This window comes from Phalacrocorax aristotelis, chromosome 13 (assembly GCF_949628215.1).
Source record: "Phalacrocorax aristotelis chromosome 13, bGulAri2.1, whole genome shotgun sequence".
Classification (NCBI taxonomy): Eukaryota; Metazoa; Chordata; class Aves; order Suliformes; family Phalacrocoracidae; genus Phalacrocorax; species Phalacrocorax aristotelis.
The window spans coordinates 9,163,281-9,275,035 of record NC_134288.1 but is presented as its reverse complement, the minus strand read 5'-3'; the positions used below and the strand labels follow the sequence as shown (position 1 = coordinate 9,275,035).

The 111,755-nt window shown below is 51.4% G+C and overlaps 4 protein-coding genes across 4 annotated transcripts in view; 1 reads left to right on the top strand and 3 right to left on the bottom strand.

Annotated features, from left to right (window-relative positions):
- Positions 1–3,773: 3,773 nt before the first annotated feature.
- On the bottom strand, positions 3,774–20,767 carry VSTM2L (V-set and transmembrane domain containing 2 like). Its single transcript, XM_075108555.1, has 4 exons — positions 20,559–20,767; positions 9,724–9,893; positions 8,378–8,428; positions 3,774–5,201 (listed from the first exon to the last, which is right to left on the bottom strand). Exons 1-4 carry the CDS (start codon positions 20,665–20,667, stop codon positions 4,890–4,892), a joined length of 642 nt encoding a protein of 213 aa, XP_074964656.1. The 5' UTR covers positions 20,668–20,767; the 3' UTR covers positions 3,774–4,889.
- A 10,582-nt stretch (positions 20,768–31,349) lies between these two features.
- On the bottom strand, positions 31,350–87,231 carry CTNNBL1 (catenin beta like 1). Its single transcript, XM_075108394.1, has 16 exons — positions 87,124–87,231; positions 78,095–78,283; positions 75,591–75,697; positions 74,089–74,228; positions 69,912–70,009; positions 67,476–67,569; positions 66,492–66,583; positions 63,128–63,200; positions 62,790–62,848; positions 61,926–62,074; positions 55,592–55,773; positions 45,471–45,568; positions 44,287–44,367; positions 37,777–37,914; positions 37,105–37,177; positions 31,350–31,602 (listed from the first exon to the last, which is right to left on the bottom strand). The coding sequence occupies exons 1-16, from the start codon at positions 87,151–87,153 to the stop codon at positions 31,514–31,516; spliced, it is 1,692 nt and encodes a 563-aa protein (XP_074964495.1). The 5' UTR covers positions 87,154–87,231; the 3' UTR covers positions 31,350–31,513.
- A 14,212-nt stretch (positions 87,232–101,443) lies between these two features.
- LOC142064179 (uncharacterized) lies at positions 101,444–104,236 on the bottom strand. Its single transcript, XM_075108809.1, has 5 exons — positions 104,060–104,236; positions 103,483–103,623; positions 102,969–103,109; positions 102,489–102,881; positions 101,444–101,593 (listed from the first exon to the last, which is right to left on the bottom strand). Exons 1-5 carry the CDS (start codon positions 104,151–104,153, stop codon positions 101,577–101,579), a joined length of 786 nt encoding a protein of 261 aa, XP_074964910.1. The 5' UTR covers positions 104,154–104,236; the 3' UTR covers positions 101,444–101,576.
- A 3,997-nt stretch (positions 104,237–108,233) lies between these two features.
- Positions 108,234–111,755, top strand: part of LOC142064177 (WAP four-disulfide core domain protein 2-like) — a 3,961-nt gene continuing 439 nt past the window's right edge. Inside the window, exons 1-3 of the mRNA XM_075108806.1 lie at positions 108,234–110,208; positions 110,467–110,601; positions 111,723–111,755. The exon at positions 111,723–111,755 is cut by the window's right edge and continues 120 nt beyond it. Of these exons, the coding sequence (XP_074964907.1) occupies positions 110,121–110,208; positions 110,467–110,601; positions 111,723–111,755 (256 nt within the window). The 5' untranslated portion in view covers positions 108,234–110,120. The remainder of the gene's footprint in view (positions 110,209–110,466; positions 110,602–111,722) is intronic.

Here is a 111,755-nt window from a genome sequence, read left to right as displayed (position 1 = left end):
CGGGGAAGACAGGAGAGGCAGAAAGTTGAAATATTACCTTTGGTCTCCAAAGCACCCTTGGGGTTGGTGCAGAATTTTCTGGATTGTTACAGCGCTTGATAAAACTCATCCATCAGGTGCACATGCTGCATCCAACCTGTCTCTGCCTTACCTTCAGCACTGGCTGAAGCTTGCACGTGACAAATCAGCAGCACCGTGATGGTGTTTGGTGCTCCTGCCCAAACCACCTGTTGAAGGCTCTCCACACACTGCCTCTCCGTGCCCTCTCCACAGCCAGCAGCACAGGGCTGTCACAGGCTCCTCATGGGCTGTGCCTCTTGCCGGGGAGGAACCAGCAAAACATTGCCATGGGAAACCTGCGCCATCTTCCTGCAGCTCGGAACTGGGCCCCAGACCAACCTGGCGAGAAGCACCCCTCCTGTTACCAGATGTCACTGGCTGGTCATGGGCTGCAGACAGACAAGTGATTTATCTGCATGTGCCTGCTCCATTTGAATTGGTCATCTCTGGGAAGCAGAAGTAGCCCAGCCTTGCTGGATTCACCTCTGCCGAGACAAGGCAAGCTTAAAAGAAAAAACAACCTTTATTCTAGCTTTTTTCAGAATAAAGGTATACACGTTTCTGAAAGGAAAAGTATAAAACCACACGGCATCTGCAGTATCCACCGCAGCAAAACACCTCCCAGCTGCCTTCCTGGCGCCAGCCCTGTAAACCCACCTGGGTTTCAGCAGCCAGCCCATCCTGCCCAGCCACAGTGACCCTGTGGACTGCAGCAGTGGTGTTTTTGAGGACACCAGCCTGCCTGTGCCCACATCGAGGCACACCACCCCACAGGAGGACAGGCATGAGGGTCAAGGGCAGCACTGTTGCATCAGAGTCCTTACTCCAACCCCTGCTGACCCATACACATCCCCCTCTGATCATGTCCACACTAGCTCCCATTCCCAGGATCCTGGTGGGGACTACACAGCCACGGCTCCTGCAGACAGGGCTGGAAGGCACAAGGGAGGTGGCTTCTGTTTCTGGGCAGGACAGTACAGACAGCAGGAGGGCTGTGACAACAGGAGAGGAGTTAGAAAAGTTCTATTACATAGGGAAGATGGTAATTAAGAGAGCTGAAGGGAGGGTAGGGAGAGAACTGGAACCAGCTGCATCCATCAGGAAGGGGGTCTTGGGCTGCCACTCTAGCACGGGCTTCCTGTTGACCCTATAGTCTGGCTTTGGGTCTGATGGAGCCCTCACCGCTGAGCCAGGCAGCAGCACCAGCTGTGCTAAGCCAGGCTCCCAGAGAGATGCTGATGGGGTGCAGGGGCTGCTGCTGCACTTCACCCTGCGGCTGACAGGAGATGTCACACAGAGACAGCGGGTCACTGCCCTGGCACAGCAGGGACCAGGGTTCTCCAGTCCTTACGACAGTGAGGGCACACTCCTGCCATGCCCCTCAGGGACAGGGCAGGACCCACCAATCTGTCCCCCCGTGACACCCCTTCCCAGGACAGAGTTGCAGTGTCCATGGAGGCAAATGCACCTTCCCATGCAGCCCCTTCTCTTGCTGGGTGTTATTTACCAGGCAGGGCAGAGCGCTGCAGGCAGGGAGGGCTGATGCCTGCGCCCCCAGGCCACCCTCCTGCCTTGCCTGGTGAGCAGGTCATTGTGTTGGTCACTGCACCAGTGCATGCCCCGGTGCCCAGGAACCAGCCACATCCCTCCAGCTGGGCCTCTGGCACAACTGAGTGCACAGAGAGACCTGCCGAGTCCCAGCACTGGTCTCTCCCAGTGCTCTTCAGGCTTCTCAGCTCTCCCAGAGATTTTTCCCTGCAGCTGCCATCCCCAGCCAGCAGTTCGGTGCAGGCAGTGGAGAGAGGCTGGGCTGTCTCAGTCACACGGCCGCCTGTCACGGCTCTTCTCAGCTTCGTTATCACCCCTGCTTTATTACAGGCAGAGTAAATTGCTTTTGTCTGAAGCAGGATAATGGCCAGAAGAGTGACTGCGTGGAAATGGCATTTTCATGAGACTGGTTCCTCCCCAGCAGTGACTTGCATATTAAGCTCAGCCCGTTTGCAAGCGAGCCCAGGGGCTTCTCTACTGCCTCCTCCCCAGGCAGGCACCTGAACAGTCCCCAAACCCACCAGGGTCTAGGACTGATCCAGGGGCAGCACCCCAGCACGCAGGTAGGGTGCCCAGCTCCAGCGTGTCAAGCACCCTCACCATCCCAGAGGAGACCTGACGGCAGCAGGCAGCTGCCCCCTGCTCCGCAAAGCCAGAGGGGCTGCATAGGGGGCACAGCAAGCAGGGCTGCCAGTCGGCTCACCCTGTTCCAACCACCCTCCCCAGGGACAGGGAGCAAGAAACCCATTTCCAGCCACCTCCTCCATGCACAAACCCAGACAGGAGCATGGGGAGACCCCCACACTCAGCGTCAGGGACACAGCCCCACATGCAGCCCCCAGGGTTGGGTGCTGCCACACAGCTGCTGGGTCCTGCACACAGATCCAGTGGGGTTGTCTCCAACCCCCATTCCCAAGATTTCATATAAACTCAGCAAAATTAATGTCTTCTAATAAAACCTGTTATTTTTAAAACTCGCCTCTAGGTCTTGCAAACTACTATACCACATAGCAATTTGTTTACTCTCCATTTGAGGTGATTTGCAGCCTTTTACCCTCTCCAGAACAGCTCCGGCTCTTCATTTTCCTCCTTTGTAGACTGTTTTTTACCATGCTGGTGGCCGATGCCTTCTGCTCCCTCTCCTCCCCCCCATGATACAGTTCCCTGACAAGGAGCATCTGAGTGCAGCACAAGCTCCCACAGCTCCACCAGGGAGAGCCACGGTGCAGTAGCTATTATTGCTTGTGCCAAAGCAGAATTTCCAAAAACAGCCCCCTTTCCCTGAATCTGCCTAATATTTTCCTCCTGACAAAGCACCCTGTGTGTTTACAGGATCCTGTGCCATTTGCTTCCCTGAGACCATGGCTCTGCAGGTGAGACCCATAGCAGGTGGCAAAGAGAAGCACAGCTCTTACCACATCCCACACTGCAGAAGGACACCAGCCACACTGTGCCCTTCCTCTGCAACCCACACTGGCTGACACCAGGCCAACAGCTTTTGCTTTTGTTACTCTAACACATGACAAATTGTTTCATATCAGCAAGGTGAGAGGTGAGTGCTATGGAGCTCCAGGGATTAATAAGCTGCAAAGCAGCCTGGGGACTCCTAGCAGCTAGGGCCAAGCCAGGTTCTGCTAATGCTGGGAGCTCCTCTCCTACATGTTGGGCGGAGCCTTGTCCAGGGGACAGCCAGCACCCCTGCTTTGGGGACCCAAACCTCCCACCTGGCCAGAGGCAAGGCCTGTGATCCAGGAGCCCTGGCAGTGATCAGAGCTGATACCCAGCAGCACAGAGAGAGGCCAGAGCCCCAGCAGCCCACCCAGCCTCCCTGCAGCCCCCAGCAACCTGTAGCCAAAGTGTAGAGCAGCCCCTGCTCACCTGGGACTCAGCCATACCCTGCACCCCCAGGGCAACATCACCCAGCTCACAAGCAGACCCAGCTCCCCCCACTCAGGTCCCCAGCTGCAGCTTTTAAAGAGTCTGAGCCTTCAGCTGTTGGTGACGATGCCCATCCCCATCCCAACCCTCCTGACCCAGCCCCAGCCCAGCACCAAGCAGCCTCCAGGGGCAACTCCAGCTGTGCCCCTTTTTAGCCAAGACAGTGCCAAAACTACATCCCCTCATGTGCCAGGGACAAAGACCACATGCTCGCAGAGGCTTCATTTAAAGAGCTTTATTAGCTGCAGCAGGTCTGGTGGCGGCAGGCTTGGCGGCGTGGGTGAGCGGCGACAGGGGAGCAGCGCCTGGCACCCGGATGAGGAGGCCTGGGACCCCCCTCTCCCTCCCTGTGGCCCTGTCCCCAGCAGAGGTGTTTACCCCTGGGGGCATTGGGGATGGGCTCTGCCATTTGCACTGCGATGCAGGAGCCCATGAGCCGGACCCTGTCCAGGGCAGCGCGGTGCCGTGGAGGAAGGGGAGCTTGGCCACGAGTGGGGGCCGAGAGCTGCGCTGGCACGGGCAGCCGGGGCGGAGAGAGGGCAGCTGGGGCTGACAGCCGAGCCCTCTGTCCTCCATGAAATGCAAAGGGCCAGGAGGACCAATGGGTGAAAGCAAGCCAGGCCCAACAGCACAGCTCCCCGGGCACACATGGGCCACAGGCAGCTGCCTGGCTGGGTGAAGCCGCAGCACAGCGCACAGCACCACAGCTGTGCTGGGGAGTGTGCCGGAGTGTGCCGGGAGCATGCCATGCCGTGCCGTTCTTCCACCACTGAGCTCAGGCCTTGACATGCTGGGGCGGCTTTGGGGAAGGCAGGGGCAGGGAGAGGCAATATACACGGTCTGTAAGATGGATGCTAGAACTTATATACGCACTGCGGGGCTGGAACAGAGCAACTAAACTGGGCCTCCTACGGGAACGGACTGTTGGTTCTGCAAAGCACTAGGGAAGGCAGGGAGGGTCCTGCGGGCAGGGGGTGCCTCCGCCGGGCACATAAAGCTGGGGCACAACGCGGCCCATGGCACCGTGGGTGGCAGCAAGCAGTGGGGTACCTGCCCACACAGGGCCAGTGGGGATGGGGACCACCATGTGTGGGTGTATGGCCCAGGCATGGTCCCAGCGATGTGACCCCTGGCACGGACTCGGTCCTGCTCCCACACCGAGCCCTGGCACCCCTGCACCACAGGGCTGGGGAAGAAACTGAGCCAGCAGTGGCCAGTGGGAGGAGGGAGCAGTGGGTGAGAAAGGGTGGTGGGACCAGTCTCTGGCAGGGGGCGTGGACCCTCGCCAGCTCCACTGAGTCCAGGGTGGTGGGGGGCTCCGGCGTCCCCCCGGCACTGCCTGCCTACAGCACACAGGAGGCGTCCACCGAGCGCTTCTTCAGCTCCTTCCCGGCTTTGTGGTGATGGTGATGGTGGTGCGCATGGGCTGAGCCCGGCGCGGCGGGGTCCAGCAGTGGGGCGCCCCGCAGCTGGGTGTCCTGGGGGTGCCCCACGCCCCCCGCCGCCTCTACCCGCAGGTACGCCTTCACCTTGTGGTGCCGCGCCTTGCCATCGCTGGAGTCGATCACCCGGCACTCATATGTCCCCTCGTCCGCCGGCTTCACCCGTGACAGCCGCAGCTTGTGGGAGATGTTGCTGCCGACCACCTTCACCACCTGCGGTGGAGCAGACAGGGATTCAGGCAGCCCCTGGGACCCCCATGGCCCCAGACACTCAGGTCAGTGCCACCCCTGCCCACGTGCCGCCATGCTGCACCCCAGCCACGTGCTGGGGAGGATGTGGCAGAGGAGGGCGGAGCCAGGCAGTAGGTGCAGGGGGACCCCGGCCCCAGCCCAGGACCACGGTATGATGGACTCCCTGGCCGCATGGGGCTCAGAGATCGATGCAGAACCACGCTGGCTAATTAGCTTTTCTACTAAATTGATTCGCTCTCAGTATTTATCACCCAATGAAATTTAAGACTTACTCACTAGCCAGAGCGGCGGCTGCTGTTGGGCTGGGTCAATAAATCAGATTTATAACCCGCCCCGAGGCCCCTGGCTCTGTTCCCTATAATCACACTGGATGGCAAAGGCCATTTTTCTACTTGCTGCTGCATTTGTTAGTTGAAGATTTTATGGTGTTTAGAAATGGGGCTGGGAGCTGCAACCAAAAAGCTGCAAACTGCTGGCCCAAAAGGCAAAGGAGACAGCACCGAAATGCGGGCGGCAGTGCAGGGATGGGGGCCCCACCACCAGCCCCACCAACAGGCTGAGCCGTCGCAGCTGCCAGGGTAGCCAGTGCCTGCACCTGTAAGCAATGTGAGCACACATGAGCACACGCGAGCAGCTGCCTCCGGCCGCCCCACACGCTGTGGGCTGCTGAGAGGCAGCCAGTGCCGCACACCGTGGCCGGGGCCGCCCCAAGGGGCAGCTCTGGGGCTGCTCAGAGCCTATAGACAGCTGTGAGCACTGATCCTGCAGCACCAGGGATGGGGTCCCAGGGCGCCTGGTCCCATGGCAGGACTGTTTGTCCAAGGATGGGTCAAGGCAGGCTCCAAGATGTGGCCAAGACAGGGCAGGGCGCAGGCAGGTGCGGTGGGGGCTGTGCACTGGGGGAGGTGAGCTGCTGGGCTCCGGTGCGTGTGTGCCAGGGTGCCGAAGCCGTTATGGGAAAGGAGCTTAAAAAAAAAAACCCTGGTGTCTGAAGTGATGGCCTGCACTGCCCTGCAGGAACAGGGGGAGAGATGCCTGCACAGGCTGGGACAGACAGACAGCTACAGCCGTGCCCAGCCCCAGCTCAGTACTGCAAAGTGCTGCTGCTTGGTGGCAAAAGAGCAGGTTTAAAGAATTCAAGAGGGGGAAAATAAATGCAGATCCATCATATTTGCTATCACACAGCAAAGGGTGGCAGCGTCTTCCCTCTCCACATCTCCGCAAAGTACAGCGGCTCCGAGCAGAGCCAGTACTGGTGCCTCCAGCACCAAGCGTGTTTTGGTGGATAAAAAATAGCCAAGGGGGTGCTTGATGCGGTGGTTTCTATGTATGATTTACATCACCTCACATTGTTTGACGCTGCCGTTTGTTCTCAGTCAATTGCTGCCGTGGTTGTAACACAAATTTTATCAGAACCACTCATGGTGGTGTCTTACCCATGTTCATTTATCTCCTCCATTCTGTAAACACTTAATAATCAAGGACATTTAAAATAACAAAAAAAAAAGGTTTAAAACCCAAGCCTCTCCCTGCTGGCTTGATCTGGAGGAGATGGCAGAAGCGTCACACCCCAAGTGTTTCAAAATAAATCCTGGTTACATATGCACACGCATTGATTACATTCCGGTGTGCAAATTAACCGCCTAATTATGCTGAAAAATGCAATGGCCAGCCTGAGCAGGAGCGCTGGCCCTGGGACGGCTCCGCAGCCCTGGCACCTGCTTCGGCCCCTCCTGCCGCCCCAGCTGGGCTCCGTGCAGCTGCACTGGCCACACCATGGGACCTGCCTTCCCTTGGTTCTAACATGGCACCAGCTCCTGGCCACCTGTCCCTGCCCAGCACAGGATTCGACCCCCAGCTGCAAAGTGCCCATGGCCCCTGATCTGCATCGGGCACTGGGACCCCAACATCCTCACCAGGGAGAGCAAAGCACTGTGCCCTGCGAGCAGGGCTGGGGAGATATGGGGAGTCCCAAGCTGTCCAAGCAGTGTTTTGCAAAGTATCGTGCCAGCTCCTGCTGCCCACGGTGGGCAGGATCATCCCCAAGGGCTGGCAGCACCCTGGGCTCTGGCCGCTCCTGCAGCAGTCCCAGCGCTTTGCTGCTTGCAGGGCAGTGAGCCGTGGCACCCCGGAGAGGGACAGATCCTGAACGCACCTGCTGGGATTTGGACGTGGATTGTGGGCATATCACAGTGCCCATCGCAGGAATGGTGACAAACAGGGCTGAAACCTTGGGGACCCATGATGCAACCAGATCAAAGGGATACGGTCCCCATGGGGGATTCATTACCAGCAAGAGAATTTACATGCGCTGATCCCAACAGATGGGAGATGAGATGCAATGCCCTCCATTAGGAAGCTTTTTGGCATTTCACCTGCTGCATGACTGATTTCCTAGGGACGAGAGCTGGGCAGAGGGACTGATCCTGGGCATGGGGGACCCCTGGCCCCGAGGAGCCATGGGTGCATGGCAAGCCCTGTCCCACTTCACTCACTCAGCGAGGGAAAAGCAGAAGAGCCAGAAGAGGCTGCCAAGGCAGGGGTGATGGTGGGAAGTGCTTTCCAATATCGCGCCATTTCTGTGGTACCCCCAAAGGCGGAGCCCCCCAAGGTGGGGAGGGCCAGCAGGCAGAAAAGGGTGGGGGGCATGTATCTGACAGCAGGAGGCCAAGAGCATTTATTTTATTTAACTGATTAGTGTCTCCTCATTCTGTTCACATGAGCCTAAATGGCTTTGGGATGCTAATCATGTGAGTAAATTAGATTATTTTCTCTTCAGTGTAAATGTGTCCCTCAGATGCCAACAGGAGCCAGATGGGTCTCACAGTCCAGGAGCTCAAACCCTCACTGCTGGACTGGAGAGGAATGGGGGAGCCACCCCTCACCCTGGCTGCTCCCAGCACCAAGGCTGGGCCAGATCCAGCCCACCCACCACAGCATCGCCAGCCCACAGCACCGGCGGGACCAGCACACCCCCCTACCTTCTGGGACACCTTGTCTGGAGCACCCAGCCTTGCACAGAGCCACAAACCCCAGGACACCCTCCCACCCCCCTAGCTCTGTGCACCGGCATCACAGGGTTTGTTCCAGCCAAGCCTTTGACCAGAGCGCCTGCAAAAACCATTAGCCAAACTCACGCTTATTTTTGTTGCATCCTTCGCAGGCTCCTCCTGTGGCAATGCTTTAAGCTGTTGGGAAGAGCGGGATGGGGAGAGAGACCAGAGAGGGAAGAGGAACCGTTAGCTCAGCTGGGAGGAAGCAGGAGCCCACCGGACCCCTGCCCTCCCCCAGGATGGCTGCCCCAAGCAGGATGGCTGCCTAAAGTGAGGAGGAGGAGGGAGGAAGGGGCTGCTCAGCCCCAGTAAACCCAGGCATCTAGGGCAGATGGGAGCCATGTGGCGCAGCTGGGAAGGGGAGGGAAGGGCAGCACCAGAGCACCAGGGAGGATGGGATGCTCGCCTGTGTGTCCCAGCTGCAGCTCGGGTCCGTCAGTGGGTACTCCCCATGACCCAGAGCTGGGGATGGAGACCTGCTCACGGTAGCATTGCCACTGCGGCAGTGATCCCTGTCCCCAGCAACCTCAGCCCATTCACAGCCAGTGCCTGCCCCAATTACCATAAAAATTCCCGAACTGGCCAGAGAGCCAGGCAGCACCCTGGGTCCCCTTTGGCAGCCACCAGCAGCACCACAGCCCAGGTGGCCGGGGTCTTCTCTGCACCATGCAGCCTGCTCCCATGCCTGCTCCCCACACCGGGCATCCCCACCACCCCTTGCCCTGCCACCCCTCACCACACAACCCCTTTCTCTCCCCAGCAGTGCTCCCCGAGTGGCAGCACTTCCCCAAGGCTTCTCTCAATTTATGGTAATACCAGTAGCAGCTCTGCCAAAGGCACAATAATAAAGGCTCATTAAAATACCTAAAGCTGCCTTCCCATTATTTGGCCCTTATCTCTGTATGAACAGAAAGAGAAATAAAGAGACAGCTGTTTGCCAAGACCGATACACACGGAAATGGGGAAAACAAGGGAGGGCCGGGGGGGATGGAGGGGACTGATGCAAGGGGATGAGTTCATGGTGAGATGGAAGAAGGCACAAGCACAAAGACAAAGCATCTGCCTGGGGTCAGTCTCAGGGGATGGGCCACGTGGCCCCTCAGCTAATTGGGAAGGGCAGCTAAGACAGCCCAGCCTCTCTGGCCCCACACCCCGGAACATCCTCGCCGTGCACCCCATACGTGGTCAAGCGCTGTGGGACCCCAGACGCCCCTCTGCCCATGAGCAAGAAGCAGAGTGAGGTGAGACCCTGCTGTTTGCAGGTTGGGTCAGTGCTGGGGACATTGCTGCAGGACAGTGTCCCCTCTGAGCCCCAACAGCGATTGCAAGTGAAACCCCCAGGGCAAGTGCAGGGAAAGGCCCCAGGGAAAGTGCAGGGACAGCACTGTGCCCGGCACCACGCTGCAGCAGGGGATGACAAGGGGCTTTACCTGGTTGGAAGCCCACGTCTGTTTGTCCGTCCAGTCCTTGTGGTTGCGGACGTACCACCACTGTATCTCAAGGGAGTAGGAGGGGGAGCCGCTGCCTCGAAAGGAGCACGCCATCTCCACGTCCTCACCCGCCTGGGCCGTCATGTCATGGGGGGTCTCAGTGAAGAGGGCTGCAGGAGACAGGGCGAGGGCTGCGGGCGCCTGCAGGGATGTGCCACCACCCCGGCCGAGGCCACTGGCCACGTGAGCAGGGTCACCAGGAGCGCCTGGCCCCTTCCCTGGCCAAATAGACCTGGCACCCTTGGCAGAGGGCACAGGTCCCTGCGGCACAGGTGTACACCTCCCATCCCCACCTGCCCGCCCACCCACCCAACCCAGTGCCCCCTCCCCAGCCCAGCAGAGCCACCTCACCCTCCTGGCCCTTTGCAAAGAGCAGCAGGAGGAAAGGCAGGCAACAGGAGTCTTTGATCCCCTGCTCCCATGCTTCTCCCTGGGACCCCCTGCCCCAGAGTGGGCATGGGACCCCCACATGCCTCCAAAATATAATAAATACATAAAGCATGATCGCACCTCCATTTAGATCAGAGCATAAATGAAAAACAAATCCTTGTTTAATGCAGCCCCCAAACAGTCTCCCACATGCCATATGGTTTGCTTTCCTCGCTCAAAACAAATATTGTTCAGAGATGTAATTAGAATTCTTTTCATCTCCTCTGGAGAGATTATTGTTCCTCTGTAAAGACAGCCCCGGCGTGCAGGTCACTAGCAAATGTTATTGTCACACTCTGCGCTGGCTTCTCCCTAGCACAGCACGGGGATGGGGGGCTGAGTCCCCTCCATGCCAGCACGGCTGGGCCAGGGGCTGCCAGCCCCCCCACACTCCCCTGTCACTGTGGTGGGCATGGGCTGCAGGCACAGGCAGGGGCTGTGGGGTGTGTGGGCCGCCTGCCCTGTTCCCACTGCCCGAGGATCATCGCTTTGGGGCTGGCCACAGCACTGGGATGAACCCAGTCCCTCTGGAGTCTGCTCCAGCGTGGGGCTGGCCAGCCCTGCCTGTCCCTGCCCGTCCCACCCCTGCCATGAGCCACGGCACCTGGTGCCCAGCCCGGGCGGGTCACAGAGGCTGGATCAGGGTCTGCACCAGGTGCCCTGTGCCCTCCTGTCTTTGCTGGTCACCTCATGCTGCTGGCACTGCCCGCCCAAAGCCACCATGTGGGTCCCTCCGGTGCCACTGGAGTCCCCTGGGACACGCGTCCCATTGGGAACAGCGTGCAGCTCCCTGGGGCTTGTCACCGAGCCCTGATCCCCTCTGAAAATGAACAATTACCAGCCCAGATGGAAAAGTTAATACCTTTAATATCTTCCTGTCCCTCCGGATGCACAGAAATCCCATATACTTATCACTTCCCTTTAATCCATTTTAGCAGGGGAACTGAGGGAAATGCCCAGCACAAGGAGTTGAACAAGCCCTGCTCTGCTGGTGGGGTTCCCAGCATGGCTCCTGCACCCCCATTCACCTGGAACCCCGGCACTGGCAGCGTGTGGGCTCCACGCTGGAAAGCAGAGGGAATTCCAGGCCAGGGAACAGTTCCAGTGGTTGAAGGTTGGGGGAAGAGCAGGAGTGTCCGATGCTGCCCAGTGCCGGCTGCCCCTCACACATGGCAAAGGGCTCATCTGTGCTCCTGCTGTAGCAGTGCCAGGGCCATTAAGTCCAGCCATTAACCAACACTCACCCACCCATTCTCTGACCGTGGCCCAGGATCAGGCTGTTGCTCTGCAGGATTCCCAACGGCAGGAGTGATGGCTGAAGCCAGAAGGTCCCGGCAGACCCCACACCAGCCCCCCAGAACCATGCAGTCCTGGCTGGGGTGCGGAGCAGAGGCAGGGGGGACAGCCTGAGGGCTCCAGCCATGTCCAAATTACTCCCAACACAATTAAAATCTGCTCCCACAGAAGGGAATTTGGCAGATGAGTGGAGAAAAGGCTTGATTGAGTCAAGCGCCTTCTTTCTTTCAGATTTTAATTGGGAAGCGTGTGTATTCATTAACCCCAGGGCTCAACCACCTCAAAGTGCATCCAAAGGAGGGCAGATCCAGCCCCACAGTGTCTGGCTCCCGCACGAGGCAGCCCCTGCCCTGGGACCTCCCTCCCATGGCCTCTGTGGGGACCACAGACCACAATGGATCCCCCCACATCCCACCACACACATCCCAGCCCTTCATCCCCTCCTCTGCCTCACTGCCCTCCCCTCCATCCCAGCTTCCCACCCCTGGTCCCTGTGTGGGGAGTGGGCTCCAGGACCCCAGTGCCAGGGGATGCCCATGCAGCTTGTGCCTGCAGAGTGCTGGGCTGTGGTGGGCCCCCCCTGGCCCCAGCAGTCACCCCAGGACACCCCAGCCAAGGAGCAGCCACTGCCAGTGCAGTCCCCAGCCCCAGAATCACAACAGGACAGTCCCACATGGCACCACGAGAGTGGGATGCTGTGGATGGCCAAGGAGAGGTGCCAGGAGAGCAGGCTCAGGTAAGGACAGCTCGTCCCCCAGCTCCTGGGGGATTTCGGCTTCCTGAGTACAGATGAGGTTTGGGTGACCAAGACTGAGCAAACAGGGCAGCCAGGGGCTAGAAACACACAGGTCACCTCCTTCCTGATTTTCAGCTGGGAAAGGTGATTTGGTATGTTACAGAGAAAAGCAACAAAAGCTCATAATAACTGCATGGCACCATGTCCTGGACAGAGCACCTGGAGCTTGGGAAGAAAGCAGCGAGGTAGGGGCGAATGCATCTGTGCAGGAGAAAGCAGCACAGCAGAGCTGGTGTGAGATGAGAGTCGGACAGATGGAGAAACTCTGGGTAATGGGTCAGTGACAGAAAGATACCTGGGGGACAGGCCATCTCTCCCACCCCCACCAAAAAATGGGCAGGGTGTGACGGAGGGGGTCGGCAGCCCCTGGGGGCAGTGAAGTCCTCCCACCGGCAGTGCTACCTGGAAGAGCCAGGGCTGAGCCATCGGGAAAGGAGCGCATTGGTGAGGTGAGGAGGAGGCAGAGGCATCTCAGGGCTTGGTGTTTGCAGGAACAAGTGACCACTGCCACCGAGTCACTCCTTTGCTGGGAGCAGACCTTTCTTGGTGTTTCTGGCCCGCGCTCACCTCACAGCCTTTGCACAGGACTGTACATGGTCAGTATTGGGTGGGCTGTGGAGCCAGTCCCCACCTGGGAACCTGAGACCTCAGATGTTTGCAGAGCTGCTGAACCCCAGCAGGAGGATTTAACTGTGCTTTTGCAGGGTGTGCTAAAAATCACCCTTGCGCTGAGCGGACACGCAGCTCTGTGGCCGGCTCAGCCCCGTGCAGGCTGTAGCTGGAGCCCCGGCACAGCCACATCTGCTGGGCACCCTGCCTCCCGTGCACTGGTCCATGATCGAGTGGCAGCTGGCCTGACCCCCCCTCCTCGAGTGGTGGCAGATGCCAAAGCAAAGGCCAGGAGCATCAGACCTGCAGCTGCTGGCAAAGGTGAAGTAAAGAATTGCTTTAATGAGGACTGTTATGGCCCTGCCTCTGCTTGGGCCTCTGGAAGTGATGGGCAATTTAGGGACCCTCTGGAGGCCAGGTGGAAGGGGGCCATGGTGGTAGGACTGAATGGCAGTGTGTGTCCACAGACGCCCCCCAGCCCACTGCCACCATGGGGCTGCCGGGAGGGGACACCTTTGGGGAGGGACAGAGGGGCCAGTCCCCATCCCTGCAGCAGCACCACACACCCTCCCCAGTGGATGCGTAGACCCTGGCCACCCAGGCAGCGGCGATGTGGCAGGGATGGGCCTTGCTGCACCCCCAGCCCCAGCCCCAGCCCTGTCCTTCCTCAGGGACCCAGGCAGAGGAGATCCGAGCCCCCTCAGGCAACCCCCAGCCACAAGCAGTCCCATGGCCAGGCATGGCCCCTGCACCAAGGACCCCACCAAAGGCAGCTGAGCTGCCCAGACACTGTTCCCACCGGCACCGCTGGCAGGGACAAGGGACAGCCGAGCTGCCAGAGCCACCAGAGCCCTGGTCCCCTGCCCACCCCTGCCCCCCCATCACCCAGCACCATCCCTCTCCTGGCCACTGACATTGGTGCCGCGTCCTCCCAGCAGAAGGGAGGGGGCCGGTGACAGGCTGGCGGCTCCACATGCTTTATGGCCTGCTACCTGTCATAAACTGAGAAAATCAGGATCAATAAATCTTCCAGGAAACAAAAATCAGGGGAAATAAAATGAACTCAATGGGGAAACACAGATAAACGGAATTGAAAACGCCTGCTGGGACAGCTTGGTGCTCTCATAAACCGGAGATATACAGGCTGCTGCGCTCCCTCCCCACGGCGGGCAGGATTCATTACCACAGCCCCCGCTCGGCACGGGCAGGAGGGCTGCTGGCAGCCAGCGGGCAGGAGGGAAGGGGGGTGCCCCCCACCCCATGACAGGAAAGGCCAGGTCGTACATTGCCTGGAGCACCTGGAAATGACCCACCGGACCCCTGCCCTGTCCCCTAGCACCCCCACCCTGTCCCTGTCCTGTGGAGCATACAAGGCCACGCAGCTCCCAGGATCCTGGCCAGGACCCTGCCTGCTGCCCACAGTTTTGGTGGAGCCCTGCAAGGAGCCGTGTCGGCTTTCCAGGGCCCCCACTGCCACAGCCCACACAAGGCACCAACCACCAGTTGCTGGGGTGGCCACAGCTTAAACGGTGATGTGGGCACGCAGACAGGTTAGTATTTGTGTAAACATGGATTGGAGGGTGATTAAATATGTATTGGACATTTGCAAATGCATGTTAATCACCTAGTTAGTGCTTGCACTTGCTCTGTGAGTTATTTATCCCACTGAACCATTACAGCACTGGTCAACCAGACACTCCTTTCTCTGCCTAACCGAGTAGGAGCCCCTCGCCAGAGCCACAGTCAGGCTGGAGTGGCTGGGTGGTCACATGCTGGGTGGCCAGCAGTGACAGGGGCTGGCTCCATCCTGCACTGGGGAGGGACAGGGGCTGGGGGCTTTCCAGCTTCCCCCCAGGGGAGCAGGAGGCCGTGGGGCAGGTGGGTGCAGGACCGTGCTGCTGGAGCAGCCTCTGTTGCCCTTGTCCCTCCCTCCAGCTGCCACTGTTATGCCTTGGGCTGCGATCAAGTGTGGCTTATTCTTCCCTCCACAAAGCTCCCAGTCATAATTCATGATTTATTATGGTTCGATGAGTCAAGACACTCTGAGGACTAATTGCTGGCTCAGCCTCGCACTCCTGTCATCCACTCGCTTAGTGGCCCCCTCCCCGCACCCCAGCAGCAGGAGTGCGCCGTTAGACATGGTAGGAAGGGAAACGGCTCTGGACAGGGCAACTGCAGCCCTGGGTCCGTGCTGGAGCAAAGGGTACCCCAACCCCGGCCAAAGGCATGTCCCCGGCATCTACAATGGAGCCTGGCCCCAAGCAGCATCAGCAGCTGCATCCTGCCAACCCCTCAATCCCCCAAGCTGCATCCAGCTGTTCTAGTCCCCACCAGCACCCAGACCTGCCAAGGGTACTGGCAGGTGGGTGCTGCTATCACCACCCTCCTGCCCTGAGGAGTACACTGCTCTCACACCGGCTCCCCTCCACCAGCAGTTCCCAGTGCAGACGCTGCCAGGGCCCCACCACCACCATGGGGCAAAATGAGAGGCAGGAGAAGGCAGCTGGTGCTCCCAGGAGAGCCAAACCACTCTCTCTCTGCCGGCTGTGGCGCATGTGTGTGGAGATGCCACTGAGGAGTCCCTGTAGAGCTGCCGAGATAGCCGTCCAACACCATCTCCCCCGTCCCCACACTCTCCAGCTCAGTGCCAGGGCTGTTGACAGTGCTCAGCCCTTCCTGGGGATGGATGTCAAGGGCCTGTTCCTGCTCCTGCCCACTGGTGAGTGCGCGCAAACCCTGCCCTGCATCCCCGGCATGGGGCTGTCTGCCCAACCCATTGGGTTTGCGCCGCCCCACGTGCCTGCACCATTGCAGGAAAAGCAAACATGTCTGACAGCAACCACAGCCAACGACACCTTCCCCTCCTGAGGTACCCACGTCCACCTTCAGCTGATGGAGAGGGACAGTCTCAGCTGCAGAGGCACTGATGTCCAGCCAGCAGCAACAGCACCTACGGCACATGCCGGCACATGCACCAGGCAGTAACCCGGGGAGGGATGGACCCGCCTTGGTGCCACAGGGCCCCTACGCCCCTCAGTGTGGGCTGCCCATGCAGGAGTCACCCCAGGAGATCAGAAGGCACAGGGGGCGTCCCCCTGGATGGGCCTGGGAGGAGAAGCCCAGGCACTGCTCCAGCGCACTGGCTGTGCTGGGCCCACTCTGTCCCTGCAGCAGGGACATCAGGGTTGCTGGCATCTGCTATGCAGGTTGGGCTAAAACCTCCCTCCTCTTCCCATCTGCCCATTAACATCTGCGAATGAATCTCCTCCTGTGAGCAGGGATGCTGACCCTGGGTCACCAAAAACACATCACGGCCACAAACCAATGCATAAACACAGCGGTGTAACGGCCGGTGCCACCAGCGTGGGCAGGGCAGGCAGCTCCGACTCCAGCAGCTGTGCCGTGGCAAAGGGCTTCGGCAGCAAGCGGCCAGCAGGGACGAGACGAGGGCCAGGACTGGAGCCCAGGACAGATCAAGCCACAGACCCACTCAGGCAGCTCCCAGGTCTGCTGGTGGGTGCCATCCCGGTGAGCACTCGGCCAGTGCCAAGGCACTCGCAGCCTGGCCCTGGTGCTGTGGGAGCTCTGCTCTCCACCAGCAATCCTGCAATTGCCCTTTCCAAGGGAAGCTCCACACTGGAATGCCACAAATGCCAGCCAGGATGGAAGGTCTCCTACTGGCACACTGGGGATGGGAGCACTATTTCTCTGCCCCTATTTACTGTCATATTAGCAGCAGAATTAGCTCAAATTTGCAGCATAAATTAAAAACAACAAAAAAAATCCAGCTAATTTGGTGATTGTGATCAGGCCAGAGCTCACCCTGCCAGGGAGCTGGAATTAACCTTGAAACCTGTGAGTATTTCTAACAGTGAACCATTATGGCTGGGCTGCCCCCCCAGCACCTGCCCTCCCAGCAGCCTCCCCGCTGCCCAGGTTTTACTACCACAGCAGAAGAGACGCCAGCGGTGAGTATCCTCCCCCAGCCCAGCCCCAGCTTTGAGGAGCTTTCTGCAGGCAAGTGGACGCGCTGCTCCCAGCCGGCTCCCAGGGAGTGGTGGTTCTCAGACAATTCCCTCCCAGGGGGAATGAGGAAGAGCAGTTACCTGATAGTGAAAGTAGTGAAAACCTAAAATGGCCTATTACGACGTCTCCCAACAGGACCCTTAGCAGTGCTGTGCACCGTCATTCAGCCACCACACACTTTGGTGCTGATGTCTGCCAGGGGATGATTCCCAGCAGGCAGGGCACTGGCAGCAGGCAGGAACCAGGGTGAGGCAGACAGGAACTCCGCTCACTGGAGATCAGCCCCCCAGTCTCATACCTAGCACCCAAAATGAGCAATTGGCACCAGCAGCTGCTGCCAGTACCTGTCCCGCAGAGCCGTCAGCACCCAGTGCTCACGAGCACAGTGCCCTCCTGCTTAGCTCTGCCTGCCCCGCAGCCGGTGGGCTTGTCCCGGAGCAGCTCTGTGTGGAGCACGTGGTGCAAGGCACCAACACATCCGGCACAGCCAAGCCCCAGATGGCCCCAGTGCCCGGCGATGCGCTGAGGGGGCAGCCAAGCAGGAGGTAAACCCGCAGCCAGGGGAAACAGCTACGGAGAAGAGGAGCCCAGACACAGGCAGTCGTCAGTGGATGGGGCTGGGAAGCGCTGTCCATCCTGAGGCGCACGAGTCCTCACACTGGGAGCCAAAATCCCAGAGCACCCACGATGGGGAGAGCACCCAACCAGGTCCCTGCATGGACATCCTCCTGGCCCCAGCCCTGGCACCTCCCGAAGTAGAGAGTGAAGCGGAGCCGCCAGCTCCCTGGCCTTCTCTGGGTGCCCGTTCCCCGCCCCGGCACCGCCGCGCTGCCCATGGCTCCCAGACCCTGCGCAGCCGCACCGACTGTTCGTTTGATTTTCTGCCTCGCTCAAAGGGAACGTTATGATTAAAATTAGCTGTCACTGTCCTAACGTAATAATTCCCAGTGTCTGGCCCATCGTCTGTCAGCTTCTTCAAGGGAAAAGAAAGCACAGACATTTGATGAGGAGAGGTGTCAGAAGTAATTGCGTTGAATGACTGCACGAACACCAGCAGGAAAAACACATCGGGTGGAGAATTCCCATCAGGAAGCATGAAAAAATCAGGCAGAATGCAAAGTGTTTATGAAAGTAATTGATAGAATAATCATCAGGGTGTGTGAGAAAGGAGAAGGGCAGCACCCCAGGGAGCCAGGGCACCGCTCCTTCCAGCCTTCAGCCCTTCAACAGCAGCTTTATTGATGGTGAAACACTAACGCTTGCAAACGATGCAAGGAAGGAGCCAGGCTTCTCCTCCTTGGGAATGCAAGCTGCTCACCGAACAGCTCTCCCTGCTCTGCTCCAGGAGCCGGCAGGCTGGGAAGGTGGCTGGAGCTTCCCAGCTAGCACTGGTTTGAAAGCCCATGGCACCAGCCCAGCATGCACAGGCTGTCTGCAACGGGGGGGCATGAATAATTGAAGGCGCCAGCCTGAGGAGAGGAGAAGAGAGGAGGGGAGAGGCGAGAGGCAGCACTGTGGGTAGGGGAGGGATGGTGAGGAGGGATCCTGTGGCTCGGGCACTCTCCTGGGGGCAGTGGGGCAGACGGAGGTGATCTTCGCTCCATCCTTGCTGGAGACAGAGCCTTTGCTGTAGGGGCAGGGAAAGGACTTTCTTTGACTGAGACTTTTCCTCTCCCCAGCAGCCCTGGCTGCCATGTGAGTGAAGGCACATTGCTCACGCCTGCAGGGAGGCAGGGTGGGGGAGCCATCCTCACCCCGAGAGGCGTTCGCAGCCGCCTGCCGACGCCTGTGGAGCACACCCTGCTCCCATTCAACTCCCTCACTGCATCCACCGCAGACAAGTTAAAGACAACAGCAAACACACTCCCGAGCTGTGCCAGACCCTCACAGCGCAGCAAAGGCTCCTCCAGGCCGCCTGCACTGGGCAGAGATGGCGGCGAGCTCCGGACGCTGCCTGCTGTGGCCAGAGCCTGGCAGGACCTGCCCACCCCGCTGGCCACGGCCAAATCCATCCCATCGGCTCTGGCCCCTCTCCTGCTCCACACGCCCAACCCGCCAGGCTTTCACAGTGCAGAGGGAAAGCTGTACCAGCGAGTAATGAAATGATCAATCTCCGATCTGCTAAACAGCAATTTATACAGGTTTTCAGCACACACAGCTTTTATCAAATTGGTATTCACCTACTGAACACAAATGGCTTATTATACATGACCCACTTATTCACTGCTTTTCAGTATCGTTAATAAAGGTTTCTGTTGTGATTAAGTGAGTTGCTGCAGAACTGCTCGTAGTAGCAAGCTGTAATGTGGCTCCAAAGTGCACTCGCCCTCCCAAAATATTTCTTCTCCTTGGCTCCCTGCTCCTTCGCAGCGACCATTTCACTATTTATTTGCCTATTGCTGAATTTCTGAGGGGAGCAGCAGCGGCTAATGGAGGCTTTTCGCCCACATCTCCTTCCGGCACACCAGGCTGGCAGGTCCAGAAACCCTCCTGCCTGTATGCCCCCAGCGCAAAGGTAGACCATCCCTTCCCCGCGCAGGTAGGTGCCCACCGGCCCATGCACCGCGTCGCTGCAGGATGCTGCCCGCCTCCCCAGCACGGCCCCGGCCCCGAGGCTCCCCGTGCCTGGAGGCTCCTCGGGGCAGAGAGCAGCTCCCCTCCGCGCGCCCGGAGCTCCGTCGCCATGTGAGGGGGATGGTTGCGTTCCAGGTACCCAGCACGCACCCTGCGGTCACTCCTTGGGCTCAGATTCAGACCCGCCCATGTCACCCCGCAGAGACAAGGAGGGTTTCGGTGCCCTCCTCTGAGGGGACTCCGTCTCCCGTCACCTGCTCGGCACCCCACGGGCGGGAACTGCCCCCCACGTCTGGACAGACTTTTTCGCAGGGGTTTGCAGAAAGAGGTTCCCCTCTCGCAGCCCCCGGCAGGACCCCCCGGCCGGACCCACGGCGGGCTTGGCGGCACCGCCGACTCGCCGCGCACCGGAGCAGCCGCGGCAGGCGGGGAGCAGGAGCCGGGAGCGGAGCCTTGCTGCACCCGCTGGGAGCGTCGCTCCCGCTGCCAGTGGTGTGTGGCAGCGCGCAGCGATCGCGGCGCCGTGCACGGGGGTGTGCGTTTGCACGGGGGTGCACGCTTGCTTGCACGGGGGTGCAGACGGGGACGCACCGTGCAAAGTCCCCCCCACCGCCCCCCCGCTCGGGCTCGGCAGCCCAGCGGCGGAGCCAGAGGCCGCCCCCCGGGCCCCAGGACGGGAGCGGCGGAGCCCAGCCCCGGTTCGGCCGAGCCGCCCCTTCTCCCGGAGCCGCCGGCGCGACGGACCGCGACGCGGTGCTGCCCGCGGCGGAGGAGCCCAGCGCCGCGGCGGACACCGGGCACCCGCCCCCAGCCACCCGTCCCGCTGCCCGGGCAGGGACCGCCCCGACCCGCCGCCAGCCCCGCGCGGCCGAGACGGACGCGGACCGGCAGCGTCGTAGACCGGCACCGCGGGGGCCCGATCCTCGGGAGCGGTCCGAGCGCAGCCGCCCCCCGCCCCGCTCCCCGCCGGGGCCGCAGCCGCCGCCGGAGCCCCGGATCCCGCACCGCCGCTCCGGCCGCCGCCCGCTCCGCTGCCCGCGCTCACCGCTGCCCGCCGCCGGGGCGTCCCACTGGGGGTGCCGGGAGGCGGCGCCGAGCTGCAGGTAGAGCCCCAGGTAGTGGAAAATCCCCAGGGCCAGGGCCAGGGCGCCCATCTTGCCGCGGGCGCGTCTGTCCCGGGGGCGGCGGCGCCGCCGGGCCGAGCCCTGTCCCCGGGGCTGCGCCGCGGTCCCGGCGCCGCCGCGCTGCGGAGCTCTTCCCTCGCGCGGAGGGCGCCGCGCGCCGAGGCGGTGCCACGGCTCGCCCGGAGCCTCCCCCGCCCGGCGGAGGGATCCCGGCCCCGCGCGCACACCCCCCAAAGTTTTTTCCCACGGTTCATTCTTAAACTGCGCGGGGCGGGGCCGGGCCCGCCGCGCCCGCGCGAGACCCCACGCACCGCCCCGCCGGGACCCCCGCGCCCACGCAGGGTCCCACGCACCGACCTGCCCGGCTCCGCAGGGCGCACGCGAGGGAAGGTATCTCCGCCGGGGACCCGGCCCGCCCCGGCCCGCGGGAGCCGCCGGTCCCGGCGGGGGCGGCTTCAGCACCCGGGACAGCGCCCGCCGCCGCGCGCGGCTCCGCCCGGATGGGCCCGGTACAGCCCAGCCTGGTACAGCCCAGTGTGGCTCGGTACAGCCCCGTACAGCCCGGACCAGTACAGCTCAGTATGGTTTGGTACGGCCCGGAACAGCCCAGCCCAGTACAGCTCGGTACGGTTCGGTACTGCCTGACCCAGCTCATTATGGCTCAGTACAGCTCAGTACAGCCCAGCCCAGCCCAGCTCAGTATGGCGGGGCCCAGTACAGCTCGGTACAGCCTGGTCTGGTACAGCCCAGCCTGAGCACTGGCAGGGAGCGATACCAGGGGCGCCATGCCCACCCCTCCCCATTAAAAACTGCACGGGAAGCGAGGCCGACGGATGCACCTCACCCCTTCTGCCAGGGAAAATAAATGATTCATAGGGAAAGATGATGATGGGGTAATTAGGGAGCGGCACTCGGGCTCCTGCAGCTTTGGCCTGCTCCCTGCTGCAGCCCCAGGAGCAGGAACAGTTGCTGGTGTTCACCCACCTCCCCCAGATGAGTAAAATGGCATATCCAGGGGTGGTTTGCTCCTTTTGTTTTTGTTTTTGTTTTAAACATTAAGGGAAGAGCAAAGGCACAATACCCTGTGTGTGTCAGGGATCACCACTCCAGACCACACAACATTCCTCTCAAAATTAAAAACACAGAGCGTGGGTAGGTGTGGGCGCAAAGCTGCCCTCCTGGCCCGGCCAGGGTGTTGCTGGTCACAGCAGGAGAAAGGCTGTTCCATACAACCACCCTGCCAGGCTGGGAACGGCAAACCTGCTCCTGCTACAAAAAGCATTTTATATAAGGGTCAAGATCCTGATCTTCCTGTAGCTGTACAAATCTAGAAAGCAAATCCAGTGACATCACCAGTGTTTCCCCAAATCTGTGCCTTGCAGCAGATCAGAACCATGACACCATGACCTATACAATTTATACACCTATTTTGAAAATTTGAAAAATGTAAAAAGGAGCCCGAAGGCAGTATATCTCCACCCTGAACACGAAGCTTCATTGCTGAAGGGAAGGCACAGATGCAGACTTCACTCACATGATATTATCTGTGTGCTACATAGCAATCTGAAGGATATTTGCTCTCTAGATAGACAGTAAAAATCAGATTATTTCAGGTGTTTTCTGCTATGAGATGACAGATGCTTGCTACAAATAGATTATTTAACTGGGACTTGAAAATGCAAACTGCGTTTCTTCACCCTTTCCTCAGCAGGGTTCTTCCAGCAGAAAGAGCAGGAGTATTTTTCACATTACCACCCTGCGAGGCAGGGGCCCCCAGCCCGGCTGGGAAGAGCCCAGCACACAACTGCGGGAGCTGCACTGTCTCATACCTGCGTTACAAATCAATAGTTTTAAAAAAGTTCTACCTGCTGCAGTGTTTTCTGCATGTCAGAATAAAGCCCAGAGCAGAGCAGAGCAGAGCATTGATCTCTGCCCACGTTCATTACTCCCTCTAGAGTTAAAAGCTGGGGGAAGGAGGGAGCAGCAGTACTGGATGAGCCAGGCGCCTGGCAGCTGTGGCTGGTTGGCTTCAGAGGGTCCTGCTTTGGGACATCGAGAGAGAAGCAGCAGCAGCGAAGGGCTCCAGCTTCCCGAAGGAAAGCTCCTGGGAGCCGGCGGCAACCACGCAGCACTGGGAAGGAGCAGGGGGAGGATGCTGGAGGAGCTCGGGAGTCACCAGCTGCTGCGCCCAGGGGAAACAGCCCCCGTGCCCAGACATCACAGTGAGGACCCAGGGACGGACTCTGCTCAGAGCAGAGAGACCTTTACCATGGACCACAGCAGGCTCCAGCCACTCCCCCCCCGCCCCGCCTCCCAGAATGGTGGAGCACGGCCCCCCTCGGCCAGGAGCTAGCAAGCAACTACGGCTGCCTCTGGAGAGGGGCTCTAGGCTGGATCCTGAGCAAAGCAAAAGCATCAGATCGCCCAGAGTCACGTGTGGAGGCAAAACACCCACCCACCAAAGTATGGGGTTCATGTACCGGGTGAAGTGCAGCAGGAAAAAGCACCAAAGGCCAAGCGCAAGCAAGCCCCGCGGTTCAGGCAGTCCAGTCTTGCGGCTGCTGTGTGGCCAGGGGACCCTTCTCTGCCACCAGCCAGCAAGGGGACCTGAATGAACCCACGCTGAACAGGGCCTACAAACAGTGCCCTCTCAGACCTGACATCCCTTCTTTGCAAAGCACCCACCCACAGGTGCAGCCAGAGCAGGAGCTGGAGACATGACCCAGCAGGGACCATCTGTCCTGGGCACAGGTCCCCATCCCAGGCTCAGCTCCCACGGCCCTGGTACAAGGGGTGGCACGGCCCCCACCAGCCAGCCAGGATGGCGGGTGCTCAGCCTGTGTGACTGCACCTCATGGGCTGAAACCTGCCAGGATCTTCCAGTGTATCATCAAAGATGTTTTAATCATGCTGCGAGGAAGCAAAAAGAGCATAAATTCCTCTCAGGGATGGGAACACCTCCAGATGTAGAGCCTGAATTAAGACCCATTTCCAGCTGATTTTCTGCCACCACAGCAGGACAACAAATGGACACACCAGGACAGGGAAGGGGAAGAGCCAAGCATCTGCACGTCTTGGGTACACTGGCATGGTTTAATTTTCCTTCTCAGTTTTAATTCACCAGTGAGAAGGCCCAGAGCAGATGCTGTCTGCTGTTGCAGCCACACAGCCCTGATGAACCCCTGTGTGTCTGACAGGGATAGGAGAAAAGGTTGCTCACACAGAGAAGTGAGAGCAGAGCCGGCAGCTCCCAGACCAGACAGATGTTGGCACTCGCTGCCTAACAAGGTCCCTAATCTGCACACTCGCTATTGCTCTGAAATAGCTGGTGCCTCCCTTGCAGGGCTCCTGTTCCAGCCAAATGTGCCCAGGGACTCGCTCTGAAGGATGAAATGTTCCTTATCTCCATTAACGCCAGGTTTTCTGCCTACTGCTTAATTTTGCATGTGCCATTGGTTCTGCTCAGGGTGGGCATCTGCAAGGTGGGGGAATGCAGTGGCTGTTCCCACGTGGTGACACCACAAAGACCCCGGGGGCACTGTGTGCACTGCGTTCACAGCTCACGCGCCCGTGAGGTTCGCATGCATGTTTTCCCTGGGATGCCCATCTGGAAGGTGGCAAAGGTGAGCCTGCAGAGCTGGAGGTTGCAGCGAAGCTCTGAATAGCTGGATAAGAGGTTGGGAGGGGTTGGGGGTCCCAACCACATCAGCAGCACCTCCTAGGGGATTGCCCTGACCGGGGCCCTGGGAGGATCACCCTGGGAGGACCCACTTGCCCGGGCACAGGGATGGCCCCTGGTGACACAGCCCCAGCCTAGCACTCCCCAAGGATGCCCAGAACCACACCGAGACGGGGTCAGTCCTTCCTGCTGGCAACCAAGTGCTGCTCGTGTTTGTTTTGACGCAGTCCAAACCCTGTGGTTTTTTTCAATAGCAGAGCTACCCAGCAACTGCATCTTCAGCTTAAGGCATCCAGGGAAGAAATTAAAAAAAAAAACAGAAAACCCAACCAAACAAACAAAAAAACCCCACAGCTACTGAAGTGCGGGGGGTTGCCTCATGCATCATTTTGAAATTTGCCTTTTTAAGGGTTCGTGTGGGGGCAACCCTGAGGCTCACCATCCCCCGCTCTGGGGCGCTGTGGGATGGTTGCTCTCTGGTCCCCACTGCCTGCCTGCCGTGCCTGCAGCTGCTCTCACCCCCGATGGCCCCCCAAGGGCGGTCAGTCCTGCAAACCCACAGCCCCACAAGCTGCAGGGCCGGGCACGGAGCTCTCCTGAGGTCCACGAGCCGACACTTGAATCCACAGCTGCCTGGGAGAGTGGATTGGGTTGTTCATCTCTCTGACGGAGAGAATAAACACGCTCCACATTGATACGAGCTCATTTCTGATACTTGTTTAGAGACTTGACAATCCCTGTATAAAAGGATTTCCTTCCACAGCTGAAGTTTGACATTCCTGCATTATTAGATTATTTGCAAAGGTCTGCGTGCGCTGCAGGAAAACAACACTACCGACATCGAACGCTACAACCTTCTCCTCCACAAATCATCCCAGGCACAACAAGCCATGGAGACAGCACCCATTTGAAAACCCCTGATGTAGAGGAACAGCCAGGGGAGGAGGTAGGCTGGGAGCTCAGGTGAGTGAACACAACCAAACCACACCATAACAACAAAAGAATAACTTAAAAAATTAAACCAAGCAGGGAGGCGGGCCTGGGAGAGGGTTTTGGTTATGGGGGGAACACTGGCCCAGGCACACCAGCCGCTGGGTTCAGACTCTAGTGCTGATGTGGGCTCCTCGTGCTGACACCAGCACAGCCCTTCCCCGTGGCACGACCCAGCTGGGAGAGCACCAGGGCCCCATGGGCAGGGAGAGCATCCCTGGAGCATGGAAACAGAGTGGCCCTGTCCCCCTGCCTGGCTCGGGGATGGCCACAGCCCCATGCCCCCAGCCTCCTGCTCTGGGGAAGCTCCAGGGGTACCAGCACAGAATGGGGTAGGTGGTGGGAACCTCCACCCACCACAAAAGGGCTTTGGGAATCACAGGTCTCTGCCCAGAGCAGCCCCTGTGCAGGGCAAGGTAATTCAAAGCATAACATTCAGAAGAAAATTACTTGAAATGAATTATTTCTTCAAAGAACAATTCATGCCCATTTCCAGTCCATTAACTCCTCCTTCCTCTGCAGAACCCACCACCTAGTTCCTGATAGAGAGAAGCAGTCACAGGTGTCAGTCATTTCAGCAACAATTCCTTCTTTCCAAACCATTGTTTTAAGGACCAAAAAAATCAAATGTAAAAAAAAAAACCCCAAACACAAAAACCCAAACAGACCACTCCTTCCTCCTCCAGAGTATTTATTGCCACATGAGAAAAGCCTTCCCTGAAACCCAGGTCTTAAAAGAAAAAAATATATTTTAAAAAAATCAATAGGTTAAGTAACTTATTTGTGCTGCTGAAGGTTTATTTCCCAATTTTGACAGCGTCTCTTTGTATTTAGTGCAGCCTGGGTCTCTCTACTGGGATGCCAAGAGATATTCCTCAGTCATGATTTGCACTCATTTCTCCCCATTTAGAGATGCTCAGCTGGGAGCGGAGGTGACGATGGATTCAGACACTCAGTGAGGACGATGCTGGTCTCCTGCGGCCACGGGGAAGTGCTGCCAGCTCCTGCCGCTCCTGGTGGGAGGAAACCAGCACTGCTGCGGCTGGGATCTGATGCCTTCCCTGGTGCCATCAGCCACCTGCACCAGGGCTCACACCCCATTACCCACCACAGGGCTGGTGTAACCGTCTGTCTGCCTCCTTCTTCCTGCACTGGCTTCCCCAGGACTCACCCCAGCCCTGGCAGAGCCCAGACTGTTCTGGAAAAGACCAGAAAAACCCTGCTGGGGTGAGAGCCTGCTCAGAGCACTGGGGGAGCCAATGGCCTGCAAACTGAGGACAGCATCTTCCCCACCCCTTGCTCCTCTCCTGCTTTCCAAATCCTCTGCTAGCTCTCAGCAGCCTCATGCACCTGGTATCCAACACGATCGGTGCCCCCACAGAGCCCAGGTGCCCAGGTGATGGGCTCACATCCCCTTCTGCAGCAGCTGCTGCCCACAGTCAGCCTCGGCCTGGGGCAGCCTTGGGCTTCCCTGGGGAAAACAGAACCCCCAGTACTGCATCCCAGGGCCCTGCTGCAGAGGGAAGAGGGAGTGTGGGGGAGCATGGGGGTGAAGGGCGGCACTCCTGCTGCAGAACACCCTCCCCTCTCCTTTCTTTCAGAGTGCAAGTTTCCTACCTCCCCATCAGCAGAGTGCCTCATCAATCATGTTCCCTCTAATTAACTTCTAATTTACCTCTTTAGTCAAATGTGTTTACAATCAGAGACAAGAAAACATGACCCAACGAGAGGTGCAATGAGGACTGGTCTCTCTCCCTGCATGCTCCACTGCCTCCATGCCGCAGCCAGCCCGGCGCCCAGAGCCCAGGCAGCCCTGCCTGTCCCCGCTGAGTGGGCAGAGCAGCAGTGGGTGCATGAGCCCCGTGTCCTGCCCAAAACCCACATCGGGGCTTTTCCCAGCTGCACTCCAGCCTGTGCTCCTGCTCCCCATCACAGCGCTGCTCTGGCCATCCCTGCCTTGGGAAGGTTTTAGCATCTCCCCATACACGAGATGTCCCACCACCCCTAAGCCCTCAGGGATGCTGCATGTCCCATGCGGCTCGGGGCGGGCAAGGGAATGAGCACGTGCCTTGATGTGCCGAGGGCTCACAGATGAACCAGACAAAGCCACCTGGCTCCTGTCACCTCGTGAGATGCGCTCACCGCTGCCTCCAGAAGCTTGAAGCCCAATGGGTGCTGCCTGGGGTCTGCACCGCTCCCTCGCCCCACTCCGCCCAATAGCAAACAGTGATGCTGCAGCCCCTGAACTTTAACCCAGGACCAAAAAAAATCAGAAGGGGTTAAACCAGGGAACAAACCCCACTGTCTACAACCTACAAATGCTTCATTAAGAAAATACATTGTTATTAGCTCAACCCTTTAATCCTCCCCCAATTACAATAACGACATTCTCCACAGCTGCTAAGACTCATGGCGCCCATCCTCATACCTCCAAGGCTTTTCTGTACTGCTCAGCATTACAGCAAAAATGAGCTGGCCTGCAGCAGCACATTAAGCTGAATAATTACATTAATTAATAACAGCAGGCCCAGGTGGGCATCCAGCCCATCCCAAGGACCAAGGCAGAGGATCCCGTGTCCCCCACCCCATTTCAGTGATTCTCCCTCTCCTCACCAAATTTCATTACTTATCTGCTGAAAAGTATTTATGGAGCAGGGGTTTTTGCAGGCACAAGCATTAGGAGCAGCAATGCAAGCCCAGAGTCTGAGCCATGGATAGGGATGGCCCCAGGAGCAGGGGGAGTGCAGGCAGGAGCGGGGGGCTCTGCTCTCCTGTCCGTACCAGGGCAGTACTGAGATGCTGGAGAGCCAGACCTTAATGCAGCACCCTAGCTCACCAACACCCATCAGGCCTTGGAGACACTAAAGGGTTTTTTTGTGCTTTACCAGGGTTTTGTACGAGGTAACGGGTTTCATACATCCCAGACAGGGCAGGGCGCTGCTTTCAGTCCCTCTGGTACACTGGGACTGCCAGGCAGAGGATCCTGACTTTTGTGCAGTGGGGTTCCTCCCTCTGCATGAGTTCGGAAATTAGGAGGAGAGAATAATTAATCATCCATCTTGTAAAAGCCTGACTTGCAATAACAAGCTCTGTGCTAATTCCTCAGCAACATCTGGAGCATCCTTATCTATCACAGAGAGACGCAACGGTTGGGTTGTGCTCAGGTAGGCGCAGGCATTTTGGCTTTTTTTTAATCCCCACAAATATCTCCTTCAGCTTAGGAAGAAAAAAGTGAAAACACTTCTCCAAGGTGTTCCTTCTCCTGAAGCCGGCTCGTCCCAGCGGCACAGGAGCTGCCGCTGCCGTTAGGCCGCGCAGTGGTGGGTCCCTGTGCCGGCTGTGGCCATGGCACAGCGCAGTGCAGCATCGCGGCAGGGCCTGCCAGCCACTGGAACTGGGAGGGGCAGGGCAGAGGGTGGCTGTGCTCTCCCAGTGCTGCCTCTGACTCACGCCACGGTGTGGGCACCGGGTCCTCCCAGGGCTGCCCAGACTAGGGAGCAGGCAGCAGCTCTGGTAGCAGCTGTCCTGTGCCCCAGCTGCCCCTTTGCAGCCCGTACTGCCAGGCACAGAGAACACCAGCTCGCAGGACGATGCTGAGCCCCAGTCCCCCTCACCATTTGTCCCCATTCCAGGTGGGGAAGTCATGACCCTTCTCCCAAGCTGGGCCAGCACTGACCACCGGCCCCTGGAGCAACACTGGGGGCCTTTCCCTGCTGCTGCCCTGGGAGTCCAGCCAACCCGCATGCCGTGGCACGAAGCCTCTGGTTCCTTCACCCACTGTGCCTTGACATGAACACTCACAGCAAGCGTTCACTGGCACAACTGCTTTGGCAGCCACTGACATTGAGCAAATAAAAAAAAAAAACCAGAAGTAAACTACCCCGAAACAACCCAGTGAGAGTCATTAAAGCTCGGGCTCGTTTCTAGAACAAGTAACTGCTCTAAGAGCAACTCTCATCCTAGCAGAAGCAGCAGTACCCCACGTAATCGCAGGGTACACACCATGTTAAATCACCACTGCTTCAATACCAATTCTTTCACAGTGAACTATCCAGAGACTTAGAGGATTTGGTGAAGCGCTTTGAAGAGCTAACAAATTACAAAAGGCAAAAAAAAAAAAACAATCAAAGACAAGCTGTCTTATACAAGAGGAACATTCATTACGAGCAGCCTGAGCTCCCTCCAGCAGCACCGCTCCCGGAAAGCGAGCCGGTCAGCCATTAGAGCAGGGAATGATTTTCAGCCCAGAGTCTCCATATTTAGTAACCCAGCTAACGCATCCAGAATGGAAATGGTAAAGGAGGAGAAATTTACTTTCTGAAAGCGCAAGTCCAGCCAAAGCAGCAACACGGGAGAAGGGTTTTCACTCCCACCAGACGCCACTGGAGGTTTTCCCCATGAGGAGCCTGAGCCAGCTCCTTGTGCAGCGACTGGGCACCGCACACCTGCACTAGCTCACTAACCGTGCACTGAAATGATCACACGTATGTGCACATGTGCAGCAAATCAAGTAAAATCAGATTAAGGATGGTACATTTAGATTTTTAAAAAGAACAATTTACCTCATACTCGAGCAGTTTATAGCACTATTTCAAGATCATCCCTGCCCTTTTTCCCCCCGATTCTTGGCCCCTACTTTTCACTTAAAGCTGTTTCACATTAAGTTCCCCTTCTGTTCTGCCTCAAACGTTCCTCACACCCCCTCCCTTTCTCCTTAGCTTTTCAAACAGGGAACAACAGATCATCTTCCAGGAGGAAAACCAGAGACCAGCTTTGACCACAAATCCCCTGTGGCGTGGAAAGGGAACAATTCCCAGACTCAACAAAGTAGAAAACTAAACACATCTGAAAGAATAAGGAAAAAACACCTTTGAGGAAGTGGGTTGAAAATAGAAGAAAGAAATGAGGGGTTCAAACAAGTTCTGCACCAAAAATGTATTTTTTGCAGCTTTTTGTGGCAGCTGAAACCATGACTTCCATGTTGATCCCCTGAATAACAGTGTTTGATAGCACCCAGACCAGCAGTGCCTACGCAGTCATGATTGAAGGAAGCCTTTAAGCTTCCCTGACAATGCATTTTTCTTGGAGATAAAAAATGAATGCTGCCAGCATGCAAATCTCTCTAAATTAGGCAAGGCCCAGCTTGCTGGAGCTGCGATGTTTTGTGATGACAGTCATTAACTTTAGGAGAAGAAAACAGGATGCGGAAAAATATTCTCAGCTACTTCTTGTCCCAGTTGGGAGTCACTGCTCGGGGAAGCGGCAGGGTTTGGCACGCTGACATCTGAAATTACACTGCAAGTCCAGAAGGGTAACAGAAAAATGAGCTGCGGTCTGTTCCACTGCAATCAGTAAGTCGGTCAGAGGCAAATCACTTGGTCTTTCTGCAGCTCCCAGAGCGCACCTGCAAAAGGCTGGTGGAGTGGGGTTTTTCTTCTTCTATTGGTGAACTTATTGCTGCTATAAAAAGCCAGACTCCCAGTTCAAGAATCAGAATACTGATTTTCTACAGAACAAGCACAGCCAAGACCTAAAGCCGACTGTGAAAGGAAGTCAATGGAATTTGGGCATTTTATTGGGTATTTACCTTCCCTCCTAGTTTTGAGTATAAACTGGGCAGGCTCACTTCAACATCCCCCCCAGGAGGGGTGACAGCCAACTGGCCCGTGCCAAAACTTGCCTTTGGGAAGATTTAGCAGGAATGGCTAATGTGGCCGATTCCTGGTTTCCCTCTGCCACCGAAGAACAGTCGAACTGGACACATACCAACACCTCAGCCTCCCCAGTTTAGGTCAGTACAGTGGGTTGTACATTTTCATTAATGTATCAGGCTGGAGTAACTTGCTAACAATCTCCTGAGCTGTCTGGGCTTCCTCTTTACCCTCCCTTTAACGCCTATACTGGTGTATTGTTTCACACTGATCACTGCAGTTTGACTTGGGGGGAGGGCGGAAAAAGGAAAAATCTTGAGCTGCCCTACTGCAAGGTATGCGGCTACAATCCCACTCACAGCAGGCTACTTAAATAACAAACACAGAATTAAAAAAAAAAAAAGCAAACTATCTTTAATATCTCCAAAATCCCACTTAGAAGCAGTTTCATAGAAACATCACTTTTATCGTGCAATCAAGGCTGGAGGTGGGCAGCAGAAGGAGGAAGAAACAGATGCCGTGTCCTGTGGGCAGACATGGAATTCGGCCCAAGTCCTCAGAAATTCTCCAGCAGATCCAGGATCCGCTTCTGCTCACTCTCCCGAAACTCCTGGTTCTTCCCATCCCCGATGTTCTCCGCATACTCTGTGGGGGAGAAAGCAGACAGATGAGCTTTGAGTGAGATACTAATGAACAACGCACAACTTCTCTTGCATATACCATAGCAGAATCTAAATTTGCCTCCACTGCAAACAAGTGAATGGGAATTTATGCAAGGAGCATTGATGGTTTTTCTCCCCATCCCCAGGGTTAAAGCTTTGCATAAAACATCTACTGACCCCTCATTAAAAACTGTGTAGCAAACAGAGACCATAGCAGGAACATCCTGCTCTCAGCACTAAGCAGCACAAGCCCAAGCAGACACTAGGACCCAGAGGCAGTACCCATTCCCTGGCATCTAACCATCTAGAAAGCTGACAGTCCAGGTGTTCCTCCCAACTCCTCTGTTATCCCAACGGAGCAGCCCACTGGCAGCTGTTTGAACTGGACAGTCGTACCACTGGCCTCTCTCAGCCCAAGAAATTCAAAACAGTCCTGGACAACACTGGCTTTCCAGGTCCCTTTGAACACTGAGTATCACCAGGGAAGGTCAGGCAAGGGCTTTTACACAATTGTTAAACATTCCTAACCCTGGATTTAACCTGTCGTCCAAGCATCCTAAATGAGGATTTTTGTCAAGGGGAGACCAATTCCCCAATCTACAAGTGCTTTTAACCCATACAGAAGAGAACACGCTACTTCAGATTCAGCTACAAAGAAACTCTTCATCTTCAGGCAGAGGATACCAGACCCTGATCAAGGTCTTGCCCAGCCACGCACACAGCCAAACACCACGCAACCAAAAACTTCCTCTGCAGCTCTCATCCCTGTACCAGCTCCCTCCTCCCTCCTACGAGAACCTGCATATTCAAACATGGTTTAAAAATAAAAAATGAAAAGCAGGTTTTGAGCTGAGAAAGCAAGGAGCTGAACAAATCTTAGTAAATCAGGAGCAGACTGCCTGGTTAGACAGTGTTTTCCAGCCTCTACCTTCTTGCATTCTTTCCCTTCTTCCTAAACAAACAGAACAGCTTGTATTCAGCATCTGAATGGTAAGTTGCTGTAGAAAGTTTCCTTTAATATTTATACGTTCAGCACTCCTACATGCTTCTGAGCTCCATCAAAGCCTTTATTATAAGAGCACTGAAAAGAGCGAGGACAGGGAGAAGTTAGCTGATGTGGAAGTCTTCCCTCCTGTGTGCGTGCTCTCTCTCCATGTACAAGAAGCAGAGTTCTTTGCCAGGGCCTCTGGGAGAAATCCTTTTAATATTTATAAACTACTACAGTACCTGTGACAAGAGCAGGCGGGTAACACTGAGGTTTGCTGCAAGTGAACCTGACCTCCTTGCTGTCCCGGAGAAAGGGGACCAGCACAGGGAACTCTTCCCTCAGATGGAGAAGAAACTCTCCACCGCACTTAATGAAGACAGCAGCAAGCTAATAGATTTGCTGTAGCTCTCTATGTATTGGCTAATCGCATAAGTGCAAGGCCCCAGCAGCCTGGCGTCAGCTCTGCTGCGGTTTGCACGCTTTAGCAAAGGGCTGCACCCACAGAGTCTGGGGATCAAAACCTGCCACCCGCTTCTGGCAGGGGATAAATCCCACTGCAGCAGAGACGGAGTTAGCTTCCCAGGAGAAAGCGCCAGCTGAGGCCAGCGTTTAGCATAGGTTTTCCTGTCCTCTTCAGGCAGTACCAGAGCTTTCTGTCAACAGCTGTGCCCCCGCGGGGAGCTCGTGGAGGAGCAGGCTCTCTCCCCAGTGAGCCCTTTCCGTGCTCTGTCAGAGTAAGCGCCTCCGAAACAGATGCGGCAACTGCAATTGCCTGTGTTTATTGCAGCCCAAGGGCAACGCTTCCTTGCCTGCTGCTACCTCTCCACAGCTCAGGACACCCACGTGAGGGTCAGACACGGTCTCTGAGCCTGGCACAGCGCTGGGGCAGCCCGGGTCGGCCCCGGCTGCAGGCAGAGCTCTGCGCTCAAAGCATCTGCACCGCAGGCAGCGGGCTCATGGCCCAGCTCTGGGTTTAGCTTTAAGGACTGCCAGAATACTTGAACATACAACTCAAGCAGGGAAACTACCGAGTGCCACTAATGACACTGCCCTTCTATTGTCCCAGTGAGGTCACTCAGATAAAAGCAAGCCACAAATTCCTCTAATCTTGTCCAAAAGCTCAGCATTTTTCCTTCTAAATATTTAGGCTTCGTAAGACTAAAATCCCAGGGACTCTGAAGGCAGACTGTTTACTGGGTTACCAAGAGTTGCTAATGCTAAGTTGAAGAGACCAGATAAAAACCCCAGAACCAGGCTTAATAAAAAAAAAGACAACAAAAAAAATCTCCCACTGAGGTTTTATGTATTTACTTTCTTATTTAAAATCCCACCACTTCAGTGAGACAGAAAAAAAATTTCAAATGTAAGCTCCCCCTGCCAACAGTTAAACAGAGTTTACACATCGCTGTAGCTACACAAAGGGAAAGAACCTAAGATTGGTTTCTGCTTCATTAGACAAAATACAATGGTTACAGAACAGTAAAAATCAATAGGGAAATATTGAAGCTTGTAATGGATATTGGAAGCTATAAACCCTGCACATACTGAGGGACCACAGGCCAAATTTAGCACAGTCCTCATAACATACCTACATTTTCTTTTTGATTACCCATGCTAACAGGTTTGGTTTGTAACATTCAATAGGCATTCCACCTTCATGGCTCCCTGATGTGCCCATTACCTTCACTGAAACCAGATGTCTAACCAGGCGTCACCTGTTAGTGTGATCACTTACAGGTAGATCTGAACTAGTGTGGATCACCAGCTCTCTGGGGAGGGACCTCTGCACCTCAGTTCCTGCAGGGCTCCTCTGACAGCAGCTCCCCAGCAAAGGGAGCAGGTACCAAAGGCTGGTCTCCCTGGATCGGTAAGGAACAGCATGCCTTCCAGGGCTGAGTATCGCTATTTAGAGAGGTCTGTGCCTCACTCTATTGCTGATGAAAGAGATGGAGACCAAGAATTGCCCAAGATACAGACACCACTTGCTATCATTAAGATCAGTCTCCATCCCAAAACATCCTCCCAGCCAAGGCACACACCATTCAGTTGTTCTCTTCCAAAGGATAAACTACTGCAAGTAATGCTTGATCTTCAAGAAAAACGAAGGAACTGTGGGAGGACTGGTCAGCCTGCAGAAATGCATTTAATGAGCCTTCAGTTATCCCCTGCCCACTCCTCCCCCTTGAAGGCCCTACCATAAGAAAACGGTCTTGCTTCCTCGCTTGCATCATAAGTAACTCTGAGCAACCCCAAGGGATCCATCAGCTGTCAGGTTGCCAGAGAAACATGGAGAATATGTAGGCCATAAAAATCAAACTAAAAACCAAGCACCTAATTAGTATGCAAAAATAGAAAATAAAAACTGAACAAGAGCAAAACACTGAACGAAAAGTAAAAATAAACCAGCCCTCATCTGTCCTGAGAGCAAGTTGGAAAGTGGCCTGGAAACGTTTCAGACAAGGCTCAAGGCTACCAACCTCTCAGTCATTTGGGATTAGAGGGTCCTACAGTTCAGACAACAATTAAATTTCGGAAATCCCCCACTGGTCCCCCCACCCCTAGAAATGCTTCCAGGGTCTACAACCAAACCCACTACTCCAACGGGCAAGCTGTGTTCTACAAGCCAGCTCCTGTGGAGAGGCAGGTACCTGTCCGTGGTGTCACTTCTGTTAAAAGACAGTGAACCTGCACTGACCACATATTTGGATATCAGTGTGTAACCACTGAAAAACTTAAATTTCATCAGCACAGACTGCAGATAAGCGCAGTGCTGCTCCTTTCTGGCAGGAAACTTCTGGGCCCCACTGCAGTATTTCACAAGGGCCTACAAACAAATTTATTTCTAAGGTCATTGACAACTGTGATGGCAAAAGTCTCTAAAACTGGCCAGCATATGAGTTGGGGAGAGCAGAATACAGAGCCCAAAATACTGTATCCATCATCTGTATTATTAACATGCCATGTGTGGCCTCTTCAGGCAGAGAACACGCCGAGTACTGAACCTGCTGTACAATCCGCAGCTTGCAAGACATGACAAAAACCACTGAAAAAGTTTACAATGCAGGTCCCTGCTTGTGGAAGACAAAAATAAATGAAATTTTAATGCAGCTTCCCTCCAGTTCAGCTTCGTAAGTAAATCAACAAACCAAAGACATGAACGTGAGGTGTGTAAATACAGTGAGATGTGCAGACAAATCTCTCGGGCACCTGTGGCCCAGGTCAAGTGTCAGAATCTGAAAGCAGAAGTGAGCCATGCCCTAAGTTGGAAATGGACAGTCTGGAGGCAGGAATTGTCAAGTATCACAATTAAAAGCAGAAAAGACATTCTATCCAGTCCCCCGTGTTCATCAGCAGGCATTAATTTGCACTTGCTGGCAAACGACAAAGGCCAAAGAGATTGCCTATAGCTGCAGGTAATCTCACACTGTCAGAAAATCACTCCTAATTTCGTACACCAGCCATCCTTCTGATCCTCTACTTTCCTGCATATGGGAAAGGAGAAAAACAACAGGATCTACAAAAAAAAGCTGCATGCACTGGCCAGTGTTGACAGGGGCAGGCAGAAAAGGCCAGGAGAACGTCACTGTTATTCCCAAAGAAAGCTGAGACATCAAAACAACACAATGCACAGCCCAGTACCCCTGGAGATGCTGCCAACCTTCCTTTCTCTCCAGAAGAGAAAGAGAGAGACTTCTCACCCCTCACTGAAAACAACACAGCCCCTCTGGAGCAGACACGTCCCGCACAACCTTCTGCTAAATAAGGAGGCACCTCCTGCCGGCAGCAGATTACCAGCTGCTCTAGCTAAGCCTCGCAGCTTGGACTGGGCTGTGGGGAGAGTCTCAGTCCTGTCCTCTTCTCCCCCAGTTCAGCTGGCTGCTTCTGCTGAAGGACAGCAGGCTACACATGAGAGTGACAGCTCAAATAAGCATTGCTCTAATTCAACATAAGCATTAAAAATAACAAGCAGTACTTTAAAACTGGGATTGCAAATCACAACAGCTACATTTTAAAGCTACAGAGGATACTTTAATGCTATAATCCATATTAATCTGACACTAAGAACAAGACAAATACACCATGGATACTAATATGGTGCAGATGGTAAAGTGCAGGGCCATGTTAATGAAGGATGAGACTCCACTATTCTTCCCTCTAGCATGCATATACACTTCCCTTAAATATTTACTCTAGTGTTAATGTCAGCAGCGAGTTCCAGCCAGTCTGTAGCTGATGGCAGCATGAAGTGGTGTGCTGTTCCATGACAGCAGATGACAGCAAGTGTCCTAAGTCCAAGGTAAAGCATGCCTCTTATCAGGGTGATTCCAGCCCTGCCCAGATCTCAGAACACTACTCAGCTGTTGCCTGAAGATGCTCATGAAGTCAAGGAGAATTACATGTGTAGGCTCATCATTACATGTAGGCTCATCCTACAAAGTCATGACCAAGCCATCCCTGGTAGAGATAAGACACATGCATAGGGATATCTCAACTCACCCTTTAGGATGTGTCGAACAATTTTAATGGAGCTGCCTCTCATGTTCAGAATCTGATGGACTCTCTGACGAATCTGATGGGGGATAGGAAAGAAAAGAAAGTAACCTGCAACACAACACAAACCCATGCACAACCCCACTTTTAGGGAAGAGCCCCACAAAACCCAACCCAGCCTTACTAGCTAGTGCACAGTCCCAGAGCACCTACTCAGAAATATTCAGGAAGGCATGTGGCACAGGTACAAGTAGCCACATAGCATATTCACAAACCCCAACATATTCACACCAACAGAGAGGCAGTATTTTGCACAGATCAAGAAAAGTCACCTGCTGTAGTCTGTGCCTTCGTGAGATCTTCTGAGAGAATGTCCCCTTCCACTACCCTCTCAGCAGTGGTATAAATAGGGCCTTTCCATTTCAAACTGTGACCTCGCTCATGGCAGACCATATGAATTCACTGACAATGATCAGCTTCTGTACCCACTAATGCCCTCCTAACTGCTATAACCCAATGAAGCTGTATGGACACAAGTGCAATAAGCAGGAGGTTTCCTCCCAAAAAACATCTTAAAGAGAAGATTATTCAATGAGGCAGTATTTGCAAGGATTTAGAGTCTTGTTTGTATCACGGATGGAAACACAGATGATCTGCCAACCTTGTATATTGCTTTACCTGGGGAACATTGGCATTACAGATCTCTGCCATGATGTAACAAATGAGCTGTAGAACAAAGAGACCGGCATCCAGGCGACGGAGATAGAATTCATCTTCCATGTCATCGTCTATTATCTCTCCCCGACGCACCATGTCCTGTAAAGCAACACAAAGAAAAGGCATGATCACCATCTCTCAAAGTACTTCCCATTAGCACTGGCAAAATGTTGGTGATATTTGCAGTTTCTTAAGACGCTTTGTTGCCCAAAGCATTAACATCCATATATTTCTCACCAAAGTAGTACTTTTAATAATTCATTTAAATTCACAAAATGTCATTCAGTTTTGAACAAGGTTTTGCCTTTGTTGGTTGTGAAGTGTGTCCATCTGCAAATTAAATTTTAATTTAAACATACAAATTACGTTTCTAAATTGAGTGATTAGAGGTTGTGAATATGGAACAAACCAGCGTATCTATTATTTATAAGTTCTCTGTCAAAATGGAACAAAAAACCTGCTCTTTTACTGGCCATTTGAGGGTGCTGTTAAGCAGTGCAGAACATGACTCCAGCAGACTCAAAGACCTATCAGGTTTCCAACTTCATTATCGACTGATGAATGAGAAAACAGGTCCAAAAATTCTGCACAAGTACAGCTTTACCATGCCCAGCCTTGCTATTCCAGCTTCATTTGTTAGCAATACTGACAGGACCAAACCCCAGCCAGGGTCTGTTAGCAGAAGACCACTGGCTTCCACGGGAATGCCAACAGTTTGTTCTTCCTTTGCACATCAGCGTTTCACTAGCGAGACCTGCCCAAACGGAGGCCAAAGGCAGGAGGCAAGAGGCCATTCCATTCGTCTTGTTCAGGCAGAACATCTTCAAAACACTGGCAAAAGCAGCCTGGTGATAAGCTCAGAGCAACTTCCCCCCCCCCCCGCCCCGAGAAAGGCCAGCCACATCCACCAGCTGAACCTGACATCCATTTTCATGGAGACTGACAGGCCAAAATAACTGATGTCATGTATGACCTTTTGCATTTTGGGGTTTGTTTTTTGGTTTTGTTCTTAAATAAAGGAAGCAGCTTGTCAGACCCTGCTAGCTCGCTGCAGCTTGTGTGATTTATTATGCAGCTGGCTGGCAGGTGGGCACACACCAGCGGAGCAATATTTTCTCATTAGAGCCATCACCAGCAAGAGCACTGTACCTGTAATGCTCAACAAGAAGTGTTTCCTCGGGGTGCACACGCTCCAGGTAAACACACACAAGGTCACCAGCACCAAAGCTGATTTAAGCTACCAAATTTTCCTGTTTTGTTAAGCCAACTCCTTGCATCTCATTGTAGGAAGTGTCTTTTAGCACAAGAAGGAAAATTAACCCTGTGCTCTTCTCACTGGAGAGAGTGCAATGGATGCTCACCATACAGAAATCTGATTGACTTCAAAGCACAGCTGTTTACCACTGCCTCCCAAAAGTGAGGGTGGAAAACACAGGTAACAAAACACTTTTCCTCTCCTCCTGGAAACCTAGCTTGCCAGTGAAAGAACAAGCTAAGTTTAAAAAACAATGCCTAGTTACCAATGCCATAAAGTCAACTGCTTTGGCTACGCTACAGGATGCTTTAGCATTAGATTGGTAGGCTTTAGGATTTGTACAACTGTAAATTACTCCAGGTTCTCAAAATCATAGGCACAGGCATGGCTGGGCAAGACTTGCATGCAAGCTCTTGCCAATATCCAATTTTGTGCAAGGAGTAACTTTCCTGACCCTACATCCATGCCAAATTGCCTGAATCTGATCAAATCTGGTCTCTAAAGCTAAACAATGTTGAGTCTGGCTAGCAAGAGATCGGAAGCCACCGACTGAAATATCAAAAAACACCATTCCGGAAAGATGACAATTCCTGAACTACTGCTTACCCTCCTCCTCACTGCACACAGGCTTATTGGCTACTCTTCTCAACAGTGCTAAATTCTTGAACAGCAAAACATCAACAGGCCAGGATTTTGAATCTCCAGAGCAGGAAACAAAGACCGTGTCTGTTCTGTATTCTGATCCAAGCACAGCGATCACAGGAGCCGAATCCAGGCAACTGCTGTCTTGATTACAGAGAGAAGGCAGCAGTTATAACAGCCCTTCTCGACAGAGAAGCAAGATTATCTTGTGCCAGTAAATTAAGCAGATATGAATTAGAAGACAAGTACATTTTTAAGGTGCCTTTTCACAGTCTTTTTTTTTTTTAAAAAAACCACAACCACCCCTTAAATGCTAATCTGCCTCCCAGTACAGTACCAAGTAGCCATCTTTCCACTTTATCTCTCTTTCAAAGCTGTCAAGTCACTAACCTCCAAATGAGCACTCAGATGCCATTTCTAATCTGCCAACAATATGTACTGAGGTGCCCCTTGCTGATGGGAGAAGACAGCAATAAGATGGGCTTCTGTGAAGCTAAAATGAGCTTCTCTCACACTAATGAGGCAGGACTGACAGGCCTCGAGGTGTCAACTAGAGACTCAAAACCTAAAGATACAGTGAATCTGCCAATGCTATACAAAAGATCACATCTGCTCCACACGGTCACTGGAGCAGGGCCCAAAAGATTCTGCACATCTTCCTCCTTCCTTACCTACCATTCACCTTCCCCGGCACACACAGCAAGGCTGGGCAGAGCAGAAGGGATGGGCACTGATCGAGAACAAAGACGACCTCCAGGATCCTGGTTTTACTTGCTCACAGGGTGGGACAGCAAGGCCGCTCCACTTCTTGTGTGGGACACAAGAAGGCTCCAAAGGGCTGTGCATGAAAACAACTATCATTGCTTGTCTCCTACACCAAGTACAGATTCTCTCGCTCTTTTACTGCTTTCTGTCTGTATTACCTACAGGGGCAAGTGATGCGAGCCATTCACAGGAGGTGCTTTCAGACCACAGGCTAATAGCTAAACTCAAGGTCATCGCTAAGCTCTTGGTCAAAAAGGACACGCAGGAGACAAGGACCAACACTTGCAACAAGGGAGGAGCAAGCAGAAGCCTCAGGTGAAATTAGACCATCATAACAAGGACTGCCCAGGATGATCTGCTTTCAACTCACAGCTGTGACAATTATTTCCCCAGGAGCCACTTTCACATGTAGAGGCTGCAGACCACAGGGTCTCCTCAGCACACCATTTTCCTTGAAATACAGAATGGTTAGGACTGAGCCCTAGTCAGGTCATGGACTCTACTGCAGGCACCCAGGTCACACCAAGGCAACCAAGAAGCTCTCAGAACCACACAAGAAACCATCAGAGCCCCCTGCTGTGGGAAGGGCTTTCTTCATTTCTGCCTTACAAGCAGAAACACGCTTGAATTTCTGTAAATGGCACCACCAATCTGCATGCGCTGAAAAGCTCTTTGTGATTGCTACAAAGCATACCATCACTTCCGAGTCGAGAGAAACAGAGCAGCAGCTCCTGCAAAAGCGTGAGCTCAACTTCAGCAGCAAGAAATACGAACCATGTTAGGGCAGTCGTGACATCTAAAGACCCACCAGTCTCAGCAAGAAAGTTCAAAGCTGACCTCAGCTTGCTGGCCATTTGCTGGAAAAGCTCACAGTACAGACAGTGCAAATTCAGCCACACTCCGTAACACGCACGTCATCCTGTGCTCTCTTCACTTGCAGCAGCACAGCCCCTGCCAGGACGCTATGTCCTGCCCTCCATACAACTCCAGGCAATTCAGGCTTCCTAAACGAAACTGAAATGATGGGCTAATACAAAGTCCTACTTCAGTTATCCCAAACAGTGGACATTGCTCTCATGCTAGGCCTTCCACCTCGCCCTTTCAAGGATGGAATGACTTAACTGTAACACAATTAGCATGTAATTTGTAAGTCATTATAGCACAAAGTGTCTGGTGAGAATATTTTATCAAATAAACCTGCTGAGCATAATTTTCTGTGGAACTATAAAAATATTAAACCATCTCCTGTCTTTTCCTACCATTCTGAGAGACCACTAAGGCTATTGCTGCCACTTGTAATTATGCCTCATTTTAGAGGCAGTTAAAAGCCATAGGATTTTGCACCATTTCCTACAGAAAGAATTAAAGAATTTGAAAGGGGAAAAAGGTATTTTCTAGGCTTCGTTAACTAAAAACTCTGAGAAAAGTGCTAAGACAGGGTAATCACTAAGTTATCATCTCTGATCACTTCTAAATAGATTCCACAGAAGCAAACAAGTGGGTAACACTGAGAAGGGAAGCTCTCGCTCTGGACCTCATCCTATTTCATTGTCCAGATTAAGGGTGCAGTTTCATTACAACTGTTCTTTCTCAGAAATGACTGGCTTCAGAAATTCCTCCGCTCCCTTCTACCCTCAACTACCCCACATCTTCACCACCACAGGGTGAAGAGCTGGGCTATAAACCAGATCACTAAAATAAGCCAAGTTAAAAAAAGAAAAAGGAAGAGAACTGCAAGAGCAGGAGCTTCTTATGCCAGCTGTAGTACTAAAGATAAAACGTCAGGCACAATACCTTCAGTCATTCCTTGTATAATCAGGTTTTAACTTCTTGTAATGCAAGAGTTACACCAGGATACTCTGTCTATCAGACTTGGATTTTGCTCTCATCAGTATAGGCTGAACCTGTAAAATCTCATCAGGTATCATTTTTCTTTGGGGCAGGGAGAGAGGTGATGATCTATATTCTGGATTTTTGGGGTACTATGTCCTCTACTGCACGAGGAAGGTCAAAAGCTCCCAAGTAACATAGCAAAGTTTCTAAAGGACCAATTGTTCATACCCTCCACCTCAATGATTCATGTGCCACAACAAGAAACATCAAAGTGCTCCATAAATCCTGTCACAGCCAGGCAATGCTGTGATTTGACAGACAGAATGATGGCTTTTGCCTACTTCTCTGTGGGGAAACTGCTTGAGCCACTTCCAATCTCAGCAGACCGTTTCCCAATGGCCATTTGAGGATGCTACAAAACAAAGCAAATGGTAATTCCGAGAGTGTTCCGAGCTAGGAATGAACCTCAACATCGCATTTCATACACATTGTGCCCAATATATTGCACATATGAGATGTTTCCGCCAAATCCTATTTTTAGCTCTAACAGGAGTGAAGAATTGAGATCCATTTATTCTAGCCATTCCAGCCTACAGAGCCCTACAGTGGGGCAAAAGCACAGTGGCCTTCTGGATACAGGAGGAAAACCTGAGTTTCTTTGGTTTCCCTTCTCTTGTATATCGGTAAACATGAATGGGTTAATATTAATTAAAGAGCTTCTACAGAAGCTTCTATTCCCACTCAAATTCCCTTCACTCCTGCTTTATGCTGGCTGCTTGCTACAGGTGTTAACATTTGCAGACTGCTTCAGGATCTTTTTGGATAAAGGGCACATGCAGTAGCTCTGCATGTTGCGTTTATGGGCTCTGTATAGCAGCTGCCCATACACCACAAGACTCCAGCCAGAAAAATCCATTCTGTTTTTTGAGTTCTAAAACCCACACACCAACACTGAAATGTAAAGAATAAATAATTTCTTGCTCTGTTCTGAGGAGGATGAATGGAGTGCAGAGGGACAGCACGAAAGGGTAAAGGCTGTTTTTCTTCAGGCCACCGTTCATTTGTGAAGCTGCAGCTGTCCATATGGAGCCTGAATGCTGGCAGCAAAAGCAACTCCATTCACCACTCACCCCCATGCCTTTTTGAGCAGCAGAAGCACTGCTGAGCACCAATGCCCTCGAAATGTTTGCCAGTGCCCAGAGAAGTGGCCTTGGCTGTGGGCAGACAGCTGTTTGTTGGAGCCTGGTGGGGGGCTGCAGCCATGGCACGTTGCGCTCGCCTGCGTGCAGGGATGGCGGCTGCAGTGATTACTCTCCGTCAGTGCTAATCAATCTCACACCCTCTTCAGTGCTGATACAGATAATCTTGTGGGAAGCCGGCCAAGCTTGCTAACAGCTCTGCAAGCTGCTTCCTGACTCCAACAGCTCATTCTCTTTCAAAAAGTCTGTTCTAGCTTCAGTTCCAAGAAAGTACTGCGTGGTACCAAGGCTCATGTCATTCAAAACGATTCACTGCTGGTGTGCAGAGAGCACACCAGCTTTTGGCTGCAGCCTCACCTAACTAATCAAAATAGACACTTTCTTGCAGCTGATCAGAACCCTAAAGACCAGGGTAGGAGGCCTTGCACATTATCATGTAATTGCCTCTCTGCATTTCAGTTACTCTCCACCCGCCAAACTAAGCAAAATTTCAACCAAGTAAAAGCAAAGGCAAACTGAAAAACAGACTTAGGCCCTTCTACTAAAATTCACACTAAGAAAAGGCCAGAAGCACTTGCTGTAGAGAAGTCCTCAGCTCATTTTATCTGAGGTTAATGGGAAACTGGAGAGCAGGACAACAGGAATTAAGAAGTAAGAGCACAGGCGTGAGGGCATGGCTCAGAAGAGTGACCCCGCTGATCCAGAAGTTCTGTGCAGACAACATGCCTGTGCAAAGGAATCGTAGACATGAGCTGGCAAAACTTAAACAATACATACATGTTTCTCTCCATCGATCTTCTTATCAGCTGCCTGCATTGCATCCAGGTACTTAAAATACAGTTCCATCAGCCTATCAACCTGCAAGGACAGAAGAGAGACACCTAAGCAACAAAAAAGAACAATGCAATAATCTATAATCCTTCATGCTATGCTGTTTTCCTCCCAGCTGCAGTCTTCACGAAGTAACAGGCAATTCTGTCACTCACAGGAAGAAACACACTACAGAAGGGTGGTACAAGTGTCGGTCAGATGAGCACACTGAGTCTGCAGGCATCTGAATGTAATCCTGTATCACAATATCGTCTTGTCAGCTCCAGCTAAAAGTCAGCAAACAGACACATGTCCCTGGCTCACTTGCTCTCTTGTGCTGTGGTTCTCCACTTCTCCTGGTTTCTTCAATGGACCTTTCTGTCTACACTGTATGCAGCCAAGCTTATGTTAAATGTATCAGACATGTTACGGCTCTCCTGCTCTCCTCTGAACTGTATTAGGCAACTGAAAGCCTATCTAGTAATGGGAAATTTTCTGCAATTGGAAGAACAGGTTATGAAAAACACCTTTAAAACACACTAATGAGGAATACTAAGGAACGAGTATTTCCCCAGTGGTGAAATTTACAAATCCCTTGGGAATTACTGGTTTGCAAAACCTGCTGTTTCTATTTCACAGCCGTTTGATCTATCCACTACCATGTAAATATTTTGGAAAGAATTTCCCAGAGTAAACACCACTAAAGTGACACATTCTAGGAGAGGAATGAGGAATGTTAAATGTGTACTATAGCAATTCCCAAACTCTCTGCAGAAGAGCTTCGCTAGAGAAGACTGGCACTTTTCCACACTGCCTGGGTCTTACAGAGCCAGCACAATGCAATACCACACCACACTTGTTATATGATCAGGCTTCAGCAGAGACACAACTGAGGACTGAGAATTGCTACTACCATGTGCAAGAGCGCCAGAAAACAAGAGCACATGTGATGTGGGAGGCCGAGCACTAAAGGTATTTCCAGTTCTCCAGTTTGTAGATAACAACCTGAATGAGAGAACGATGGCCCGTGACAGCACAAGTCCAGTAATGACTATTCAGTAACTTAGCAAGGGTACACAGGCACCCTGCCATTATCAAGTATCCTCCCAGCCTGGTAACCCAGGGACTGCAGACACATATTCAGCACTCACCTTCTCACTGTCATTCTCTGTGAATTTATTCAGTAACCGTGTCCTCTGCTGCCCTCTCAGGTTTCGCAGAAGGGAAGCCAGGATGGAACAGACATGTTCTGGAGATACAAAATGAAAATTGCATGCTGAGATCAAGAACAGGAGCTTATTTTCTCTATAACACGCCATTAAATTTACTACTAGCACTCCCACATGTAGCTGCTGATAAGTGGAACCTTGGCTCCTTCCCATCACCAGTGAGCAGAGACAGAGAGGTGGCAAGAGCAGCAAGCTGTGTTTGCAGGGGGTACAGACAGCTCCTTGCCCATCACAGCCCAGCTAGTGAGGTCTCCTCTGTCTCTGCTGCACTGCTCCTGCTAACACTGATACTGCTTTTCCTCAGTGACCTGAAAAAAGCACCTTACGTAAAGCACAAATTCTGCTCCAGTTTACCTCCCCAGGCTGACACACCAGCCTAGAAGCACACTCTTTTTGGCACCCTCCATCACAGCTAAAGGCACAGCACACTGCCTCCTCCCGTGGGGCTAAAAGGAATCCTGGCCCCAAAGCAGCCTGAGCTGGCACTGTCACTCAAATGACCCTTGGATTACCAAAGACGGGACAGTTACTGAAACAGGAGAGCTTGAGAAAGGAATAACTGTGCAAGCATGCAGCTCCTGTAGACTTCGCTGGTATTAGCTAGAGGCAAAAATCCTCAAACAAACCACTTTTATTTACAGAAAATCCCATAGACTGAATATGAATGTGCCACAACAAACCAGAAACGACCAAATAAATGTGTTCTATGGTCTTCTCAGTCACACTCAGGGGTCATATTTTACAGCACAAACCTTGAAGCAAAGTAAAAAGTCAACGTTGCAAGCACACAAGAGACAGCATCTGTGTTAATGACCAACCGCAGCTTCACTCTGAAAGGTGGCTGAACCAAGTGCCTCAAACCCCCAGTTTGAAAAATTTCAAGTCAAGCTCTCGCTGCAACTCCCATGATCTAGCTCTTTCTTATTTTGCCATGAACACTTTCTAGGGCAGAAGAACTGACTCACCCCCGGGAGCCAGTCCGAGGTGAGGGAAGGAGCCCTGGGAAGGCGCATGCCTTCCTTCTCTTGTGAAAGGGAAGCAGGGCGGCCACACACTGCGCTTCTGCACCCCTGGTACCACAGGAGATGCAGAGATGAAAATCATTTGCAAAATGTATGCCAACATGAGAAATTATGTTGGCAATATCAAAGAGTATATGGTTTTAATACGAGGAAATAAAACCAAGCACAAAGGCACAAAGCAAATGAGAGAGGCACAAGTTTCTCTCCCTTGCCAAATCATTTGGTGTTGCTTCCTGCCTACAGGTCTGCATTAAGCACAGAGCTTATGTTTTAGACATCTCAATGTGTTCAAAACTGTGACTTCTCCAACATGTCCTCACTTTAATCTTGCTGATTAAGACGGATGAAAATCATGGCCATAAACATTTCCTCACTCACAGAGGTGGGGGAGAGGAGAAGGAGTCTCAAGATTTGTTATTTTCAGAGAGGAAAATGCAATGTGCAGAGGAAAGAGATCATCATCTTATTGCTGTCAAACCATTTTAACATGCACTTCCATGGCGCTGCCTAGCCTGGAGCCACGAGAAGCCTTGATCTATTGCACCAGCGTACAAAGAACAAGCGACACCAACGTGTTTGCAGGGAGCTTCTGCACTAACTGCCAGCTAACACTTTTGCAGAAAGGCGAAGTCACACAGGCTGCTTCTCCAAGTTGTGTCAGCCTTCTCTGTAGCACAGATTATCTGCATACTACATAAGGGCAGCAAACAGAAGAGGCTGTACACATGCACACAACCCCCCCCATTTCATTAGCTACTTATAAATGTAGCTTCCTTAGAAACAGATTTCTGCCTGAGGTGGTGTCAATTTTTCATGTACCAAAGAGATTGGGAGAGCTGCTGGCAGGAGGAGCAGAAGAGATAACAGGTTTATCGGGTGGCCAGCACCATGCGGCTGCTCTGTCATTTCGACAGGATAACATGGGGGTGAAGGATGGCTCTGGGTATGTCAGTGCACGCTCTGCTGCAGAGAAACAGTTATTCCACAAAACATGACACCAGATTAAGTGTCTACATTAAAAATATTGTAAAAGCCTCCAAAGTCCTTGCAAGATCCTGTTTTCTTAAGGTGAAAAAAATACAACAAAGACTTTTTTTTTTTTCAAATACATCCCAACAGATTCTCTGCTGATTTAGAAAGAAGCCAGCATTCTGTATTTCACACCATTTTTCCCCCAACCTTCTTTTTTTGGAAGTGTTTAGAAGTGTTGACAGTATTTTAGTAGTAATATTCTCACCAATGATATATCTTCATTGCTTTTTTTCAATACTCCTTTACTAGGAAATGTATTTTAGCCATCGTTTTTGCTTTGGTGCTCATATGCAGATACTTATCCATTTTATCAATAAAATCTTTAGAACTACTGAGAATTCTAAAGAAGCTGACACAGGTTTTTTAAGAATGAGGTTATTCTTTCAACATACCACTCCAGAAAATCCAGGAAATATTTAGCTGCCTGGTCAAAATGTTAAAAAAAAATTCTACAGAAATATTTCTGAACTATCTAAACCCTTTTTTTTTTTTTCCAGGTCCTGAAAAATGCACTACTGTGTTTCACACTCCCTGCTCCCCCCCCCCGCCCCAAAATATCACAATTATGCCATAATGCAACTCCTGACCCAATAAACACCAATATCCATGTGCAAGGACACCAGCTAAAATCAGGACAAACCCTGGGGTAAGAGAAGTGCTATGGGATTAGTGGCCGAATCCCTTATTCAGTGAATTAAAGCGTTCACACATGCGATCAGAAGTGTGAGGTGTTAACCTGGGAGTGAAAGGTTTCTGCGGACATGGGAGTCTCACCATTTTCCCCACAGACTGCAACAATATATATCTCACATATGTAAAATTTTAGAAGTCCATAATCACCATATTTGCTCTGGGATGGATCTTCTTTTGAAAATAATTATTAGCTGGTGCTATTCTGAGTCCTCAGAAAGCAAAACCTGCAGCTGCCCAGCTTTGATCTCAGCTGACGGACAGAGGCCACAAGCTGCACATTGCCCTCGGGCGATGCCTTCGGCAGCCTGCCTGCCTCTGAGTATTTTGGGAACTTCTAAATAATCATGCCAATGCTCAGCCGAAGTCCACATCACCTGCACAAAGAGAGTTCTTTTCAAGCAGGGCAACAGGCAAGGCCAGAGGCAGAAGTTGCTGCCTAGCCCCCATTTCTAAGAACAACTAAATGTATTTCCTTTGAAAAGCAAACACCAAAAAGCCACGCTCAGCACCACCACCGATTCCTTTAAAGGAGTAACAGTTATCAGCTGGCAGCTAGCACGCATCAAGAACGACTTTTTTTCACATACATGCCAAAATCTCACAAATTCATGGATATGGGAAGACAGAGGCTTCCTTCTAATTAGCAGAGAACCCTGTTTTCTGCCTCATCGGCTGGTTCACCTGCACGTACCGGTTACTCTCCGCAATGGCAACGCTGCAGTGCAGCGCGCCGTGCCAGCCACATCCCTGGTTCTAGGCAGGTCACATCGCATGTGCTCACCCAGCTGCACCCGAGTCCTGCTTAGACCAGGATCACCTCCAGCTCTTGGGAGTCTTTCCCTCCCCAGACAGGCACGAAGGCTTCAGAATGCAAGCAGTGTTTAAAACACCCTAATTAGATCGATCTTGACTTCAGCTGTGGCGTGTTGGAATACAGATTAATCTATTCCATGGCTGGTGCTGGCAGCTGCAACAGCAGGAGGTCCTGTCAAATCAAGCCGTAACATTACACTCCTCTGCCATTATTATCCCCCCCCTTTTTAAAATATATTTCATTGTAACGGACATCTGCCTTGCAGGGGAGAAAGTTCAAGCACGTTCCCTTGCAATACTGATGCAGATGAGGCAAGCATCCTCCCAGAGGAAGGGGAAGGCGTGTGCTTCTGGGCACAGGGGGGGGACGGCAGCCATGAGGTGGACAAGTAAGATATTCTGGTGAAGCCAGTACAATACTTTTAAGAGCCTTCTGCCTTCTAAAGAACTCTTAAGTTAAAGTGTCATTTCTAATCAGGAGCAGGAAAATACCAGAAGGAAAAAGAAAAGCCACCTCTTTCAGAAACTTCTACCCTTTCTGTGCACAAAACTCTGTGGCTTCAGGTCTGTTTGCTGGGAAACCTGGATGAAGCCCCTGCCATACCCTGAGGACCAGCAGCTCCCCAGCTCTGGGAGGGAGGATGCTCGCACCGAGTGCTGAGGCCACGCTGCCAAAACACCCCAGGACCAGGTGTGCATCTGACCCAGCCTAAATCCACAGCAGAAGAGGAGTGCCAAGAGGTGACTTCTGGTTTCTCCTCTGCACAGCTTTAGGATGCAAATGAAAAGCATTCAGACAGAGGTTTTGCAATGCAGCTTGTAAAGTCACGGAAGACTGACCACTCCTGCACTCCACTAGTGTTTTGGTTCATTACAGAATTACAGGTGGAACCAGGGACATGCTATTCCAATGCTGTAGCATCTAATAAGCTTACCTGTTTTCACATGCATTGTTACTCTGCACTTTTAAAGAGTAACCCACTCAAGTGCCTCAAAACTTTTTGGCAAGAAAAATCTTATCTTTAAACACTGACACCAGTAAGAAATACTGATTTTACTGATGGATAAAGTGGAGCCTAGTAAGATCGAAAAAGCTGCACGCAATGGTCCTGCTGAGCTGGAATCCAAGCATCACACCGAATGTAAAACAAAATTATTTCTATCAGCTGGGATAGTTTATTTTTGTGACATTCTTGTAACAGAGAATGCTAACTCTAATTGAGGTAAATTTAACTCTGTACTCAGCATCATGGCTCATTCAAGTAACAGATTCCTGTCGTATGCTGGAGGGTTGATGGTAAAATAACAAATTGACATAATAAAGTTCTGCTTCAACAGATTGACACCTTCCCCAGGTATTCACTTCAGAAGACCACCACATGAAAAATATTTTCTGCTGGCTGGCAAAGGGCGTTCAGTTAATAAAGATACTTTTTATCAGGCCATTTTTCTGTTGCTGCCTTTTCACTTTCCCATGCCCAGGGAACTTAGTTCTGCAGCAGGAATTCATTCCAAGGGTTTTGCTGCCATTCAGTGTATGTTACAAAGGAGTAAGAGCATATTTACCAAGAAATAGGTTTTGCTGTTGTTGTTTTCTAAAGGAAGTGTATAGCTGAGCATCTCCAGAAGAGGCTTCCTTATTGTTAGAGGGCGAACAGGCAAAAAAAAAAAAAAAACAGTGACAGGAATTCTCATTTTGAAATTGGCTGAACTAATTCTCAGGTTATCAAATTAAGCATTCCTAAATAAAACTGACATCTAAGTCAAGAGAATGCATTTAAATGAAGATGAATTGGACAAACATCCTTTTATAGTTCATTAGACTCTCCGAGTGAGCAAAACTAGACTGCAAATAACTATCCTGAGAAAGAGCAGGAGAATATACAACCTATGAAACAAATTATGATTGCTTCACTACAGGCTCTATAATTCAGAACGAATTTGTATTTTCTCCATTTTTAGCTCAATGAGACTGTTCAAGAATTTCAAGTTATCACTCAACGCTTCGATTCAACTGCTGCTGCGGGAAGTCCAGTACCAAGAGATTTTGCACCCTTATGGACAGCAAAGATAAGCTGACCCTTGGCTCTGCAGCAGAAGAGTTTTCAGAACACAGACATTCATACATCCCCCGCCTTTCAAAGTTCACAATACAGAAGCATGATTTCATATCTTACCCCATACTTATGCCAAGAACCACCCAGAGCCAAATTCCTGTTCACTCCCTGCAACCACACACAGTACACGCTTGCCTCTCTGCCCTTCCAGCTCAGCGCCACTGAAGCCACGAGGCATCCCGGCTCCTTTCAGGGTGGCCCATCAGAATGCACAAACTCCTGTAACGCGGCAGGTCTCACCATTTTATATGTACAATGTAGGCCCTGGTCTCAGACTGACCAAAAGCACATTTTCTCCACAATTTGACTGTTCCCTTTTTACCAGCGCTCACTATAGGTAGGCTATATTATTCTACCATGTGCTACTTACCATATGTTAAGGCACAACAAAAGGCTAGGGCCAAGCTATGCCGTATCGTACCTTGTACATGATGCTCAGTCCAGAGACTCAACACCCATCTGGATGATGCTACCAGAGGGATGACAGTCCTTAATCAGGAAGACTGCAGGGAGTGGTCAATCACAAAAACAAACACTAAGCATCTAGTGGAATTAAATGCATTTCTGCAGTAATACTTGCCATTAATTCTCCACCTCCTATAACCTGCCTCACCTGCCTTTCCATTCACTCCACACAAAGCCAAGCAGCATCCCAGGGGGACCCCACTAACACCGTTCAACAAACTCACAACAAAACCCTGTCCAAGACACACTACTGTCTACAACGACGGGCTATTTCTCTTTAAAGCTGGCCAACTCGGCTGGATACTCACAAGTATTTTGAGCCCACAGACATAAGAAACTTCTAAACCATTTCTATCTTCAACTGCAAAATATTTCTGCTTTGAGTTGCTTCGCTGCCTCAGAAAAAGGGAAGTTGCTTCGAGTGAGGTTTTTCTCCCAAACTTAATACCCTCAGAAGTATATCATGATCTGTTCAAAGTCAGGCAAAATTCAATTGTAGATAATGTGTAGTCAGTTAGACACCACCAGCCAAATCTTCAGGCTCAGATCATCCATAAAGATGGTTAAGAAATTTTCCCTTCCTTTTTTCCTAATTAGCTAGTGTATATAAAGCATAAATACGTGCAGTTCGGATTTAAATTGTTCACAGGCTCCCTAGGGTAAAATAATTTTTAAACACTGACAGTGTTTAAAATGTAGCTAACCAGCACTGGCACCTTTATGCTAGTTTTTAAAAAAGAGAAATACGTTACTGAAAAGTTATTTTTATCAAAATTAATTTGGATTATAAATTTCTGTAATAAATTAAAGCTCAACAAGTCAGTCACACTGAGATTTTTTTCACCAGGGTATTCATTATTTTGTCACATTCAGAACACTGCCTTAAAGACAATAAAATAAAGATTATTTTATAGACTAGCTCTTATGTACAAAGCAACAATACTATAGAGACAAGAGGACTATTTTCCTACCACCACACGACACATACGAAAGATCTTGTGCTCTAAAGACTGAGCATTGGATGCCCGATGAGAAGAGTGTCTCTGTCACTAACTACAGCTAAAGCATCCTCGAGCCCCAGCTGCTGCTGGTACCTGCAGCCTGGCGACACTTCTGCAGCTGCAGGCAAAGGGATGCCCAGGACAGGCAGGGGAGGTAGAGTCTCAGTGGAGAAACACTTCTGGCTGTTTGGTACCCCACCCAGTGCTGAAACATTTTAACTGGGTTGTCCTTTAAGCAGTTGTAATTAGACTCCAGGGTTAATAGCCTATTTGCAGTATAACCATGACTGTCTGTCCAGATACAGTCTCAATGGCATTACAGTAAATGCATTCACAGCGCATCTCCTTAGAACTGCTTTTTAACAAATACTGATGCCTCTGCTACAAAGTCATTCTAGTTAATCCTTTAAAGGAATATGTTCCTCCATCTGACATACACATGAACGCTCCCCTAGCAGAAGAGGATCATTCTAATTAATTTTTAAATTTTTTTTCCAACAGTTTGAACAGAGGATAAAGTTTTTACGTGAAAAGATGACAAGAGAAGACTGAATACTAGCATTCTTTTTGATAAATAAACAAAGACATATGCAGAAAGAAGCGTGTTCCTAGGATCAACACAGCACAGAGGGCATCAATTCTCAATCACACTAGACCTACACTGTTTCCTTTAAAACAAGCAGGCACCAAGGAGTCTTTGCAGTATTCCTGTTCAGCCAGTGGCCCACAGGCACCAACCATCAACCAGCAGTGCCCCTGAGCACAGAGTAATTACTGTATTGCTGGTGCAACATTTGGCAAAGTAAAAACATATACTATGCTGCTTATACACATGTCAGGACAATGGCAGTGACAAGCTCCAGGGGAACCCTGTTAAACATCTCAATTAACTCCCATCGTTAGAAATTCAGAAACTCACCTGGCCAGCGATGCAAAACAAAGAAAATTGGACTTACTACCACAGCGTTTTAGGGAGAGTTTATTTTAATAAAACTGATCTCTGGACTCATCTTAGTGTCCTCCATTTGTTCTGAATATTAATGAGACGGAGGTATGATACACAGACTGTTTGCAAGGATCACTCCATTCTCCTGAGGGCAGATTTGCTTTCCTTCCTATCACAGAAACAGTTAGGAACTGACCCTGTTAGGGCTTTCCAGACTGCTACCTAATCCTCACAGTAGCCAAGATTGCACACAGATGTCATCTGCAGTCTCACGACAAAGCAGATGAGACAGAGATTAACTCACTTTCCCAAACTGAAAAGTTAAGTCAATGACATGAGCCATAGATCCAGATCTCTACTCAGAAGCTCGTATTCTAGCTGGAGCTTTCTCTCAGTAAGAAGAATTAAATAACCTTATTTTCATACTGCAAATGAAGATTTCAAAACGTCCCCTACATCCATCATCTAAGCACAACTGCACTCTCTGCAATTTTATTACATAAACCCCAGAACACACGACAGCATTTCTTCCTCACCATTATCTATCCAAGACAAGCAACACAATACAAGACAGATAAGGCAGCCAGAATTGGCAGCCTGTGTGTGATCGTGCTGGGCTGCAGGTAAGCCCCTTCTCTCCAGCCACGCCAGCAAAGCAGCCGCCACCACACATGCATGCAGAGCCCATGGCACTGCCAATTCCTGCTTCAACCTACCATCGTGCTTCAGCCCCACCACCTCCAAGGCGCAGAGCCCACCTCTGAAGCTATCACAGTCTAAACGTGACTCGCCAAGCTGCTACCTTCATTAACAGAGTGTCATCATCTTTTAATGTTGGTGCTCTAGAACAAATGTAGTTAACAGCTCATTGCTGGCACAGTTTTCAAGAAGAAAACAGCCGCTTGCTGAATTTGGCCCTCCTCTTCCTCATCTCCCTGGCCTCAGGAAGGGCAACATCCAGCTGCCCACCAAGCTGCCCCCAGATCTGCAGCTTTTCCAGAGAAAGGGGCTGCTCGGTCCCAGCCAGTGCCTCGGCCCAGCACCTGGCAAGGTCTGCAGGAGGCAGCACCCCCTTGCCTTTGCTTTGGAGAACATCAGGACATTCGGTTCCACCTGAGTTGGGAGGACAGTACCAAAGCAAGGTTTTTGGGTTTAGACCTCCCATTTTGTTGCTGTTTCCTTCCATTTTCCCTTGGTCTGCTGCAAGAGTTAAGGATGGATACTAGGCAAGCCTGAGACTCAGTCACACCTCTTCAGCTTTTGACAAATATTCACTCTTTATAGAACTGAGATGAGTAATGAACTGGCACAAAACCTCAAGCATCACTGGCAGTATTTAAAGTTTCTTCCAAGGCATAGTCAATTATCAACAAAATGGAAAAGGTAATGCTACCAAGAAGCAGGAGGGACTGACTCTAGATTCAGTTCAGCATAAGGTCCTGCAGTATTACTCCATAGCAGATTTCTGTTAAAGCAGAGTTTTCCAGGGGAGAGAAGGAAAAAGAAAGAAAAAAAAAAACCCACACAACTTCAAAAGCATGCAGTTTATTTCTGCAATGCCTGATGTTCATCGAGTCACACTTCAGTGCTCAGAGCCATGAAAACACTGCTTTTGAGGTGACATTTGTAGTTGCCTCATTACTCTTTTCAAAAGAGTTTTGCATCAAAGAGTCAGAGCTTCAAACAACAGACCCTACAGGAGTAAAATAACTTATTAACAGCACATGAAATGGAATCGCCAGGAACTGCTGATACCAAAACAAGCAGGGCAAGTGTGTCATCAACAGGTAGCCTGCGACAGGGAGCAGGCAGGCTGCCTGGACCTGAAAGCTGCAGGAGGAGCCCTGAAAAGGCTGGTGATGTGCCATTTGCTCCTTGTTGCAGGTACTTTTCAGACAGTTGCCTTCCATTCACTTCCTCCATGACAATAACAAGGATCTGGAAGCATGCTTACCTTCATGTTCTTTTTCAGTTGTCCCAACTTTCTTTATCTTTTTGGGTGATTTCATGAAGAGTGGAAAGATGGTCCGCAGACCAAGAATGTCAACAAACTTGTGACAGTTGTCGGTGCCCTCCGGTCCAATCATGGCATGGTCCAGTACCTTCAGGGCACTGCTGCGGGAAATCTTCTTCTCCCTGTGAAAAGAAAGCTGCAAGTTAAACTTTTCAGGGACATGAGGAGCTTTGCACCACACTACTTTAAAGAGACAGCATGAAAAGAGAAAGGAATATGAAAAGGAAAGTATGAAGAGTCTGAGTACAGGCTCTAAGCAAGGTATTCCTCAAGAAACCAAACCATTATATTAACAAATACTCTTTTCAAAACTGTGGCTGAGAATATTCTCTTGGTTATTTCTTTTTTAATGCCTTTTATTTCTTTTTATTTTCTATTTCTTTTTACTTCATATTATATGTTTTATTGTTCCGGTTTCTTATTTTTTATTTCTTGGCTGTTGAAGAAGTTATTTCTTCACCACCTTAAAAACACTAGCACAAAACAGCAGGGGAGACTGCGTTGGGTACACCAGGCAAATACTGCCACCCCAAAAAGATCAGGATTTAGATCTAATAAAGGAGTAAGTTTGGTAAGCACTGGTTGGTGGTCAGTTGTAATGAAGAAAACCCCATCTCCAGAAATCACATTTGGAAGAGAGCAGAAACATTCTGGGCTATTCTGTTTTAATGCAAGTTCAGAATGCTGATGCTGGTAACTGACACCAATAACACACAAATGGGAAATGATCTCCAAAAGCCCTGTACCTCTCAACCCAGAAAACAGAGGAAAATTTAAAATGTCTTGTGAATCATGAACAGAAAAAGTAGTTGCAAATACAGTCCATAAAACCAACAGACCAGGTAAACGTCAGCAGGGGTTAATGTGAGCTGAAGAACAAGAGGCCCCCAGGGTCCCCAAAGGCCAGGCCAGGCGGACATTCTCCCCAGGTCAGATGGTCACAAGCTCCACCACCTTCTACCTCAAGCGCATGGCAATCTCCTCTGATTTTCTCTTCTTTAAGAGGATTTGTTCTCTAACAAATACATAGCTACATGTACATATAAAAATAAATCCCCCCAGAAACAAGCTGTGCTCTTCCTCAGGGGAGACGACAAGAGAACAATTCTCCTTGGACACACACTAGTTGCTCTGCACTACTCTAAGGTGCTCAGATATTATCATGGACCTGGATTAAGGGTTTATAAAGAGCAAACCACTCATGCAGTTCAGCCCCCTCCTCTTTCCCCCCGTGGAGGTGGCAGCACCCAGGCTGCCCTTGCACACACCTGCCAAACCCAGCAGTGCAGGACCAGCCTGCCCACCTGCAAACAGTGCACACGGAGCTGCTCAGCAGCTGGCCACCCAGACCTCACGTCCATCAGCAGGGTCTTCTCGTCCGGGGCTTCCTGAAGCCCAAGCTCCAGAGAGCGTGGAAAACACTTTCTCTTTAGAGTTCTACCTTTGTGAACCCCTAACAACATGCAAACTGAAAAACCATATGTTAACACCCTAGCCTTAAAGAAAATTACTTTGCCCAGTGCAGCCACTGGTGCTTCTGATGGGCACGAAGCAGTTGTTGAAAGCACCACATGCAGCTGGGATCTGGTGCAGCAGCAGGTTCTGCCCAGGAGCAAAGCAGCAGTGCAGGAGGGTGGCTCAACACCCCCACCTCCTCTCTACAGGGAGCTAAAAATAAAGTACTACTTAGGCCAGACAATATAAGAAATGTTTTCAGGGGAAGTAATTGCATATTGATCAGCATTTAGGAAGGTTGCACAGAGCTGATCTCTGGAATATTCATTGGGTTTAAGTTCAGGCTTTTAGAGATCAATAGCTGCTTGACTGGACTGTCTAGAGTTGATTTTATTTGAAATATTTATTCTGCTGGAGGACAAGCAGTTTATCTTAGTCTCATCTGTGCTTATTGAGGTAACTTTTAGCTGAACACTAATTCAAATACAAGCATATGTAAGTATCACCAAATAGGGAATGACCTCAGTCTTCATAGGGAACTCTGAATTACAACTTTATTTGTTAAACGTTGTTTTCCTCCTCTTAATACCTTTACATCTGTGAAAACTCTTTTGGTACATTTATTATTTCAAAAAGAAGATGTGCTAACATTATTTGGACTTTCCACATCAGCATAACACAAGCTCTCATTTTCCAAAATACTAGCAAAAGCAGAACACTGGATTTCCTGGAGAAGTGCTACATAAAATGGTTCCATGTAATTAACCAGAAGATTTAGTAAAGAGACAGTCTAAGTTTCCATGGGGTCATTAGGAACAGCAGGACAAGAAAACATAAAAGGATTTTAATAGTCATAAAAAATACACCCTGAAATAGCTATAGTCAAGCTTTGGGGAGCTGTAGAGAGTTGCCCATTTTAACCTTGTTTTTGTTGTACAGGAGCAAACGCTTTTTTGAGGGGCAAGAAAAGCCACTGAATAGCTGCAGAATAGAAAATTGTGTTGCCCAAGCAATGCACATTTCCATAAGCTCCCTTTGCTGCATTTGTCTATGTGCCTTTGGTTAATAACAGGGAAAGCCACACGTCATTTTTCCTATGCAACAGAGAATCTTTGTGACACATCCCCTGGGAACTGAGTGGCGGCATCTCCTCCAAACCTTAACACAATTTTACAGCAAAAGCAATAAGCTTCCTGTCAGTGTGCGCAAGGAAACTGACATTACAAGCCTGCTTTTCTCTTTTTTGGCTTTGTAAGGTAAACTGCATTTAGGTTACCAAGGCAAGGCTGAGGGACTGTGTACTAAAAAGTGCTTCCTGACCTAAAAAAAATAAAACTGAATTTAATTCTACGTGACATTTATAAACTTTCCACTGCTGGTTACCACCTTGATAAGCCATCTTACTTTTGATAAAGACACTCCATAAAATAAACGAGCCTCCATTGCTGCAGAGATGCAAATCAAATAATTATATATTCCTCCGCTCTCATCCTACTTCAAAACTTCCTACTTCATTTCTGCTGTCACAGGCCCCATCCTTCTCAATCTGGTCTTCTCCTAGACCCCTCTGCTCATCTCCCACACACCTGCCCGGTGAAGCCCCGCTCCCAGGGGCCAACTGCAAGTCCCCCATAACACTTCAAGTCTGAGACCACAACACCAAGCCCAGGGCACGGCTTGCCATGGACATGCACATAAAGTGCATCAGCCACACTGCTCATTTTTCAGGTGTTACCACTGTCTCCCCATAAGCTATGAGAAGTTCACACAATACAATATCATCTTTTGCTGTTGGCCATACATTTTAAGGCTCAGCATTATAGAAAGTGGTCTTGTTTTCATTCCTGTCTATAGGAATCTCTCGAGCATGTTAAATGCTCAGCTGAAAGATGCTGTACTTCTCTGCAGGTCTGTGTGCATGACCATTATTAACAGAACAACTTGGCTAGATGTATTGGGCAGCACTAGATACAGAATGCTATGTTCTCTAAGACAGTAATAGAGATTCAAGCCTGATATCTTTATTCTCACACAGCTTATCTATCTCACATCATGTCAATAAGCTTTCAACTTTGCTTATTTGTTCTTTCATCTGCACAGACCATGGTACAATGATTAACCGCCTTCAAAGTGAAAACAAAAAATAACAGATCTCTCCCCCCAGTCTTCAGAGGACACCGACAGGAGAGAAAAATATTCTGCCTCGTTTGTGGGCAAGGTGGTCAATCACGACTGAATGGCATTTCTATTCTTCGTTGTTCATCATGAAGGTATCAAGAAGATACAGAAGTGTAATACTTCTATGCAGCTCTGTAGATCACAACTATCAAGGTTCACTCCCTATTTAAAATGCTAGCCTGCAGCTACCAAAGCAGTACTGCACAAGAAAAACTGAGCACCTGTAAGAGCCTTTAAGCATACACCAAGAGAAGTCCCAATGACAACAGACATGAACAGAATTAACGGCCGTTTAATATCCTCTGGATATCAAAATATGTAAAAAACCCACAAGCAAACAAACACCAAAACCTTGCAGGATACAATTCTCAAACAGTTTGCTTTGTCTGGTGGAAAGCTACAGAAACATGCTCTATTTTCCTCACCTATGTCCAGCAGAGCTTTCTGCCTTCAATCACACCATGACCTGCAAAAGCAAGTACCCTGCCATGGCAGCAGCTGAGCATGCCCAAAGCTGCTTCTCCTAACATAGCCACCTCCTCTCAGCATCCATTCCCTAATTTTCATCACCGCAAACCACTCCTTTTACCTTAATCATCTCCTATGCTCTCCACAGAGCATTTGACTACCATCATTCATTCTCTTACTACTGACAAAGCACCAAAACTCAGAACCCAGAGAGCTGGTTTTTCAAGAGATGCTGAGAGATAGCAGAGCTTAGCACCGCGTTCCTGCAGTTCTGAAGGTCTGAGTTAACTACTTAAATAATACATATACAGTCACGTCTGTGTCATGCCTACCAGAAGCAAGCTTACAACACCGGTAAGGAAATACCACACCTACCAAAAGTAAAAGCTTCAGGACAGCATTGCGGCTCTGGCCCAGCCAGTCAGCCTGAAGTATGGAAGTAGTTTTAGGCATGTGCTAATTATCACTGATTTCACATTTTAGGTTACATGCATGATTACCTGTGTCAGAATCCTGAAGTTTCATTCATTAGGAGTATTAAGACAAAAAAAAAATTGTGTATAGGAATGACATGTCAACAACACAGTTTGAAATACTAAGAAAAGCAGTTGGCAGCTCTTCAAAAGGAAAAACATGAATCAGCAATAAAAGTACCAGCTTAACACTTTCAAGTCCAGTCTAAAGACATTATTAGAAGCAAGAAGTTTACTCTCTCTATCCAGCTAGGTGCTGCTCACCCTAAATGAGATTTGCAGTATAGGACAAGTCCAGGCCAGAAGGGAGCTGGTTTCAGGATAAGACTCAGTCAACTATCAACTCACATTATTTGCTCAAACAGCCAGGTAAGAACAACTTCAACTTTTCTAATAATCTGAATTAGATTAGAAAAGTTTAAAAAAAAAAAATCAACTGTCAGTATAGTCCGTGCTTATGGACAGTAGTGATATAAGCTTCTAGAAAATATTCTATAAACTGTTACTTTTTTTCCCCATTGTTGCTTTACCAATCCCATTCAGACCACAGAATAAGTTAGGTTCCTAAGCATCAAAGGACTGAGGTCTCAGAAACTCCATCCATTAGACATAGCTTCTGCTGGCAGTGAAGTCATGCTTTGTCCCTCCTAACCCCTTCACAACTACAGGGCAGGGGGATGGGGATTGCATCCAGGGAGGAATTTTCCTCTTGTCATAATTTTCCAGCAGGAATCCTGGTACAGAGAGTGGTAAACAGTAGAGTCCAAAAATGAGGGAAAAGCTATTACAAATCCAAATATTGAGTCCCACCCACATGGCACAAGAATTCCAAGTAATTAGTTCTGCAAGGCTAACTTAGCAGCTTAGTACTTGAGGCAGAGGGAGGCTTCCCTCTCGTTCTTAGTTTTGGAGCTTTTCTTTAATTAGCCTCAAGAAAACCCAGTGTTCCTATTTGAATAATCCATGTTTGGTTATTTATTCAGTTCCCTGCTGCTGTACGCTACCCAGCCACGCGCTGCGGGAACACATCATCTCTTGTTGGCATTTGCCAACCAGCCACTGCGCGAAGCCTAGCGCGCCAGGGAAAGCCAGACAGACCCCCACTGCGCCCAGTCCTGAGGTCTAGAGGAAGCCAGTCAGTGCAGAAGATGCAATTCAGTACCAGGCTAGGAAGTAAAAGTGAAGAGAGAGCAGAAAAGCCCTGGAAATTCACCATGTGACAAACATGTCACAAGAAGAAATACATACTTATGTTCATTTCACAGAAGCAATTTTTGTATCAACATCTATAAAAATTCACCAGCTCAGAGGATACACAACACAGTGAAGCTTGAACTGGGGAACGAAAGGAAAAACATCCAAAGTTTCTCTCTTGCCCTCACAGGGGTCTTTTAAATCCTTAGAAGATTAGTGGCCTGACCAACAGCATTCTTTCATCTGGGTGTCTGTCACACAGATCTGCACTGTTACTTTCCAGCAGCTATTGTAGTAACCCCAGTTCTTAGGAAACAAAGCTAAAGACAAAGAACGGAGCTTGTATATCTGAGAAGGTCCAACTTACACGCTGGGAAAAAAGAAACAGAAGATGGACAAATATGTTAACACAGAAATTGTTTATAAATGGAAAACATAAATATCTAGTCAGAAGGTGTGTTGGTACATCAAAAGCAGGCAAGAAAATCAAAAAGGTATCTAGGTACCTAAGCATCAGATTCATCAGCTGTAGACCCTCTCCTTTCAGGAAACGATCACGATTGGAACTGAGCATTAGGCAGGAGCAAAGGGAGTCAAACAGGTTCTCCATCATTTCCTGTTCTTCTGCTGTACTAGGGTTGTGTCGTTTAAACACCTGCATGACAAAGAAAGCACAATTACCCCAAAATGCAGGGCCCAATTTGGCCCTCACTGTTATAGAGTATACATGAATATTTTATGTCACAAGGCTTCAGCATCTGATACGCACAAGCCAGCAATTATACAGATCACTGACGCGTTCTCTCTTAACTCTGCTGCCCTTTTTACTGCCCTGGCTGTATACCAACAAATGTGCAGCAGTCTAATGCATGACTTAAAGACAATAGAGGGAAAGGCAAATTCACCAACTCCGCAACTCACAGAATTATGTGGATAAGCTTCTTACCAGAGAGCTCCTAGGCACAAAGCACCTGAGGGTGCTGCAGACAGTACCACCTCAAGAAATGAGGTGAGCTATGAACACATTACCTTCAGCTAGCTTAAACGTAGGCACAATGCAGCCCAGTGCTTGGAGTGGAGAATGCTGAAGATGGCCAGATTCCAACCTTGCCTATCTCCAACTTGCCATGCAATTATAACAAAATAATTTAACTTTTGTGTACCTCAATGTCTTTAAAACCTCACTTACTATGGATGATACCCTTGCAAAGAAGTTATTCAGGCACTATAGTACCACTAAACATAAAGCACTGCTGTGCTTCAGTATCTACAGATTGCTAGGACAGCGCTGCACCCAGAATCTGTTCCACCTCCTCACACTCAGCCTGCAAGACCCCTGACGGTAGAGAGGGTGTATGTGAATTACTCACAGATAACTGCTGAAGCAGCACATCGATCCCATCCAGCTCCCCAAGCAATTCTCTGTTGTCTAGACGGCGGTGGGGGAAGGGAGAAAAGAGAGAGAAAAATGAAGCTAACTGTCAGATTTTACAGCCATCTAACACTGATACATCAGCGAACAAAATCAATATGGCTTGACAGAGTACAAAAGCTGCAGAGAAAGAGAGGGCGCACGCGTATGCAAGGGAGCACACGCGTGGGAGAGAGTGCACAAGCAAAGGGAAGCTGAAAGCAGAAGTGTTGTTGTGATCTGAAAGAAGCCTAGATCCTACCCTAACAGAATATCGATACCAGAGGCATGTCTTACCGTCATTATTCTGGAGCAAAATAGCCAGCACCTCACTGCAGTACAGCTTGTTGGCATCAAAAGGCATCTTAGCCTGTTGGTGAAGAAGGAACAAGAGGCTCATCAGGGCATGGCTCCCTGTTTTTCACTGATTTGAAGAACACATTAATCAAATCACCGAACACTTAAACAAAAATACAACAGTGGTAATTTTGCAGTATGCCTCCGTGACAAAATGGTAATAATTCTCTCTGATTCAGGGGTGATGGGGTGAGGGTAGGGTGTGTGTTTGTGTCTGTGTGCATGTGTGCGCGCTAACACAAGCATGTGTAGAGACTCAGTTCTGATCCTTCACACTCCTACGTAAGTAGATTTGACCAAGTTGGCTCAAAACCCCCAAGAACAGCCTCCAGTTGTTTGCAACATGGAATATCTTCCCTGTGATAAATTTTTGCATGAAGTTATATGACTGCATGGGCATATCCCTATTCTGAAAGTCTGAACCTGGCACCAAAAACAGAATTTCAGAAAACACATCACAGTAACATTAAAGAGTAACTACTAGAGTTTTGTATGAGGATCACAATGTCACAATCAGAAGAATGTGAGACAGTTTAGCCTGCAGTCACAAAACTTGCATTTTATACATTCCCTCCCTATTCGAACATGTTAAAAAATTATAACAAAACCAAAATGCTGATTTCTTTTTTTACCCTCAGAAGGAAAAAAATAAATCCCTGAAGGAGGATTCTGAACTGGATCCAATGTTTTTGCATGCCACCGAAGCTGCTTCATCTACAGAAACAGACTAAACATCAACCCCTTAGATAATAATGCAAACTGGTTTGCTGAAGGAATTCATAAAATAAACAAAACAATTTTAAAATTCATCAGTTACCAGCTATTTGTGTTCCACTGTTCAAGAGGAGGGGAAAAAAAGGCAAGCAATAAGTACTAGGCTCAAAACATACCATTTGCCACCCACAATCTTTTCCCCAACTGCACGACTACCTGCAGCTTGAGTGAGTGAACCTGCCTGTGCAAGGCTATGCGCGGGCCAATTACCCCGACCTGCTACCAAAGAAAAGGTCACAATACACAAGCACCATGCAACACAAAAACATGAAAAGCAGAAAGATCCCAAATGCCACAAAGTATTGACTTTAAATACAGCTTTTCGTTCCAAACGATCCCCAACCACTCTGTAGATGATGGTATTTATAGCAACCACATAACTCTTCCAAGGAATCAGTGGCACGAAAGGAGGAAGGTGGCAGGCGCTCGGTGCTGTACAGCTTTGCTGGCTCCTATCACGGTGCATACCAACCGCTGTCCTATGGCAGGCGTTAGGAAACAACGCTCTGTTCTCTCAGGGCTGCACACACATCGTCAAACCCTGCTTATGTTTCAAGAATTGAGCTATTAAGCTCTCCATCTGAGCCTTCCAAGGCAGTTCTGACAGTCAGAATACAATCACGCAACCTGAAACGTAGTCAGAAAACAGAAATTCACACCCTGTGCTGTGTGCCAGATGTCCTTACTGATGCCTAGACAAAACCCTCATTTTAAAACTAATCACATAGACATTCTTCAGCAGCACAACACTCTACACAGATGCTGAGATCCTGGTTTAATTCTAACCACATCTGTCAGGGTGAGAGATTCAAGACCAAGCACTGCCAATAGCAAAGTCGCCTGGGCACGGGTTTCATTAGCGTGTGGCTCCCACAATGACAGCATGTAAGTGAGAAAAAGCACTGCCTGATCACACATCCCCAAAACCAGACAAAATTAACATGCCATAGCACAGAAAAGACACAGTCAACACCAAGTTTTGAATGCCTTGAACATTCATTTTCTGTGGCACCAAGCAAGGGGAATCCAAGTTGTGATTACTCTGCTTTCCCAAGTTTCTAAGTCTTTCAGCTGCCACAGTAATTACAAGGCAGCCAGCAGTACATACTTGCCCTGAATAAAATTAACTTCATTTTTTGTTTTTAAGCAAAAGTAATATAATTATGTTACTACCTGTAGTGAGAAATTATAGGTTACTTCTGCTAACAAGTATACGAAGGGCACAGAGGGGGATCTGCCCACTTACAAAGCTGATAGAGAATTTCTGTGATTCAGAGGCCTTCTAGCCATAAAGACGATTAAGTAGGGAAGTGCTAATGCCTTATGAATAGGGTTAGGAAAAAGCCAGAATCTGTTTGCTAAATTTCCTTCACTAGCTCTGTAAGAGAACTGAACTATCCGTTCCTTTCCTACAGTATTTTCCAGGGGATGTTTAGGCATCCTTTCACACAAGACAGAGTTAAACTGTGTAACTCACTGGCCACAGGATGCTAAGAGTATCAGAAAGTAATTTTGAATTCAAAAGGCAATTAGATGAGTTCAAAGAAAAAGCCACCACCAGGAACAATTAAACAAAGACACCACTTGAAACTCAAAAGAGCATTAGAAATGTAGGAACCAATGGCATAAAATGGTCTTTATTAGTTTCCCCACTCACTGGTCAGCTTTTATATTGCTACAGGTCTCAGCAATGGACAAGAAGTCAACCATACAGGAAGCATACAAACAGAAAAAAAACCTACCTTCCACTCTAAGATGTTTATAATATAAAGATAAGACAGAAGTATGTCTATTTAAACTAAAACCACAGAGGATATAAACCCTTAATTCTAACTTTTTGTCATTAACTTCGCTGCTCCAACACACACACACACACACACGCACACCTGGCTTATTTTAAATGATGTTTTAAGTTCACACGAACTGGTCTCTAGAAGGAAGGCAGGGGCTAGCAGAGCTCTAGCACTACCAATGCTTGAGCTAGGAATGCAGTGGTATTGCAGCTACCAGGGACAACTGCATTAGTGGTTGGAGCCCAAGTGCTGTTTTGTAGCGCTGTGAAGGGCCAACTCTGCAGGAAAAACCATAGTTCTCATGGCAGGATCAGGGACATGTTACCAAAAAGAACTCCCACAGAAACAAGTGAAACCCAAAGACATTCAAGAACACTCGATATTACAGATACTTTTCCAGGCAAACACTAGGAAAATGAGAGTACTTTTACTCACAGATTTGCATAATGCTGTGCAGCGCTTTGTACAGATAAAGCCAACTCCTTCAATTTTGCTAGTTTGTAAGAAGTTAAAAGGGACGTAATTCCCAGTTTGAGGCAGGTTTTGAATTCACTGCATTCACAAATGTTAGAACTTGTGACAAACGTACCTATGCAAATGGAAACAGCCAATAATAAGTAGCCTTGGGCCTTTAATATTGTGTCAAACACCGTCTCAAGCACACCAACTTCCAGACCAGTGGCCTGCCTGATTTTTTTTGTGACATCTCCCAAATGACAACAGGTAAACAAGCTCACCTTCAGCCTCTTGAGCAACCACTGCATGAGGCCCTGCTGCGCAGCTTCCGTGCACATCTCAGGTCGGAACTCTGCCATGTTCTCAACGATTGCTGAGAAGAAAGGCACAGAAAATAGTAATTTCTCCCCATCTACAGTTCAGCTCAGGCCTGTGTCAACACTGCTTTGCTAGATCCTTCCTAGAGCTGCACTGTTCTGCTCAAATTACACCTTATTCACAAAGCTATCTTTTTTTCTGAGTGAGACTTAAGCTTAGGTCTATGATACTCTCTTAGTTTTCACATTGCCCACACAGTCAATCCTCAGCATGACACCAGCTCCTGCTGGAAGAAGTCTAAAATACCTTCCCTTTACTCCAGCAGCAATTCTCACTGCACAAAACTAAACTAACAGCAGCAGTGACAGTAAAAATTCCAAAACTCTTGTTTCCAGTCTCTCTCATTCTTCCAGTCCTCAGGAGATTACAATCCTAAATGACTGAAAGGAATGGATGATGATCTAAATGCTAACAGGGACACACTGCAAAGCAGTTACTGTGCTGTGCAAAGACTGCGGAACAGAGAGGTAATGATGTACTTATGTGAAATACAAATGTTTTACTACCTGAAAGTTAAATATATTGCTAAGACATAAACAGCTCTCATAACGGAGTAAGTGGAGCTCACAGATAAGTACATAGTAAATACACAGGCAGTAGAGCACACCCTCTGGAGCAGTGCACAGTTTCGTCTGCGTACCAGCACCTCCCTACATGACCGCTTTGGGAAGAGGCACCTTATCAGCAGTCATGCAACAAATGCTGGCTGAAGGGTCTAGGCTTTACTGTGAGTTAAAGTTGCGCTTGAACAAAAGTGGCACTAGGTCCTCTGCCCTAGTGTTGGCAGTTCAAGGGGAAAGGAGGTATGGAGGAGAGGAAGGGGATAACCCACCGCCCCTTTGTACAAAATACAGAAAGCAGCAAGAGGCTGTGCAACAGCCACTTACCCAGTGTGTTGTGGACACCATCAGCTTCCTCCTTCACGCTTTCATCCAGGCGCTCTAAATTCTGGACCAACAAGGCCACGACCTGGCCCTCCACCTATGCCATCAGGGTCATGGGAAAGATAAAAAGATAAGAAAGACGACTGAAATAAGGAAGATGAAGGAGAAAGAACGGGGTGGGGGGTGGGTGTTAAGGAATAATAAAAATCAATAAGCCCTACCGAAATGTCTTCTGATCATGTCTGGCAGGATGTTAACAGTTTTGCTCTAAAATCTCAGAGGAAGTGAAGGATTCACCAAGTAAATTTGCCACTATGTTTGTCCTAATTAATTAAACAACTTTTGTGTTTCAGATTAAACAGAAAAACATCTGGAGGAAAACATGCACCTTGTCACAGTCTTATTTCCTGAACCAGCCTGATTGATTTATAATCCCTTAGAATTCTTAAGTGTGAGGCACCACAAGTCTCCACGGATGGGCTAGCTGTCAGCTCCGCTAGCAGCTCCACTTTCAACTGTTTACTGCTGGTCTGCCTACATTTTTGTTATATCTTCCACCTTAATAGGTACAAAAAGCTGAAGGAACAATGCTCACACATGCAGATTCAAATCCAAAAGCTGAATTATCACCAGTTGAAGCCCTGCATTTAAATCCTAGCAAGATGAATGTACCGAGTTGACTTCAGTAAGCTAACGAAACCCAGACAAATCAACAGCAAGAGCAGGAACCCACATCTGCAGGTGGAGCCTCCTAATCAAAAAGCTAACACATGAAGCATGCTTTTAAAGCTGCAGTTGGACAGAGTCCAGCTTGACTTTGGCTAACTTTCCATTGTGGACACGAGCTTGGAGAAGTTAAACAAAATAACATTTCCAATTCAAACACTGTTAACTAGCCTTGGGCAGGTGGAAAAGATACAAGTATCAGCTGCTGTGGAAGGTAGTGCAACAATCTTCACAGACACGCTCATTATACCTACTTTCTTTAAAAAAAAAAAAAAAGTAATCTAGAAAGCAGATATCTAAACCTTTCTCCCACGACATGCCTGACCTGTTTCTTTCAAAGAGGATAATAAAACCTCTAAAACTTGGCTATTATCAGCGGGCCAGTGACAAGGAAAACTGAGAAAGAACTTTGCTTGATTTACTACCTCTCTGCACATTTTATAGAAAACGACTTTTCTAGCAGTTCCTCTCTACCACTTCATTCTTCCAGCAATCTCTCTACCAAGGCAGAGTAATTAAGAACAGCTCAGAGGCCAGCTGGAGGAACTCAGCTCCGGGCCACTGTCATTAACCTTTGGAAGGTAACATTATAGTGACTGGACATGAAGGATTGTAGGAGAAAACAGAGCAGCCAAACAAAGCAAACAAAAGAAAACCTGTAATTCCCCGTCCTTCAGTTCCAACATAATAGTTACAGAACCAGACACAGCCACAGTGATTCACAGATGCAGCAATTCACCAGCAGAAGCTGCCCAAAGGTAGTACAGACATGAGAGTCTCAAGTTTTGCTGGGCATCTGTTCTCTGGAGGGCTTCTGCTTGGTTCAGCACCCTCCTCCCGCAGCCAAGGAGCAGAAGACATCCAGCACAAGTGCCAGGGAAAGGGGAAGTCCACCACCACAGAGGCCAAGAAGCACTCAAGACAGTTAACCAGGCAGGGAGCACTTAAGACTGAGCAATGCATCTTCTACTGCATGTAGATAATTTTCTGGGGTTGTTGAATTTCCATTCCAAAAAAGATCATTACCTCTAAACCCTCTTCCACTCTTAAAACGCATTAGCTCTGTTATAAAAAAAACTTTCACTTTTTTAATTCTCATTAAGAAAAACATGTACCCTCACTATAACAACAGATGTCCCAGTCCAAGCACAGATTTTCAGGTTTGAAGCAAGAGTTACTGGGTAGAAAACTACTAGTCTCCCATGCAAGAGGTTAGACTGAAAGATCACAACGGCCCCACTGTCCTTCAGATAACAATCTGAGGCCTGCCACAAACTTTAATTTTTCATGGGTGAACAGAGGTCACCCTTTTCCGCAAGAAGGAAGAAAAATGCAAATCAAGCTCCTATTTCCAATAGGACGCTGTCCAAGCCACAAATATTACTTCATTCTCCCTCCACGCACGAAAAAATCTCCCAGCCCACACAAAGCTTGCAATGTGGCGATGATCCTTCCAAAAAAGAAATGGTAGACAAGGTGCAAGAAGAACTGATGCCCCAAACTCTGGCATTCCATTAAAACCACCCATCGTGATCCTCAATACAGCATTTCAGCTACAAGAGAGAAGGCTCCTGACCTGGCTAACTTCCTCGTGGTGTTGGCAGTATGGATAACCACATCTGCAGAAAGCGTGGCAGTTGGGAGTATTCGCTGCTGTGCTGTACAAGGCAGACATTGTTCAGGAATTAAAATAATCTGGAGTTTACTACTTACTAGAGCGTCTATGAGGACTTCAGCTCCTTCTTCACTCTCATGGAGAGTATCTATATCAGTCAGTTCTTGAAGCAAGTCTACCACAGCTATGGAAACATGTGTTAGGTGTTAAGGACAACCAACACATTTAATATCAAAAGCAGATTGCTCTTAGGCCAGTGTGCTCATGTCACCATCCAAAGCAACTGGTAATACATTACAGCAGTGGGGCACAGGAACACCAGAGCCAAGGACACAGACAGTACCTCAGCAGACAGTCCTCATAAGCACCAAAATCAGGGAATCCTAACAATTAGAAATTATAAAAACAAATGTGATTGTGTGCTTACTGTGTCAGGCAATTTTATTGTTTCTGATTATATTTATTTTTTCAAATAAAAATTGCTAGAGTTGGTGTAATTAGGCAGCATCTTGCATTGTCAAGATTGTATATAAGCAAAGAGGAATGAGTTACAATAATCTGATTTGGGTATTCTGCTCTCAGTGATACCCCTGCTAACCAGATACAGCACACACCTAACAAGGCCACTGCAGGAAGCAGGAGCGATCACCCCCTTCTGCCTGGCCCAATTAGGACAGCATGCTCCTCTAACCGCGGACCTCGCAGGAACAGCATAGCTTCTGCCAGCCCAATTTTCACTCATTAACTCTGGGCTGCATAACACATGGTTCCCCTGACTGCTACACAGCTCTCTTGTACAACAAGACGTATTCCACCTCATTAGACCCACTTTCCTATTCTCTCAGACATGCTGATCAATCTTGCCTGAGTCCCACTGGGGTAGAACAGGATATGCAGTTTTCTGTTATGTCCTATATAACAACTTTTGATGAATCTCTTTAAAATGCACAGGCTAACAATCCAGCCTCCCAGTTCTCCTATTTGTGCATTTGCTCAGACACACAAGCAGCAGTAGGAAAGGTATTTTTATATATCTCTTCTTAGCAAGGCTTCAGTCGTGACTTATCTAGTCTCAGGAAAGACTGCAAGAGAGCTGCCTGTCCCAGTCCCAAGTTAACCTATGTCCAGGTGCCATAGGAGATGTGTATCAGTAAGGCTACTACTTACTTTATACTCTACAGCACTCCTTAACCAAGCCAAAGCTACCTGTACCTTTTCTTGATGGGTAGATGTCATTTCCAGGTGCAACTGCCATCAGAAACCAACCAGAAGGGTGATTACTCCTCACTGGGCAGACAGTCACTCATGCTAATATAAAAACATGGTCAAAAGTGCCAGGGTACAATTTTTAAAAGAAAGTTGGAGTGCGACTCAATAAGCAAGTTATGAGAAAATAACCTGCCTTACATTTACTCTGCAAGGAATCAACTATTATTTAACAAAAGCTGTGGAAACGGGCCAATAGGAACCTAGTGAAGTTCAACAAACACGAAGCCCTCTATCTGGGAGGAAACAAGCCCATGTTCTGGGTCTGACTGGAGAGGTAAGCTCTGCAGAAGAGAATCTGGAAGTTCTGGTGTACAAGTTGAAGGCGAGTCAGCAGCGTGCCACTGCAGTGATGAAGGCTAATCACAGACTGCACTGCATCAGCAAGAGCAAAACCAGCAGGTCAAGAGAAGGAATTCTTACCTGCTGCTTGGCACTTGTGAGGCAATATGTAGAATATTTTGCTTAGTTGTAGGCTCTCCCAATAGAAGAGAGACCGTGACATGCTGGATTCAGGAGAGTGGAGGACCAGCGAGATGGTCAGGGGGCTAGCACATGGTGTATTACGAAAGACTGAGGGGATGGGGTTTGATCAACCCATAGAAAAGAAGGCTAAGAGAGGAACTAACTGAAGACTACTGCTACCTACTGGGTGCTATAAAGACAACTGAGCCAGATTGTTCTGAGAGTGCACAACAAAGAACTCTAGCAGTCAGAGGAGTTCATCTTGCAGAGCATTCCTGTCTAAGGAGCTTCTGTTGAAGCTTCTAGTGAGAATATCAGTTGTCCTATAAAATTTAGGAGATAGGAAAGCAAAACCTCACTTGAAGCTTTCCTGGCTTTCATTAATGAAATCTTGTCAGTGATCATCTTTCACTCACATGTTTTGTGTAAAACTGCATGAATCATTCAGCAGATTATTTGCTCCCCTGGACATTGCTTTTGTCTCCTTGCATTAGTCCCTCAAGACACTACATTTAAATCACATCTGAAGAGCTATTTGTTTAGTTCTCTCCTTGAAGAACTCCTTTTAAAAATCTTTTTCCATTTGTTTTAACAAAAAGTCGTTAGAAAACTTGAGCTGTATCAATTTAGTTTTATGTCTAGATGCCTCACTTTAACAGTGTTTTTATCCTGTACATAAGCACCAGCAGCACAGTGAAAAGGCATTACTACAGCCTCTGTCCTGCTTCCAACGGATCTGAAAACACTTCAGCTGTTTTATAACAAGAGATATACTTTTCCCAAAATTGCAATTCACAGGCAAAATTTCTACCCATAAACTGACAGGCAAGTTGCAAACCAATTAAAAAGGGTTCACAGTGGAAATACTGACAAGCCTTTGACAGCAGCAGTGACCCTAGGACACAGCTTTTCATGGCTGAAAGGACAAAGCAAGCTGTATTCCTGTGCTCTCCAGCTATGAATCAGCTCTGCTATCCCAGTTAAAATCCCCATAGTTAATATTCTCCCTGTGAATGAGAAATTCAGTACAAGCTTTTAATGTCATGCACACAAAAAGCTTGCAGTGTCTGGCAAAAAAAAAAAAAAAGTAATGAAACTATGGTAGCCATGAAACCAGTTATGCATGGTAGGTGTTTCCCACTGTACAACAGTGAATTGTTAACAAACATTTACTTGAGAGTAATTTCCATTTCAGATCACAGATAAGGAAAGCTGTGTTGTTTGCTGTTTTGCAGGACCAGCATTCACCACATCAAGGGTCAGCTAGATACAAGTCAAAATAGAACACACTGCTTACATGTTTGGGTAATATAAACTGGTATGCAATAAAATATTTACGTTTTGTTTTTATCTTCTGATCACTGCACCCACTTTGAAAGAATGAATTATGAATTCTAAATAGGCAGTACTACAAGGAAAAGTGCGTAAAAAGAAAACCAAGATCTGTACATCAGACCACAACATTTAGCACTAACAGTCTTTTTAACATTGCTTATTTCAAAATACCTCAAAAAAGCTGGCAAGCATTATCTATCTCTTTGCACATAAAGAAAAGAAGTAGAGAATAAATTACTTTCCTAAGGTCATAAATCAATAAAAAGGAATAAAAGAAAAGTCCACTGTAGTCCCAAGTCTAAGTCCAGTGTCCTTTCCACTGGGCTTCACTGCTCCTTGCATTCGCTAATGTTTCTCAGGACACAGACACACAATCTCTCAAATCATGACACAATTTTTCAGCTTAATCTACTGTAGAATATTTTACAAGCAATGCAGGCTGAGCTCTACTTTTAAAGACTACACAATGGTAACCCAGGCATAGTTCTATTTATCAGCTGACAGCTAAGCATCAAGGCACCAGGATATTAAAAAAAAAAAAGGACACTGTTTTGTTCAAAACTACCAAAATCTTTAACAGGATAGTCAGAAAACTCTCTCTGACGATGTCCTCAGATCTTCAGAGGAACAAGAGACAGGTGCACATAGGGGTCAGGTTCAGTACACAAAAACTAACTGAGCATGGAAATGCCTCTAGATATTTACATAACCAGAGGGGTTACCCAGAATCACTGAGCACACCAAATCAAAGGTATGGACACACTAAGGTGTAGCACTGTGCTGAGCTAGTCCACGGCAAATAGCTGAAAGCTCAGCTCTCAACAAAAAGGGGTAAATCAGTTTCATTTTTACTGGGAGCTATTCCAGACAAAGTTTGCACACAGTTCAAGCCTATACGTGCTAAGCCCATACCTTAGCTTTTCCTGTATTGTTCATCTGCTCATACTCTAACGCAGCCACTCAAACCTAGATGAAAGGGTCATAAAACAAGAAAGGAGAATAACAGCACTGAAAAAATTCAGAATCAATATTACTTTAACAAAGTAGGCTTTCACTTGGGAGAAAAAAAAAAGGGCAGCCATAAATTCAGTATGGTGGGAAAGAAGAGAAAAACATATACAGAAGCCTGTGAAAGCAGGATATAAGAGATTACAGAAAAGTCCATAGAAAGTCTCTCACATGAGAGCTGCTTTAACAACTGAAGGATATCTGTGTTGTCGTGTCCCAGCAGCCCAAGGAGAGACTGCACAGCGTTCAGCTCCACCAGCAGGTGATACAGGTCTGGCATTGTCGCAATAACATGCATTTCTTGAATTATGTCATTTAAATCCAGTTCAGACTCCATGAACCTGAGGCAAGACAAATATGGTTAATAAAAAGGCAAAAAGTACATCAGTTGCGTTCAATGCACAGCCCTTTTCAAAACAGAGACCACCACCTTCCAGGAGATACGAGGTAAGACTTGCCACCCCAGCACTTCTGATCCTCTGTGGTTACATCAACATCACTGAGCCCAGAACTCCTAGAGGCAGTCTGTGACTCATCCTGTCCTATGCCTACCCCTTGAAGTTTAATCACGTAGCAGGATAAGCCTTCCTGCTATATAATTTACATAGAGTAAATAAGCAGATTTGTTCCAACTCTGTAAATCAGTTCTAGAACTTAAAAAAAAATAAAAATCAAGAGTTTGTATCTACACATGAAAAAAAACCCTGCATACAAAATAAATTCTCCAGAGCACTGCACCTTCCTTAGCTACCGCATATTAGTATGTGGGTTGTACAAATCTGAAGTAAAGTCCATAAAAAGAATTTGGGTAAGGGAAAGAACAGCAAATTGAACAAAAAATAATGGCACTCAAGTGTAGGAAGAAACTTGTTTAACATGAATAGCAAAACTCCACAGAAAGAGGAAGAAGCTCACTATAACCACGGGTATGGAAACACACAGAAAGCCTGGCTATCAGACCCCATACAGCCATTTTGCTCAGCACAACAACTGAAAGCTCCATAACATGAAATTACTTTCTTCCCACACAGCCTGCTGACTGCATATGCAAGCACAACACCTTCACACAAAATGATGGCATTAAGTCTTTAATTATTTGGAAAGCAAAACTCACCAATCCAGGTCAGTCTTTCAGCCCACCCCCCAAACACCTACCACCTGCCTATCAGTGGGGAAGAGACCACTGCTCCAAACAGTGCAAAGGAGGAATGCCTGAGAAACAAGAGAACTGCAGCATGGCTGATGATCCTCCGATGTCAACTGCAAAGAGGACTCGTTGGGAGAGCTTGTTAGCACTCCCTCTTGAGAACCAAGCCACTTACTTAGATATCTAAACCAAAACCAACGAAACCTTACTGAATTTGTGTGCTCCCAGAATAAAAACAATATAAACTCGAGTTTTAGTACTGAAGTTTCACAATCTAAAACATTAACAAAAGCAAGAATTTAATAAACTAGAACTTTTCCCTTCGATGCTAATTATTCTTTTTGTGCTGCCAGCCACATATCGGCCACCACCAGGGTCTCAATAATGTCGTTTTTAACTAGCAAAGTTAGTTTCAAATACAATTTAGAAGAACTACATGGCAAGAACTGCTGTTACATAAGCTTTATGTAACTGAAAACATCAGAAATAGATTTAGGGCTAAAACCTAAAATCAAAGGAAAAAAGGGTAATAGAGAGGGGCCGAGCATAATCTTACTTCTCTGGATTGTCAGGAAACTTGATCCGCAGCTCCTGGTTTTTGTAAGATCTCTTCTCAAAGGTAAGGATCATCTTCTTCACTGAGCTTTCATCCAAAGGTTCCTCCTAACCAAATAAGAAAGGGCAGAAAACAGAGCTTTGGATGGTTGGAATAATTACCTGGCAAAATGCAGAAGAGTGAGCACAGCGACACAGTGAGACTGCAGTCGGGCCCAGACCCTTCAGGAACAAACAGTAACCCCTGGAAGACTCACTGCCAAAAAACTCATACACCATTGCTATTCATTTATTGACTTACTCCAACTCTGACCTAAGCAAGCTCCCCAGCACAAAACCTTGTAAGTCAGGGTTTTATAAACCAGGGTTTACCAATGGAAGGCTCTTTGGAAAAGAACCAGAAGAGCTTCTCTACACTTTCTGAAACCAAGTATCAATGAAAAAAACCAAACCAGTTTTGTAATGGCTCATCTTCCTTGAGCTGTTCTTTTACATCTGGTACTACCTGGCACCACCAGCACATACTGAGGCTTTTTGCTTCTGACATATTACAGTAAATCTACATTAGCAGTTTACGCCCAGGGATAGTTTCTTTTCAGAAGTCCATTGTGCTATTTCTTTTCGTAGGTCTACATTTAACTGCCCTGAGTTTATGTTCTTTTGTATTTTCCTCACTTGGATCAGCTTTCACTTCTATTTTAAAGTCTTTTTCTAAATAAGAAAAACAAAAATCAATAAATTACTTTAGCACTTTCTTTTTATTTTTTAAATTTTTCTAAGGTGTTTCTAAGTTGGCTTTATACATTTACTGTAATATAACTTTAGCTACCTCCCTGACACCTACAAACATAATTGTTGTTTTTCTTGTTTCATTATTTTAATGCACTTCTTTTAATAAAACATTGATGATATAGATTTTCTTGTGTAAGCTCTGCCCTCCCCTCAATTTGCCTAAGTTACAATCACTATTAAAGAGAATTTCTCAAAGCAAAAAACAAACCAAACCTCTTCACATCATAAGCCAATTGTTGTGTCCCACCTCCCGTTCAGGATTAAATCAAGAGCTGCTTCTGGTGTTGAGGATTCTTGGTTAGCGACTCTAAGCAGCAACCTTGTATGACACAGAAAATGTCTATTTCTTCAACAAACTCCATTACAATAATAACATCAGTCCAAGTCTCTACTATGTTCTCAGGCCTAACCTGCCTTAGCACCATCCCATTCATGTCACCATCCCATTCAGGTAATCAATGCTACAGTGCCCAAATCATATTCTTCCTGCAATGGGTCTTCAATCCATGAAGATACTGTCACACATGCTGACACTGTTTCCCTCTATTTTATTTGATTCTTTGCTTTCTTTAAATATATCACTATAATATCTCCATTAGGATTGGGTTTTTATCTTGTATTTAATTTGCATTCAGTATTACAGTGTCCTACAGATTAGCTTCCTTCCATCAAATTTACTGGTACAAAGCCCATTTTGATGGCACTTACATTAGCTGCGTTCCAAGAAAATAAACAAGAGATTTTGGTCCTAAAGAAACCCTGGACTTCCAGCCCCTAAAATGTCTGGATGGGAGACCTCCATTTGACAAAGATGAGGGACTTCTACACTGCAGGAATCAAGAGGACTTTTGGCTACGTCCATTCATCCTCATTGGAGCTCAAATGCTACAGAAACCCTGCGTTATCTTTCTCCACTATCAGCAACAACTGTAACAGCAATAGCTCAACATAAAAAAAAAAACCAAGGGAGATTTTCAGAGATGAATGCTAGCAATGCTGTAGACAAAGGACAATGATATTTTACAAACCTACATGATTCTGCAGTGGTGAATATCACTTGTTTTTTTATCAAACAGGACACAGGCAGCAGGAAGCAAATATCTTCTAGATTTATACCAATCCATGTGTCACATTTATAAAGTGATCTTTTCCCTGGCCCTTGGCAGAAAGGCCAATGCTGCATTGGATTTCTGTCTCCAAGGCTTGAAATCATTTACCCTTGACAGCTGCTACCCCCTCCTCTGACCCAAGACCTTTCTTGTACAGAAGAATGTTTGCTTATTTGCTGCTGCTGCTGCACAGCTACAAAGAGGGGAAGAGTGGGAGAAGCTGCATGGCTGGGGGTACTGATGAGAATTATAGAGTCAGAAACTGGTTAGAATACAGAAACTATTTCCTAAAAATATATTTTAGAAGGTGCTTTGGGTATTCTCAGCCTAAAACAGAGATTAGGCTTGAAAGCTTTCAATTCCCTCTCCCTTTTGCCCCCTTGCTTTAAACCTTCAGAGGACGTCTTTGAGAAGCCTGTTTGAAATTAATGAATACCCTGCAGGGCGGGAAAGTAAGACCATAACCTTAAGCTGTATGAGGCATGTGAAAATCACCAGTTAGTCTCATCATCTACATGGTAAGAAATGGAAATCACAGAGAAGTGATTTAGTGTTTGCTTATTTCCCACTGCATCCCCTTTCCCACAGGACACTAGTGATTTACTTCTTCCTCTTCCTCTTCTCCATCCCTCTCAATTATCTGAAGAAGTTTCTTCTTCTCATCATCAGTTTCTTCCAGCGCAGCAGACTCCTCTTCCCTGTGACGACCGTGCTCTCGTGCACTAGCTTGTTTCCGACGTGCTTTGATTTCTTCTTCCTCTTCATCACGGGGTCTTTTTGTCCCTCTGTTAGGCTAAGGTCAGAGAAATAAGGTGAATGAATACAAGTCTTTTGTGACCCTTGCAAACCAGAACACCAATATTACATGACATACTAAGGAAATTCTTACAAGTTGTTTAAAAATTTGCTTACACAACACTTAACAACTCTGAAAACTGGAAAGGAAATTAATTTAGTGAAGTGGAACATCAGACGGGTAGATGAATGGCTCTGCCAAGAGCTATGTCAACATCCTACCTTGTTTGATCTACGAACACGATTCATAGGAAAATATCTTCACAGGTAGCAAGACTGGTATTTCAAAGACAAGAAGTGGCCAAACTGAACTGCTCAGTGGCTGTAAAGCTGATCATCTTAAGGATCTGGAATCAGCTAATACAACCCCATGTTCTACAGACAGAACACTAATATGCTCAAGCAGATAGCAGTGAAAGATAATTCTCATCCTCCTGGTATATGAAATTATATTGAATTCTTGTGTGCCTCTTAATTCATGTTGACTTCCCCATCCTTCTGTCTAGTTTGCTGACACCTGAATGCAGAATCGAAGCCTAATTTAGAGTATGCAGGACAGCAGTATTGTTGTTTGCTGCAATTCTGCAGGGGCTTGGCACCAGATTAAACAGGGCCCATACCTTTACCATTTGATTTGAACAACTATTTGTTCAAACTGTTTGTTTGCTTGGAACAACTTATTATTTTATTTGACATTTTCTATTCAATCGTCAAAGTTAAAGGTAATTTTCCAGGGACAAGAAAAAGGCCATTAACCCATATCCCATCACAGAATCACAGGATGGTAGGGGTTGGAAGGCACCTCTGGAGATCATCTCGTCCAACCCTCCTGCTTGACCAGGTACACCTACAGCAGGGTGCACAGGGCCACATCCAGGCAGGGTTTGAATGTCTCCAGAGAAGGAGACTCCACAGCCTCCCTGGGCAGCCTGTGCCCCTGCTCTGTCACCCTCACAGTAAAGAAGTTTTTCCTCATATTCAGGTCCAGCCCCATCCTCTTCACACCCACCCTTCAGATATTTATAAGTGTTGGTAAGATCCCCCCTTGGTCTTCTCTTCTCCAGGCTGAACAAACCCAGGTCACTCAGCCTTTCCTCAGAAGAGAGATCCTCCAGTCCCCTGATGATCTCCGTAGCCCTCTGGTGGACTCTCTCCAGCAGTTCCTTGTCCTTCTTGACCGGGGGGGGGCCCAGAACTGAACACAATACACCAGGTGAGGCCTCACTAGGGCAGAGTAGTGGGGGAGGATAACCTCCCTTGACCTGCTGGCCACACTCCTTTTAATGCACCCCAGGATACCCTTGGCCTTCTTGGCCACAAGGGCGTGTTGCTGGCTCATGGTCAGCTTGCTGCCCACCAGCACTCCCAGGTCCTTCTCAGCAGAGCCGCTTTCCAGCAGGTCACCCCCAACCTGTACTGGTGCATGGGGTTGTTCCCCCCCAGGGGCAGGACCTGGCACTTGCTGTTGTTGAATTTCATCATGTTCCCCTCGGCCCAGCTCTCCAGCCTGTCCAGGTCTCCCTGGATGGCAGCACAGACTTCTGGTGCATCAGCCACTCCTCCCGGTTTCGTATCATCAGCAAACTTGCTTGTTTTAATTTAGGCAAAGAGGGATGAAAGCATTTGCAATAGAAGGAAAAACTCCCTCCAGAAACTGCAAGGATATTAAATTTGGTGTCTCATATTTTTTTGAAGGACACCCAGGAACAGGAGCACTCCATGCTCTATAACTACAGGAAAACAAAGCTTAATTCTTTACTATATAAAAGGAGCCTGTGTACTAAGAACAATGAAAACAACTGAAATATATTTTTGCTTTCTATCAGCTGCTCAAGTTGCTTGGTAGATGATTTTATAACCCCATTAGGTCCAGCCTATTTCATAAAACATCTGGCAGGAAGACCCCACTCTTTTGCTTTGTGGGAGCCTTTGTCTAAAATCATAAAAGTCACATCATTCTTTCACAAACATGAGACCTGCTTTTTAACTCAGATTTGGATTCTCCTCGGTTTTGATTCAAAGAAAGAAAGAAAGGTGCAGAGGGAATAGGTGACAGCGTCATTCTCCTGCCAGGCCCAGCATGAATGTGGGCATCAAGGTGGGAATTTCCAGCGCCCCAGCAGATTGGGAACTTTTGGTCCCAAGGGCAATAAATCTTTCAGGCTCAGAAGGCAGTCCTGCTGTGATTCAATTACAATGCCCACGCTGCAAACCAGCTACGACTGCTTCTCTGCACAACCCAGACAGCATTTATGTACTTATTTCAATATAAAGGAAAAATTATCAAATGCAAACTCTGCTCTTAAGAAAACTGCTTTCAGGAGAGATGTAAAAAAAAACCCCGAACCCAAATCAAACAAAAAAAAGGACACACACCCCTCCTCCGAAAACCACTTGAAGTGTTAATTATAATGAAAAGCAAACTGGACAGCAGACTGACCGTGACCATGTTGTGTTTTCAGGGTTACCATGTTGTCACCACTTTGAGGAAGATGCAGAATCAAGTTTCCCAGACAACATATTAGCACAAATCAAAGCTCTAGATGCTTGCTCCCAGGTAGACCTATTCAAACTCGGTTATCTATCTCCTTTTCTGCCCACATCTTCTCTGCTGTTTCCATTATGGATGGTACATTCCTGACAAAACCCTTTTAAAGCGCTCCCATGCACTTTTAAAGCAGTTACTCAGCTCATAATTCAATAGCTGTAAAGCAGAAGCATACCTGGAGATTCTCTGAAATGAAAAATTTATTTGCTTGGAGGGTTTTGTGGGTTGTTTCTTTGTTTGGTTTGGTTTTCTTTTTAAAGCAGATTCCTATTACTTATCTTCTAGGTACATTAAAATATAATTTCACATAGATTCATTTGGAAACAAATCCGTCATTATCAACAACCAGTAACTCAAACCCTCCCCCCCAGCAATTAGCAACCCAATAAAGGAAAGAAAAAAAGCACTCTTCTAAATTACGTCATCTAGGGAAAAAGCTTTGGCAAATACATATTCCTTACTCAGTGCCCCTAATGACACACAGGTCTCTGTCCTTCCTGTGTCCTTCCTTCCACTCATTCCTCAATAATACCCAATTCATCCTAAACCACCTTTGACAGATTAATGCTACAAACACAGATATAGAAATTAGTGACACAAAAAGTCCTGAAATTTACAGAAAAAAAGCCCTACAAGATCTGCCTTGGATGTTCCTAAATTAAGGAGTAAGAATCTCATTCCTCACTCTCATTTCTAAACATTAAAAAAGGAACAAAAACCTCAGTGAGACTGCAGCTGTAATGAGGGACCAAGGGAGCTGGTGGTTTGTCAGATGCAAAGTAATGTACCATGGGAAAGGACTATATCACCAGAACAAAATCTAAATTAAAACTCCATCATGAAACCAACCCCATTTCCTCTGAGTACACAATCCTCAGTATCAGAATTTACACCCTGTTTCAATCTCAATTATTTTATCCTTTTTTGTATTTATGCATTGTTGGAGGGGAGGAATCTTCTACGATATGTAACAGAAATCATTATGATAAATTATAGAAGTGCCCAGCATGCAATTATTAATGCTGCCAACATATTGGCAATAGACAGTAATTGAATTCCCTGGCAAATGCTATTAAGCGGGCATTAAGGTTTTTCCTCTCATTATTGATGTTATGTAAAACCTTACTCAGAATATTGCAGTTTTCCAACCAGCACTATTAAAACTAAGAAATCACAGCATAAGTGAAACACCTGGCTTTCTGCTCATTTCATGAGAGATGCACAGTCATGAACAACTGATTTAAAGCAAGCATTGGCTTCTGTTCATTGATTTTCTTCTTTGGTTTGCATTTGTGTTTTCTAACGGACTGTTACCAACCAACAAGAATTAAGCACATACATTGTTGCACTCAGACTGCTGCATTTTGCTAAGCAAACACATATATTGCGTCTAAACACATTTATTTAAATAATTTCATAGCTTCACACACACATATACAAGTTTTGCTTTCTGGTAGAAAAGGGAAAGTTAATCATTTGATAAATAAATTGTGGGGTTTTTTACTCAGTTGTGCTAAGGTGCATTTGGCAAGAAGATGGAATTCATTAGAAAATGCACAAGAAAAGCATTTTTAAATTGTTTTGTTAGTTAAGCTTAATTTTGTTCCTGTTGAATGCAGTGCATTCACAGTAATTTATTCAGGAGACATTTTCATTTAAATCTAACACTGATATCACCACACAAAAAACAACAAATACAAAAGGGTTTAAAAAAAGCTGACATTTATGAAATACAAAAAAATAAAGAAGTTTTCCCTTTACCAATCACCAGCTTTATCTTTCTGTTTCTCTTCTAGCCTTTGGATGTTAACTGACATATCCTAAGCTGGGTCGGAGGCGTTAGGTGCCAGACCTCCTTGAGAAATTCACACTGGACACGGGTCTTCATCTGTGCACAGACACGTAACACAGAGCCTGCCCTTTGGTCTGGGCAGCAGAAACAATAGATCCACCTTGTGTGCACTGAAGGTGAGAGATGTTACGTCCTAAAGCAGTGATCTGCCCAAGGCCCCTGCCTGGTCTCCCTCAAATCAGTGACTGCACATTAATATCAGGGTTAAGTATCCCACAGAATCTGAAAACATATTCCTTAGGCCCCTGATTGCTTCCAGTCTTCTCCAAGCATCAGGAAGGTTTAGAGAAGTCTCAGTAATGGAGTTTCATATTACTAAGACATCTGCTGTGTAAGTAACCTTGTTACTGTGAAGCTCAGAAATTATTTGTTACTGAAATCTGAAATAAATCTTTATAAGGGATGCAGTTTCTTTTGTGACCACATCTCAGCTGGCTGCAGCCTGCTCAGAAGATCCACTGCAGAAAACTACACATTAGCTGTCAGTTTAGGACTCCTGAAAGCAAGCCCCAAATCTCCAGAAGTACTTTCACTAACTTCTTAATTTTGTTTCCAATATTTGTGATAAACCAGGCTACCATCAATCTTATTTTTCATGTTTTTTCTTCCTGAAGCACGACACTTCTAGGTGATACAGGTTCTGAGCATTAAAAACTGGAAGAACTACTACCAGGAAAATCCAGAAGTCCCAAGAGCTCCAAAATGATACGAACTGAGGCAAATGAAATGAAAGATGCACGCTGCATCTACATGGACACAGATCACGACTTTCAGAGAGAATAAACCCCTGTCCTCTCCAGACTCACTCATGAGGCTCCAAACTGCCCCAAGGAACACGGCCATCAGGACAGGGATCTGCCTTGACAGACTTCTATGCACACTCTGGTTTGGTGGCTGAAGATAACACATCAAAAAGTAAACTAAAGATTCACTTTCAACCCCATCAGCGTACCAACAAAAGTTCTGTAGCGTGGGGCCTGTATTCCCCAGGAGCGGGGCCGAGCCGAGCGCTGCGGGCCAGCAGCTGAGCCAGTGACGGCTCCTCATTCTAACCCGCAGACAAGACGAGCCACCAGGATAATAAGGCTGTAAACTGTGAACAACCTGCTTGGCTGAGCTGCCTCTGCCATCAGATGCATCCACTGCATTGCAAATTTACAGTAAATTATCTATACCGCCAGCAAAAATTATTATGTGCCTCCGCTGACACACAGAGATCCGTCCCACTACAAACTGCACTTGACCCATTCAAACAACGAGGAGATTGCCCAGCTCAGTGAAATCAGACCTTATCCCATTATTTACTGCTTCTTTTGTTATTTGATTTTACTAATATTCCATTAAAAATCAGCAATTTGTAATGATCACTTACAGTGGTGAAATCTGCAATTTAATGAGAATTAAAATAATCTCCTTTATTCCCTCCCAAGACAACTGAAAGAGATCTCTGAAAAGAACTGGAGTTGGCTTTGTCCCCTTAATTACCCTCTGTAATCGGAGACCAGACACAGAGATCTGGGCACAGGCTTTCTGGGCAGAGCAGCAGCAATATTTAATCATCAGTTTAGACCATCTGCAACTGTTTTGCAGCAACACATAAAGTTTATTGATTCCTGAGCTTTGTATAAACTGCCAGGTGCTGTTTAATTGTATTTTTTGTTGCAAGAGGTTCCTTTTCCCCACTCTGACAGACACTCAGTGCTGAACTGATGGCACAGTGCCTGAAATCCTCCATGCCAAGCTTGGCACTGAGGGAGAACATCATTTTGATTAAGCAAGGGCACAGATTAGGCATTTAGAGGAGACAAACTCAAAACAATGTAAGAGAAAAGCAATTATTTTTGGTTGTGCTGAGGGTAGCTGAGAAAACCTACTCGTTTGCAGCTAGAGATTAAAATCAGACAGTGGAGGTGCACACCACCCATCATCCAGCCCACCTGTCTGACAGCTGGTGCCACCCCTGCACCAAGGATGAATGAGGAGACCTTGATCCAGCCTGCTCCTCAGCCCAGCGCAGGAAAGCACCCAGACCTGTGCTCAAGTTAACCTTACAACACCAGACAGAAGACTGGAGCAGGTCAGGAGCTGCTGTATGAACCACCGAGCCATCCTCCTCCCAGAAGCAGCAGCCCATCAGCTGGGTACAGCAGGCAGCCTGGAGCAACGCTCGCTTCATTTATCTGCCACGCACAAGTCAGCATCCCCTCTGTGGCACAGGCACAACAGGAGTCTGATTATTCTGGATTTTACACGTTCAGTGGACAAGAATGTACATTTCTAAAAATGACTCAGAAGGCACCTGCTTCGCCTGCCTCTGAGACAGCCATGGCAGATACCTGACCATGCAGGATGGGAGGCAGAAAAACCTGTTATTTCCGACTTTTGTTTCTGTCTTTCAGCCAGAAGTGCCCTCACAGAAGGGAATCTCATTTTTGCAGAATCAGAGCTATTTATCTGACTTCTGCCCCTCCACCCTTTTCACCTGTATTCACCGTTTTACCTGATTCTGGAGGCCTGAATTCACCGACACTGAAATCCCACACTTACTCTGAAGCATTATCTGCTGCCACTGGAACCATCCGTACTCAGGTGAGCGACCAGAAGAGCACAGAGCCCAGACAACACCTTCAGGAACAACTTCAGTAGTTGGCTGAAAGCTCCAGAATGTTTTGTCCCGCAGCTAAGAATAATTCCAGCAGCAAGAAAAAAAAAATTAAAATTGTAGTACCTAGCAGCTAAGTGGCATTTCTTTACCTCTAGCCTCATCACAGTACGGAAAGCTCATCCAGCAGAAAGCTGTGCAGGAATCTAAGTAAAGTAGATGCACACTTTCCTCCAGAGCAGAAGGGAATCCTGCAACTTCACATTTTCAGAACAACAGGAAAAAACTAGCAAACAAAGCCCCAGACTAGAGCCTGGTTAAAAAATTACAACACACAGAAGTTCAAAGCACATGTACCTTTCTGCACTTTCAGTGTAAATTGCATGGCAGAACAAGTAAAAGGGCAGCATCATTAACTATAACTGAGGCAGAAAAGACCAAAGAACTAACGGAACATGAGAAACGATTGTTCTAAATTGATATTGAAAAATCACTAGAAAAAACAGTAGGTAGAGAAACACAAAAGTAGAGCAAATCTCAGAATGGCAGGACTCCGCTATCAGCACCGCATAACTGGATGAAGTAGGAAGGATGTTGGAAATGGACAGAGCAATCCACAGAAGAAAACGTCCTGGAGCTGAATCAGGGAGGAGTCCGGTGGAGTTCTCAAAGAAAGACTATTCTTAAAGCCACACTCCAGAGGATTTTGATACTGCTGAGAAAAGATGATGATAAGTTTCTCAAACCCAAAGGTAACTTTCCCGCTTTCCCTGTGCACCTCAAAATAACACATTCTCAAAGTACTAAGATGTCCTGACCTGCAGGATGCTCTTTTCAGCTCTGAACATGTGCGGTGCCCCCACAGAATTACACGTACCAGGATGTCATGTAGGCAGGAGTTCTGTAAAGAATCCTGTATTCCTGTAATCCTATAGTAATTAAGAAGCCACATAACTCTCCTACTCAATTCCTTACAAGGTAGATAATGTTTTAGAGTGCTTTTCTTACCCACTGATTCAGCAGGGAAAGGCCACTACTGCAGTTTGTCTAAGAATTAAAGTACAACCCAACGCTATCACATGCACAAATCGCAGCAAAACATTATTGCAAAACGGTGCTCTCATTCCCCGATCCAGGGGTACACGTTAAATAATAATAATAATAATAATAATAATAATAATAATAATAATAATAAATATGTGATTTACCACATCTGCTTATAAACTGACTACCAAACAATGAATAAGCAACGTTCACATGCCAAGAGAAGACAAATGCTCACGAGGTAAGAGGAGACTTTCCTAAGAAGGAGAACTTTTTCAGAAGACTGGTAAAAATCAAATTAAATGGGTTTTGTCATAAAACAAGTAGGAAAAAAAAGAAGAACAAGCCACGGAACAAGCACAGGCTGTACTTCGGGAACAGGCGCACAGTATCGAACCGTGCCCAGCTGTGGAAGAAGGGGCATCAGCAGAGCCACGTTGCCGAGGAGCCCCCGGTAACCGGGTCTCACCGAGGCACCGCGTCTCTGAAGGCGGGATGAGAGGCCCCCAAAACTCCTCGACACCGTAACGGGGCCCGGTGAGAGCGCACGGAGCGCGGCTGGGCGAGCTCTGCCCCGCACAGGGGCTGGGGCGGCGCCGGGACGGGAGCTTCCTCCCTCGGCACTCCCCAGCGGGGCGGCGGAAGGGCCGGGGCCGGTCACCGCGCACCGAGCGCTCCCACCGGCGGCGCGGGGGGGGCCGGGAAGGGCAAGGCCCCGCGGGAGCAGCCGATGCCCGCCACCCTCGCTCGGCACCCCCCCGTCTCCCTGGCAGCCACCGCGGGGCCGCTCACCTGGTAACTGAGCAGCTCCCCAACGTCCATGGCACCGACCGGGCCCCGCCACCGGGAAACTGTCGCCAACAACCGGGGCCGCGCGACACCGTGCCGTAAAGCAAGGAGCGCAAGGGAGGGGGGAGGGCGCCACTCTGCCGGAAAGTGAGGCGGGAGGGCCGCTGCCGGAAAGCGAGGTGCCACATTGCCGTAAAGCAGCCGGGAGGAGGCCATGGGCTGGGTAGCCCGGGGGCTGCGAGGCGCGGGTGAGGAGTGGGCTGCAGCCGCTGCTCACGGGCCGTGCCGACCCCCGGGGACACCCCACAGTCCCGCGGCTGGGGACAGCGGCTTGAGGGCCCGGGGGCTGGACCCTGCACGGCCTTGGGCCGGCCCCGAGCCCTCCCGCCCGTCCCGCCTGGGTTTGGCCTGCTGCAGCGGCCTGGTCAGGGCGGCCGCTGGGCCGGGCCTAAACCCGCCTGGCCCGTACCGAGGGACACGGGGGCGGCAGGTGGTGCTGCCTGCCACGGAACGGGGAGAAGACAGGTCCCCTCGAGGCCTCAGAGAGCCTCCCTACCCCGAGCTGCCGCCCCGGAGGGAGCAGCGTGAGCACCTGCTGCCCCGGGTGACAGTGGGGATCTTCGTCCTGTCTGCAGCTGTGCCGCCAGAGCCGGGTGCTGCGTGCGGCCAGGGCTGCCGTCACCCGAGGCCGCAGCGCTGTGCCCCAGCAAAGCCACCCGGGAGCTGACCCTCACTGCTGCAAAGCAGAGGCACCAAAAATCTGTATTTTTTTGACATGTTTTCCGTAACCTTCTACGAATCCTTCCGGAGGCTGAAGCAGGCTTGGAAATGCAGAAGGCTGTTGCCAGTGTTTATTGACAACACGCTTCTATTTATATACAGCGTCATTAACCACTGTCACCTTGAAAAGAGGCCAATAACTGAGCACTGAATGCAGCAGGAGGGGATGTGACAGTCCCTCTGTTTGCTGAGGTCGTGACAAATAGTTCTGTAATTCAATGAGATGCAGAACCACAGACAGATAGAGCACATTTTTCAATTTAACAAATATGAATAATTAGAAGAGAGTCAACTTGGCGAAAATCTTATTGAATTTGTTTCAACTATGCTTTAAAAAACAGCTTTGAGCTAAATATAATTTTTCATAACATAATGATCATAGCTATTATGCAGTTATCTCAGTAGGAGTCTGGTTTGAGAACACACACGAAATTAAAAATATATATAATGTTTTCAAAGAAGTCCTTAGCATCCCCTGTTGTTTCAATAAAATACAGGAGATATCAGTCATGACAAAATTAACTCGACATATCTGCATGTTAAAGATGAGATAAATAGAAGATAATTATTGGATCATCTGGCTTTCCTTTATTGAGTGTTCAGATAATTCACCAGCTGTGAAACCAGAACATTCACAGTCACTCCAGGAGTACCGACACATACTTGTGAACACCATGCAGCATGAGGAAGCCTGAGAAGCCACAGCAATAAATACAACAAGCAGCTGTAAAACATGTGAAGTGCGGCGGGAGGTAAGAACTGACCCATGGACAAGTCTTCCTAGAGCAGCCGAAACACCAGGCGTAGCGATCTTTGCCTGCTCCAAGATTTCTCCTCCCTGATCCCTCACCATTGATCCCGCAGAATGATGTTATCTCCCTAAAATCACGTTTTCCCTTCCACTCCGTACCAGCACTTTGAACCTGCCCAGCTCTGGAGGCAGCTAATGCACAGAACGAAGGGAGCCTTGCGGCCCTGGCACGGCGCAGGGGACAGGCTGCCCGGCCGCAAACCCCAGCAGCTTCGGGAATAAATGGGACCCTCAGTGGTGGGGCCAGGAGAGGCAGCGGCAGGACCTGGCATGCAGCGCTGGCACGAGGGGCTGAGGCACAGCACAACCATGCTGCCAGCTCACGAGCTGCAAACACCCTTTTATCAGGCCTTTGATTTGTGTGGGGCTGCTGGCCTTGACCCAGGAATGCTGAGGGTTTGCTGACAGCATCAGTCTGCAAACACAGACGGGGAAATTAGCCCAGTGCTGGGTGGAGGGAGCTGGGGAAGGGCAAAGGGAATAATCTTCAAATTAGAGAAAAGAAACCTGAACACAGCTAGCGAGGCAGGCTCCCGCCTGAAGCTTCTCCTCATTAGACAGAGGGATAGAAAACAGTCGATTCGCTTCCCTGGGAGGACTGTGAGGCCAGGGGCGATGTTAAGAAAAACAAAGTCACGAATTTGAGAAGTAGCTGCTGCATTAACTGACTTAAAACTTGATAGCCAGGAGTCTATAACCTCATGGGAAAGGCACAAAAGCTCAGGTGCCATTTCTCACACTGATGGCTGGAAATCCAGCAGAGGCACAGACCACTGACCCACGCCTGCAAAATCACATTAATTGTGAGAACACCGGCACTGAAAGGAATGAATGCAAACCAGACACTGGGCGCCAGCACCCGCTATCCCTTCTGCCATGCAGGGAGGACAGTCGAAGCCTCTGGGACATGGCTGGGGACATAGCCGGAGTGGCGGCTGTGGCAGGGCTTGGCAGGTGCCAGCACTGGGAGGCACGTGGCAGCCCCACGGATCTGCCGAGCTGTTGTGCTGCTGTGGGAGGGGTCCCAGCCCATGCGCACCTGGTCTCCAGGCCATCTTTAAAGCCCTTCTATCTGCAAACAGCATCTAGAAGTAACCTGCAAAGGCTTTCCTTTTGCTGTGATGACTTTGCCCAGTGCTGTGAGACCTCGGGGTGCTGGGTAAGAGGAAGGTGGCGTGGGGAACCACAGAGCACAGCACAGTGCAGTTGTCACTGAAACAGCCACCAGCTCCCACAGTTCCTCCCGTCCCCCCTCCCATCCCTGTGCTCTGCCGGCCTCATCACACTCCAAAACAGCCATATTGCTACCCGGGAAACCCAATTCTCACCAAGCTGCTGCAAGGCAGGATTCAATAACAGAGAGGTTTTATCCAATAAGGGGAGTTGGACCACAGGGACAAAATATTGAATTAAAAAGCAAAACCAGGAGCAAAATCACAGTATAAAAGAAAACCCTCAAGGAAATGAAAGGATGAGGACGAGCCAGCTGTCCTGGGTGGTGGGCTCTGCATGGGTGGTGGGCTCTGTGTGCGGGCAGTGCCGGCCTCTCCTGAGGAGTGGTGGAGCGAGTGGCAAAGCTGGGGGAAGTGGCTGGAGGCTCTGGACAGGCTGGAGCAAACCCTGTGACTTAGCTTGGTCAGGAGAGCAAGGACCCCAGCGGAAGCCTGTCTCCATGTCCCAGGCGCCCACCTTCCACAGGGGCTGGGGCATTACTGGTGCCCTTGGGGCTGACCACATCCCTGCAGCCCCAGGGCTGCCCGGCCAGAGGCAATGGGACCTACAGCACCTTCCCCCACTTCCTCCAGGACTCCCCCAGGGCTCTGGAGTGTCTCAGGACAGCCCAAACCAGACTTTTCCCAACCCCTTTCCCCTATCTGCACCGGCACAAGCAGGCACAGTAGGCTGCTGGCATCCTGGTACTGTCAGCTGGCACCATGGCCTCCCCAGCTGCGGCTCTGACCCTGGGGACAGGAATGGAGGAGCTGGGAGCTGGCAGCCGCCAGCAATGGGGAGAAGGCCCAGACACCATGATGGTCCCAGCAGCACAGCACAAGTGCCAGTACGGAAACAACAGTTCCTTGGCTCGGCGTGACAGGGCTGTGGGGGGATGCTCAACACCACAACTGGGAGCGGCGGTGGGAAGAGAGGCGAGGAGGAGAACCCCGGTTTAATTTTATTCCGAGTTCAGGTTTCAATCCAGATGCCTCAAGATCTAATTCCGAATAAATAATTGTACTGAGTAACCCAGGTCCCCCGGTGATTAACTAAACACACTGAGGCTCGCTGAAATTGAATTAGTGGTGTGCACTCAGCCATTATTACCCTCCCCACGTCATGAATATTAATGAGGGGTTATTAAGAAATGTAAATTATGCCTCAGGGGGTTGGGAGCACGGGGCGGGGGGTGCAGGGCGGTGTGAGCTGATATGACAAACCATTAGGAAAACAGCCTGATTGAAGCCACTTTTTAATTATGTCAGATCTCGCTCTTTCTTGGGTGCAGCAGTGTTTCTGGATGCTTTCGTTTTTATTAAAAAGAGAAAAAGGGAACAAGTTGTAGATGGAATGTAAAATGAGCATTTGCAAAGCGGTAAAGCTGCAGCCACTAAGCACCCTGGCAGTAGCTGGGCCCTGCATGCACCCCGTGGGCTCCCCACTGCCACCAGCCTGGGCCAGCTCCCAGCGGGCTTCCCCGTGCTTCCTGTGGGGAGAGGGGGACACCAGCACCCCCACAGCACCCCACCCCAGCCTCAGGGGCCCCCACAGCCCACAGCACCCATGCCTCAGCCTCAGGACCCCCACAGCCCCACTCCCCACGGCAGCCCTGCTCCCTGCAGCCCCTTCCCTGCCAGCCTCTTCCCTCCCAGTTCAGCATCGCTGGCCAGGAAAGAGTGGCTGTGATAAAACTCATGCATTTTAACAGGTTCTTGCAGGCGCTCCCCGTGCCGCCGAATAAAAGCTGACAGGTGCAGCTGAGTTAATCAGAGTGGATAATGGAGGGAAAGAAAGAAATCTCAGACCAAATTGCTGCAGAAATCATGAGCCGGGACTCAAAACTATCCAATTAAATGGGGATGAAGCTTAAAGGGGAAGACAGCTGTTCTCCAAACCTGGGGTCCCACCGAAGTGGGAGAAGGGGAATGGCTGCAGAGCCCCCGTCCCCCCATGGGAGGCAGGGGGCCACCAAGCGTGGACAAGCCCCTGTCCCGTGGGAGGGATGTGTTGCCGGGACCATGCCGGGCATCTCGGTCCAGCCAGCACTGCCGCATTGGCTGTTTGCTTGTAAAACAAAGCAAGCCTGGGGCTCCTCTTCCAGAGGGCAATGTCGGATCACATGCTTTGCTTTGCTGGGGTGTGGGGCACCAAGCATGGCACCTGCCCAGCCCCGGTTCTGCCACAGCCGCCATCCTGCCACACCAGCACCAGCTGCCCTCTGCAGCCATCTGTGTCCTGCCCGCAGCAAGCACCAAACCCATCATCTGAATGGCTTGGGGAGGGCTGGGCTATCAGACAAGTTAAAAAATGTCCTTTTAATGTAGTCGGGGCCCATTACCGCAGCTGGTGGAAATCTGCCGGCATTACTGCAGTGTTATCATGGATATATCGGATGGCCCAGGATGGGAACACGCACAGGAGTTTGTTAGTATTCAGGTCTCTCCGCGCTGATAGCTTCATTTCACCAGGCTTGCTTCTTAATTGCACCCGTAAGTGTTGAAATTACTGAAGAGTAAAATGCAAATGGGTTGTAACCTTTCCGGAGCTCACCCCAGCGCTGCCGCGCCGGCTCCGCACCGAAAGGGAGGCACTGCGTTTCTTCCCTTTTTCTTAGCTGCTGTTAGAGCTGCCAGGCGATTCCCTCCCAAGGCTCCATTAGGGAGAGGAGAGGCCCCTCTCCAGGGCCACATGCCAGTTCCACCAAGCTGGAGGCACTGGGGGTGCCAGGGTGGCCCCAGGAGCTGCCCCCTGTCCCGAGCTGGCCACGATGCCCGCTCCAGCCCCATGGCAATGCGGCTGGCTGAGCCGGGGCTGCGAGGGGCCGAGCACTCAAGTGACAGACCAGAGCACAGAGCAAAATTTGCAGGCTTTGCCTTCCCTCTCTGGTGCTGCCTTCCCAGCCCGAAGGGGTTTGGTGGAGCACCTGCCACAGCTCCTGGCCAGGGTCCCAGGGTGCGGGGAGCTGGGGGAGAGAGCTCGCCAAGCCAGCCAGCACCACGGGGCCAGGAGGTGCAGGTGCCGGCAGCTGTGGCATTAAGGGTAATGAGATTTTCATGAACCTGCTGATTCGTTTGGCAGGCGGGGGGGTGGAGGGGGTGGAGGGGAGGGGAGGGGAGGTAGAAGGCAGGATGCGGGATGCAGGACCTGGCTAATTAAAAGGAGCTGACCTATGAAATCAGGGTGCAAGGGGCTGGGGTGAGTGGAGTGGAGTGGAGGACAGGGGAAAAGAGGTGCAGGGGGAGAGGGTGGCTGGTGTTCATGAGCCCCAGTGGGGCTCCCTCCTTCCTGCCTGTGCCAGCACTGCTCACTGTCCCAACACAGCTGGAGCCTCGGTGCCAGAGCGGCACCTTATTTATGGCTCTGCTTCCCCAAGTTAAACTCCACAAAGTGTGACAATCAAAATTAAAGATTTCTCCAGAAAGGCAGCCTGGGGGGAAATCACTGCTGAGGCCGACAGAGATTTCCCAATGGTGACTTTTAAATTAAAGGGGAAAAAAAATTCTTTAATTTGGCAGCGTGCTTGGGATGCAGCTCACTGGGCATGTTATTATCCAGCTCAGCAAATGCTCCCAGAATTCACTCGTGCTCCAAATTACCGATCTCTCTGTGGGGCAGTGCATCCCTGCCTGCGCCAGCATCCTCCGGCACCAGGGGTCTGTGGCACAGCCCCGCGGGCAGTGAGTGAGGCCAGGGCCAGGCTGCAACCCACCACCCTGGAGCCAAGCCCTGGTGGGTGCCCCCTCCCTGTGCCCTGTCCCAGCTCCTGGCCAGTGGAGAATGTCTGGATCCTGCTCCCGCATAGGATAAGCCCAGCCCCAGCCAGCATAGCTGTGCTCCAGGACCCGCACACTGGCACAGCTGATTCCCATCCCCGCTTCCAGCCCCTCCTGGTATTCAGTGCTGCAAATCCAGATTGACCAGGGCTGGGCATATTGGCACCACCAGGCACATGTGTGTCTGCCTGCCCGCAGCTTACCCACTAAATACCCACCAGCACTGTTGGCCCTGACAAGGATTGGGGACATCGGGGAGAGACCTGATGTTTTAAGATTTTATTTCTGAGCACAGTGCGAGCTATTCAATGCTGCTGAAAGCCCCAGCCCAGGCGCCAGCTCTGCCAGGGCCTTCTGTGCCATGTGGTGAGGATGGTGGCTGCTCCAGCATCCCCATGACACTGCCACACACAATGTACCCAACCACCAGGGTGGCCAGCATGGTCCCTTCCTAAATGTAGGGCTGACTCAGGTGCTTGCCCTGGAGCCCCAGGAGCCTCTGCAGACACAGTGTGTTGGCACATCCACAGGGCCATGGGTGCACATCTTTGCCAGCTGGATTGCACACTGGACCCAAAGGACCAGCTGAGACCGTCACCATCAAAGCCTCCTTGTTGGGATCGGAGGCACCCACACACCCGAGACATCCCACCTTGCCCTGTGCTGCCCTGCCTCACCGCAGCATGGTGAGCACCACAGCACAGCAAAGCACAGTGGCACAGCAAAGCACTGGGGCACTGTGAAGCACCGGGGCATGGCGAACACTGTGGCACAGCAAAGCAAAGCACTGGGGCATGGTGAGCACCAGGGCACAGCAAAGCACTGCTGCTCCACACCACCTCTGTGCTACTCCAGGATGCTGCAGGGGTGTGACGCTCTCCTCTGTCCCTATGGGGAGGTCCCGAGGCCTTTCCCATGCCCCACAGGTGCAGATGCAGCTCCTGCCATACACCTCGCCCCCAGGCACGTACCAGCAGCTCCCACCAGGCTTGGGCATGGGGCACGGCAATGGGGTTTTACTGCCCGAGCTGGAGAAGCTGCCGCTTGTCCCCTGTGTAGGAGCTGCCCAAGGCCACAGGAAATGGTGGCGCAGGGCCAGCCCTGCCTGGCTGGGGCACGGAGCCACGGGGGGCACACGCAGCCCTGGACCTGCCTGCCCTGGCACAGCTCTTCCCCTTCCTCTCCCCACACCCCTTCAAGATGAAGCAATGAAATTATTTTTCTACTTGAGTAGTTTTCAATTTAGATTAAGAAAAATCTGTGCTCCGTTAGCGACGTTGCAGTAAATCACGAGCGAGCGGCACTCCACAGCTGACAGCCCGATCACTTATCGGCTGCAAACCCTTTTTCACATTGACAGGCTCCAAGTGTGACATTGAGCGAGGGCAGCAGCAGCCTGGCGGGGACACCATGCAGGGAGGTGGACCCCTGCCCGGCACATGTCCCGAGGCACCATGGCTCAGCCACAGTGGTGGGCAGTGCCCAAAGCAGGCAGGCAGTCCCAGGCAGGATCAGGCCCTGAGCACCACAAGCTGGGACAGACCTGGAGGCACAGTTGGCAGCACCAGCCCCTGCCCGGCTGCAGCACCGGCTCTGCCAGCCCACGGTGGCACGACTCCTGGGGCTGCCTGTGGAATCTGTGGTGGAGGCATGTTCTTGCTCGCTGCCATCCCACCCAATCCCTGCTGGCCCCAGAATGCCTCAGCCGCACACCGGGGCTGCACCGAGCACCTGCCACCAGGGCCGCTTGGTGCTCCGGCATCTCACCGAGCCCTCGCTCTTGCCTGTCTGTCACCACCGGCCACACAGCGGCACCCAATGCAGCTGTGATGGTGCCCATCGCCGGCTGCCCAGTGGCTGCATTGGGAGCAGATCCCCATCCTTGCGCCCATCTCCGTGCTGCTGCTGTCCTCGTGCCAGCACCATCAAAAGGAGCATTTGACAGAAAACAAACCTTTTTTTTCCCTCCGGTTCTTCTAGCTCATTTATCGCTTCCACAGGGCAGGCAGAGCTGTCAGTGCCTGAACCTCACTCATCCGTTTAACCTTGGGGGAAGAAATACATTTGTGCCGGATAACGTGCATCAGATGGTGGCACGGGGAGCGCCTGTAGCTGCTGTGCCTGATGGATGGGCTACACGGGCCTTGCCTGACCTGTGCTTGTATGTTATCTGCATTGCTGCGGGAGGCTTTTCATCACATCGACAGCTCCAGCATCACCTGCCTGGCAGGAGCTCCTCGCCAGGGAGGGCCGCTGGCAGCAGTGGTCAGGAGGGGCCCAGCCACGTGGCTGTGGCTGGCACCGTGGGAGGCAGCGAGCCACTGTGCCAGGGGTGGGGAGAGGCTGCTGTGTCTGGAGGGGGTCTGCAGGCTGTGACTGCACCATGTGCCTGGCTGTCGTGGGGCTGGAGGGACAGGGACAGCCCCTCCAGGAGTGGAGCTGGTGCCCGCAGTGCCCAAGGGGATGGAGGACACCTTCACTGCTGGCAGTGCCACTGGCCCAGGCGGAAGGGAGAGGCCAAGCTGTTGCACTTGTCCTTTGGGTGACATTTTGCCAACAAGGGGTCCTGTGACAGTGACGGAGAGGCTATGGAACTGGGCAGCCCAGAGCCCCGGTGACAGATGAGTGCTGCCAAGTGCCGACACAAAAGCCATTTGGTGTAGGGAAATGATAGATGCTAACACTAATTTTAAGCACAGGCAGCCGAATTCCTCCAGACAGTCGTGGCGCTCAGGATTTAGGGCACAGCTGCTGGGTTCAGATAAGGTGTGAAATCAGCCCAGCGTGCAGGGTGTTACTTAATAATGAACGTCTTGTGATGGATGGGGGTGGCTGAGCGATATAACCTCCACATTTGGAGCCTTTCAAATCTCTTGCCATCAATCCTGGTTCCTGCCAGGCAGTGGGAGGGGGAGCCGGCAGCCAGCAGTGGGCACACACCCCGCCAAGCAGGCACCACGGCCTGGGCTGAGTGGCCTCCTCCAGCACCACGGGCACCTTCGTGGCTGGTGGCAGCACTGGAGTGGGTCTGGGGCTGGATTCTGCCCAGGCCAGGGTGGCCATAGCTGGTCCCCCTGGCACTTCCAGCAGTGTGGTCCCACGCACCTCCTCTCCTCTCCTCTCCTCTCCTCTCCTCTCCTCTCCTCTCCTCTCCTCTCCTCTCCTCTCCTCTCCTCTCCTCTCCTCTCCTCTCCTCTCCTCTCCTCTCCTCTCCTCTCCTCTCCTCTCCACACCCAAGGGGTATCGCTGGCTGCTCCCATGTGCCAGCAGAAAGCTGCGCTGCCACATGAGCATGGGGTCAGTGAGATGTCGCTGCTTACTCAGCACCATGCTGCACCATGCCCGGAGCAGCTCTTGCCCCACTGGGGCGAGTGGGCTCTGACCCACATGGGCAGCGCAGGGACACAGTGCCAGCACAAAATATTTTTGCTAAAAGTGATGCTGGAAATGGCAAGTACTATGCTTGTCTGTAGCATTTAATCTTTCTTCTGACCTTATAAAAAAATCTATTTGTGTTGAGAGTTTAAATTCACTTCTTAAATCACCCACTACAGACTTCACACCGTATTAATTTCTCCTCAAGCAAATGAGTTTGGTATTTGCTCTTTTCCACTACCACCACTGCCAGTATACAGGGAGGATGCTCAGATCTGCAGCCTGTGCCCTCACCCTTCGCTTGCTTACCCCATGCATGCCCCTGCATTTTCCTACCCCTATGTGTGCCCCCCACATGCAAACACTCACCCTTGCACACGCTCATCCGTGTGCGCGCTCAGCCCCTGCGCACAGCACACACAAGTACCTTTGAAGGGATCCCATGTCCTCCAGCTCGGGGAGATCTGAGCAGGTCGGACGCTGCTGCCACCTCCCAGGAGGAAGAGGAGGAGGACTCAGAGCTGGGGATGAAGGCCAGAGGAGGCTGGCACAGGGCAGGAACACCCAGCCAGGCTCCACAGAGGCAGCAGTAGGCTGGCTCGCCTGGGCACACAGCTTCTGCCCACACCAGCCCCTGGCTGCCCCCAGCATCCCCCAGCAGGTCCCTGCAGCCATGCAGCCCCCTGAGGCGCCCAGCCCTTCCCACCCTGCGGCACTGGGGCTGCGGGCGTGCTGGGGCAACCAGGGCAGGGCAGCGCCAGGGACACACAGCACCGCTGCAGCTGGAGTACACGAGCCTTCAGATGAGCTCGCCAGCATGGTGCCATCGATTTGGAGGTGATTGCTGCCGGGGTGAGGCATGGTCAGCTCACCTCATTATTGTGCAAATTGCTGGGAATGCAAATCTGGGTGTACCTGGGGAAAAATGTATTAACAATATTACTCCTGATTAAGGTCGCAGGGCACTTTCTGCTTGTTCAGTGAAGCACCCTTTCCTCTTTTGAATCTAATGGCTGGGTTATTTTTATATCTGTGTCTGTGGGGTCCTTAGGAGATGTTTTATCAGGCGCTTTCAAAACATGCTTTTGTGGTCTTTTGACAAGATCCTGCCAGCAGCGCTGGCCACCCTGCTCAGGACTCAGGATCATAGACGGCTCTGGAGCCCACCACTGGGGCATCGGTGAGCCCCAGGGTTTACCCTGAAAACGGCCTGGAGGTGCCGTGCTGTGGAAGGAGCCGTGGGGATGACTCTGCCACAGCTGCCACTGGCTCTGTGGGTTCCCCACCTGCTGGGCAGTCCCCTCAGGAGGGTATGGAGCTCGACCCTCCTGCTCCACTGGTGTGGGAGGAAGGGGCCACTGGAGCCGAGCATTCACATCATGCAGCAGCTCCTGGCATGGGCTGAGGCAGCCCTCGTGCAGGCAGGAAATCACCACGGTGGACACCAGCACCCCTCCTGGCATGGGACAGCTTGTGGCTCCTCCAGCCCCAAAACCCAGCCTTTCCCCATCCCAAAGTTTGAAACTCCCAAGATGGGAGCACCACTGGCCGGGCACCACCAGCCCTTGCACGGGCATGGCATGGTATGGCATGGCACGGCACAGCCCTGGGCTGCTGTGGGTGTCGCCTGCCAGGCAGGGACTGGCCATGGGCAGGCGGGGAGAGCTCGTGATCTGCTTAACAGGCGTGAGCAGGGTGCTGATTTATTGCTGAGGAAACACTTAATTTAGGCAATGTATTTAAAGGAACTAATTAGAATTGTATTAATATTTATGGGCCTTATGGAGAAGCTGATAGTCGCTATTTGAGGGTATTAACCGTTATCTTATACGGGGCAGGACCATGGTGTTTGGAGGCAACTTTAATTGTGTTGAAAGCAGTCAGGATCTCACCAGAAGTCGGTGACAGCAGCCCGCCCGATGCTGCACATCCAAACGGTGTTTGCAACGCTAATGAATATCACTGGAATTAATAACCCTGCCGACACGGTCCTCCCCCCTGAGCGCTTGAGCATCCCTCCAAGTACCCCTCTGGTGAGGGTCGGGCACAGCTTCCCACTTGGGGCTGTGCTGCGGGTGATGGGAGAGCCAAGAAAGCTGGAGGCCCCTCTCCCCTGGCTGCCCAAGCAGCAGCACAGTCCCCATGCCAGATGCCATGATCCCAGTCCTGCCGCCACCAGTGCTCCCATCCATCCAATCTGGAGAAGGGGGCCAGGAGGGCCCCAGGGGCAGGCAGCCCCAGCAGCCCCCAGCTCATCCATAACCAGCTCCCTGCCCGCACCCGACCTCTCACTATAGCAAAGTTCACATCAATTTTCCTTCCCCTCATTTGTCTGTAAACCATGAAGAAAAATCACCGCCGTCTGCCCGCATCAGGCCGCCGCAGTGATGTATGGCTGTAATAAAAACCCCATTTTGGGAGGCCGCCTTCCCCATGCCGCCAGCCGGCGCGCCATGCGTGGCCGTGCCGCCGGCCAGGCTGCACCGCTGCATGGGGCTGGGGCTGCCTCCTGCCTTCGGGCAGCCGTCGCCACCCTAGCCCTGGCCCCCCCGTGCCTCCATCTCGGTCTCCCACAGCCGACAGCTGGCGGTTATGGATAGGAGCTATTAGAGCTGTTATGGAGCAGCAGCCTCTGCGGTGGAGTTCAGGCAGCCAGTGCCGTTAACCCCCAAGAGCCAGATCATGGGGGATGGCCCGACAGGGGGCTGAGCAGGGGGCTGGAGCGGGCAGCACCCTGCCTGGGCTGGGCATCCTCCTTGCCCTGAGCCAGGGGACAGCCCTGGGGCCACACACTGCAGCCCTGCATGGGCTCCCTGTGCAGCGGTCACAGTCCCCACTGGCTCCAGGGTTGGGTGCTGGGAATGGGGTGCTGCCCCCCCATGCCTGCCCCACGTGAGGACTCTCAGCAGCCACAGCACCAGCTTGGGGCAGAGCAGGAGCAGGTGGGGAGGGAGCTGAATAATAAATTGCAGGAGGTTTTCGTCCTTTCTGTTTCAAGTTCCTTGCTGTCTCTGCCTGCAGATCTCGCCAGCGGCCATGGACAGCAGCACATGGGGAGGGAGTGTGCACAGCACAGTCTGGCTGCCACAGGTTTGACACAAAAAAAACCACTCCCACCAAGCAAATGCCACTCCTGAGGCACTCCTGCCCCCCAGCCCCCAGCTCCCCAGACCTGTCCCCAGAGGGTGGGGGCACTGAGGTGTTGCCAGAGTGGGTGAGCATCACCCACCAGTTCGACACCAGCTCCCCAGCACTGCCCAGAGTGAGGCCACTCTGTGATTCATTGCCCCTGTGCCTGGTGGCCGCTGCACCCAAAGCAGAGGAGGGAGGCAGTGCCAAGCTTAGACCCAGTGCTCCCCCCCTGCTCCATCCACCCCCCGAGCCCAGCTGAGGGTCCCCACGGTGGCAAGCAGAGGACGGGGTGTCACTGCTGTGGGATGGCCATGGAGATGCCACTGTCCCGGAGCACACCAGGGTACTCTGTGCCCTTGTTCAGCCTTCCTGAGAACATCCCCAGCATCTGCAGGCAGTGCACCCATCTACAGCCCGCTCCCCTCGCTGGGTTCTCATTAACTGGCAAATTAATAAGAAGGTATCAGCACTGACAGGAGGTGCTTCTGGGGAAGACCGACAGGTCCCTGGCTTGCAGGTGGTGGTGCCTGATGGGCACAGTGCCACCCCTGTGGCAGCTGCTCCTGCACCTGCCCCAGCTGTACCTTGTGCCCACTGCCCATGCCAAGACCAGGACAAGCTCAGGGTGGCAGTGGGAATGCAGCAGCTCCCAGGATGGGCATCAGGCTCAGGACAGCACTGAGCAGGGAAGGACATGAGCCCACAGCCCATCCAGAGCCCAGGTGGTGGCAGGATCGGAGTCTGGCAGGGGGGACAGGCACCCATGCCCCATCTCACCCCCAGCACGCAGCGTGACCTGCATCCCCCAGCAGTGCTCTCCTCGGGGACTGAGCTGGGGGCAAGTAGCTGCGGGTGTTCAGCCAGGGCAGCACTGGGGGCCATCCCTACAGGGCCCCCATGGACCAGGGAAGGGGCTGTGTCCAGGAGGGACATTTCACACCAGGGCCAGTGCTGCCCAGCTCTGTGCAGCCATGCGAGGTGCCAGGGCCTCCGCACCAGCTGCCTGCGGGGGTCCAGGCTGAAAGCCAGGAGCAGGGGCTGGCTGGGGCCACCTGCCACCACAAGTAAGCCTGTGCACCACGTGCCAGGTACAGTATCCCCAGGCTTAGTCAGGGTCTGGGCTCGCAGCTCCTACACATATGCATGAGGCTGGGAAGGTAAGTGGGAGGTGCTGGGCAGCACGTGGAGCTGCCTGCACCATGGAGGCGTGGGTCAGGCAAGATGGTGGAGAGTGGGCTGCTGCAAGCCAGTCATCCTGGCGCTTTATTGCATGGGACAGAGGGCAGTGGTCAGCACCGCTGTAGACCCTGACCCCTGGGTTGCCGGCTCCGTGGAGGGCCCCTAGCCCAGCTGCTGCCTCCTCCTCAGGGTCACTCCTTGGCTCTCCCTGGGGGACAAAAGGGGATGGTGAGGAGGGGGGTGCAGGCAGGTCTGGGGACTGGGGGGAGGCAGCAGGATGCTGGCAGTGTGGAGCAGAGCTGGCCCCAGACCAGCTGCTGCACTCACCCCCAGTGCATGCAGCCCCCCAGCATTTGCCCCCCAGTCCTGGGCACAGGCTACCCCCCCGGCCCACACCCCCAGGGATGTGCACAGCCAGGAGCAGCTCTTGTGGTTCCATTGTTGCATGGAGATACAACCGCTGTGCCAGGGAAGCTGAGCAACCGCAGCGGCTGCTCAACCACCAACAGCCCCAACCGCCCACAGCTCCACTTGGAAACGAGTGTCACAACCAGGCAATTGCCTACATGGTGCCGGGGCCCCTGCTCCCGCCCGCCGGGGCCACCACAGCTTCTCCAGCCACCTGCTCTCCCAAATGCACATCCTGTGCCAGGCACATTCAGCAGAGACATGGGAAGGCAAATTGCAAGAGCAGGTATTTTCCCCCTGCCTGTGGAGGCTGAGCGCCTTGGTGGTCAGGTTTCCTACTTTGGTAATCAGGCTGCAAAATTATCATTACTAACACTGTTGCTTGGTTGTGACCAAAGATGATGCCAGCTCCCAGGACAGAGCTGCGAGCTGGTCAAAATCACCCACCGTGAACACCCGGAGGCCCCCACACCATGTGCCAGAGCGATGTGGGATGCTGCTGCTCTCCCTGCCACAGGGAGGCCGCCCTCACTCTGCGGGGACGTACAGCAGACCCTTCACGTCCGGCTGCCTGGCTGCAGGCAGCACAGCTCTGTGCTCCAACCCCCTGCCCAGCCCCTACACCTGCCCAGGCAGGGGCAGCCCAGTCTGTCCCAGTCCAGCCCAGTCTGTCCCAGTGCAGCCCCTCCTCTTACCCTGTTGCTCGCAGACTTGCTGGCACTCCTCCAGCGTCCCAAAGTTGTTGGCGTTCCCCCCGCAGCCGCTGTAGATGAACGGCTGGCAGGTGCCCAGGGCAGATGCATAGGCATAGTGACGGAAGCGTCCCCTGCACGGGCCATGGACAGGCGGGAGGTGACAGATGTCAGCCGAGGACACGAGGCTGCTGAAGGTAGCAGAACTCAGCTGGTGGCCCCAGCCAGTGGGCTGGAAAGGGGCTGCAGTATTTTTGACCGGAGGCAGGCAGTCGCGGCCACAGCCCGCGAAGCAGCATTTCTTGTTGCGAGGGCAGTCGGTGTCATCGCTGCAGGAGTTGTTGCAGGGGGCGAAGGTCTGCAGCACCTTTCTCTTGGGGCAGATGCCTGGTTTGGCTGTGGGTTAGAGAGGAGGCCAGCTCACACTCGGAGTCTGTCCTGGCTGCGGCCCCTCTCCCATTGAGCTCCCCTGGCCACCCTTACCTGGCACTGGTTTCACGCAGTGGACAAAACAGCCCATGCTGCAGCACTTCTCATTGCCTGGACAGTTGCTGTCGCTGCTACACTTCACCAGGCAGATGCTCATCATGTCAGGGTCCAGCCGTGGGCAGAAGCCACTCTTGGCTGGAGGGGTGCATCAGGGTCAGACCCCCACCAGCCGCCACCCGCTCCCACTGCCCAGCCCACCCCCAGGGTGCCCACCCCCAGGTACTGTGGGCAGGGAGCAACGGGCACCCCTGTCCCCCTACACCAGAGGGACTGGGTGCAGGGGCCACCCATGCCAGCCCTTGTGGGTGATGCACCCCACAGGCAGCAGCTGTGCTTGGAAGACCCTGGACCTGGCGCATCCCTCCGCGTGCCAGGACGGGGCACAGGGGCTGGCAGAGATTCAGGACCCACTGTGGCTGCAGTCACACACACACCCCCCTCCCACCACCACCTTGGAAGGCAGAGCACAGGCTTGTTCAGGGCTGCTGGAGGGAAGGGACCTCCTCACCTCCGATGGGGAGCAGGCACTCCCGTCCACAGCCGGTGCTGCAGCAGCGCTCACTGCCCGGGCAATCCCTGTCCGAGGAGCAGAAGTTGTCGTAGGGCATCGAGGGGATCCTGCTGGGCGGGGGGCACTCGCCAAGCTTCCCTGGGAGGGCAAGCAGGGGGTTACGGTGGGCGGACGGGGCCCCCCAGCCTGGGGCGGGAGGGCCCCCCCCTTGGCGGGAGTGCCACGACCAGGACCTGCTCTGCCCTGGCAGCGGTGCACGTCGCGGTGCCGAGCACGGGTGGAACCGCGGCTTCCAGAGCCCGGGGGGGCCGCCCGGCGCCTGGGGAGCTGCCGGCGGTGAGAAGGGCCGGGGGGGCACCTCCCCGGGCCTCTGTGCTACTCCCGGCGAGGGGTCCAGCCCTGCCGCTCGGATGAGGGCTCTGCAGCAGCGGGGACCGCGGGGCCGGGCAGGGTGTCCCGGCGGGATGTCCCAGCTCGGAGCCCGCGGCTCTCCCAGCGCACCCCTACCAAGGGGGCGAGGGGACACCGGGGTCACCGGGGCGGCGGCGGGGAGCACTCCCGGGCCGTGGCTCACCTTGCAGGCGGCGACCCGAGGCCGGCCGGCAGTGGCCAAGGGGGCCCGAAGGGGCCGCCAGCAGCAGCAGCAGCAGCAACCACCCCGATTTCATGGCGCTGCCCCCGCACCGCCCGCGGCCGCTTAAGTACAGCCTGGGAGTCCCGCGCCCGGCCCGGGATGGCGCAGCGCCCCGCACCGGTCTCCGCCTTCGGGGACGGGGACGGCGCTCCCGGATCCCTGGGGCAGCCGGACCCCGCTCCCCGGTCCGGCCCGCTCCGACGGAGCAACAGCCTCCTCTGCCGGCCGCCGCCCGGGATGCTGCGCGGGGATCGGGCCCGCAGCCCACGGAGCCCGCGGAGCAGCGAGGCACAGCGGGTGGGGTCACAGGAGGGGCTGCGCAGCCCCAGCCCCCGCACCGGCGTGGCACAGCAGGCAGGGGGCTGCAGGCAGCGAGGGGGCAGCAGCCAGGAAGAGGGCAGCAGGTAGGGAGGGGGCTGCACAGGCCACGGGGACCGTTCCGCACAGCCGGGCACAGTGGTAGGAGGACACACGAGGCTTCACACTGCCATGTGCTGGCAGGGCTCGAACACGCTGCCATTAACGGCACACAGCTACATGCCATAACATGCGATGGGCATGCGGCAGCCAGGGGAGGAAGGGTGTGAGGCTGAAGCCTGGCAGAACGCAGAGCTGCCAGTGCCAGCTGAAGGACCAGGCAGTGCTCAGGTGAGGCTGGCGACTCCCTGCACCACCACCACAGCACATGCCACACACATAAACTGGGGACAGGACTGCTTTCACAGCCCCTGGTTTTCTTGCTAAAGGTTCCCCCTGTTTCAGACCCAGAGTGTCTGTAGCAACAAGTGCATTTGGCCACTTAGGGCCAGGATGACGCAAACAGGAATTTCCAAGTGGGGAAATACGATTGTTGAGCTGTAAAACCCTGTGCGAGACCACAGAGGTCACGTCTGCCTCAGCAGAAAGACACCTACTTCCAGCCAGGCTGGCCTTGCGACAAACCCCCGGGCAGGGAGCGTCCTCCCCTGCACACTTGGACGCCGGCCGAGGCCTTTCTCCCCATCTCCAGCTCCAGCAGAAGACCAGTCCCTTCCACCAGCCCCTCGAAAACCCAGGTCCTGCCCCTCTCTGCCCACCATGGCCACAGGCTGCCCCCCACGCCTTGCTGCAGCCCTGCCAGCCCCCACCTGTGCCCAGCAAGCCAGGCTGCCACTGCTCTGCCTTTTGCCATTCAGTGGGGCACGGCGAGCTGTGCTGGCATGAGACCTCTGTCAGGGACATGTGCAGCCCAGCTGTGCCCCTGCATCGCATGTGATGGTGAGCAGGGAGCAAAGGTCCCCCTCTGTGGAGTCTCAGGGTGTGGCAGCAGCAGCACCACGGGGTCCCTGCAGGCATGGAGCACACCTCACCCTCGTCACGATCACGCTTTGCATGCTTGGCTGCGCTGGGCTGTCTGTGACCTCCCCGCACTGTTAACCTTGGGATTCCCCACCCCATCCAGGGTTGCCTCACTCCAGTCCCAGTGTGCATCAAGGTGAAAGGCGGCCCCCATGCTGACCCTGCCAGAGCACCTGTCTGCCAGGATGCACCTGCAGCCAGTCGACGTGACAGCATCCAGCCGCCCGCCTGTCCCTGCAGTGGAATGATGCTTGGTGCATGGCACAAGATAGTGGGCGTGCCCAGCCTGGCACATCGCACAGGCTTCCCGTGCTCCGCTCCCCCAGAGGCCACACTCGCCTGTTGGGACCCAGCCAGTTGTCACCCACAGCTCTGTAGGCAGATGCACTGGGACGTGGGACAAGGCCAGGGCCAGGGCAGGCAGGCACTGGATCTCTGGGGTGGGCACAGCTAGGGACAGACCCCCAGCTCTTCATCGCAAAAAGCCCCTGTGCTGTGCCATGCCGCCAGGATCACCACCCCCCCAGGGGAGCGTCCTCCTGCTCAGTCCCTGCTGGGTCCCTGTCCCATAAACTCATATAATCACTTTTCACACCCGGGCAGCTCTTGTCCCACAGCTCAGTGAAGAGAACGCCTGCCATCTGCCTCTTGCCTGTGATTCTCCCCCAGCGCCCCCAGGTCCTGTAGCCGTGGGAAGAAAGTCCCATCCACACTCTCTGGGCTGCTCTGGATGTACCAGCCTCCCTCCTGTCCCCTCTGTCTCCTCTTTTCCAAGCTGGAGAGCTCCAGCCCCTTCCTCTGGGCTCCCCATGGCCATGTCTCCCTTCCCCCTAGGGAGTGTGCTGTTGGGTGCCAATGTCCCCACCCTGGCTGCAGCCTGACTGCTGGGGCTGGGACGGAGCCGTGGTAAATGATTTCTCAGGCAATAACACGTTGTGGGGCTGTTGCTGCCTCGGGCACAACTGTGAAACACAGCGAGAGTTTCAGTACCCGAAGGTTATGTGCACGGTGGCCCCTCCCTGGTCCCACGCAGATATAAACACCCGCCGACCCACACTGGCCATCTGGCACCCACAGGGAGCACCATGAAGGCTGCTGGCATTTTGCTCGTGGGCATCCTCGCCCTGAGTGCCCAGCTGCAGCCAGCCACCGCGGCTGCTGGGGGCATAGGTGAGTGCACAGAGCGGCTGCATCGCGCCAGCTTTCAGGGCGCTGCGGGGCTGGTTCTGGCCAGGGGTCCCGAATGGGATGAGCAGGTAAGACCGATCACACCGGTACAGAGCTAGGCACTTCCCCAGCTCTAGGGCAACCCATGTACCACTGCCAAGCCACGAGGTTCCAGCTCTGCAGCATGAGAGGAGCCGCTGAAGTCTGCGCCATGCAGGCAGCACGGGCAGGCAACGGGGGCTTGGCAGCAGGAGCAGGACACAGCAGTGCGACAGGAACCCTCCTGTCCACAGGGTGCACTGGCCTTTGGCTGCCAGCTGATTGCATGACTGGGCCCCAAAGGGGTCAGATAATTCCCTGTGCATCAGCCCATGCACAAAGCATGGGGACACTGAGCTGCTGACTGCCGGGGTTCGATGTCTCCCAGAGGAAGGGGCATTCCTCTCTATTGCGTTTTCTCCAATCCGTGCCAACAGTGGGAGGCCAGCTATCTGCCTCGGGGCACCTTGCCTGGCCCAGCAACTCTCCCCTTTTAATCATTGACTGCCCTCCCTCGGTGGGCAGGGATACGTGACTCCAGCACGTTCCCTGCTGCCATGAAGGACCTGTGGTCTCCCGCGGAGCTTGGGTGCAGTCACCGTGACTGGGCTCAGTGGTGGTGGGCACTGCCACCCAGGGATGTTGCAAAGAGCCTTTGGGGTTCAGCTCAGGGCAGCTGATCCTGCGTCCTCAGCCAGGATCCTCCCCCAGGACATGTCTTGGCATGCGGCCGCGCCGGCAGACCCCTGTGCTCCCCACAGCCATTCTCAGTCTCTGTCGAGGAAACACCTGGCAGAACCAGGCCAGGGACAGCAGCATCCTGAATGCCGCACACTGGGGACAGGAGCCAAAGTATTTCTGTCTCCCGGAAAACGATGCTGACTGCATGGGCTAGAGCCCAGCATGGCTGTTGGCCCTGCTGCCAGCACGTTCAGTCCCTCTCCAGCTGCTCTGTCTGGCTGGGGGCAGCTCCAGCTGGATCAGCCACTTGGCAGCCAGACGGGCACACCAGAGCCAAGGCACAACCTTGGGCAAACCCACCAACACCCATGCTGCTCCCTGCAGCTCTTGCCTTCCTCTGCAATTTTCTCCTTGTCTCCTGCCATGGTCCCATTTCTGCACTCTCATCTGCTCCCATCCAGCTGCTCTGGTGCAGCCCAGCTACTGTCATCCATGCTTGCAGCCTCCCAGCTCCCGCTGCTCACTGCCAGCACCAAGGACATCCCACACACTGGGGCAGAGCAGTTACAAGGTCAGACCAGAGCAATAACTCTCAAAGGCAAGCGCCACTGGCAGCACCAGCACAGAAGCAGCAGCTCACTCACTGGGACAGCCCCTGCCCTGGCAGTGGGACAGCACCACTGGGTGGGCAGCACTGGACCGGCAGCCGCACTGCTGCTCCAGGAAAGCTGCCACAGGGACACTGCGTTGTCCCTGCGCAGCACAGGCAGGGACAGTGCAGGTCCCTCGCCTCCATCATGGAGGGCAGCACTCACGCTGCCCAGCCGACACTCACACCTGCAGCGGCCACATTACCACCCCCATCATGGCCCCGGCCCTGGTACGGGGGTCACCAGGCTGCAGCTGAGCTGCTGCCCAGCAGCTCCCTGGCACCCAGCTGCTGAGCATCCTGGCCCAGACGGCACAGGGACAAGGACTGAGCTGCCACTCTCCTCGCCACCCCAGGCCTATGCCCTGTCCCCGCGCACCAGCTCCTGCTGCCAACGGCAGTGAAGCACAGAGCAGCAGCTGGGCAGGCAGCGGGGCTGTCCGTGCCGGCTCCTGTTACTGCATAAACACCTGTGGCGGGGAGGGGACCACAGGCAAAGGCAAACAGTTACTGATTTACTGCCACTCAGTGCCGCATTGTTGACTGTTGGGGTTAAATTACCTGGAGACCCACCCCGGCAGAGCGGACACTGGCTCGTGACTTGGGGCAGGGACCATATCCCCCACCCCACACACTCCTGGCCCACACAGGGCTGTGAGATGCTCCAGCCCAGAGCTGGGGCTGCCCCTGGAGCCTCTGCCAGTGACAAGGGCACATCATCACCAAAGATGAGGCAGATCTCACTCTCCTCCCCACACAGGAGAGACTCAGCCTGCAACTGTGGCCAGGATGCGGCCCAGGGAGCCATGATACTCTGGGATTGCCTCCCTGCAGAGGGGTCCAACCTGTGCCCCCCAACCAGGCAGCACCGGCACCATGCACAGGGACCCACGTCACGATGGTAGCCGAATGACCCAATGTGTTGAGCTGAAACTGGGAGCTGTGAGCAAAGGGGATGGGGTCCTTGGGGCCCCTTGGCACAGTGCTGGGCTGCTCCCCTTCTGTCAGCAGCCCCAGAATTGCAGCCACTGCCAGCAGCGCCTGCGGAGGAGACAGGAACTGACAGAGCAGCAAACACCGACAGGAGCAGGGCAGCCAAGCCAGGTGATCTAGGCCACTTGGCTTGCTGGGACTAGCCAAACAAACCCCAGCTCGGTGCTGTCAGGCGCCGTGAAGCATCCTGTCCCACTGGAGGGAGGTGCCACAGGAGGGGTATCCCAGGCAGCCACCAGGCCAACGGGTTCTGGGGTCATACAGTCTCCAGCACCTCCACATCCCAGAGCACCAGGCGTGCAGTCAGAGCATGCTGGCGGCTTGCTCCCTACCACTCACCCAACCGGCGCTGCCGGCCGGTCCAGGCCACATCCCCAGATATGTTGGAGACTGTGAGGACAGCAGGGGCCATGGGAGAAGACTGCAGCCAGGCAGAAGGAGCTCCTGAGGCTGCAGGGGAGGTGTGGGGAAACCCCAGGGCGGGTGCCTGCCTGGAAGCACAGGCAGCCTGAAGGGCTCTTCAGTCAAGGAGAGAAAGCTGGAGGAGAACAAGTGGCTGGAGCAGGAGCCGGGCGAGCAATAAGCACAGCTAAGCTGCAGCCCCCAGGCGCACTGTCCTGGCCTCTGGGCATCAGTGGACCAGGCTGGGGGCTCCACTCGAGCTCGCGGCCATGGCCAGGGCAGTGGTAGGGATGGATCGTGCCCTGTCCCTGGCATACCCCTGCTTGCCACTCTCCCCACTATTGGTACCAGCCGCATCCCCATGGCCTCCAGCAGCCGAGCCCTGTGGGGGACCATGACAGCCGTGCACCCCAACTGCCTCAGGGGCTGGGGGATGACGTGCAGCACACAGGACACATGGGGGCCGTGGCCGGCGGCGCTTGGCTGTTGTTCCTGCCAGGCAAGTTTTCAGTGTGGCCGCCCGGTCTCCTCGAGGCTCCCCCTTCCTGGTTGGCAGTCAGCAGCAGCAGATACCTGATACTCGGGTTGTGCAAGCACGAAGGGGGAGCCTGGCCCTGCCCGGCCCTTGGGAGCCACCCGGAAGGCCAAGCCCTCCCGCCCGCCGGCCCCACCTGGAGAGGAGCTTAAAGGCTGGCCGGGCGGCCCCGCAGGCGCAGCACCGGCTCCCGCACCATGCCCAAGGCCCGCAGCGTGCTCGTCCTGGCGGGGCTCCTGGCTCTCTGGGCAGAGCTGCCTCCAGCATCCGCCCAGAATGTCACCAGTGAGTATGAGCGCACGGCTCGGCACAGCTCGGCACGCCCCAGGCGAGCCACCAGCATCACTCCCAGCCCTGGGGCCTGCTGGGGTGGGGGCCGGGGCCAAGAGCCAGATGGCACCTGGCACGGTTGGGCTCAGCAGCATCCCTGGACCCAGCCCTGGGGCTGGTGGCAGCATCTCCTGCCTCAGGACGGCAACCCTCGCCCTGCTGTGGGGCCAGCAGCCCCGGCGCCCACCCACGCCCTCCGCCTTTGCCTTGCAGCGAAAGCCGGTGTGTGCCCGGACCCGGCGACGGAAGCAGTGAACTGCACAGTGGGGTGCCAGTCCGATGGCGACTGCGAGAGCACCCTCAAGTGCTGCCCGGCGGCCTGCGGCAAGGCCTGCCAGAAGCCCGACGGTAACGCTCCCTCCTGCTCCCAGCCCCGCTGCCCAGAGCCGATAGTCCATCCCAGCCAGCAGCACTGGTGCTCCAGGGCGCGGTAGCAGCGGTGGGCTCGGGTGCTCCTTGCATGTCTGGCTGCAGCACGGTTATTGGGGTCTGCGCGGGGAGCCTGGTGGGATCAGGGTGTGCTGCTGTGGGGCAACCTCCTGGCACTGTCCACCCTCCACCTGGGCTTGCCAGGGCCATGCTCACCCCTTCTTCCTCCCAGCAACACAGGAGGAGACACCTCTGAATGGCGCTGGGGCCAGAGCAGAGGGCAGGGGCCTGCACTGCTCCCCCTCACAGCCCTTGCTGCCTGCTCAGCCCTGCCATGGGTAGCTGCCAGCCCAGGACATGGGCACTGTCCTGCCTCCCAACCCCCCACCTGGGAAGAGTCTCCCAACGGCATCATCCCCAGCTTGGACACGGCGCCGCAGCTATCTGGCGGAGTATGCTCACCACACCTGTCCTGCTGGAAAGCAGCCCTGGTAGACAGGCACAGGATTTGGGATCTCCAGCTGCAAACACGTGGATGTGAAACAGAGGCTCTGGTGCCTCCATTGTCACCTGCAAGGACAGAGCTCGCCTGGCTGTGCTGCAGTGGAGGACGGCATGGTGCAGAGCCAGGACGCCAGTGCTGGCGGCAGGCAGAGGGATGGCAGGGCAGGGTCCCCACACAGCTGAGGCAAAGGCTGTCTGGGAGACATGTGCCCCCCATTGAGTCCTGAGTTGAGCCCACGTGCCACAAGCCCTCAGCCAGGGCTGTCCACAGTGGCTGTGGGGGAAAGCAGGGCCGAGGCTGCCATCAGGGCTGCTTCCTGTGCGAGCCACAAACCCCTGAGCGGGAGGCTGAACACAGGGACCATGGGGGACCACCACACCACATGGCCTCCCCAAAATGTCCCCATCAGGTCAGGCTGGTGGGAGCGCCAATGGGCAGAGCCGTGGGGTGCGGGAGCTGCCAGCTGGCCCAGGGGTCCTTCCTCCATGGCAGCCAGGGTCCAGAGCCATGCCCACAGCTCCAGGACCTGCAGGACTGGTCCTGCCCCTTGTGCCAGGGCCGACAGGTCTCAGGTCATGTCCCTTTGCCTTTGCAGAGAAGCCCGGCACCTGCCCGCCCGTCAGTCCGG

Bases quoted from the DNA above. Each gene is read 5' to 3' on its own strand.
- VSTM2L (XM_075108555.1), bottom strand. From the start codon at position 20,667: ATGGGCGCCCTGGCCCTGGCCCTGGGGATTTTCCACTACCTGGGGCTC. The intron at 9,894-20,558 runs GTGAGCGCGGGC...TGTCTCCTGCAG, and splicing joins CGCCCCGGCGGCGGGCAGCG to CCCTCTTCACTGAGACCCCC. The intron at 5,202-8,377 runs GTGAGTTTGGCT...GCTCCACCGCAG, and splicing joins AGGATGCAACAAAAATAAGC to GTGGTGAAGGTGGTCGGCAG.
- CTNNBL1 (XM_075108394.1), bottom strand. From the start codon at position 87,153: ATGGACGTTGGGGAGCTGCTCAGTTACCAG. The intron at 75,698-78,094 runs GTAAATCACTAG...TTATTTGGTTAG, and splicing joins GAGAAGAGGAAGAGGAAGAA to GAGGAACCTTTGGATGAAAG. The intron at 62,075-62,789 runs GTGAGTAATTCA...TTTGTCATGCAG, and splicing joins TGCTGCTTCAGCAGTTATCT to GTGTTTAAACGACACAACCC.
- LOC142064179 (XM_075108809.1), bottom strand. From the start codon at position 104,153: ATGAAATCGGGGTGGTTGCTGCTGCTGCTGCTGCTGGCGGCCCCTTCG. The intron at 103,624-104,059 runs GTGAGCCACGGC...TTGCCCTCCCAG, and splicing joins CTCGGGTCGCCGCCTGCAAG to GGAAGCTTGGCGAGTGCCCC. The intron at 102,882-102,968 runs GTAAGGGTGGCC...TCTAACCCACAG, and splicing joins CTGCGTGAAACCAGTGCCAG to CCAAACCAGGCATCTGCCCC.